This window comes from Martes martes (assembly GCF_963455335.1).
Source record: "Martes martes genome assembly, chromosome: 15".
Lineage (NCBI taxonomy): Eukaryota > Metazoa > Chordata > Mammalia > Carnivora > Mustelidae > Martes > Martes martes.
The window spans coordinates 24767039-24889493 of record NC_137903.1 but is presented as its reverse complement, the minus strand read 5'-3'; the positions used below and the strand labels follow the sequence as shown (position 1 = coordinate 24889493).

The window sequence follows — 122455 nt, the reverse complement described above, 5'->3', positions numbered from 1 at the left end:
TCCATTTTCCATTCTGGACCTTGAGATCCATTTCAGGGTCATTAGAGTCCCAGTCTCCGACATTACTTCAGGGACTTAATGATTAGAAGCATGTGCTCTGGGGCCACAGCGCGTTTTGGTTTGAACCTCAGGTCCACAGCTTAGTAGTTGCAGAACTTCAATCACTGTGCCTCAGTTTTCTCAAGTGCAAAATGGGGACCAAAGATAATTACCTCATAGGGTTATTGGGATTAAATGAGTTGAAATACGGAAAGCCCCTAGGACAGTCACCAGCGCACAGTAAGCAATATCTTTTTTTTTTTTTTAAAGATTTTATTTATTTATTTGACAGACAGAGATCACAAGTAGGCAGAGAGGCAGGCAGAGAGAGAGGAGGGAGCAGGCTCCCTGTTGAGCAGAGAGCCCGATGCGGGACTCGATCCCAAGACCCTGGGATCATGACCTGAGCCGAAAGCAGAGGCTTTAACCCACTGAGCCACCCAGGTTCCCAGTAAGCAATATCTTATTAAGTATTTGTTAAATTCAATTTTTGAAAATGACCTGATTCTTGGATTCTTCTCTTAGGGAAGAGAATGGCACAGTCCACCAGTGAAGCATTAAACAAGTTATCTTGTCCCTTTAGCCATGTCACTCTACCCTTTCTTCCCTGAATATGTGTGTGTGTGTGTGTAGTAAAAAAGTGCAATCATTAATTTCACCATTTTAACTATTTTTAAGTGCATAGTTCAGTAGCATTAAGTACAGTTGCATTGTTGTGCAACTCTCACCACCATCCATCTCCAAAACATTTTCACCTTCCTGAGGCTTTGTACCATTAAACACTAATTCTCCATTCCTTGTGTCCCCAGATTTTGGCACCCATCATTTTACTTTCTGTTTTTATGAATTTGACTACTCTAGGAACCTCATGTAAGTAGAATCATGTAATATTTATGCTTTTGTGTTGACAGATTTCACTTAGCCTAACGTCCCCCAGATTCATTCATGTTTTGGCATGTATCAAAATGTTTTACTTTTTAAAGGCCGAATAATATTTCAATGTATGTATATACCACATTTTGTTTACCCATTTAACTGTCAGTGGACACTTGGGTTGCTTCCAGATTTTCACTATGGTGAATAATGCTACTGTGAACATGGGTGTACAAATATCTCTTTGAGCCCCTGCTTTCAGTTCTTTGGGGTATACACCCAGAAGTAGAATTGCTAACCATACAGTCATATTGTTTTTAATATTTGAGGACTCTCCATTCTGTTTTCCACAGCAACTGTATCGTTTTCATCCCCATCAACCCTGCACAAGGGCTCTAGTTTCTCCACATTCTTGCCAACACTTCTGGTTTTTTGGGTAGTAAGCTTCCTCAATCAGTGTCCAAATATATTTTGACTAAGTGTATCGTCAAGCATATGATTGTCAAAATGCCAGTGCAGAGACTGGGGCGGTGCAGTGATCACAAGTGACCTTACTGAAGGTTGTTTTCTTAGGGCAGATTGTTATTATTTTAGAAAATACCTTTCTTTAGTACTGTGAGATGAGGCAGAGATATTCTTGTTAACTCATTTATTAGGTAATGAAGGGAACTGGCCATAGTCAACATGTCCGGGTACGTGGAAAATTCAGGACAGGTCTTCCAGGCCTTGTCCTCCTAGTTTAGTTCAAGGCCAACTGATAGATGGCCACTGAATTAAGGCTCTTCCTCTTCCAAGGTGAGGGTCATACCCTACTCTCTCCTCGCTTCAGCTTTAGCTAACATCTTCCCTCCATATGCTTCTTCATTCACTAAATCTTTCAACAAACACTGTCTCTTAAGAAGAAAGTAACTGAAGATTTGAACTTCTAGTTTACTTTTTAGTGGACAAGTACTGAATTATGCCTTCAGGAGCTCCAGCACTGTCTCTCTGGATACCAGAACCGGGAATGCAATCTTCAAGGTCAGTTCCCTCTTGCCCATCCCCAAGTGCTCTGCCCTAGGCACATGTCTCAGCCACAACCAGTTTGTTGGAAACTGAAGACATCATACGATAGGCTGGACTTTAAAAGCACCATCAGACAACACTGAACAGACAATATACATCATAAAACTATAAAGAACTATGAAAACAAAAAAAAAGCTAAGGAGACAAAAGAGACAGTCATTCCTTTTGCCTGGAAATTGATATTTAATGGGCTTTTTATTTTATTTAAAAGATTTTATTTATTTATCAGACAGAGATCACAAGCAGGCAGAGAGGCAGGCAGGGAGAGAGGCGGGAAGCAGGCTCCCTGCTGAGCAGAGAGCGGATTGCAGGGCTTGATCCCAGAACCCTGGGATCATGACCTGAGCCATAGGCGGAGGCTTTAACCCACTGAGCCACCCAGGTGCCCCTTAATGGGCCTTTTAAACTCAATGCTTTATTTCCCTATGATTGTAGTTATATCTTGGGAAGTAGTTTTTTCCTTCTCCCGTTAGGGTTTAAGATGCTAAGAAATGGCAGTGCTGAGGTGGCAGACTGAGGACTCTTCCCTGCCCCTAACAAAGACCCATTTCCTTCAAGGCTATGCTATAGTAGCTGGAAGATATATAACAAATTTTGAGCACTTACTCTGTGCTGGGCACACTTCTAGTCCTGTGACCTCATGAAAGTCATCCAACTAGATCTAAAGACAGACACTACTTCCATTGATCACAGGAGCACACAAAGCTACCTGTCTTTGAAGACCCTGCCAGGAAGTTAAAGAAAATTTCTCCCAGGCTTTTTTTTTTTTTTTAACTTCTACCTCCAATCTGCTGACTCTTGCTCACCATACTCTTAAGAAAGGATGGGACACAAGGGCTGTGTGTCTAGATCGTCTGTCTACAACCCCAGAGGTTGGGTAGCTTTGGAGACATGTTCATGGTTAAGGAGGATGGTCCTCTGCCCTCAGATCACAGCCAGAAAGACTGGGCCCCAGTCAATTAAAACGTTTAATTTCATTTTCTTGTGTATATTGCTTCTGCCCCAGACTTCTTTCTTCCTCTCTATTTTAAAGTGTTAAGAGCTAAGGTTAGGTGGATTTCTGTAAATAGAGGTTTTGTTTGGGTTGTGGGACCATGTGTGCTTTGGATTTTTCTTCTTCATTTTCCTTCATGAGATTTAAATTTTTTCATGACAAAAGTATTTAAAAAATCTATGTACCCACTTAAAAAATTACTCTTTGTTTCTGTCATACTGAGCATTTGTTATATGGAAAAAATTCAAGGATGCCACCACCAAAACACACACATGAGAAGCAGTGTATTCTGTAGTGAAGGGTCATTTTCTGGAGTCACACTGCTTGAGGCTAGCATACTTGCTAGCTAACCTTGGGCAAAGCCTGAATTTTTTGTGTGTGTTCCCATATATATGCCTATCATAGGGTAACTGTGAAAATAAAAATAATCCACGTGAAGTGCTTAGGGGAATACTTAACTTAGCAGTACTCAGGTGTTAGCTACTGGCAGCAACAGTTGAAAATGGAAAGGTGGTTAAAATCCCTGTACTTGCAAATCAGATAGCTGATACTCAAAAGTAAATGAAAAAAAAAATTAAATGATAGTCACTGCATTTGGGTGATGTTATCTTAGAAAATGAAACTTGTTGATTAAATATCTTAGGGAAGGAGAACCTGGGTGGCTCAGTTGGTTAAGCAACTACCTTCAGCTCAGGTCATGATTCTGGAGTCCCCGGATTGAGTCCACATCAGGCTCCCTGCTCCGCAGGGAGTCTGCTTCTCCTGCTGACCTCTCTCCTCTCATGCTCTCTCTCTCTCAAATAAATAAATAAAATCTTTAAAATAAATAAATAAATATCTTAGGAAATAGCGTACTGCGTGTTACTCAAACTGTACTTACTGGGCCCCCAAATTTACTATGGAAACATGCATGTCTCTATTCCATATATGAACACGGTCTCAAAAGCTAACATAAACCAGAAGCTCCAAACCCCAAAAGGGTCAGTTCTGTTTCTCTAAATGTTAGGACCGATTTCCTTCTTTAAAGATTTTTTTTTAAATTTGTAAGTCATCTCTATACCCAACATGGGGCTCAAACCCATAACCCTGAGGTCAAGAGTTGCATGTTCCAAGGACTGAGCCAGCCAGGAGCCCCTGGACTTATTTTCTAAAATAGGTTTTTTGGTCCAGTGTTCCCAGAAACCTAACTGACAGAATGGAGATGGGAAATTCAGACTTGCAGTTCAGTCTCCACTTTATTACTAATTCAACCAGCTGCCTTTCAGTCAGTCAAATTCCGAGACATTCCCTCAAACATAAAATGCGAAGAACCGTTTGCTTTCTTATTTCAAAGATGGCGGAAAAAGCATACACAACTCACAGATCTGAGGGAAGAGTTTATATCAAACTAGGTATTAGCAGCCTGTACTCCTGGGCTGCCCTCCTCACAGCATGACCAATTATAAAATGCTTACCTTATGTCCTTGCTCATCCTGTTCTCTCCTCTTTATTCTCATTACTGTGTGGTTAGTTCCTAATCCCATAGACTTTGAGTGTGAATCAAATTTTGAGTATGAAGAAAAGGAATCAAAACACTGCCATCATGGGGCACCTGGGTGCCTCAGTCGGTTGAGTGTCTGACTCTTGATTTCGGCTCAGGTCACGATCTCAGGGTCGTGAGACGGAGGCCTGTGTGGGGCTCCTCACTCAGGCGGGGAGTCTGCCTTTTTCTCTCTCCCTCTCTCTCTCTGCCCCTCCCCCACCCCCACTCTCTCTCAGATAAATAAATCTTTAAACAAAACAAAATAGTACCGTTACACAATGAAATGCTTCAAAGTGTAGGTGATAGTGAGTCAATTTGACTAGGCCACGGCGTGTCCAAATATCTGGTCAGACATCATTCTGGGTGTTTCTGTGAGGGTGTTTTTGGATGAGATTCACACTGAAATCAGTAGATGGAGTATAGCAGATTATCCTCCATAAATATAAAAGGGCCTCATCCAGTCAGTTGAGGGCCTGAAGAGAACAAAAGACGGACCCTCTTTTGAGTGACAGAGAATTCTCCTGGGTCATGGCTTTCAAGCTGGAATTATCAGCTCCTCCAGCCTACCAGCTCTGAGACTCGAACTGGAACATCCAGTTTGCATGTTGGACTCGCCAGCCTCCATAACCGCACGAAACAATTCCTTATAATAAATCCCCTTACGTATGTATCTCCTCTTAGTTGTGTTTCCTTGGAGAATCCTAATACAGAGCAGTACCGTTACATACTGAAACCCTGCAGATTAAATTTAAGAGGATTCAAATTATGCTTGAAAACCAGACAGAAGGCAGGGTTTCTCTACCAATGAAGGCCATATATAGATATATTTTTGAGTCTCAGGTATTTATGGCCGAAGCAAAAATACATGTAGTACTTTCCAACACATACCATTTTCTAGTGGCTTCCTACCTACTCCAACGTGCACCTTTGGGGATTACTTGGCTTTCATAAATGAGTCACTTACATAGCTAAAGCTTCTTCAGGAGGGTACCGTGACCCAAGAGGGTAAAGGAGAAAAGGGCACTGAGGTTTGTCTCCTTGGGCAAACTGCCAATGGATCTTATAGAATACCATGGAGACATTTATACCTTCTAACCACAGCCTGAGATCAGGTCAAAAGCAGACTACTGCTTACAAAAGGCAACAGCAGACAGGAAAAGCCTCATGTTAGATGGGACAGTGTCCTGAGGACAGATGACAAACCACTTAAAGACGAGTTAAATCTGGAGATGATAGGACAGAGAAAAATTTTTTTAAAGATTTTAGTTATTTTAGAGAGAGAGAGAACGTGCAAGAGAGATCACTAGCAGAGGGAGAGCACAAGTGTGGGGAGACGCAGACTCTCTCCATAGCAGGGAGCCCAATGTGGACTTTGATCCTAGGACTCTGGGATCATGACCTGAGCCGAAGGCAGCCACTTAACTGAGCCACTCAGGCACCCCTGGAGATGATAGAACAAAATGAGGAAGCCAAACATATCTTAGTAATAGCTAAGGCAAATGAATTTGGGAAATCATCTGGGGAGTAATTCTGGCTCATTAGTACTAAGTAAAAAAAGAGCAAATACAACACTTAGTGCAGAGGGGCCTTCCTTGACCCGTGGTCTCTTTTTCTCTGCTTGTTTGGTCACTCAGCTATTCTGTTCAAAGTCCAAAGACAGGGCAGGGATGCTTGGGTGTCTCAGTGGGTTGAACGTCTGACTCTTTATAATCTTGTCATAATCTCAGGGTCCTGGGATCAAGCCCCACACCAGGCTCTACACCCGGTGGGGTCTGCTTGAGGATTCTTCCCACCCCCTCTTAGCTTCCTCTCTCATATAAATAAATAAATCTTGATTTTTTTTTTTTTAAAGTCCAAAGCCAGGGCAGTCATAATCCTACAGCTCTGTTCTCCACCTTTCCTTGGGTCTCTTAAAAACACTCTGCGGGAAATGCTTGTTTTCTTTTTGTCCAAAGACCAGATGAGTGGCTGGAGGGGCGTCCTGTCTGAAACATGGAACCTTCTCTAGGGAAGGGCCACAACAACATTCATGTCCCAAACAGTTATACCAAGACGTAGCATCCAAATAACAGGATATAGTTATTTTTTGTATAATTGTATTCCTAATCACGTAAATATTTCCTCTTTTTAAATTTTTTTTTTTATTTTTTAAAGATTTTATTTATTTATTTGTCAGATAGAGAGAGAGCGAGAGCGAGCACAGGCAGAGAGAGTGGCAGGCAGAGACAGAGAGAGAAGCAGGCTCCCTGCTGAGCAAGGAGCCCGATGTGGGACTCGATCCCAGGACGCTGGGATCATGACCTGAGCCGAAGGCAGCTGCTTAACCAACTGAGCCACCCAGGCGTCCCTCCCTCTTTTTTTTTTTTTTTTAAATCTTCAATTGCTTTCCCTTTTTTTAATGGATAGAGACATAAAGAGGAATTAGTTATATTTCAATTTTTTCCTTAATTAGTTTTAGCCCTATAATGGTCACCACTTACGAGAGAAAATCCAGAACGACCAGCAATGCTTGAAAAGGCAGGTAAATCCTGAGTCAGCACACAGAAAAAGAAAACATATTCAATTTCCCACAATGGTCACATTTCCAAGCAGTATTTGGAATGTCATATCAAGTACTGAATTAGTATTAGGCAATTGATACCAGTAAATTAATAGATAGAATAACATTTACCTTCATTTTTTAAGAAGGTATTTTAAAAATAGGGGTACCTGGGTGGCTTCGTTGGTTAAGCATCTGCCTTTGGCTCAGATCATGATCCCAGAGTCCTAGGATCGAGTTCTGCATCAGGCTCCTTGCTTAGTGGGGAGCCTGCTTCTCCCTCTCCCTTTGCCTGCTGCTCTGCCTACTTATGCTCTCTCTGTCAAATAAAGAAATAAAATCTTAAAAAAAAATTAGATAATAAATAAATAATAAAGTCTCCATTTCCCTAATACTCTTAAATTATCAGCATAAAGTAGCACTTTAGTAAACTCACATTAAAAGCCAATAACCACCATGAATACAAGACTTATTTTACCTTTATTTGTGACTCTGCAGAGGTTTAAACCAGTAAATAAAAATCAATTTTCTTTTCACATAAAGGAAATTTGCTTTCCACTCTTATTTTCAGAATCATTGTAATAAAAACCTATTTGAAAAGGGTAATACAAAAGAGAACTTCAAGGTCTTAAAACACTGTGCAAAAGTTAGAAACGGGGGGTGCCTGGGTGGCTCAGTCGTTGAGCGTCTGCCTTCAGCTCAGGTCATGATCCCAGGGTCCTGGAATCGAGCCCTGCGTCAGGCTCCCTGCTCAGTGGGAAGCCTGCTTCTCCCTCTCCCTTTCCCACTCCCCCTGCTTGTGTTCCCTCTCTCGCTGTGTCTCCCTCTGTCAAATAATAAATAAAATCTTAAAAAAAAAAAAAGCAACTGGCATTAAAAACAGACCAACCAACCAACCACTGAAGGCCTGGCTCCTGTTTTCTTTCTCATATTTGGCTTCTGATCATTCGCTTAGGAGAGTAGTTTCCAAAGTCTGGGGTGTATCAGAATCACCTGGAGAGCAAACAGAGCAGAGAGAGAAACCCAGGATCATTTACACAGGGAATGCCTGGGTCTCTGCATCTTTCCTAAATTCTCCAGCAATGTCTTCCAAACCAGGCTGGTCAAATGACCCAGGTAGGTTTAAAAAACAACCACAGATATATTCCCACACCACGCCCCTGGAAATTTTGATTCAGTAGGCTTGAGTTTTGGACCCAGAAATCTTAAAATGTACACATTTGATTTTTAAAAAATTTTAACAAACTTCCCAGGTGGTTCTGATAAGTCTGATTCGGGAACCACTTATTTAGGACAATGTATTTAAAGTAAGGGTCTTTCAAAGAACTCTAGGACTCTGAGTTCACGAAGAATATTCATAACCTTGGGTGGGTTATAAATCACCATCCTGTGAGAATTCAACAAATGAAGCTGTCTAGAAGTGATTTGATACTAAAAACCCTACCCGATTTAGCACTTAAATTGCTTAATGATTTTCTGTCTGTCTACTCTCCCCACTCAGGCAAAGGTCTGCACATAAAATGCGTTTCCTATGGCTGGTAAGTGGTAGGCACCAACGTGCTCAGAAGGAAGTGGCCCCGCAGGATTTTGTCCTGTTAACCTCTCCCTCTTCCATTCAGACTCCCAGGGCTGTAAAGAACAGATCTATTTCAGGGCACCACTGCCCAGCGATGTCACCTGCAGCCTTAGGCATCAAGACATCAACCCTGAAACCTTGTGAACCCTGCTCCCACCCCACTGGTAGGAAGATACTAGAAAACCCTAATGGGACAATTGTTTCTTTGGGGAAAGAAAGGCTCTCATCACACACCACAGATAGTTTAAAAGCTTGACTATTCTTGAAGCCAAGACAAGAGAAAGCCAATTATGACTTTAGACGCTTCAAAAATGGTGTGACTTTTGGGTTACCTCCTGTGACCCAGGACCCATGGGTATCCAGACCCACTCCTTGTCTGTCTTAGAATCAAGAGGTTTAAATTCAAAGTCCAAGACAGAAAGAATCTGAAAGCAATAATCTACACTGAATTTGGGAAATGCCCTTTGTTCTCATTTTCCTCGAAATCTGAAGTCCGATAAGACCGAGATACCCACATACATCAAATGGAAAAAGAAATGCAAAAACAGGTGGGAATTAGGATCCTTAAAACACAGGTGCTGATCTCTAGTGCTCCCCACAACACCCTAGATCACAAATTGAGGGATGAGGTGATCTTCTTTATACAGAAGGTACTGAGCCCCGGGAGCCAGCAGCAAGCAGGAGCTTGCGGACAGATGCAGAAATGCACAGGAGTCCCGGGTCTTTCCTTAGTGACGATGGTCCTCCTTCTGGACAGCTTGCAGGAGACAGTTCAAATGTACTTAACAAGATTGCTGGGTGGGCATCTGAAGAGAAGAGGTGGAAAGACCTGCTAAACGTAAGAAGGAAAACAAGCCAGACGCTATCAGCAGCAGGCCCCGCTGGAGGTGGGCTTGGTCTGTAGATTGATATAGTCCCCTTGGGTGGATAAAGACATATCTTCTCTGGAATTGCTCATCATCTTCTCAATGAGGACTCTAAAAAATAAAGAGACAGAAGACGGATTAACAAATGGATAGAACAGAGGGAGAAATGATAGACCTTATCTTATCGCCAGACGGCATGCAGTCAAGCCATGAGGTTTAAATGCCCCTCTGTCCCCCGTTGTCTCAGGGGAAAGGAGAGCACCCTTGACCGTCAGAAGCTGACATTCCAGGGGCTCAGTCTGCTCTGGTTTGCTCAGGAAAAGGAAAGAAGGTCCCGGGGCACGGCCGCAGAAGGCGGGTAAATCTGCGTGCCTAACCCCAGAACAACACGAGCTACTCACCTCATGGCCTCATTAATATTTTTGTTCTCCTTGACTGATGTTTCTGTCCAGCCTGTGAAACCATTCTCTTTACTGAACCGGTCAACCTGGTCTCTGCTCACTGCCCAAGGGGACAGGTCACACTGGCAAAGAGAGTACATAAAAGGCAACACCATAAACTTCCGGGGAAGAGGAACACTGCTCAGATGCTTCTGGATGCAAAACCTTTCCGCCAGTGGCTGAGAACACCGGCATCTAAAATCTGGCCAACATTCTTCCCAAAGAAAGTCCCAGCATCCCTTGAAAGAAGGTAGAGATGACTTTGTCACCTTGAGAAGGGGAAATGGATGCCCGGAATAGGAGAGCCTTTTAGACATGCTTACTCTCCGACCGCAGAGAGAGGCCAGGGCCCATTTTCCTAGATTGACCACATACTTTGTTGGCCAAGAGCAGGCAGGGCACCGGCTCTCCGTTAGGCAGGGTGAGCTTGCTGTCCAAGTCCTGTTTCCATCTCTGGCTATTGCTGAAAGTCGTGGCGTTGGTAACGTCAAACATAATAACGCAGGCTGACGCATCCCGATAGTATAGTCGAGTCATGGAGGTGAAACGCTCCTGCCCTGGGAAGAAAGGAGGGAGCCCTTGAGCAGGTAATACTGAGAACCAGTCTCAGAACCCCCTCCGACACCCTGCCCTTTCTACCTTCCTTGTGGGGGAGGGCAGTATGCGCTGTGGCTGAGTCCAGACCGCCCAAGTCCAAGTCCCTGCTCTGTCATTTACTACCTGTATGACTTTGGGCAAGGGAAGCTTCAGACTTCTCATCTGTAGAGTGGGGATAGAGGCAGTAGCTTTCCTCTCAAGGTTGTGATGAGGATTAATGAGTCACTGAATGTCAAATGCTCAGGAAAGTGCTTGGCACATGGTAAAAAAAAGTCACCTGTTGTTATTATTGTTTCTATTTTCTGGGGATCTTCTTTCTCCCCCAGGTCAGCTGAAACGCCGGAAAAACACCCTCCCTCGGCTCTGAGAGCACCCACCTATGGTCTGGACAATCTACCGCCTTGCCGGCCATTCCGCCCACAGAGAGATGGCTCGACATTTATCCAGGGCAAAACATCCACAGAAAATATCTACAAACACTCTCCCTCCGCCACAACTCAACCATTCCAGCTCCAGAAAAACACCTTCTCGTTGTGGGACGCCTGGGTGGCTCAGGTGGCTGAGCCTTCCGCTCAGGTCATGATCCCAGGACCCCCCATCGGGCTCCCTGCCCAGTGGGGAGTCTTGTCTCTCTGTCCCTTCACCCCTCTCCCCACTCATGCACGCTCTCTCTCAAACAAATAAATAAAATCTTCAGAACAAAACAAAACAAAAAAACCTTCTGGTTTTGTTACCCCCCTTTTTCTGAGAGCTTTTGCTGATTAAACCAAAATGTCTTCCCTTGTTCCTATCCCGTCTCCCCAGCCTACCTGCAATATCCCATAGCTGGAGCCTCACCATCTCGGAGTCAGACCACTGCAGAACCTTCAGAGCAAAATCCACTGAAAATACATGTACAATTGAATAAAATTTACCTTTAAAAAAATCCGTGAGTAAACTCAGATCAAATACGCAGTTACAACCCTAGAGACACACAACTCTGATCCCATGTATCTATTTATTTTTAGGCTCTCAATGGGTTGAGATAAACCCACAGAAAGGCTTTTAAGAGTGGAACAGACAATTCTCTCTTTTTAAAACATTGTTATTTTTAAAGTGAACTCTACCTCTAGTGTGGGGTTTGAACTCATGACCCCAAGATCAAGATTTGCATGGTCTTCTGACTGAGGAAGCCAGGTGCCTCCAGGGACCGCTAGCACAGATAATTCATTACCGCTCTCTGAAGGGGTCCTCAGCGTTTACTCTCTCGACAAACCAATGTATTTGATACTACTTGTCTCTAAGGCTGGGGTTAGGAGGGTGGAAGCAATTATGAAAACAACTCCTGATCTCAAGTGAAACAGTTTCTGGAAGGTCTAGGGGGGTTTTCTAGGGGAAGGGATGATAGGGCAAAAGGGGGAAATGAGGTTAAGTGTGGTGGCTTTTGTATCTTCCACATTCAATTTCACTGTTGGTTTCTAATCCAATTGTATTATGAGAAAAACACTGGGGGAATTCTACACCCTCCACAAGGCTGTAGGGATTACTCTGGGTGGGAATAGGGTCAAGGGAACAGGTCCCAGAGGATTCCAAGGAAGATGACACCGTATGGAGGGTGCTTGAGAGCTGTGCTCCAATGCTGAGACTCCAGAAGCTAAGCCTGAAAGAGTATGCCACAGGGACAATCTTTTGAGGAGAGAAACAGAAGAACTTCCCAGAATTGGAAACACATTTTTCCATATCTGTGACAGAAATGAAAGCTAGGGGAAATTTAGAATAAACACTGAAAAAAAAAATTAGCCAGAGCCATTATTCTTTACTAAAGGAAAACTAGAGCCATTGCTGAAAACTAATTAGTGAAACACTTTTAACCAAACCCATGAAATGAGAGCCCTCCTATTACTGAGGAGTTTGGGGCAGAATGGTAGGGAAATCCTAAATGTTGCTGGATGTTTTCATTGCAATGTTCATGCTTGTTAATTTTTAAATTAAATTTAATTAATTTAATTCCCTAAGGAACCATCTTCAAAATTTACATTAGTGTAGGTTTTTTTCCTTAAAAAAGGTTCTCTTAATGTTTGTTAACTCTCCCCTTTTGCCAACTCTTCCCAACTAAAGACCTTAACAAAAAGGCAGTTCTACTTCTGGGAAAGACAAAAAGTTGAGCCCAAGGCTGTCCCTAGAAAGAAATGAATGAACTTGGTGTTCCCTTCCTTCCCGCCGCACGCATCCCCTCCCCCCCCCCCCCCCCCCGCAGCTTGAGAGAAAGGGGGGTGGGAAGACAGGTCGGATACCTTGAATAATTTCTAGCTGTCTTTATTTTAAGCAATCCATGGACAAAAATACACACAGCTCATCAGCCTTGGTGAGCATTAGAGATAGTGCGGCTCAGGGACTCTCCCACGCAGGCATCCCCCAAACAAAGGGAGGCTCCTTAAGGCCAGACGACGCCTTCCTGTTCCTTCATCAGCTACCTGTGAGATGCGGGTCGAGGGCCCCAGCTGGCACTCAACCAGGCCTCCCCGAGGGGGTCCCAGCGGCCTCGGCTGATCGCAGAGATTTGCGGGTGACCGCTTGGAAGGCTACGGGAGACCTGAGTTCAGGGTGCCCCCGAGAAACGCAATCACTGTGTATTTCCTCAACCTCCCGACCCCACTCCTCCTCTTCACACCTTCGCCCAGTCCCTCTCCAGGCGGTCAGCTCCGACTGCGTGGACCTCATCGGGGGAACCCAAGAGAAACGTGCAAATCGAACACCGGCAAGTACTCCCTCCAGGCTCCCGGACACCTACTTCCTGAGCCGAGTAAGGACCCGAGGCCACCGAGCCCCCGGCGGGCTCCTCACCCGCTGGGGTCCACCCCGCCCCGCGGCGACGTCTCACCTCCCACCGTGGACTTGTAGTGTTTGCTGAAGCTGTCCTGCGAGTACCGCTGCACGAGCGACGTCTTGCCCACCGCGGCGTCCCCCACCACCAGCACTTTGAACAGGTGATCGCGGCCGCCCATGGCTGGCGGGCCGGACGGGTGAAGGAGGCGGCGGGGTGGGTGGGTGAGGAGGTGGGTGTGGAGGGAGTCGTCTGTTTTAACCCCTTCGGCTCCGGACCCCCTACAAACTGAAGTTCGGCATTGCAGCCCACCGCCGGTTGGGGCTGCTCTGACGAGAAAAAAGAAAGGGAAACTTCGCACTCAGCCTTTACGCGCTTCCTCCCCGCGCGGCCTCAGCCTGGGTGGGGCCCAGGGCCGGACCTCCGAGCCCCGGGACTGTTTGCACCTTTCCCCCCCCACGCCACCCCGCCCGGCTGCCGAGAAATGGGACCCGACGCCGCGGTGCCTCGCCCATCGGGACTTCCCCGGAGCGGTGCCCGGGGCGACTGAAGCCGGGGCCAGGTCATTTCACAGTCGGGGTCAGATGATGGGGTCTTCCCCGCCCGACACAAACCAAATTCGGGGGAAAGAGCGGCTCACGCTTGGATTCCCGGGACCCTGGACCGCCTCAGGCTGCGCGGTCCCAGTTCTCCGCACGCGTCACGAGCGGGGTAGCTTGGAGCACTACGTTTCCCAGGTTACCATGCGGCGAAGAGATCTAGAAGAGTGCAGAAATTCGCCGCGAGGCCACTTGGGAAATGTAGTTTATGACCTACCCCCAAAATCTACACCTAATTTCAAGGCTTTCAAACTCCTTCGACGGTTCGAAATCTTATTTTAAAGTCATTCTGTTATAGAAGGATCCTTTGGAGGCTCTTTGTTCCACATGATTTCACCTGCCTGAATCCTTCTCCAGATTGATTTCTCATGATCTTTAAAGGTTTTATGGAACTGAGGCGCCTGGGTGGCTCAGTTGGTTGGGCCATTGCCTTTGGCTCCGGTGGTAATCCCGGTTGGTGATCCCGGAGTCGTGGGATCGAGTCCCTTGTTCGGCTCCCTGCTCTGCCCTCTGACCTTCTCCCCTCTCACGCTCTCTCTCACTCTTTCTCTCTCTCTCTCAAATAAATAAATAAAATCTTTTTTTTTTAAAATAAAGGTTTTATGGAACTAAGATTAAAAATTATTCCATAGGTTCCACAAATTATTCTACTAACAGAAACTCAAGCCTCATCCTTCATGCTCCTAGCGAAGTCCATTTGCTATTACTTTAATATATTTATTTATGTATGTATCTTTAAATTTTATTATATATTTATTTATTTGTATATTTATTATATATTAATATTATATATATTTATATTATTTGTATATTTATATATTTATTTATATATTTTTATTTATATTTACTTTAATTACTTTAAGATAGACAAGCCCAGGATCCTATGAATATGAAGGTTAGCTCTTTTATTTGCCATATGACCCAGTATCAGTCAGGTTCAGGAACATTTGATCAAGAGACTGACCCTTAGGAAATCTCATGCCATTAAATGTCAGTTATTATCATTTGGTAACTGGCCACAGGAGTAAAGGTAGAAAACAAAAGACAGTTCCTCATTCTCACTTCCACCATTCCTAGCCTATCCTTTGGGCTGGATGGAAGTCGACTAGAGCACACGGAGAGACCTCGTCCGTCTGTTGGTGCTGTTGCTCATAAATAATGATTAATCTATAGTTTTGCAATGACTTAAATTTTTCAGCCCATAATTTTTCTGACCTGTCCTATCGTTAGTTGAAGAGTTAAGGGGACATGAGTTTCATGGCAGGCAAAATAGCTCCGTTCTCTGGGCTGTTGCCCCGGAGGAGAAGAGAAAACAAGGCTCTGGGAAACACAGCTCTGCCCAGGTCTCTTGATAGAGAGTCTATAACTTATACCCTGGGAGGAAAGAGCATTGGCATGGTTCTCAAGGTACTTAGCCCAAAATGTTTGTCACCCAGCTATGGGAGGTCAAGCTGGCTACCCATCTTTCCAGATGTCTGAGACCCCTTTCCAGCAGTCTCTTCTCAGTCCCATTGGCTTTGACATTAACTACTCTTTGACATTTATTTCTCACATGGCTTTCTTGTTCGTCCTCCTATCTCTCTGATAATAATCAACTTTTTCTTTTATGGTTTATTTTCTATCCCATGGCCCCCAAAATGGGCAATTTTCTAAGGCTTGGTTCTTAATTCCTGAGTTAATCATTCTTTAAACTCTCTCTCTTTTTTTTTCTTAAAGATTTATTTACTTATTTGAGAGACAGAAGGGAGAGTGTGTACACTAGCAGGAGGGGCAAAGGGAGAGGGAGAGAGAATCTCAAGCAGACTTCACAGTGGAGCCTGAGGTGGGGCTCAATCTCACGACCCTGAGATCAGGATCTGAGCTGAAATCAAGAGTCAGACACTCAACTGCCTATGCCACCAAGGTGCCCCTCATTCTTTAAACTCTTTAATGAAGGGGCACCTAGGTGGCTCAGTGGGTTAAAGCCTCTGCTTTCAGCTCAGGTCATGATCCCAGGGTCCTGGGATCGAGCCCGGCATCAGGCTTTCTGCTCAGCAGGGAGCCTGCTTCCTCCTATCTCTCTGCCTGCCTCTCTGCCTACTTGTGATCCCTGTTTATCAAATAAGTAATAAAATCTTTAAAAAATAAAAAAATAGATAAACTCTTTAATGAATTGTCCTTGGCTTCATCTCTCTCTCTCTCTCTTTTTTAAAGATTTTATTTATCTATTTTACAGAGAGAGAGATCACAAGCAGGCAGAGAGGCAGGCAGAGAGAGAGAGAGAGAGAGGGGGAAGCAGGCTCCCCGCTGATGAGAGAGCCTGATGCAGGGCTCAATCTCAGGACCCCAAGATCATGACCTGAGCCAAAGGCAGACGCTTAACCCACAGAGCCACCCAGGTGCCCTGGCTTCATATATCTCTTAGTCTTGATTTTATTTATATTTTTATCTCCAATTGGTTATGTTCAACTGCCACGAAGGTACCTCTACTTGGATGTCCTTTCATAGCTTCCCTCTTACTACAGCTTCATGAAAACAGCTTCTTTTCCAGGTTCCCCATTTTTGTCTATGATCTCATTGTTTCTTCTTTCCACTCAGGCTTTGAACCTCGAGCATTTAAAAATTTTTATTTTACTGCGGCAGGAATGCTTAACATAAGACCTATTCTCTTAACAAAATTTTAAATGTGTAACGCCATTCAAAAAGTACAAATGTGTAAGTGTGCCATAGAGGTACTGTGTCTTACAGCAGATCTCTAGAACTTACTCATCTTGCTTAACTGAAACTTAGGCCCATTGCTTAGTAACTCCCAATTCCTCCCTCCCCCATTTTTTTGGCAACCACTATTCCACCCTTTGATTCTATAAATTTGTCTGTTTTATTTTTATTTATTTATTTTTTTTTTTAAAAAGATTTTATTTATTTGTTTCAGAGAGAGAGCACAGAGGGAGATTGGGAGGCACAAGAAGACTCCTTGCTGAGCAGGGAGCCTGAAGCAGCGCTTGATCCCAGGACCCTGAGATCATAACCTGAGCCAAAGGCAGATGCTTAACCAACTAAGTTCCGCAGGTGCCCCATATTTTTATTTTTATTTTTTTTTAAAGATGTATTTATCTAGAAAGAGAGGGAGTGGGCATGCACATGTGTGCTCGCACACAGTGCAGGGTGGTTGGGCAGAGGGAGAGAGAGAATCTCAAGCAGACTCCCGGTTGAGCTCTCCGGGGACCGAGACCGACTGGGGACTCCATCCCACCACCTGAGATCATGACCTCAGCCAAACCAAGAACCGGATGCCCAGACACCCCTAAATTTGTCTATTTTAGAAATCATATAAATGGAATCACGCAATAGTTGTCTTTCTGTGATTTGGTCGTTTCACTTAGCATAATGTCCTCAAGGTTCATTCACGGGGTTGCCTACTGCAGAATTTCCATTTTTATGGAAGGCTAAATGATATTCCACTGTAAGCATATACCCCTTTCCTTCATTTATTTGTCTATCAGTGGACATTTAGGTTGCTTCCATGTCTTGGTTATTTGTGAATAGAGGTTAATGAACATGGTAGTGCTAATATCTCTTCAAGATTCTGATTTCAATTCTTTTGCATCATTACCCAGAAGTGGGATTGCTGGATCATATGGTAGTTCTATGATTAATTTTTTGAGGAACTGCCATACCGTTTTTCCAGAATGGCTACACCATTTTGCTTTCCCACCAATAGTGTGCAAGGGTTCCACTTTCCCCACGTTCTTGCCTACAGGTGTCTTTTTTTTTTTTTCCTTGGATAATAGCGATCTTGACAGTTGTGAAATAATATCCCATTGGGGTTTTGATTGGTATTTTCCTAATGATGAGTGACATGGAACATTCTTTTATCTACCTGTTGGCCATCTGCATGTCTTCTTTGGAGAAATGCCATTTTTTAATCACGTTATTCGTTTTATTATTATTATTTTTTTGTTATTGAAGGCCTCGAGCGTTATGAACACTTCCTTTTACACACATCACTTTATAGCCCCCTCCTTTTAAAAAATCCGGTCACCACACCATCTGATTCTTCTTTCAAAACATTTCTCCACCCACCCTTTTTGCTTCATGTTCAGGGTCCCTTTCCTGGTTTAGGCTTTCATTATCTCATACCTCGATCACCTTCAATAACTTGTTCATTGGTCTGCCTGATTCAAGTTTCTTTGTCTTCAGTTCATCCTACTTACTGGCCAGGATAATTTCCCTAAAACATCATTGTTCCTTCAACTGTCTAGCAAGTACCCAAAGATTTAGCAATCTCCCTGAGCTGGTATCCAACACCCTCTACCCAGCCACCCTCCCTGACCAACTTTATCTCACCTGATCTCAATTGGGAATTTCCCCCTTCAACAAGGTCAGGTTCCTTATACTCTTTATTTATTTATTTATTCATTCATTCATTTTAAAGATTTATTTATTTATTTATTTGACAGACAGAGATCACAAGTAGGCAGAGAGGCAGGCAGAGAGAGAAGGAAGCAGGCTCCCCACTGAGCAGACAGCCTGATGCGGGGCTCGATCCCAGGACCCTGGGATCATGACCTGAGCTGAAGGCAGAAGCTTAACCCACTGTGCCCCCCAGGCGCCCCTAAAAGCCCTATTTCATTTCTGACTTTGCACCTTTGCCCAGGGCCCCTACCTATCAGAATACCCTGCAGGCTTCTCTTCACATACCTCTCTAACCTCACTTCAAGTTCTCATACTTCTGTGTGCACAAGAATCACCTGGGGCACTTGTTAAATATGGACATTCTGATCCAGGGGAAATCTTTTTGTTTTGTACCAACATGATTCTTAGACCAGATTCCACTTTGAGAAATGCTGTTAAGGCCTGACTTGAGTGTCAACTCACAACATTTCCTTTATCACTGCAGCCCTCAACGCCTGTAGCTTTTACAATCCCCTTGACTTGTAGTCACTTATGTGACCAATTTATAATAATCTAACTTAAAAGCAACCAGCATGTTGCAAAGTAAACAAGGACTTCAAATACAAAATTTTGGTTTTGGGCCCTGTTGTCTGTAAGAAGAACTTCCCGAAGTTTCCCAAATCAGAAAGGTGAGGACTAAAGATTTAAGAGGGAAGATTAGCAAGTTCCTGGTGTCTCCCCCGCAGATCACAGTTTCTCTCCTCCCTTTGTTGGGGGCCAGGTATATTTCTTCCATAGTAAGTTGCAGTTTCCCAGAGAGACAGTTATAAATAAGAGGGAGGGAAAGCCCATGCAGAGTGCCAAGCAACTGATTTGCATATGCATGTTTGGAACACAGTGGTTTGCAAGCTAGGGCAAGTGGTAAGCCTTGTTTTGTTACTATCACATTTCCTAGGGCTGTCTGCCTCCCTCCATTTTACTTTTGATTTCTCACTTTTTGTTCTGAAAATGTTCAAACCCACAGGAAACTTGAAAGAGGAGTACAATGCAGACCAGTACGTCTTTGAGCTGGATTTCAGTGACTAACATTGTGCCCCATCTACTTTGTCTCTTTGTGTGTAGGGAATCATTTGAAAGTAAGTAGTACACACTTCATCCCTAAATACTTCAGCACACAGCTCCTAATCATGAAATTTGCTTACAAAACCCAAATACCATGATCACACCTAAGAAAAGTAACCACAGTTGAGGAGTATCTGAACCTTTGCATATTTCTATAGCATTGAAATATTTTTTCTTGCCTCTAATCTAGAATACTAAGTTCATGCATTGTGTTTAGTTCTTTTTTTTTTTTTTAAGATTTTATTTATTTACTTGACAGAGAGAGCGATCACAAGTAGGCAGAGAGTTAGGCCGAGAGAGAGGGGGAAGCAGGTTCTCTGCTCAGCAGGGATGCTGAGGCAGATGTGGGGCTCGATTCCAGGACCCTGAGATCATGACCTGAGCCGAAGGCAGCGGCTTAATCCACTGAGCCACCCAGGCGCCACGAGTTCTTTTATTTCTTTCATTTTTTTAAAGATTTTTTTTATTTATTTGTCAGAGAGAGAGAGCACAAGCAGGGGGAGCAGCAGACAGAGGGAGAAGCAGGCTCCCCACTGAGCAAGGAGTCTGATGCTGATCTCAGGATCCTGGGATCACGACCCAAGCTGAAGGCAGACACTTAACCACTGAACCACCCAGGCACCCCTCTTTCGTCTTATTTTAATGTAGAACTACACTGTGTCCAGTACAGAACCCAGTAGCCACGTGTGGTTATTTATATTTAAATTAATTAAAATTAAATACATTTAAAAATCAGCTCATCAGCCATCCTGGCCACATTCCAAGGTGCTCAGGGGCCACACGCGGCTGGTGAACAGCCCAGATGTGACCATTTCCACCACCTGCCAGACAACATCAGTCTATAATCTTCTTTTGCTTTTCATAACATTGACTTTCTTTCTAACGAGTCCAGGCCATTGTCTTGTAGACAGTCTCACAGTCTGGATTGTCTGTTTTTTACAGTGTTAGTTTCTGGAAGGCCATGTTTTGGCCAGAGCCCTACACAGAGGATGTGTTCCATCACTAATCGCAGGAGCCTGCTAGGGACACCTACAGTATGAGTCGGTAAGTACTTATGGAAGTGGTGACCCAGCACTGGGCAGTCACCGGAGGGCTCAGGAGCTTGACTTCAAATAGAAGAGCAAAGGGTAGGGGCGCCGGGGTGGCTCAGTCGGTTAAGCGTCTGCCTTTTGCTCAGGTGGGGATCCCAGGGTCCTGGGATCAAGTCCCACATCGTGCTTCCCTGGGCTCCTTATTTGTGGAGGGGCTGCAGCTCCCCCTGCTTGTGCTCTCTCTCTCTCTATGACAAATAAATAACATCTTAAAAAAAAAAAAAAAAAAAAAAAAGAAGAGCAAAGGGTTTATATGGTCTCCAGAGCCTCTATCACTGTGCCAGGACAGGGAGGGAAAATGCTTTGTGACATGACACAGCAAGCAGCCCAGCAGCACGAAGGGAGAGGAGGCACGGACCCAGGAAGGGGGAGGCCATGGGGCTCTGGCTATCCCTGGGCCCCAAACTCCATGCTCCTTTAAATAATCGTAACTGTGGGGGCACCTGGGTGGCTCAGTTAGGTAAGCGGCCAGCTCTTGATTTCAGCTCAGGCCCTGATCTGGGGGGAGGGTCCTGGGATTGAGCCCCATGTAGGGCTCCGTGCTCAGCGGAGAGTCTGCTTGCCGATTCTTTCCCTCTAGCATGCACTCTCTTGCTCTCAAATAAAGAAAGAAATCTTAAAAAGAAATAAATAATCATAACTTTTTGGTGACTGCTTTGGGCACAGGAAGCAGCTTGGTGCGATGCCTGTGACCCAGCTAAGCATTCAGCCGGAAGGCTTCACACCAAGGTCCCCTAGGGAACCCTCTAGAGAGAGGCTGGCAGGCTCTAAGAGCAACTGCCGCTCACTCCACAGGCTTGTGCCTCGAGTCGGGTTAACTTTGCCCCTGGGAGCATCAAGGGAAAACACCAAACTCTAGTTTTTACAGTTTTGTTGCCACATTACCTCCTTGGAAGGATCCTCTCCCTTCCACCCCAAATAAGGACCAGGGAAAGAAGACAGAAAAAGGGCAGAAGCTAGAGGGGAAATTTTGATTTAAGGAACTGAGGGTATGGTCCCAACTGTCCACGTTGGGAAGTCGTATCTGTAAAATGAAGGTGTTCCCTTCCAACATGGATGATTCTGCTCTAATTTTCTGTGTCCTTTTAGCTCTGCAAGAGGGAAGGAAGGCAGAGATCATTGTACGTATAGACCATCCTTAGTTGTCCGCCGACAATCCCTTGCCCCTCCACCAGAACCTGGAAATACCATTGTCTCCCTAGCTCTTGGAGTTGAACTCTAACAAGAACATTAATGAGGGGCGCCTGGGTGGCTCAGTGGGTTAAAGCCTCTGCCTTCGGCTCGGGTCATGATCCCAGGGTCCTGGGATCGAGCCCCACATCGGCTCTCTGCTCAGCAGGGAGCCTGTTTCCCCCCTCTCTCTCTCTGCCTGCCTCTCTGCCTACTTGTGATCTCTGTCAGTCAAATGAATAAATAAAAAATCTTTAAAAAAGAACATTAATGAGAAGTCCCCAGGCAGGAGACTGACGAAAGTACACACAGATCTAAAGAAGGAATGCATTGATCTACAGAGAAATTGGTCAACCTCAGAGGCAGGGAGAGGAGACTCGGGGAGTATACCGGTCACACCTCTTCGGGCTCTGTCTGGTAGACACCAGAATCTTCGGGGAGTATCTGGCTGGCTGTCAGGTATCCTTATCGTGGAGACTCATGGAGTTGAATAACAAGACCCGATACCTTTATATCTCCAAGTTATAAAATTAACTTCTCTGTTAGGATTCTAAACTCTCTGGGTTCCTCCTGACTGCCTGCCTTCCCGCGTAGCTTGCTCTGGGGAGCCAATGTGCTGGGGAGGCTGATGTGTCTTTTGTGCCCATTGGGTCTTAAGCCCAGGCCTGAAGGAGTCTGTGTGGGTCCAGGTCAGCCTCCCTGAGATGATTTCTGGATGAGAGCGAGTTTCTGAGCCTCTGAGGATGAAGCCAGGCTCAGGGGCACCCGAGTGGAGTTCACCCAGTGGAGACCTGTCTCTGAAGACAGCGGGCCCCACTCCCTGCACAGCTCTGTCCAACTTCAGCTGCACTCATGTCCCTGATGGGTAATATCCAGGACGGATCTGGGTCTGCTAAACTCTGTATTCTGAGTATTTCTCTTTTTGTTTTGCTCTACCACCAAGTCAAACAACATTATATAGTAATAATAAAAGCTTCTGTTTATTGAATCTTCCATGTGCCCAAAAGCCCCACAAAGAAGGCATTCTTGTCCTAATCTATAAATGGGACAACTGGGGGATCAGAAGAGGCGAATTATGACCACCAGCTGAAAGAGGTGAGATTCAAATCTATGTCTGTCTACCTCTAAATCTTGTGCTTAAATGTTATTATTATTATTATTATTATTATTTTATACATTTTATTTATTTTTAAAGAGAGAGAGAGAGCACATGGGCGGGGGAAGGGGTAGAGGGAGAAGCAGGCTCCTCGCTGAGTGGGGAGCCCGATGTGGGACTCCATCCCAGGACCCTGGGATCATGACCTGAGCCAAAGGCAGATGCTTAACCGACCAAGCCACCCAGGCACTCTACTTATTATTATTTTAACAGTTAAGCCCTATGAGATTAGGAGTTTTCTAAGTCTCCTCATTCTGAAAGTGGACATGGGGATTCTTACTTATTGAGGTCAAAGAATAGAAATCTGTCTTGACTGGAGAAGCAGCTTAGTGATCGTGCCTGGTGAGAGCAGGAGAATTCCAGTGCTGCCCTAGGGCGTCCCAGGGGATTCTGACTGCCATCTTTGACCCTGATACAGGAAGGAAATAACCCAGATCTACATGATGCCTTGTCCTGTCCTCCACAGCTCCACAGTTACCAGGGAGAAGGATCAGTAGCTGCTGTGCTCCAAGCTTGGGAGAGGCTCCCCCGAGAGCACCTCAGGCCTCAGGGACATTCCTTCACCCCAACCTCCCTGAACCTAGACGGAAGGACGGTCCAGATTTTGGCCTGGCAATCAGATCTTAGGAAATATTTCATATTTGACAGGGCATTTATTCTTTTGAAGCTTTAGTTTCTCTTTCTACAGATTTCTTTCATTTTTATTTTAGATATATATTTTCATTTAAATTCAAGTTAGTTAACATATAGTGTAGTGTTGGTTTCAGAAGCAGAATTTGGTGATTCATCACTTACATTCAACACCCAGGGCTCATTCCAACAAGTGCCCTCCTTAATGCCCATCCCCCAGTTACCCCATCCCCCCACCCACTCCCCTCCAGCCCTCAGTCTGTTTCCATAGTTAAGAGTCTTTTATGGTTTGCCTTCCTCTCTGTTTTTATCTTATTTTATTTTTCCTTCCCTTCCCCTATGTTCATCTGTTTTGTTTCTTAAATTCCACATATGAGTGAAATTACATGATATTTGTCTTTCTCTGACTGACTTATTTTGTTTCTTCCCACAGGTTTCTAACACTCCTAAAAACCAAACACTTCGTTTCTGAATAACTCGTGAGGTAGTCAACAACTTGGGTAATGTACTTGAAACTCACACATGTGACAGTCTGTGGCAGAGTCAAGGACAGAAAAACATGTGGTTGTCCCTGGCCGACCGCAGTTTGGAGCAAGGTTCTCTATCTACTCGTTCAACATTCCTTTGATAGGAGTTAAGAGAAAATAATTTCTATAATGTCCAAAATAAGGGATTTTTTTTTTTTTGCCAGGTTACTGAGTGTGACATCACATTTAAACTTATTTGGAATTATTTTAACTTTTTGAAAAAGGTCACCAATAGCTTGGCAGTATTAGTCACCATACTTAACTAAACACGGATGTTGCCATAAAGTCTTTCAAATTATGGTTAAGAAAAACCTTTTCTGGCTGGCCAAACTGTTCTCACTTTTCTGCAATTTCTCTTTTTTTTCAATTTGTATGTTTGCTTGTTTTTAATTTCCCGAAGCCAGTCATTTTCTTGGGAGCCACATGAAAAGATGTTTGTATCTAGATAATGTAATAAAATGCAGTATAATGTGGTCAGCGGCCCGATACTGTCCATTAGTCAGTTTCTGGATTTTAGCTGGAGGAGAACGGATTTCAGGAGACTGTCCACTGGCGCTGGTGGATCTTGGGGCTAGTGTTGTTGCCTGTAATTATGTTGCAAAGATACCATCAGGGATAGACTGGCGCCTGGGAGGCCTGTTTTTAGATGTCCACTGGAAGATATTATCTATTTCAGTAGACAATTAACACTGTGCGGTAATGTAAGGTGTCTCATGAGCAAAATTGACATAACAGGTACCACATTTCTGATCATTTTAGCGATGCCTTTGTCTTCTCTATATAAGGCACCTTGGCCAGCTGTTTCATCTGGCTCCAGGCACGGTGGGAAGGCACTGGGCTGAGAGAAGCCTGGGTGTGAATATGTGACCTTGGGCAAGACACTTAACTCCGCTGAGACTCAGTTTCTCTCTTGTAAAAGGGCGATAACATAAATTTTGCAGAGTTATTAGAAATAATATTGAAGTTGCAAATGAGGCCATTATTATTTAAAAGTATACAGTATAGTACAATATACTGTGTATTACAACATTATATAAATAATAATTAACAAGCAATTATCCTTTCTGTTAGCCCTTAATAAACCTTATTAACATATTGCTTCTTTGAAGAATTAGTTCGAGAGCCCAGGCCTGTTACAAAACACTGATTTCTGGACGCCTGGGTGGCTCAGTTGGTTAAGCGATTGCCTTCGGCTCAGGTCATGATCCCGGGGTCCTGGGATTGAGTTCCACATCGGGCTCCCAGCTCCATGGGGAACTGCTTCTCCCTCTGACCTCTCTTCTCATGCTCTCTCTCACTCTGTCTCTCCCTAATAAATAAATAAAATCTTAAAAAAAAAAAAAACCAAAACCATACTGATTTCTTAAATGTTCTCATGAAAAAAAAAAAAAAAAAGAAAAGAAAGGAAAAGAAAAAAGAGGAGTGCCTGCATGGCTCAGTTGATTGGATGTCTGCCTTCGGCTTGGTCATGATCCTAGAGTCCTGGGATCGAGCCTCATGTTGGGTTCCCTGCTCGGTGGGGAGCCTGCTTTGCCTCCCGCCCCTCACCTCACTCGTGCTCTCTTCTCTCCAATAAATAAATAAATAAATAAATAAATAAATAAAATCTTTAAAGAGAAGAAAAGGGTAAATATGTGAAGTGAAGGGTGTGTTCATTAATACAATGGGGGGAATCTTTTCTCAACGTATACGTATATCAAATCATCATGTTCTATTTTAAGTATTTTACAAATGTATTTGTCTTTTTTACCTTCACAAAGCTGGAAAAAAAAGGCTGATGATGGAGATGAGTAATGCTCAGCATTTAGCATATGCTTGGCAAGGTTGTCACACATCCTGTGGGGGAAGGGTCCTGGGTGGGCAGGGGTTCCCGGCAGAGGCTTTGCAGTCCGACAGACCTGGGGGTGCCGCACGGAGCCTCTGCTCTTCCATATCTGCCGTCTCAGAAACACGGCTTTGTCATAAACGTGTGTCAGTGTGTGCCTCATGAGGCCACGTTGTCACCCTCTGCCCTCCAAACTCCAGCCACATGCGATTACCCGTGGTTTCCCAAAGCTCCAGGCTCACTTCCCCACCTCGCATATCGCTCCCTCTGCTAACTCCGATTCCCCTTGGCTTCTTCCCAGACTCTCCTGACCCTCGAAACTGGGTTAGGCGTCTTTTCCATCCGCCCGCTCCCGTAGCCACCCTCTGTGTACCCCTGTGGTCACGGTACTGACACTGCCTTGTCATTGACTGATCCCCCGCCCTTTAAATAGTGACTAATAAAAAAAATAAATAAATAGTGACTAATATATCTTGGGGTTTAGTGTGTGCTAGGCACAGAGCTCAGTGCTTTATGCATCACCTCGCTGAAGTCTCCTAGCAATTGTAGGAAAAGGTATTAGTGCAGATAAGGAAAGTCAGGCTCGGAGAGGGTCCAGGATTCCCTAAAATCAGGAATGCAAGCAGAAGATCTGGGATCTGAATCCGGGCTTGTCTGACTCCAAACTTCTTGCAGTCCATTGTAAATTTCTAAGGGTTTCCAGGGTTGAGCACAGTGAAGGCACATTCTAAGTACTCGACAAATTAGAGCTGTTAATAATTTTGACCCGACCAGATGGTAAGACTGCAGTGAGGGACTCTTACCCCACAGACACTTGTGCCCCTCAGCACGGTACCCGAAGGAGGTGGGCTCGGTGTGTGGAAGATGAGGACACCGCACTGGCTTCTGGTCTGTGTCCCAGAGCACCGCTCTTTTTCAGTAAATGACTGATGTGCACTGTGGTTTTTTCTAATCACACATCTCTATTTAAGAGCTGTTTCTTTTCTGGTCACGTTCTGGCCCCTTTCCATTTCCGAGCGAGGACCGAGTGGGACTCCAGAGGGGACCGCTCTCGGGTGAGACGCATAGGAACCAGCCACCATCTAAATAAACGTCCTCTTTATTTTACCAAATATAATTTATCAGTTACGTTGACATTTGTCAATTCAGTTATAGTAACTATAAATAATTCTCTTAAGACACAGTTCTGTAACTTTTTAAGGATACAAGAGTAAACCAATGTCGCTCCTTGCAGCCAGGCCAAAAGTACATGCAGTTTGTGCAATCAGGGGAAAAGAAACGAATCTTCCACGGAAGTCCACTTCATTTTCTTTCCCTCTCACCCCGCGGTCCTCCCTCTGCTTACGCACTTGGGGCTGGGGGCGCGCCCGCCTGCCTGCTTCTCCGGCAAAGAAGGAGGCTCCGGAGTCTCCAGGGTGTCCTGGCTGAACTCCGGAGATGAGGAAGAGGTGAGGGACTGGAGCCAGGGCGACAGGAGGACACAGGGGAGCAGCCTCAGGGGCAGGGGAGCTGGTTTTGGTGCCTGTACAAGTGTGTGTGCAGCTGTGTTCGCAGGTGGAGGGCGGGAAGGCGAAAAGAGGGCCCGAGGGAAGAGCGGGAACAAGCCCGGGCGGGTGTTAATGAACTCTGCCAGCCCCAGCCCCAGCCCCTCTACCTTTCCTTCCAACTCGAAGACTCCAGAAGGTGGCGTGGGTGGAAATGGAGGGAAAGGACAGACAGTCTCTGGAGGAACCAGCCAAGTTCTGGGGATGAGGCACAGGGTCGGGAGGACCTGGGGTCACTGCCTAGCCTGCCCCTGGAGGTGGGCCCTTTCTGCTACAGAGAGGAGGATTGATGGCATGGCTGCAGATGGGGAGCCTAGGGAAAAACCTGCATCTGAACGCTCAGATTCGCACGCATGCGAGTGTGGACAGATTTCTCATCTGGTCAGAGCAACGGGTAGGGCGGATGCCGAGGCTCCTGTGTTCCCCGAAGCTTGCACTGGGCAGAGAAGGGCAGCCGCAGCTGGTGCCGTCCAGCCTACTGGGCCCAAATCCTCTGTCGCACGGCTGGTGAGGACAGGTGGAGGGAAGAAAAGGTGAGGAAGGGTAGAGTTCAGGGAAGGGAGCTGCTGGCGGAACGACGGGCCTGGGGACTCTCGTGGGGGGCGGGCCCGCACAGAGGGGAGATCGAGAGGCAGAAGCTGGCCCGATGACACAGATGCAAACCCTTCTAGCAAGGAAACTTTCTCCGCCAGATTGGAAGGAGCACGAGGCCTTTGTATCTGGGGATGAGGCGAGCTGAGAGCCAGCTCCCTGACCTCGGGGCACAGGACCTACCACGCGGCAGGCCCGGAGTCACTATCGCTCAGCGGAAGCCTCAGACCACGCCCGCACGGGACTCCTCTTGGGGAGGCTGTGTACTGGCTGAATGGGTGATTGAGGGCGTGATGGATCAGGGCAGAAGCCAAGACACAGGAAACCTGACCTCCACAGAGGGACAGCAGGAGTGATCTCGGGAAGTGACGGGGAATAAGGTGACCACATGAAATGTCATCGGTGGCACTGAAATACCCCCGGTTGCCCTCTGCCTCCCAACCATACCCCGCGTCCTTGCTCCCTGTCCCTAATCTCAGAACCCAATCTGGCAAGCTCTGGGAAAGCTAGTGTTGAGAGACAATTAGACATCAAGATTGAACAGAGATAAACAATTGATGCTCTGAGCCCCGGAAGGACGTAGATCTTGGTAAACCTACTGGTGGACTTGGGTCAACAGAGAGACCAGGCTCCGGTTCATTTCTTCCCACTGTGACAGTCAATGGGAAGAAGATCTAAGGGAGGGGTTCGCCGTGTTTATCAGGCAATCGGGTAAGGTGTGTGTACAATTTGAATGGTTAGTCCACCTCCGTCTTTTTTGGGACAGGGCCGAGGATAGGGTTAGGGTTACAAGGGGCCAGGAGCAGCTATCTCTTTCCTAGTGCTTTGAAGTTGGTCCATTTCTAGAAAAAAAGTGTGTGTGTGTTTTAGGGGCTGGCAGGGGAGGGGAATGATACTTATCTCTCTGTTCAATCAAAAAAAAAAAAAAAAAAACCAGAAAAAGAGAGAGAGAAAACAAAACAAACCCAAAAAGCCAGAGCCCACGCACAAAGGGTTTCTCATTAGGGCCACGACTGAGTTTGCTAAAGCTAAACCAAACGTCCCCCAACCCCAGATGGAAACCCCCGCCTCACTCCACCTCACCTGGAGGCACCCACCATGAAATTGCACTTGGTGATTGTCTCAAAAATCTACTTGTACTGCTTATCTCAGTCCATCTGTCCTGTCGGAATTCTTGCTATACAAACTTGGCTCAATGTATAAAAATTCCCATTGAAAATAATGAGAATTCGGTATCAAAGTGAAGTCCTAGAAAGAGGTGGGAGTGTGGAGTCGGGTAGGGGAAGGGGAACAAAAGAAAAAAATTTGAACAGAAAGTGCATGGGGCGGGGAGGGGGGCAAAGGTGGAGTGACCAGGCTAGTCCCCGACATCCGTGTCTCGGTCCCCGATGAGCCAGAGGACATGGAAGCTGAGTGCTAGGAGCCCAGTGCCAAGCAGGTCCCCCAGAGCCGTCAAGTACGGGATGGAGAAGTTGTCTGGGTCCAGGCCCCGGCCCCACATCCAGTGCACCATCCAGTCTGCGATGTACAGGAGAATCAGCACCTGGGGAGACAGACGGGCCGGCCTATTGCCATCCCCTCTCTCCAGGGGGAGCCAGAGGCCACTCAAAAGAGCACATTCTTTGTAAGCCCGGGCTTGGCCAGCCACAGTCCCTACGCTTCGATAGTTCATCTTTCCACCCCAACCAGACCTTATGTTCCTCTGTTGCACAGTCACCGCCTGGGGCAGACAGTCCCCGTCCCGGGAAGATGCTGCTACTCCCCAGGACCTCCCCCAGCAGCATTACATCCTGCCCCCAAGTGGACCGAACGAAGGACTCCAGTGCCTGCCACAGGGGCCTCTCCAGGGGACTGGCAGGGGCCTGGGGCCTGGAGCTGGCTTCTCACGCAGGGATTTCTCCTCGGGGCAGAATGGAATGAGGACAGTGTTTGAGGCTGCTGCCGGCACAGCTGACTGAGGAACAGTCGATTATCCCAAGCTAGCGTCCTCCTGGCCCTTTCCATTCTGCTGTTGTGGGCTCAGACAATGCAAGTCTAGTTTAACGTGAGGCCAGCAAAACAGAATTACGAGTAAGTCGGCCGAACAGAAAGCAGAGAGTGCACATCAACTCAAAAGACATTTTGGATTATCTGCTGCTTTATCTGTGCACTTGCTTCCCTTCCATGCCTACAGATCAAGAATGATCTCGACTAGACCTCTGCTGGAAGCGGGTTAGGAATGCAGAATCTCGGGGCGCCTGGGGGCTTGGCTGGTTGCATCTCTGCCTTCAGCTCAGGTTATGATCCCAAGATCATGAGTCCCAAGATCAAGCCCCGTGGTGGGCTCCCTGCTGGGCGGGGAGTCTGCTTCTCCCTCTCCTTCTGCTCCTCCCCAGCTCATGCTCATGCTCTCTCTCTCTCTGCATCTCTCAAAGAAATGAATGAAATCTTTAAAAAAAGATAAAAAAGAAAAAAAAGAAATGCAGAATCTCAAGTCCTGCTCTTGATCTCCCAAATCAGAATTTGCACTTTAGCAAGACTCCCATACACTCTGAAGTTGGCAAAGCACTTGATGTGCAATACCAGGGGAGAGTGGGCGGGTCTGCATCTTCTCTACACTCAGCACCAGTCCTGACATCTGGGCTCCTTAAATGACCACATCTGCATGAGGGTGAAATGCTTTCTAACGGTAAATCTCCAACACGGTCATTTGGGAGGGAGGTTTTACTCTTGACTGTACTTTGCAAAAACTGTGGTATGTAAATTCTGCCCTAAGGGGCTCAGATGCAGGAAATGGAGACCTTGGGGGATCCTGAAGCCAGAACTGATACCTAATTTTAGGCCAGCTTTGTTGTTCTCCAGTCTTCTCTCTGAGGCTCTAACACCCTTCCTGCTGCCCCACCCCCCTCCTTGCACACAGCTCCCTGGTGCTCCCATGGCCTGCCCCTGGCCCTGTGTGAGGGCTGGTCCCCCATCGCCTTGCAGCCTTTCCAGCAGCTGCAGAAGAGTCCCAAATAAAGAGTGTGACCAGGACTTTGGGACATGCTCCAGGAAGGGCATGGTAGCAGCTGTCCGCTCATTCCAGCCTCGTTCCAGAGACACATGGCTGAGCGGAGGGAGCAAAGCGATCAGGAAGCACTCTCCAGGGGACTCAGCACCCCTCTCTGGCCCTCCACAGACCCAGAGGAGACCGCAGAGGTGACAGTAGGAGCCCAGGGCTAAGCCCCAGCAGCAGGCCCTCGGCATCTCCCTGTCACAGGCCGCCACCCCACTTTCCCCACGGAGTACACTTAACTCCAGCTTGCAAGAGGGGTGTGACGGCGAGGCAAGAGCCTATTGGCTGGTTCTCGCTAAGCTGTCCCAACACACAGTCCTTTTAAGGTTTGGGGTGAGGGGCTGGAGGATGAGTGCTCACCCAGAGGGAACTGGTTACATGAAATGATGTAATCTATAGGGCAGAAGAATGCAGCCATAACAAATCAGGGTGCTCTTCTCCTTATCCATGTGGAATGATCTCTAAGATCAACTGTGCTGTGAAAACACAGGCTGTGGACAGTGTGTGGAGTGCGTGATGGGTGTGTAAAAAAACAAAGGGAGGAAAGCAAGAAAAATTATATGTTTGCTTGTATAAATATAGCAGGAGCTTGAAGGATATACAAGACACGGACTGCGTGGACGGCTGCGAGGAAGACGCTGGGTGACAGAAAGAGGGCGGGAAAGAAGAGCTTTCACTGTGAACCTTTAAAAAGTTTTGAGTGATGGGACTGTTATTATTACTCAAAAGTCAAGTCTATGGAAATTGACAATGTCTAACAGGGTGAGTGTGGCCCCAAGGGGAGCATAGGAGGGGGCTTGTGAGGGGCGAACAGTTCAGTGTCCTCACGGGTGCTGGACGGATGGATCGACACAGAATTACACACACGCACAGAATTACACACACGCGTGTGCACGCACACAGGTGTGCATAAAGCAGTTGTCATCTGAGTAAGCCCCACGGACTGTCCTGAGGCTGACTGACTGGTTTTGCGATGGGGCTGAGCTATGTGAGAGGCTCCCAGTGGGGGAACTGGCTGAAGAGACATTAGGCCTCTGTGTACCGCCTATTTGCAGCCTCTTGTGAATGTATAATTCTTCCAAAATAAGTCGAAAAAAATGATGGGCTAACGCTACCAGGGAGAGAGCAGATCGTGTCACAGAATGGCAAGGCTGGGCAGGATCCTGCAGATGACCCAGTGTGGTGGATCTGACACCGTTTTGAGCTCTGAAACCCTTCATTCAAATGACGTCTTCTCAGGAAGCCCCAGCATGCAAAGCAGCCAAGAGGAGCTCTGGGGCCAGGCCAGTGGGGGCGGCCCACCCGGGGCCCACCTGCCCGGCACCTGACAACCACCACCTGCCCACAAACCGCTACCTTGGGCTCATTCCTCTCAACTGGCAAATGCATCCTGGAGGCTCAGAGAAGTGAAGCGACTGGGCCTGAGTCACACAGCACGTGAGTGGCCCTGCCAGACCCACACCCGGTTCTCCGGAGCCCCTGTCCTGCGTTTCTTGGCCAGCCAGGCCCAGAGCACGAGGCGGCAGAGTGGATGGCAGGCCCTCCCCGCGCTCCTGCCCGCCGGTACCTGGAGCAGTGCAGCTGTCATGTAGAAGATGATGAAGATGAACGTGAGCGTCGTGTGCCCGCCCTGCATACAGCTGATGGTATAGAGGAAAACCAGGTGTCCTGGAACCACGAGGAGGAAGAGGACTCGGGCCGAGCGAGAATTCACATCTGGGGCCAGGGGACAGAGGTGGGGAGGAGTGAGGAGGAGGAGTCCTGGCCCCAAGCTGGAGGTGCCCCACTATGCCCCAGGACGGCAGGTGGCTGACGGTCTCTACCCCGCCACCCCCAAGGTCCCCTGCCCCATTGGCGTCCCCGGAAAGGACAGTCTCCCTGCCTAGGATCTGCTCTCCAGAGAGCCAGTGCGGCCCAGCAGAGAGGGAGAAGCGACCTAGCCAGATCCCAGCTGTTTCTGAAGGGAGGTTCCCTCACTGTTGGCCCCCTCCCTCCAGGGCGGGCACAGACCAGGAGGCTGGGACTCTGCCATTACCAGGACTGAAGAAGGTGGTACAAGGACTGGGGCAGCGGCGAGGGGTTTGCTCAGAGTTCTCCCCTGGCATCCCATTCATGTGCAGGAAGGTGGAGATGCGGCTGGCCTGCACTGCCACCAGATTCCCCCCAACACCTGCAGAGGGACAAAAGTGCTTAGACGGGGTGGAGTGAGGAGCGGGGAGGGCGTGACACATTCACGGGTCCCCAGGAGGAGAGTGAGACTCCAAGAAGGAAGACAAAGATTACCCCCTCCCCCAACCAGGGAGTCTTCTAGGTTGCTTCTATCCTCCCCTCTATGGAGACACGGCTGTCCCACGTGCCCCCAGGGTGGCCGACAGATCTGCCCACTCAGGCAGCCTGACTTCACCAGCATAGCCCGCACACCTGCTGTCCCACCCAGCCGAGGTGACAAGGCCTTGCCCTGCCCAGCCCCTCTCCGAGCAGACCCAGGCATCCCACGCTCCTGTGCTGGTTCCAGGAACCAAGTTCAAGTGTCAGGTGTGAGCTCTGGACTCTGGGGCCTGTCCTAGGAACCGTGTTTGTTGTTTGCCCTCCCAGCCCCGACCTCTTTCCCGCTCTTGTCAGCCTTGCCCGGAGCTCTGAGAGGCTGACTACAGACCGCATCCCCCAGGCTCCCTTGCGGGCTGCTTCTCATCCGGTTTGTTCAGGTGTTTTTTTTTTCCCTTTATCCCTCTCTTTTTGACAGTGGCTTACCCCTGTCGGGGGCAGAAGAGTGTTCTCTCTAGGCTCCTGTGACATGTTTTTTCTCCCCTTCACCCTTGAGGATGAGGGCTTCTGGCTGTTGTTCATCTCTGGGTCCCTCCCCCGCTCCCCGCTCTGTGAGCAGCCCCTTCGTTAAAGTCTGAGCTATCTGAGCCGGATGCTCTTGCTGCGGGAGTCCTGACTGATACGAAGGCCCCCGCGTCCTCTTCTCCTGCCCCTCTCCTTTCCCCGGCAGCTGATGCCAAGACCTCACCATTAATCACAGGCGTGAAGACGGCCATCCCTGCAAAGTTGGGGTCAGAGACAGTCTTGTCCAAGATGAGGCCTCCCACACTACAGACGAAGGCAAAGTGACACAGACATCACTGAGACGTTGTATGTCAGTTCCGGGGAGGACAGGCCCATCTGGCCTTGGGGAGCAAGGGGCTCCCAGGGGTCCCTTGTCTCCCTTGCCAGAACCAGTTGCTGCTTATAATATTCAGACTTGGCACAGTGCCCCCCAGAGCAAACTGGTGGCATGGGGTCAGGCCCCTGCCACCTGTACCTGCCCCCCACGTTGGCGAGAGGAGCCCGGGGCGAGCTACCCACGAGGACCGCTGGTGTTCTGCCCACTAGTCCCCCTTGTGGAAACAGCACTGGGCTCATCCTCAGGAACCACCTCTCTCAAACTCAGCCCCTATGGTTCAGGTGACATTGTTCCAAGGATGGCTAGGCCCCAGCCCCAACCAATCAGAGCAGCGCATCCCTGAGGCCACAGTGAGACAGGGACAGCCATGTGACTGGACGAGAGCCAGTGAAATTCTCTGGCGGGACTCCATGGAACTGCGGACAGACTTCTTCCCGCCAGAGTTAGTAGGAACCTCGAGCCACAGGCCATCACAGGGAAAAGCAGAACCGAGAAAGAGACCACCACAGCCCAGATGGTGTCATCAATAGCCCTGAAACCAGCTGTGCCCTTCTCGTGCCTTAAGCCAGTGCATTCTACTTTTCAAGGAAACCCACGTCAGGTGGTTTCTGTCACATGGGACAGAAGGCCATGGAGCTGATACACTCTGGAAGGTGTTTCTAGGCTCTGTACCACTTTTTCTCTCTCTAGGGCTCACCAGGGGGTCTGTGGCAGGGTGAGAGGGGGTGAGGGCCCAAGCCTACCTGCTGATGGCCATGGCGATGATGACAGGCTCCCAGCCCGAGTACAACACCTCCCTCGTGGCTGGGCTCCGACGGGCCAGCACCACCCACACAGGCAGGAGGGCCACGAAGAAGGCACACACCAGGGGGTAGATGTATTGCCAGTCATCTGAGAGAGGCAGAGAAGAGGGAGGTGAGCACGGCAGCTGCCCGCTCAGGCCTGCCCCGGCTCGGCCTGACAACCATCCTGCAGATCGGCAGGAACCAAAAACGCAACACAACACAACACACAACACAACACAACACGGGACCTCATTGATCCGCCCTGCAAGCCTGGGGGCGGGGCGGGGAGCCTTGTCCATTGTGTGGGCGAGAAACCAAGCTGAGAGCTCCCCAGGCCTGGGGCTAATCAGGGGCAGAGACCAGCTTCTAACGTCCCCTGCTTGGAGACCCAGAAAGCACCATCTCCCCGCCCCTTCTCCAAGTTTCGGGCAGATTCCAGGCTTCAGCTTCTCTCCTTCAGCCTTTCCCCTTTACTCCTCCAAGGTAAGCAGGAGTCTGCAGGACCAGGCAGGCATAGACTTCTCAGATACTTTCCCCTGTGGCCCTGCTGCCTTGTGTGACTTTGAGAGTACTAAGCCTCAGTCTCCAAGCTCGGGTACAAAACTTCGCTCCAACCAGATGGTTAAGAATATAGAGGAAAGCCTTACACATTTGCAAACCCACAGCCGTCTCTCCACATCCCACCCGGGGATCCACCCTGGTCATACCCCCAGTGGCCTGAGCCTCACCTCGCTCTAGGTAGAGTCCCCAGCTGATGCCTGAGAGCAGTGCCAAGGTGATGAGGTCACCCAGGCTGGCGGCAATGGGCGTGGCCACGTTGTCTGGGTTGATGCCAATCTTTCGAGAGCCAATGATGACTCCGATCATGATCATACCTGGGGAGGAAGAGGAGGGGCCGGGCAGCGGAGAAGAGATAAAGGGGTATCAATGAACAAAAGGAGAGACTGGAGGTGCCAGGCCCTGAGACACCTCTGAGGCCGCCCCCCGCCTCCCCTGCCCCTCCTTTCCTTCCTTACCCAGGACCAGGGAGGCGATGAAGGCCGTGGCCACGCTGCTGGCACAGAGCAGGAAGGCGTGCGGGATACTGAAGTGGCCGTCAGGGATCCAGCCGAAGACAACGGCTGCAATGGACGCCAGGAAGCCCACGACTGTGGCCTGCACCTGGGGCAGGAGTGGTAACTCAGAGAGCCCAGGGGCCGAGGGTTTCCTAGCGCGGGTCGCCTGAGCGCCGGGCCAGCCCTCTGCCTGACTCTTAGCAGCCCCAGGAGGCAGGCTGGGCTGGACTGTGCAGTCCTCCCAGGCCGGAATGATGTCTTTATTTATTTAGTTTCTCCCCAGACACTAGTCCTGGGCAGTGCACCCCGCAGGAGCCAGTTATCCCTCTGGGGATTGGGGTGAGAATCAGCAGAGCCTGAGCCTGTAGTCAGGAGACAAGGCCGGGACTCAAGCGGGGAGACTCCCAGTCTGGAACCCGTGTCGCCTCACACAGAGATTTGACAATGGTGGTCGAGGACAGTCCAGCACTCCTGAGACTGGTTTGTGGGAACTCGAGCCCAGCGGACCCCTGCGAGCTGGGCCCTGACACGGGACCTGTTGAGGCCCTCCCCGTCTTGGCTGCTTGCCTGGGAAACTTGGTTCCCTCCTAGAGCCGCTTCGGGAGCGGCCAGCTCGGCAGGATGCTGGCGCCTCACTCACAAGCTGGCTGGGGCTGAGCTCAGTCTTTCAGATTCCTGACCGAGGGGGGAGCTTAGCCCACCCTCTCTAGTCTCTGCTTTCTTACCTGGATGAGGGCCATGTTCCCAGTGATCATGCGCCAGAGCTCCTTGGGTGTGTCCATGTGCCCAATGTTGGCCTGGGAGAGGGAGGGCAAGGGCTGGAGGTCCAGGCTGGAAAAGGCCTGCGGCTCCTTCGTTAGGACCCTGCCTGGATCAGGAGGCAGTGCACGGGGTCTAGGACTCGGGGACCGGGACATAATCCCCAGGGAACATGAAGCTGCATCAAGGAGGCCAGAAGGAAGGAGCTAACGAGCCTGAGCTCCTGCAGCTGGGTGGGGGCAGAAAGGAGGCTCCCAAGGCAGCCCCCTCTCTTGTCCCCCCTTCTCAGGACTGGTCCATCCTGTGGGCTGCTCATCCCAGGAAGCCCAGGCCCACGTGGGTCAGAGGGACCCGATCCCTAGCCCTGAAGCCAGCCTGCCATTCCAGCACAGGTCAGGGCAGGTACTGGTGCGGGGCTGAGGCTGCAAGAGGGTTTGGGAAGAACGAGGTGGCCCAGGAGTACGCAGGAAGTCAGGCCGTGGGCGGGCTGGACCAGCTGCTGCTCTCTCTGCTGCCTCCTCTAGACTTGTAGCCACATGGGCCAGCCCTGGCCCCTGGCCTCCTGGGCCCCCTGAGCTTTTCCGCTTCCCAACTCCCACCCCAGAGCTCTGTATCCAGTTTAGTCTCGGGACCATCATGGCCCATCTCCGGGGCTGTGGGCAGGGGGAGTGATAAGCAGCCCCCTTTCTATTCCCTTAGTGAGAAACAAGCTGCTGCAAGGGAAAGGGAATGGGACGGACGGGGGGCTGGGAAGGCCTGGCTCTGCTCCTGCCCAGCTGCGGAGCAGGGCTGGAGATCAGAGGAGGCCCCCATCTGTGCAGGTGGAGGGACCAGCGTGATGCTCTCGGGTCAAAGCTGCACAAACAGTCACGAGGAGGGTTGCGGAGCAGGGGGCGAGGCAAGAGTCCAGAGATGGCCGGGACATCCAGAAACCAAGCCTGGGAACCACTCCGGGCAGGGAGCCCCTGCGCAGGAGCAGGACACGCAGGCCGGGATCTCCCCACACCTTCCCACCCCAGCCCCACACTCTGGGCCTGGGCTCTGGGGAAAGGCCTGCAGTGAGCTCTCAGTCTGGCTCCGCGCTGCCCCTCGTCTTCCGTGTGTCCCGTATTTCCCCGCCAGGACACTCACTGCAGTGGACAGCCTCGACGCCAGGGTCATTTCCAGGTTCCCCTTAAGCCCCAGCAGCGCAGGCACCAGGATGAAGACCTCTGTCACCTTCTGGAAGACTTCCCAGTGCTACAAGGTGAAAACAGAACCCAGGAATTTCAGTGCCCCAAAGAGCTGGCATCAGGTTGAACAGATAGTCTGGGATCAGGGGCTTGAGGAGGAAGTGGAATCAGCAGGGCGTGAGTACGCCGGCCGCCTTTTCATCAAGAACCCTGGACCCAAGCCAAGACCACGGTGCTCCAACAACACAGTCCTCCCCTTCTTGCCACCCAGAAACGGAGAGACACGGAGGTGCTCTTCCAGGCAGGAGACCCCAGCCTGGCTCTTCTCCCTCTGCCTGCTTTCTGGAGCCGACGGACAGGAGGTGGGAACCCACAAGGCCATCACCCCAGGCTAGCTCACACCCCAGAACTCCTTTGTGATCCCCCCTCAAATAGCAACCCCCAACCTCTTTGCCTTCAGCCTAGTTTCTCCGTGGCCTCAGCCTTGGGTGGTGTTGTCTCAGCTGTGAGAGCTGGGCACCATGGGGCTGGGCTGGGGCCGAGGAGATTCGAGTTTGTTTGGTTTCTGTGTCCAAGGGCCTTGGGCCTCAGCCACAGCAACTCTGCTTTCCAATAGGCTCTGAATTAACACCAGGGCCCCCAGACCTCTGCGTGCTGGCCTGCAAGAGGCTTCTTACGCGTCCTCTGCAGTCCCTCACTCCACATAGCTTCCCCAAGCTCTCAGTTAGGAGAGGCGAGTGTACGCCTACAGGGAGAGCACCGGATTAGGAGTCAGGAGACCTGGGTTCTAGTCCCAGGCCCATCAGGCCTCGTTCTCCTACCAGCTCCGTCAGCTGAGAGCCGTTCAGTGCCCACTGCGCGCTAGGCGAAGCGCTCTCCGTGCATTTGCTCATTTCGGCAGATCAACAGTTCACTGCGGTGGGGGCTGTTTTGATCCCCATTCTGTGCATAAGGAAAGTGAGTTTCAGAGGACACTGTGCTTGTTCCTGCTAAGGGGGAAAAGCCAAGGAGCCAGGATTGGCTATTTGAAAGCCACTTTAATTGCAAGTGAAACTGAAGACTTGCAAAAAAGCCTGGGATTGCACCTCCCTGCGGGGGCTCCAGCCACATGGGTTCCTTTCTTTGTTCTTTATTTGTTTCAGGAATGGAACGCCTTCAGGTTGGGAGGAGGGGGCAGGCAGCCAGGCAGGCGTATGGAGGTTGATGAGGGGGGTCAGGAGGCAGAGTGCTGTAGGTGTGAGGACAGAGTCCTTGGGTCTCCTACAGAGACCATGGTGATGGCCCTCATGATATGTCCCAGCGTCCGCCCACATGGACCAGTGTGGGGACCTCAGGCACACTATGGGGGCCTCAAGCTCCCGACTACAAAATGTACAATCCGGAGGCCACGTCGGAGGGTCTCTAAAGGCAGTTTCAGCACTGACACTCCACAGTTGACACACTGCAAATCAAACCCACAATGAGATTTATCACCTTATACCCGTTAGGATGTTACTACAAAGACACCCCAGGAGATAACAAGTGTCAGCACAGGTGTGGAGAAACCAGATCCCTTGTACACTGTTGGTGGGGATGCAGAATGCTACACTGTCTATAGGAAACAGGAGGGGGTGTCCCCCCAAAATTAAAAATAGAACTACCATGGACCCAGCAATCTTGCTGCTGGATATATATCCCAAAGAAGGGAAAGCAGAGTCCTGAATTCATGTTTGCTCATGCACGTTCCTAGCAGCATTATCCACAATGGCCAAGAGGTATGAGCAACCGAGGCGTGCACGGGTGGATATGGACACATGAAGGGTGGTACACACATCCAGTGGGATCGTATCTGTCCTTCAAAAGGAAGGACATTCTGACCTGCGCTACAGCAGGGATCAGCCTGAAGGACATTATACTAAAGTGAAATAAGCCAGTCACAAGAAGACAAATACTGTGTGATTCCACTCATGAAAGGTGTCCAAAGTAGTCAAATTCACAGAATTGAAAAGTAGAATGGTTGGTTGCCAGGGGCTGGCAGAGGATTTAGTGTTCAGAGTTTCCGTTCTGCAGGATGAAAAGTTCCGGAGATGTTTCACAATGATGTGGATATACTTAACACTCCTGAATGGTATATTTAAAAATGGGTGAGGTGACAAACTTTGTTAGGCGTTTAAAAAAAAAATAGTAGTAATAACAAAATATGAGCAAGGAATAGCAGAGAGGGCCAGGGCCAGAGACCTGGGGAGGCTGGACACCAGGAGTGCCCGTAAGGTCAGGATTTCTCTCCTCTTGTCAGAGTGCGTTTTGTTGGCGGGTGTGCCTGTGTGGTGGGGGGGCGTCCACACCAGGACCCGGGGGGAAGGGCACATCTCCTTAGGGCTACAACATATGCTGATCTGAGCTCCTGGTCTGGTCCCTCATAGGCGGAGGGCCTAGGACTCACTTCAGGGGACCCCCCTCTCCAAGACTAAGGATGGGAAAGAACCCCCTTGCCTTGCTCCCTCTCCCCCAGCAACAGGTGCTGAGCTTTGAGGTACCTGCAGGAAGAACCAGGCCCTTGCAAACGCTGGACGGGATACGAATCCCTTCTCACTCCCCCCGGGGTGCCCCGGGAGAAGGCAGTGGAAGTCCTGGAGGAACTCGGGCACTGTTACTCTTAGACACGGCTGGTGCCTACCACTGGGGTTCCGGTTCCCTGCAGGCCTGGCCACACTGGGCTTTGTCTCATCCTTTCTCACCTAAACTGGACCGAAACTGGACAAACAGCTCCAGAGAGGAGAAGAATTCCCCTCGGCTCTCCTCCTCCCATGAGGGTGGCTGACAGGGGGCTTTCGAAGTTTCTCTTGGAGCACAGCCTCATACCTCTCCTCCCTGCAGACCACCTGCCCCTCCCAGCTTCCAAGCTACTAGCTTTGTGCCCAGCACAGCTCGCCTGTGAGGCGTCTGTGACGAATATGGGCTGGTGGCATCAAGGAGCCCAGACAAACATACGCTAAGTGTATGCATGGAATATTGTCTCAATTGTTTGTAAGGAACACTGTCTTTGCAATGATTTAAGGACAGAATGTAGGAAGCGCAGCTAAGCCCCTCTGGCTGCCATCAGCACTCCCAGAGCCCTCCGCCTCCCAGCACACACGTGAGCAGGACCTAGAAGGTATAGGGTTTCAGCAGTGATGAGCTGGGAGGCAGGCCAGGGGAACAAGGCGCCACAATACCAGGCCCTGTGCAGAAGTCTTCCCAGCCCACACGGAATTCAGCCCGGGATCTCACACCACCTGATCTCCAGCCCGGGGCTGGCCAATGCCTACACACATTCTCCACCCACAGAACCTTCTCAAAGAGGCAGCTCAGGCGGGGGCAGGGGGAGCCTCTGACACACACACACACACACACACACACACACACACACACACAGGGGCCCCCAGAGGCTGGGGATGCGGAACCAGCCTGGGGGGCAGGGCAGCCCTGAGGTTGATCGGGTAGAACGTGGCAGGGGAGACAGTGAGCGTCTCTCTTTCTTCCTTTGGCCTAATTCAGGCCCATCCTGTTCATCCTGGCAGGGAGTGCCTCCCTGCCCCTGAAGCCGAACCTGTCAGCCAAGCCCGCGCCCACGCCTTCCTGCTCTGCTGGGGATAGGAAAGGGCACGTTCCAGGAAACACTGCCCCACTTGGCAGGGGGAGGGTGTCCACAGAGAGCAGTGCTTTGCAGAAATGCCGCTCCTCTTCCCTGTCTTTCTCTGTCCTTGAGGGGCCTGAGGTTGGGGGCTCAGTGGGCTCTGCTATCCAGGGGTGAGAAATGAGACTGCTCCCCCATACCCCCAAATAATCCTGATTCAAAGCGATCACCCTAAGTTTTATACCGCAGTGGCCCAGCTGGTACCCCTTCTCTGTCCTTTCCTCTTGCCTCTTCCGTCCCTCACCTCCTTCAGCCCCATATACTGACTCCTGCCTGCTTTAGAGTGTTTGGCTCTGAGCTCTCCTCCCCACACCCCACACCCCACATCGGGACAGCAGAAGCAGGGAGGAAAGTCATAGCCAGGAAGAGTTGGAGTCAAGACATTAAGAAGATGAAAATCCCTAGAGGTAAGCTCTGAGCACCAGGCTGTGGGAGGACCCCAGAAGCTGGGCTGGGGTTGACCTTGCGGGGTAAGGACTGAGTCAGATCCCCTGTCTGAGGCTTTCCCCCTCTGCAGGCATCCCAGGCATCCAAGGAGGAGGGCCTCGGGGCAGCGCCTGGGTATTCAGGGCTGTACAAAGTGTGAGAAAGGAGGTGTCCAGGAGGACGGGTTCTGAGAGTCCTGTCCAGGAGCGCAGGTGGCCCCGGGAGCAGGCCAGCCGGGGGGACCGCTTCTTTCCCCCCCCCACTCCACTTTCATCTTGGCAGACTCCTCCATACACACAGCAGGGAAGGGAAGCTGGAGGAGGAGGTGTTTGGGCGAGGGGATTGTCTCCTTTCCTTGAGATCCTCAGCAAGTGAATAGTGAGTTAAAATAAGGACCTAGGGGTCCCACCTGTCTTAACACAGCTGGGAATTCCAAGGAAGCAACCTTCCCCAACCTTCCCCACCACCTCCTGTCTCCCCTATCCGTCAAAAGGCTGACAGCAAATGGGAGTGAGATCCCCCCAGTGGCGTAGGATCAGGCTTGGGGGGCGGGGCCCAGAGCCCAGATCCAGTGGCGGATCCAGAGCCAACGATGTTCAACCCACTCCAGTCCCAACGTGGGGCCCGATCCTGCTTTCCTTCTTAAATATCATGGGAACTGGCAGGCACGGTGGGACCGTGGAGCGGGTGGCAGTCCATTTAGCCTTTTTCTACTTCTGGCTGGTACACCAGCCCCTTATCTCACTGTAGAGGCTGGCTGTGCACGTTGACTGGGCAGAAGGGTAGATAAGAGGCAACAGAAATGACCTTCCAGAAAGAGACTGAGTCTTCTGCAGTAGTAGGGAAAGATGGGGGGCCCTGACCAAGGAGACACTGGCACCAACTCAGACTTCTGCTCATTTGCTCTGAGACGCTGGGGACACTCTCTAGCCATCTCCTCCCGATGGCCCCAGTCTCTTAGGCACTCCCAGATTCTGCCTCACTGAAGGCCAGCTTAGCTTATGAAAGGGGGGTGCGAGTATGAATCACTAGAAATCATCCTTTTCTTCCTGAATCTGAGCTTGTCAACCACCCCTCCCCCATCCCTGACCTTTGCCTCTCTGGATGTGGAATAAGAATGTCCCTGTGGTCCCATGTCCTGGTCTTTCTGCACCCTCCTCCTCCTCTGATATCATTGTAGCCATCTGCTTCAACCCAGCTGTGGCAGGAAGGCTGGGGGAGGGGGGCAAGGACAAACCAGCCATTGTCATCCACATCCAATGGACCCTAGCTCTAGGGGTGAGCCTAAGGGCCACACCGAGGGCAATTGCTGGCCCTCTGTGGGCATGATGGGCAGGCTCCAAAGGTCCCTACCAATGTCTCTGGCTCATGGAGGCGGAGGGTGGTGGTGGGGCAAGATGTCAGAGGCTTCTTCCAGCTCTGGAATTCTCCAAGTACGTGGGAATGGGGTGGGGGTGGGAGACTGCTAAGGACCTTTGCTCTTGTTCGCTTTAGAACATAACTCCAATTGTTCCAGATCCTGATCCACCCTGTTCTTCAAGGGAAGACACCGAGAGCAGACTCCTCCCTAAGTCTTTAACTAATTGGTGAACCATGGACACGGTGTAGGCCATAGAGGTTAGCGGCGCGGCCTCTGAGTCAAGATGACCAGGGACAAGTTACCCAATCCCTCTAAGCCAAAGTTTCCCTAGCTACAAAATGGGAGATGATTACGTTTCCTCCTCACGGGCCTACCTCCAGAAGGGCCCAACAAATGCTCCCCATTGCTGTTATTAGTACGCAGAAAATAAAACAACTGGAACCGGGCGCTATACCTCTCTGTAAGCACCAAACCAGAACTCAAAACTCTTAAGAATGAGAATCAAGGTCACAGGAAAGGGATGGAAGAGGTGGAGAAACTGCTACCCCCGTCTTATTTCTCCTCCTGCCACCAGCCCCCCTCACTGCCCTAGGAGGCGAAGCAGCCACTAGGGGGAGGGATCCAAGGCCTGCCTTCCCAGCTCCAGCCTGGCTTCCCAATCTCCTTGAGGAACAACCTGGAAGATAGTAAGTTGGGGGAGAGGCATGGCAGCACATTCTGGCATGACATAAACACCATCCTCATTAGCAACAGGCTTCTCCTAAGGGCTCAAGTCAAAGTGGTCCGGGTGGACACCATTGACAGAACCACCTGCAACCAACCACCCTCTGTTCCCTGGGACACCAGCATAGTGACCTCCATCCACCAGCAGGCCTCTCTGCATCACTGCACCAGTAGGGCTGGCTTGGCACTGAGAGGGGATACTGAGTTCCACGTCCTCCTGGGAGATTTCATGGTTAGGGACAAATCGGAAGGTCCCCAGGGCCAAGGCCAGATCTCCTCTAGTCTTTGCATTTCTCCAAGTACCTAGGACAGAGCTCAGCACCCAGCAGGAATTTGATACCTGCTAATGATTAACTTTGATAACGCTAGTGCCTTGGGGGAAACTCCACCGCGCTTGTCATCCTGAACTTCAAAAACTCTCCCCTGGTAACAAGACTGGAATGATGTCTTGGACCTGAAGGTTCTGGGTGAGTCCTAACCTGCCGTACGTTACATAGCATATTCCTGGCTCTCAGCTTCCAGGTCCCGCCAGTTCCCGTCCTTAACTTTACCCAGTAGCCCCACAAAGAGCCCTCTTTGCCTAGGGCAGGTTCATGAAAGACAGGTAAGAAGCAAAGAGAAGAGGGAGTTCTGCCCAGGCCTGGTTATATCCTGTCCCCATTTACGCCCCATAATTAGCACTTCCAGGTCTTGCCATGTCAACCCCCCACCCCACCTCCTGCCCGAATCATCCATCAGACAGCATGTGCTCAGCCCCGTTCCCCAAGGAGATCATGCCAAGGTTACAGGCAGATAAGCAACACAGAATGCCTTTAAGAACCTTCCCACTTAATCTGAGACCCCTTGGCAGCCGAACAAATTCCTGCCCAGCAGGAGGATGGAGGGGAGACTTGAAACTGAACTTTCTACTGTGGCTATCCTTGAAACCCCAAGGGACGGGAAAAGAAAGCATAAAGAGGAGTCCCATCTAAGTGTCTCCCCTATGGAGCTGGGCTCGGGAGGAATGCCCGGGAGGGATGGCAGGCAACAACCTCATTCCATCTCTCCTCCTCCAAGCCCGAGCTCCGGAACAAATTCTGCTTCTGTTAAGCAATGCTGCGCTGACTACCTCCTCAGGGCTACTGGGCTTCCTCGAGGCTTCTGTAGAAAGTAACTAGACCAAGAACAAATCGAGGACATGATCCAAAGGGAAACGGTTCTAGGAAGCAGCAGCTGCTTCTCACAGGGAGGTGGAGAGAAAGTTACAGAAGGCGGTTTCCCAGGAGGAAAAGGTGGCCCCGGGCTCATGGTCAAGAGCTGCCCTGGCCAGGTCCTACCTGCACGATGTCCAGCACCATGCCAGCAGCCACAGTCCCAAAGCCTGCCAGGAGGAAGGGGAACAGCACTTGCAGCCCGATGGAAAAGGAGGTCTCCTTGAGTGGGGAGGGCGGTGCAGGGCCACGGTCCGTGCTGACATCATCACTTTCATTGCTCTGGCTCCCGTTCTCCAGCAGGGCGTCCTCCTCCCGGACCCCCTTGGCGTTGGCCCGGGACTCAATCACCACCACCTCCACCCCGGCCCCATCAGGCCCCAGGAACTCGGAGGTCCCGGCCAATGGCTCTCGCCCGGGGCCATCTGAAGAGCAGGGTGAGGGAGCAGGGCCAGTCCCGTTGAGCTGGTGGGTGTCCTTCGGCTCTGGCTTAGAGGACATGACGGGAAGGGAGGAAGGGAAGGGGGACCTTTCCTTTCTCTCTCCCTCTCTTTTTTTCTTTTTGCTTTCTCTCTCCCTAAGTCGGGAAAGCACTTAGTCTTGGGATGAACCCAGGCTTGGCCGCCGCGGGGACTCTTCCCACGGCTCTCTGCTCCTACCAGGCGCTGCAAAAACGGATCCAGCGACAGGCAGCCCCATCAAGCACTGCAGCCGCGAGCTGGAGGGAAGCAGGAGACCCCCCACCAGACTCCGCAGCCAGCCACCAGGGGTGCAGAGGCCTGACTCCAGCCGGCCAGCGCGCTGCTGCTGCGGGGAAATGTATCTGGCCTCTTATCTTCTTTGGTTCTGAGCAGCAGGCTCCTCAGAGCCGGGGGCATCCAGAGTAGAAGAGCCCAGCCAAGTCTGGGGCACCCTCAGAGGTGACCCTTCTTTCATGAAAAGTAGCCTGAGTTCGAATCCTCCAGAAGGCAGCCTCGGCCTAGGGCTGCGGCTCCGGCCCACGCCTCTGGCTGGGCTCCCTCGGCTTCCCACAGCTCCTTGGACTCTGCTGGTCCTGGCGCACTGTCTGCTGTCCTTCCCCTTTCCTCCAGAGATTTCCTTCCTTCCTGGGAAGACCTTGTACTGCCCCAAATCCCTGGTCCTTCAAGTCACGGGAATCTGCGTGAAACACCTGGTGTGGGAAGGAAGAAGACAAAAAAGAGAATGTCATGACCTGGCCAAGGACAGTTCATACCCAGACGACTTTCCCACAAGGCAGGCATGAAGGGTTTGCTCATTTCCTCGATCTTTTCACTAAAACTACCCATTCCTGCCCTGTGACCTCTGCGGGCCCAGCAGGAGCTATCCCTGCCGCCCTCCTGCCCAGCAGCCCACTGCCCCACAGGGATCACCGCTGGTCAACAGCAGCGAGATGAGGCCGGACTGGGGATTGGGACGATGTGGCGCAAGAGACCTTGACATTGTCTTCTCGGCAACCAGGGGTGGACAGGGATGTCCTCGGGGAGATCCCTTCTTGAATGCTCGATAAAAACTCAGGATTATTTAAGTGTGGTCTCCCAGTGGGGTCAGTCATAAATTCAGTTACAAGCTCCCTGCCCCACAGCACAGACACCCCACTGTAGAAAGTGATTGTTTACAGTCACAAGACAGCTGCGCAAGACAAACAGGCAGAATCTGATCATTAAATGAGAGTCTCCAGACCCCCAAATGTCCTAGCCCCCGAGAGGGGGAAAACAAAACAAAACTAGGAGGACTCCCTGGGCAATGGGGCAAGGCTGCCAGACCAAGGCCAAGAGCCAGAGGCCTACCCACTCCTGCCCTTGAGAGTCAGCAGTGTTACAACAAGCTCAGACGCTGACTGGGATCCAGGCTTCTGTCTCTACTTCACTCCCCCCTGCTCTTGGCCCTGTGGGTCTGTCAGATAGGACAAGAGAGTTATCTCAGTTTGAAGAGGGAGAGGGCAGAACTATTGGTTATTATGCACACGTTTCAGTTCCCTAGGTTCGCCCCGTTCCCCTGGGTGACTGAGAGTTGGATATAGTGGAATTCTAAAAAACAAAAACAAAAAACAAAAGCAGCCACCAAAAAAAAAAAAAAAAAAAAAAAAAAAAAAAAAAAAAGTAAAACAAAGCAAAGCAAAATACAAAGCAGTATAAGCCAAAATGCACTTGCTCCCAAAGGCCACCGTCTAGATGAAATGGCCCCACTTTTCTTGTTTAAGGAATCCCCAGGCCCTGATCCCACTTCTATCCCATTTCACCAAAACAGTTCTTATGAGGAGAAAAATAAATTTAAAGAGAATTTCCCTAGGTAGGATGAACAAGTACTTAAGTATTCCAGACACACACAGTTAGTCAACTCCAGTTTGGGAAAGGGTGATTCAAACTCCAGTAACTGACCCATGGGAATTGTTTTCTCTTTCTATGGGCTCAAGTCACACATCCAGATTCCCTTTTCCAAACTCCTAAAACACAGTCCTGTGGTTCTCTCAAAGACCCTCACGGGAGATCCAGAAACTGCCCTCAGGGCAGGAGAGATGCCCCTATGCCAGCAGCGTCTGCTAGAACTTGACCCTCCCTCCTCCTCCCGTCGTCCTGCCAGGCCACCTAAACTGGAAGGGGGCTCTCAGGAAGAGAAGCCTGTCCCTCACCCCACTCCTTCCACTAAAGACACTCCGGATGGGCCTAAGGCCCTTGGATGAAAGCAGCAAAAGTGAACCAGGATGCCCTGAGGAGGGAACAAAAAAGACCCGTTTCAGTATCTGCAAACCCAGGGAGGGGGAGAAGTAACTGGGTGGCCTCCCCCGCCTCTCTCGCATTCAGACTCAGCAAATGCGCTGCGCGCCAGGGCTCCCGCCCTCTGCCACCCACCGCCCCAGACCCCACAGGACTGACCTGCCTCTCGCTTGGGAGGAAGGGGGGCGCCTGGCGAGTGGCAGCAGGGACCCGTGGTCTCGGGGGGTGCAGGGCTCCCCCTCTTCTCATCACTCCTCCTCGGCAGTCCTCCTCGGCCCCCGGCGTGCCCCCGCCCCCCGCACCCCCGGCCAAGGCGAGCGTCCAGCCGCGACACCCGGCTCGCTACATTTCGCCTCTGCGTTACAACGAGGCCGCCGCTCCGCTTCCACGAGGGGTAGGTGGCTGGGGAGGGCAGGATATACCGCCTCGGGCCCGGGCGGGGGGGCACCCGGACGGGGGGACCGCGGGGCTGAACTCACTCGCCCCCAATCGCTTCTTGCCCGCGGACTTGGGCCCGACTGGTTGGCTGCTAGTGGCAAACGTGATCTGGGGCAGACTGGGTGGCACCCCCCCTCCATCAAAAATAGGTTGGGATGGACAACGTTAACAGCCAATCGGAGGCCGGGGAGGGGGCGGGCTCGGCCTCGGCCCGGCCCCTTTCCTTCGCTTTGTGCCCGGGAGGCGGGGCGCCGGGGAAACGCAGTGCGAGGAGTGACGGGAGCTGCGGGCCCGCGGCCGGTGTCGCGAGCTCGCGGGTTCCCTCGCCCGGCGGCCGGCGACCCGAGGTTCCCGCTGGCCGGTTCTCGCGGCGCAGGGCCACCTCCTCCGGGGCCGCCCCGCCCCGCCCCGCCGTGCCGGGAGCCCCCCTCGCCCTTTAAAGGCGTGTGCGCCTGTGCGCGTTTCCTCGCGCGTCTTGAGTGTTTCCTCCAGCCTGTGGCCTCCGGGAGAACCGGGAAGCGTCGGTGTGGGGCTTGCCAGCTCTGACCCCGCGGGCTCAAGCAGCCATCCCTGTGCTCCTTCCCGCGCTCGGCACCCGGAGAGAACCGTCCCCACCTCGTTCTTGGACACAGCCCTTCTCTTGTTGGCTCGGCACCTCGCGCTGCCTCCGGATCCCGCCTTCCTCTAAGCAAATGGCTCAGCCCTGACGGAACCGGCCTTAATAACGCCCCAGTTTTGGAAGGGGTGGGGATGGGCGGGCGGGAGGGAAAAGAGGTCAGACTCGCGCCTGGGGTCCCACGGGCACCACCTGAGGGAGGGGCGGGTGGGGGGAGCCTGGCTTCCTCTGACCCACTGATCCTGGTGGCAGCACAGGGGAGAGAAGTCTCCATCCCGGCCTAAACGAAATCCAACTTTCCCTGACGCACCTTGTGGGATCAAAGAGGGGTGTTCCCATCTCGCTTTTTGCCACTTCCTCCCTGGGGTATCTCCACCTTTCCAACGCAAACTCAGTACCAGCTCTCTTTGGGATGTTTTTGTATAGGGGGTGTGACCTACCCCAGAAAGGAACTGCCACCCCCCAGGTTTTCCCCTCTTGTCAGTGGAACCTGTGATCAGTGGTTCCTTCCTGCTCTCTTCCACTGGGAAAGTGGCTCAGGGGGCATTCTAGCGTGACTCCAGACCCCTGGATGCGGTTTGGAATAGAGATGGGCCTGGGGAGAGAACACAGTACTGGGTTTGATGCTGTTGGCTGCCCCTTCCTCTCTCAGACACACACGAAAAGCACAAGTACCCTGAGTAGGTAATTCCTTTGGATGCGGTGACGTCATGAGCGCCTGGCCCCCACTCTAGTACTTAGGATTATTTCAGTTTAGCTGATAGGACATTTACATCAATGGCCTAGGATCTCTAGAGGAAATGTCAGTGTCTCAGAACCCCAATTTGGGGGGCACCTGGGTGGCTCAGTCGGTTAAGCGTCTGCCTCCAGCTCAGGTCATGATCCCAGGATCCTGGGATAGAGCCCTGAGCAGGCTCCCTGACTTGAAGCTTCCCGATCATCTCCCGGACTCTCTGCCCCTCCTCCTGCGCCCCCCCCCCCGCCTCTTTCTGTTAAATAAATAAATTTAAAAAATCTTAAAGAAAAAGAACCCCAATTTTGGCTTCAAACACTGGGTCTCTTTGCCTGGAGACAGAAGTGGCTGTTAGACTGGGGAAACAGTGGGCTCCAGCCAGAAGGATCCGTTTTTGAATGAATAGAGGGTGTAGGATTAGGTGGGAAAGGAAGGCTGGTGTATCTGGAGACTTTTTGTCCAGGGACTGGAGAGATAATTCCTGTCCTGCTCCGTTCAACAGTCTTCCCTGCTGCTTTAAATCGGTGCCACAGCTCAGCCACTTGGATGTAAAATCTTCATCTCCCCCCTAGTCCCTCCCCACCTTCCATTTTTTTACCCACCTGAAAATAGTTCGCTCTCCTGTGGGTTTTGTTCTTGTTGTTTTTCATCAAAGTATACCAGACATGTGTGAACATGCACAAAGCCTAAGTGTACAGGTCAACAAATTGTGACACAGTGAACATACCCATGTATACTGTGACCCAAGTCAAGAATTAAATCGTTACTGGCATCCCGGAAGCCCTCCTCGTTTTCCCTCCTAGCCACTACCCCACCCTCCTTACCAAAGGTAACCTCTAACACCGTAGAATGGTTTTGCCTGATTTTGAACCGGTATCGTTAGGTATCATTTTGTGTCTGGTTTCTCTCAATATTATGTTTGTGAAATTCATGCATATCACATTGTGGTAGCAGCGGTTCATCCATTTGCATTGCTTTACTGTATGGCATTAAATGAGCATACTACAATTTGTTTAACTGTTATTCTGTATTTCTTTTTTTTTTTAAGTGTGCTCTATGCTCATGCAGCCCAACATGGGGTTTGAACTCACGATCCTGAGTTCAAGACCTGAGCTGAGATCAATAGTCAGATCATAACCAACCGAGCCACCTGGGTGCCCCTATCCGTTATTCTGTTGGTGGACATCTGAGTTGTTCCCAGTTTGGGGTTATTATGAATAATGCTGCTGTAGCACTTTTGTTTGTGTCCTTTGGTACACTTATGTTCATCTTTCTGTTGGATATATACCTAGGATCAGAATTACTAGGTCATAGAGTAATCCCACATTTAGTGTTAGTAAATGCTCCTAAATAATTTTTTGAGCTGCTCATGTTAATTACACTCCTGCCCACAGTGTCTTAGAGTTCCAGTTACTTCACGTTTTCAGCAACATTTTGTATTATCAATCTATAAAGGTTTAAAAATTTTAGCCATTTAAAATTAACAAGTCAGGAAACGACAGATGTTGGCGAGGATGTGGAGAAAGGGAACCCTCCTACACTGTTGGTGGGAATGCCAGCTGGTGCAGCGACTCTGGAAAACAGCATGGAGTTTCCTCAAAAAGTTGAAAATAGCTACTCTATGGCCCAGCAATCGCACTACTGGGTATTTACCCTAAAGATACAAATCTAGTGATCCGAAGGGGCACGTGCACCTGAATGTTTATAGCAGCAATGTCCACAACAGCCAAACGTGAAAAGAACCTAGATGTCCATCAACAGATGAATGGATAAAGAAGATGTGGTAATGTGGTATCTATATACAATGGAATAGTATGCAGCCATCAGAAAATGAAATCTTGGGGCGCCTGGGTGGCTCAGTAGGTTAAGTGTCTTCCCTTGGCCTGGGTCATGATCCCAAGGGTCCTGGGACTGAGCCCCACATCGGGCTCCTTGCTCAGCAGGGGGCCTGCTTCTCCCTCTCCCTTTGCCTGCCTGCATGCCACTCCCCCTGCTTGTGCTCTTTCACTATCTGTGTGTGTCAAATAAGTAAAATCTTCAAAAAAAAATGAAATCTTGCCATTTGCAATGATGTGGATGGAACTAGAGGGTATTATGCTAAGCGAAATAAGTCAGAAAGACAATTATCATATGATTTCTCTGATATGAGGAATTGGAGAGGCAGGGCGGGGGGTTGTGGGGAGCAGGGAGGGAAAAAAATGAAACAAGATGGGACCAGGGAGGGAGACAACCCACAAGACACTCTTAATCTCAGGAAACAAACTGAGGGTTGCTAGGGGGTGGAGAGGGAGGGATAGGGTTGCTGGGATATGGACACTGGGGGAGAGTATGTGCTAGGTGAGTGCTGTTAATTGTGTAAGACTGATGATTCACAGACCTGTGAATGAATCGAAGAAAATAATACGTTATATGTTAATAAAAAAATTTTAGCCATTCAGGTGGGTATATAGCAGCATCGCATTGTGGTTTAAATTTACATTTCCCTGATAACCAATGAAGTGAAGCACCTTTTCATATCTTTAGTCATTTGGATATCTGTTCAAGTATTTTGTCCATTTTGGGGGGTCCATTTTTGTATCTGGCTGTCTTACTGCTTTGTAGGAGTTCTTTAAATATTTCAAATATGATGGGGCACCTGGGTGGCTCAGTGGGTTAAAGCCTCTGCCTTCGGCTCAGGTCATGATCCCAGGGTCCTGGGATCGAGCCCCGCATTGTGCTTTCTGCTCAGCACGGAGCCTGCTTCCCGCACCCTCTGCCTGCCTCTCTGCCTACTTTGATCTCTGTCTGTCAAATAAATAAAAAAAATCTTTAAAAAAATAAATATTTCAAATATGAGTCCTTTTTTGGCCTTAGATATTGCAAGTATTTCTATGCGTACATAAATACAGAAGACTTTGGTTTTGGGGTTTTCCAGTCCCAGGACCCCTGGGACAAGACTGTGAGCTCTGGGTCCATTTTGATCACTAGTGTATTCTCGGTTCCTGGCCCTTAGTAGGACTCGGAAAATACACTGCATGAGTAATGGATGGGAAGCTAAGACTCGTCCAGGTAGTTTGTCCTGTGTTGTGCTGATCCCTAGGGTCAGAACTCCAGAGGGGCTGGAGGGAGCAGATTTCCTTCCAGCCCAGCCAGCTGTGACCTTGGGAAGGGGAAGACACCCAGCCCTTCCCTACTAGAAGAGCAGAAATAGCTACAGTCTGTGAAGAGAGAAGCACGGATGTAGGGAGCGGAGGTCACAGATGAAAAGACAGGAACTAGCAGCAGGTAGCAAGCCAGCCAGATGCTTCAGGACGAAGGACCCAGTTGGGGGTGGATGCTCAGAGAGCCCCAAGGAGACGGTGAGCATCACCGCAGACAAGAACCTTCGAAGTTCACGTGGGCCTCCTCAAGACATGCCCACTCCTAAAGCTTGACAGCTTAGGGAGCTCACCTCCACTTAAACACACTTCCCTCTCTGAAGGAGCTTCCTGGAAACTTCCATTGCTAGGTCTCCTTCCCACCTCCCCAAGGGGAACTCTTTTTTTTTCAGATCTGGGCCTGATCTCCTCATGGCCTGTAATGTCTATCCTAAAGATGGAAGATAATTATGTCACTGCCAGTCCCTTTTCCGGGAAGTCTTTCCCCAGGCCTGTGGCGTTCTCTAGCACTTCTGTCACTGTCTTTCTCTCCAGTGTCCTCTCCTTTCTTCCTTCAGCCATAGCAGATACCAGGTCAGCTCAGAAGTCTTTATAGGAGAGGGATTTCTCTCTTGCAACCCTCTAACACACTCACAGCGCCCCTCTCCCAGGTCCCTAGAAGACAGTGAGGTTAGTGGTGGCTTCAGAATTTTCTATATAGGATGAATGTGAGGTAGAAGACTGGTGGGAGAGGAGCTAGAGGGTGTGTCATGAAATGGTGTTTGTATCACACCCACAGTATTTTCACTCAGAATATGAGATTTTTGGTGGGGTTGAAGGACTTGGGGGGAGGGGGAGGTGTTGCTCACTGATAGGGGCCCGTGAAGGAAGCATCTCTGTGGGGCAGCCTGCTTCAGTCTTGCACGGCACTTTTCCTAATATGGGGTTCAACCAGCCTCAACCCTGAGGTCCTCCATGTCTTGTGGCCTTCCTTTAGGGACAGCTGGTCTACCAATGGCTTCTCCATTGACTACCTGGATACTCATCCTGAAACATCATAAAATTCCAGAGCCCTGTACATCCTGGATCCCCTAACGAGTGTGGCGTAGTCACAAGACTAGCCCTGACATGGCTGGAAACTTTTCTGTCTTTTGTTCCTGCTCGGGAAGGGATGCCCCCTCCCATTTTTCCCCTTGCCATAACCCCTCCCCTGCTATCTCCCTCCCAGAGGTCAACTTCTTTCCTGCTGCCCAGAGCTGAGGTGATATCCCCTTCCGGCTTCATTCAGTTCTAGGAGGATGTAGTGATGGGGGTGGGATAGGGAAGTGTGGCCATCTGTGCTCAGGGCTGGTTGCTTTCACCATTGCCTTTGCTTCCCTATAACTGAGCTCCCCTTTCCCAAAGTCCCCTGGATACTCTCTCTGGATTCCTGTGGACAGGAAGGTTCCAAGTATTTCCGAGCTGCAGTTCTGAAATCACTGGCTATTGCTGGAAAGCCCCAGCGGCAAGTCAAATTGTCTGGTGAAGTGTAACTATCCATGCTCGGCCACATATTAGGCGTGTGTCCTTGGGTAAGCTCCTTGATGTCTCACAGCCATATCTGTAAAATGGAGACACTACTCCCTTTTGCAGAGATGCTGTGAGGGTTGGTGATAATAGAGCATTGGGAACACTTCCTGCACATGGTAGGAAAATTTTGATTCCACTAAAGAGGAAGAGGAACCATCAAGGACTAGGCATATGGAAGGGGCAGGTCGGACCCTCTCTGGGATGCACACCGAAGTCTAGGCTTCGAAGACTGTGCGGGTACTCCTAAATGGGAAGGGTTAAAGACGGACAGTCTTCAGCACCTGGATGCCCATGGGGAGCTAGCAACCAGATATGGGTCATCTTTTTCTTTCCAGAGCCACAAGGCAAGAGGACCCTAATTTGCAAATCAGATTATCATTTTGAACTGCCCTCCATATTTTCTGTTCTCTAATTATCCAAAAGCCCAGGGTTTCCTAAACCGGCCTGGTCCTTGGAATCACCTGCGAGCACTACTTTTAAAATATGGATTTCCAGGCCTCTCTTCTGGAAATTCTGTTTCCAGAATCTGGTGCCAGGCCAGGAAATCCACTCTTTTAATTGGTGCCCCAGATGATTCCCATGATCTGACCAGTTTGGAGAATGGCGCCCCAATCTGGTGGTTTTCAACCATGACTGCGTATTAGAACCTTCCAGGATGCTATAACAGAAATAGACCTTTGCTGTAGGAGGAAACACTGAACTTTGTCTGGGAAGGCTCTGGAAGTCTTCAAGTCATGGAGATGCTTCAGTTGAACTTCCTGTGTGGATTTATCTATTAACTCACTTAATCCTAATAATTACCCTCTGAAGTGGGCTGTTGCAACACAACAGGTCACAAACAAGACCATGATTCAGAGAAAGGCAGGTATATTGAAAAGTTATTTAGTTTAGTCATTAGGGAAACGCAAATCAAAACCACAAATGTGATACCACATCACACTCACTAGGTAAGCCATTTAAAAAAAAAAAAAGCAAATCCTAGGTTGGCGAGGATGTAGAGAAGTTGAAACCCTTGTACATTTGCTGGCGAGAATGTAAAAGGATGCAACCAGTGTAGAAACATTTCATTGTTTCCTCAAAAAGTTAAGCCTAGAATTACCTGTCCCCAGCAATTCCACTCCTAAGTTGATGCCCAAAAGAATGGGAAGTAGAGAAAAGCATTCTAGTTGGAGGAAACAGTGAAATGGCAGGACAGGGAGAATGTGGCATTTGGGGGGGAACAGGTTTTTCAGTAGGTAGCTAGATGCGTGTTCAGGCGTAGAGGGAAAAGACAGTGTGGTTTGTGATGATATCAGTTACACAGCTTGAGACTTATTTTACATGGACCTTTTGTTTGACGTACTGGTTTTGTTTTCCCAAGTAGATTGCAAGGTCTTTGAGCATATACTTTATATTTTTAAATTTATACTAATTTTTAATGCCTTATATTTTAAAATTTCTGTGCTGTTGGCTGACACATTCTATTTTTTTTAAAAGACAATTTTTTTAAAGATTTTTTATTTATTTCTTTGTCAGACAGAGATCACAAGCAGGCAGAGAGGCAGGCAGAGAAAGAGGAGAAAGCAGGCTCTCCAGGGAGCAGAGCACGATGCGGGGCTCAATCCCAGGACCCCGGGATCATGACCTGAGCTGAAGGCAGAGGCTTTAACCCACTGAGCCACCCAGGTGCCCCAACAATTTTTTTTTTTTTTTTAAGGAGTAGCTTTGGGTTTACAATAACAAAGGCACAGAGACTTCCCATATACCTCCTGCCCCGATAAACACATAGCCCCCCATCATCAATATCACTCACCAGAGTGGTACATGTCCTACGAAGGATGAGCCAACATTGACATATTTTAATCCCCCAAAGTCTCTTGTTTACCTTAAGATTCCCTCTTGGTGCTGTACATTCTATGGGTTTGAACAAAGGTATAATGGTATGTTCGTCATTAGAGTGTCATACACAGTATTTTCACTGCCTTAACAATCCTCTGTGCTCTGCCTATTCATAACACCCCCTCCACACGACCACCGATCGGATTATTTTCCTGTCTCCATAGTTTCGTCTTTTCCAGAATGTCCTATAGTTGGAACCATACAGAGTGTAGCCTTTTCAGACTGGCTTCTTTCACTTAATAATACAGATTTAAGCTTCCTCCTTGTCTTTTCATGGCTTGATAGCTCATTTCTGTTTAGTGCTGAATATTATTCCATCGTGTGGACGGACCCCAGTTTATCCATTCACCTACTGGAGGACATCTTCTTTGCTTCCAAGCTTTGGCAACTGTGAACCAGGTCTCTGTGTAGATAAACATCTTCAGCTCTTTTGGTTAAATAAATACCAGGGAGTGCGATTGGTGGATCTTACGGGGAGGGTTTTGTGAGAAACCGCCAAACTGCTTTCCAAAGCTGTCGTGCTGTTCTGTATTCTCCCCAACAATGAGAGAGAGTTTCTGTTGCTCCATATCCTCACCAGCATTTGGTGACGTCAGTGTTCTGGATTTTGGCCATTCTAATAGGTGTGTGGTGGTAGTCTCATTGTTTTAATTAGCGTTTTCCTGATGATGTGTAATATGGAGCATCTTTTCATATGCTTTATTTGCATTCTCCTTTGATGAGGTGTCTGTGAAGGTCTTTTTATTTCTTAATTTTTAAAGATGTATTTGTTTGACAGGGAGAGAGAGCGCACAAGTAGGCAGAGAGGCAGGCAGAGGAAGAGGGAGAAGCAGGCTCCCCACTGAGCAGGGAGCCCAATGTGGGGCTTGATCCCAGGACCCCAGGATCATGATCTGAGCTGAAGGCAGACACTTAACCGACTGAGCCACCCGGGCACCCCAGGTGTTTTGTTTTAAACATTTTTTATTTGAATTCAATTAATTATTATGCATTATTGGTTTCAGAAGTAGAGGTCAGTGATTCATCAATCTTACATAACATTTATAAAACATTATCTATATATAACATTACATCACTTGTCCTCCTTGATGTCCACCACCCAGTTATCCCATCATCCCTCCACTTCCCTCCCCTCCAGTCTGTTAAAGTCTTTGGCCCAATTTTTATTGAGGTTGTTTGTTTTCCTTTTGTTCTAAGAGTTTTTGGGTGATGTTTTGGATAGCAGTCCCTTACCAAATATGTCTTTTGACATTTTAATTTAAACTTACAAATTGAATTCTCCTTCCTCAGACCCTCAGATTGTGAGTCTCATTCACTCTCATAGTGTCAGTTTATGGTGTTAGGTTGATGACTCCCAGATACCTTTGTCTTAGACTTTTCTTCTGAGCTCTGGGCTTGGATGTCTCAGTACTTTCAGCTCATGATATCCAAAATGCAGCTTGTCACTTCCTGGGTATCTGCTCCTTCTTCAGTAAATGAAGTCACCTCCCATTTGCTCATGTTCGCCACCTGGGAGTAATTCTCGATGTCTTCCTCTACCCTACCTCCCTACTACCCATCAATCACCAAATGCCACCCATTGACTCCACCTTCGAAATACCTCAAAAAGAATTTTTTTTCTTGAGGTAAAATTCACATATAAAAATGAGCCATTTCAAAGCATACAATCCACTGGCATTTGGTATACTTACCATGTTGTGCAACCATCAGCTTTATTTAGTTCCAGGACATTTGCATCACCCCAAGAGGAAATCTTTTACCCATTAAGCTCCACTCCCCTCTTCCCCAGATCTACTAGCCTGCTTTCTGTCTCTGTGGATTTCCCTATTGTGGACATTTCATATAGGAAATACGGAAACCATGCTATAGGTGGCCTTCTGCGTCTGGCTTCTTTCATTCAACATGAGGTTTACAAGGTTTCTCCATGTTGTAGTGTGTGTCAGTATTTCACTCTTTTTTTATGGCTGAAAAGTAGTTCATAGTATGGATATAATATATTTTGTTTATACCATTCATTCATTAATGGACATCTGGGTTGTTTCTACCTTTTGAATATTAGGAATAGTGATGCTACGAGCTATTGGGTACAAACTTTTGTTTGAGAACTTCTTTTCAGTTCTTTCGGGTACATATGTAGTGGAATTGCTGGCTCATATAGTAACTCTATGCTTCACTGTTTAAAAAGATTTTATTATTTATTTGACAGAGAGAGACAGCAAGAGAGGGAACTCAAGCAAGGGGAATTGGAGAGGGAGAGGCAAGCTTCGAGCTGAGCAGGGAGCCTGATGCTGGGCTCGATCCCAGGACTCTGGGATCATGACCTGAGTCGAAGGCAGCCATTTAACGCCTGAGCCACCCAGGCGCCCTTATGTTTCACTTTTTGAAGGAAACAACCAGATAATGAAATCTATTAAAAACCCAGGGTGGGGGTCACCTGGATGGCTCAGTGGGTTAAGCCTCTGCCTTCGACTCAGGTCATGATCTCAGGGTCCTCGGATCGAGCCCCGCATCGGGCTCTCTGCTCAGCGGGGAGCCTGCTTCCCGCTCTCTCTCTGCCTGCCTCTCTGCCTACTTGTGATCTCTCTCTCTGTCAGATAAATAAATAAAATCTTAAAAACAACAACAACAACAACCACCTAGGGGTGGGGCTCCTGGCTGGCTCAGTCGACAGAGCACACTACTCTTGATCTTGGGGTTGTGAGTTCAAGCCCCATGTTGGGTGTAGAGTTTACTTAAAATGACATCTTAAAAGGTGGTGAGATAGAGCCTTGCTTCCCGCTCCATGCTTGGCTTGGGGTCTGCCCGAGATTCTCTCTCCCCCTCCCCCTCCCACTTGTGCTCTCTTTCTCTCAAATAAAAATTACAGGAAAAAAAAATATCCAAGGATGTTTCTGTCACTTGGGGTTCGGCGCGTACAGAGCAATCTGTCCCCCGACCCACATATTCCCGAGACGAACACAGCTCCAGCCCCAGAGAAATATGTCCCCACAGAGCTTGCCCTATGTTGTTGGAAAACAAGTGACATGTGAACACCCTCAAGATGTGTAGCTCTTGTCCCAGTGGACTTTAGAGATGCCCGTGGCTTTGGAGTGCAGGGAGGAACTGAGCTGCCCATGTGCTTAGCTCAGAGAAAAGAAAATTGACTTGTCAAATCCTTCCTCTCAGATAGCATGACTGCAACGGATTCCTGTGTGACACGTTCTTTCTCAGGAGTGCTGAGTGTCCATTTTCCGGCTCCTCTTTTAGTTCCAGTTTCTGCTTCTGGACGTGGTCATGAGCTAGTGCAGTGTTTACAGCATTGCCCATGGTGGCTGAGGAATAGTTTTTGGTATTAAACACTTTATATATTTTTGTATTTGTAGGTTTGGGTGTAACCTACACGAAGCATGCTACTTATCCTTTTTATTGACAGCTACATGGACCCTGAACACTAAAGTGGCAAATAGTTTCATTTCTATAGAATTATGTACATTTTCCAAAAAATGAATGAGTGCAGACTTTGTGTCTTTCTACTATCTCCTCTGGGGGAGAAGAATATTGGGTCCAAAAGGGCCAAGATTTTAGCAACCCGGCTTCAACCTCCAGGGACTCCAGCCCCACTTTATTCCTTTCCTTTCCCTACTTCTTTGCGTGACTATTTTGTCTTCCTTCCAACCTCAGGGAGTGAGGTGTGAGTAAGAAGCTTGAGCCAAGTCCTCGATGGGGATGTAGAGTACACCTGCGATTACCGTAGGAGCTTTTCCAAGGTGGATTTGTGCAGTGGTAGGTGGATGCAGGTAGCGGTGGAGGAAAGTTCCAGATTCATTGCCCCTTCCTGCCCAGAGTCTTAGAGCTCATGTTGTCCTGGTCTGGCCAGCACTCTTTGCAGAAGCCTTCAAGGACCACGGGGCTGAAAGGTCTGCATTCTTGGAACTGGGATTTGGAGCAGTTCCCTGTCGAGGGCTTTCCCTCCCACTGCATCGTCTGGAACTAGATTATCCTTTCTGGCACTGGAAGAGAGCGGTGACACCCGGCGGGGACAAGGTCCCTGCTCATTCTTCTCCCAGTTATCCTGTGGATTATTAGAGACCCAGCTGTCCCCAAACTCAGACAAGGGGAAAAAAACCGAACCCAGAAGCTGGGGTGGGGGTGGTAAGAAATGCTGGCAGACCGAGGGAGAGGTGTGAATGGAGAGAGGTCAGCCAGGGGAACAGCGAGAGCTTGAGCTACGAACCAAAGCCAACGGTAAAACAGCCTTTGTCCTTGAGATCTCCTTGGACGGGTATGAATGAGCTACACACCACAGGGTCTGGGGGCGGCTGGTGGGGTATGACTGCAAAAGCGCTGGACTCGGGCTTTTTGCCTAGCACTGGAATTCCAGGGCTGCCCCTTAAGAGCTGTGGGATCTTGGGCGGATGACCTCTCCGAGTCCCAGCTTTCTCCCTTTTCAGTACTCTTAGCACAGGCTTTGGGCTCCAAGAGGCTTTGCCCTGAACACCTAACATGACCTTGGGCAAATTACTTAATCTCTGGGTCTAAACTGCCTCATCTAGAAAATAGGAACAGTTTTCTAGTTTCTTCCTCGGAGCTGTTGTGAGGATTCAGTACGATAATGGATGGGAATTCGACTCCATTATTGATTGGGACCATAGAACCATGGTGCACTTGGGGCCAGGTGACATGGGTTTGGATCTGCCCCCAGCTGGGTGTGTGACCCCTTTGAGAACCAATTCCTCCTCTGTTCGGAGGGCTGGTAATACTTTCTTCATGGAGCTCTTACGGGGCTCCGATGAAATCAGGTGTAGGAAAGCACTTTGAGCAGCTCCGTAGAAAGGTGAAGGATTATGCCTGTTCTTCAGCTCACCCTCTAACAAAGGCTGACTAAGTTCTGAATTGGCCCAAAAAAAGGAGGGTGAGGGAAGGAATGTGAATCTTAGGGGGAGGAGCAAAAAAGCTCAAATACTCCCCACACTGTGTTTCTAACTCTTTCCATGAAGCCTAAGCTCCAAGGAAGAGCCCGTGGCCAAGGGCACGGAGGGAGCTAAGGTGAATTGGGGGTGTGGGGGTTGTGAGGTGGAAAAAGGAGCCTTTTGCTGTCAAACTCCAGAAAGGCATGAAAGGTCTTTGGTGAGGGAAGAGGAGGGAGTCTCGCAAGTCCCAGCTCCTTGGTCTCCCTCTCTGACCCCAGCTCCCTTGTGACTCACAAAGCTCAGCTCCCAGCCTTGAGCCAAGAAAGGCTGCCTTCCAGTGCCCCTACCTGGCAGCTACTAAGCGGATTCAAATCCGCTCAGGGTTGCATTCCAGAGAAAAAGGACAGGAGCGCTGCTGTGCCCTAAGGGAGCGTGGCTTGCACCTTCCAGGCCCACCCCATGGGGCAGAGCCCCTCAAGTCAGGCTCGTCCTTGCTCCCCCATGCCATACCCCCCACTTCCCTCTGAGAGGTCAGAACCAGGACCTGATGCCAGGGCCAGAGCCCTGCTGGTCCCGGGCCCCACTGCAAGGCGGGATCGGGAGTGCCCTTCTCTTGGGAGCTCAGCCCATAGGATGTGCCAGCAAAATGTTTCCACAGATTAGTGCCTCTCGGGGTGGGAGAGCAGCAGCAGGTGGCAGAACAGGACAGGGGAGGGAGCAAAGCCCATGAAGTCCTTGGGAGGATCCCAAGGACAGAGGCTTTCTTCTCTAGCCTTCAGCCTCCAGAACCAAGAAGTTCTGGGGTTCCTGCAAAGCCCCCTGCCTCAGTTCCACCTCTCAGTGACCGCTCGATGCTGCATTGCTCACTTTATTTGACCAGTTGTTGTGGTAATTACAGTGGTCTTACAGTTTGACTAAGTTCTGCTCCAGAAGTAGCATCAACTGGAAGGATGTAGGGGCAGGAGAGGAGAGAGGAAGGGCGAGCTGAAAAATCCAAGGGAAGGGGGAGGACGAGAAAGGCAGTTACAGCACAGAGAAATGTATCGGTGATGGAGAAGACAGCCTGGAGAGTGTGCCCTAAATTAAACAATTCTAGAAGATAAAACCTGGCTGAGGTTTTCCAAATCTGCATTTGTCGAGTCAGGCCTTAACAAGGAGCAGTTAAATAACCAGCATGAGACCAGCAAGCCTGGTAACTTGTAAGATCAGGGAATGAAGGCAGTAAATGCTGGTTTAGCCGAGGGATGCGGATGTCTGGAGGAAGGAAGAAGCCAGGCTCCTGCCTGCCCACCCCTACCCCTTGGCCTTTTTCTTTGGTGACTCTGGAGTGAGTAAGGCAGGTGGGTGATGGATCACCAAGTGGTTTTGACTCAAAGTTTCATCAACATTAGCTTCCACCTTGGGTTAGTAACGGCTGAGGTCAGGCACCCCAAATCCAGCTGGCTCCTCGACCTCACAGTTCGTGCTGGTGGGGTGCTGGCTCCTGGTCTGCGTCAGCATTCTGGATAAACTCAAAGAGGAATTTCACCTGGGTCTCATAGGCCTGGACTGAGATTTTCTCATTGATTCCGTGGATGCTGAGTGAGAAAGTTTGGGGAAGAGAGGAGAGAGCCAAATGCTGTAGTGCGTATTACAGAGCACCCCCACCCCAATCCACGTCCCCTGAAGCCACCAGCCTTTGACCCTCCAGGGGTAAGAAGTGAGGTTTCAGGAGACACAAGATCATCTCTCCAGGGTCCAGCCCCATGGCAGAGAACGGTATGGGGAATATAATAAAAACAAAATCCCAGGGAGTTCAGACTCGTTTCCTGGTTGGGAATCTATGTGATAATTTCTCCTCTGAGGGGAAATTATTTTCTGAATTCTCTTTCTCTTAGGCCAGAGTCTCCTGGCCCCCACATTACTCCCTCTCAAAAAGGAGAGGGAGGGTGACTGCCCAGGGTCCCTGTGGGGCCTCCACTTCACCTGGGAACTACCCATCAGATCTCGTGCTCATGACCTGCCTCCACACAGCGCAACACACAACCAAACCACACACGTAACCTCAAAGATAATGTAATAGAGAGTAGCAACCTTCTCTCCCAGTTAACAAACAAAACCCACAAAGCTGTTCTTACGCTCATATTCAAATGTCTTCATTCTATTGGCCTCTGACTTATGGTGGGGAAATCAAACTGGGTATGATAAGGAACAGAAAGGTAAATGGAATTCAACGACCCCCCACCCAGGACTAAAAATTTGCTGAAGAACCCACCCACAAAGTAGTAATTCACACACAGTAGTTAAAATTGGTGATCATGTCTTAGATTCCTATAGTGTGTTTTCTCCTGAGAATTCAAAGCATGTATCCATCTTTGACCACATACAGGTCTGATTTCACTGAGTGGTCATTGAGAAGTCTGGAGTCTCCCTTTTTGGGGAGAAAATGAAGTCCAGAGGGTAAGTACTCCTCCAAAGGGAGGAAGAAAGCGGGGGCAGAATCAGACCTAAGGGTTCTACTTCTACCAGGTCTTTTCCGATCACCTGATTATCTCCATCCCAGAAAAATAGTGGTCAATTCCCATACATTCTGGGGAGTGGCAAGACTCTGACAATGAGGAAAGTTGGCCAGTTGGGCTCAATAATGTCTTCATTTTAGTTTGTGCAAACCCTGGCTTTCCCCCATTCTATGCAGGAGAATGCGGTGGGGGTGGGCCAGATGTATCTCCTCTTTGGCCTTTGCCGTCCAAAGCATCTCCCTCACTCACCTACGGAAGCTCTGAGGAGTCACGTAGAAAGCGTTGAACCGGTAGATGCCAGTGGTAAGGTTTGCATAGTGTCTGCTGTCTGTGTTGCCAATACAAATGCCTAGATGGAGAAAATCAAGAAGAATGGAGCTTTATGGGAGCCGCCAAGCCACGGTAGATGGGGGAGGTGGGCTGACTGGGAAGTTAGGACATCTGGGTCAATAAGAACGTCACCAGGGCCCTCCAGGGAGCCTGCAGCTGTGAATTTTTGTCCTTAAGGCTACCCATTCTCAAAACCTTACTAAAACACTCTTTCAGCCAGAAGCATGGACTCTCGTCCCCAATACACGAGTGAGCTATCCCTTGAATGATCCAGACCGAAGTGTCCTCTCTCCACGCTGACCAGGAAGGCCAATACCTTCATTTTATACCCTTAACTGGGCTACTTCAGAAATGGAGCTCTCCAGAAACCTAGGCATCCGTTCTTTATTGCCTCAGCTCTCTTTATACCGCCCTAGCTCCAAAATAAACACCCTCCAGAGAGCTTTCCTGCTCTAAAGTGCAGTCCTCTTGAAGCAGAACATAATTTCCTGTTATTTTCATCCTCTGAAGGATGACTTTGTCTTCCAAGAGTCAAACTTCAGGTTAGGAAAGTCCCAGGACAGTCTCCAGTGTGTTCATCTCCTGAAGATAGTGGCAGCTCACCCCACACTCCAGCTAGGGCTGGGACCTGTCCCCACTGGGAGTGGTCTCTGAGAAAAGACACCCCCCGCAACCCGAAGCACCAATTAAAGAATGGTGGGATGATCTGAGATGTTAATTGTGTTTTGTTCCATTTTCCACTCCCAGTTTCCAATGGGTAACTAGGCCCTTCAAACTCCTTGCTTTGGGGACTTTTACCAGTTGATGTCTGCCTATCTTTATTCTGTAAAGGCCTAACCTTTAATGGGATTATGGTGCATCAGAAGGGAGACGATAGTTCAGGGAGCCTTTGAGGGCCAAGAAAGAAGAACTGGGACTAAGAGGGCCAGGATAGTGGAGACCCAGGCCTTGCTCTGTGGAAGGAGTTGGAAGAGGTGGCCAACCACAGAAGGGATGGCTGTCTGGTATGCTCAGGGAGGTGGGGTCTTAGTTCCAGAGTCAAAGATCCCACTCCCCGAACAGGCCAGGAAATCAATGGAAATGTCCAACCTGAAGTGACTTTCTAGCTAGGCCATGGATGTTTAAGGTAACTGCCCAGGACCAATGACCACTGGCCCAGGGACTCCCACACCATGTTGCTTCCTAAGACCTCGAGGACTGGATTCAAAACGAGGGTGGTGGTAGGGGTGCCCCAAGACCCTAACAGTTCCTGCAGTTGAACTGCCAGAGTAGTGGGGCTTAGAGCCAGATTTTTTTTTTTTTTAAAGATTTTATTTAATTTGACAGAGATCACAGGTAGGCAGAGAGGCAGGCAGAGAGAGAGGAAGGGAAGCAGGCTCGCGGCTGAGCAGAGAGCCCGATGTGAGACATGATCCCAGGGATCATGACCTGAGCTGAAGCCAGAGGCTTTAACCCACTGAGCCACCCAGGCGCCCTAGAGCCAGATTTAAGATGATTAAAAACCAAGGCTGCCCTTTTCACACCTGAGGATATAGAACTTCACCATGTGCCCCTTAAGGGGCCCGTGCCCAGCACAGAGGCAGGTCTGAAGTGTGCGCTTCGAAAATGAGGGACTCAGGGCATCTGAGTGGCTCAGTTGTTAAGTGTCCGACTCTTTTTTTTTTTTTTTTTAAAGATTTTATTTATTTATTTGACACAGAGAGAAATCACAAGTAGGCAGAGAGGCAGAAAGAGGGGGAGGGGGAAGCAGGCTCCCCACTGAGCCGAGAGCCCGATGTGGGGCTCGATCCCAGGACCCCAGGATCATAACCTGAGCCAAAGGCAGAAGCTTTAACTCACTAAGCCACCCAGGTGCCCCAAGTGTCAAATTCTTGATTCTTACTTTTGACTCAGGTCATGATCTCAGGGTCCTGGGATCGAGCCCCACGTCAGGCTCTGAGCTCAGTACAGAGTCTGCTTGTCCCTCTCCCTCCCTCCACCACTTGCTTTTGCTCTCACTCTCTCTCTCTCAAATAAATTAACAAAATCTTAAGGAAAAAAAAAAGCAAACGAGGGAATCCATGATTAAACCTAGATTTTGAAAAACCTGGTCTTAGCATTAGAGCATCCCCTCCCCACGTCATGGACCAGAGATCCTCTAACTGTGGGCAGCCATCACCTGGTCCCAGAATGCCCTGAGGGGATTTGTTAAAAAGGTGGATTCCAGGGTCCTGCCCAGATCTGGTTAGCCTGAGTCTTTGGGAGTGGGTCCAGATTACCTGGACCCACTTTAATGAGTTCCCTAGGGAATCCTCTTCCATTCAAACTGGGGAGCCACTGTCTCCCCAGCCTCGGTTTGGAAGGCAGGTTGGACAACTGGGAAGGGGCACAGAGGCACTGCTGCTGGGACTGGTCTGGGCTGGAAGAGCAGGAGGGGGTTCCTGCCAATGGTATAGGCAGGGAGGCATTTCTGAGCTCTGATGCTGAGCTGTTATCCTAGGATGGGCCAGAACCAGCCGCAGAGAAACTTGGCCCCTTTTGTGGCTCCTCCAGAGAAGTGTGTGTATGTGTGTGCGTGGGGGGCGGTGGGTTCTGGGCTGGGCTGATCCTGTCCTCCATGCCAGAGAGGCTGGACTAGGCTAAGCTAGGACCCAGGCATGACTGACCTAATTTATTGTTTCTGCTCTTTTCCTGTTTGCTTTCTGACTTCCACTCCGAGGGGAAAATACAGTTCCAATCTCATCACGAGGGGAGGCAGCCAGATGTTTCCAGGCTGAACAGCTGGGGTGGAGGTAGGGCAGGAGACATTAGAGAGGAAAATGCTTCCAGCCCCCACCTCCCTCCAGCCACAGCTGATGAAGTCATTACCTGGGACAACAGTGCTGACTTCCGGGAAGATGGACTGTATGGTCTGGCGGAGCAGCTGGTAGCCCAAGGCCTGAGAATCAGAGGGGCTGATGGGAAGGGGGTCAAAGGCAGTCAACACGTGGAACTGGACCCGGTCGTCGGCCACAATGTCCTTGACGAGGTCTAGAACCTTGAGGGAGCAAGGAGAGGGAGTCTGAGTTCGTACTAGCTGCTCTCCAAGTACCACATGAACTGCAGTAGCTCTGATCTCTCTGCAGTAAGGCAGAGCCCTGGAGCGCACGGGGGGAGCCCATTTCTGCACTGGGGCGTCAATTTTAGCACACTGGCTATAGGAGATGGAAGAGTTGGGTCTTCCTGGCAAGCAATCTCCAGCATGGTGGACTGAGGTTAAATGTTCAGGGGGTTTGCCTCACAGCCCCAAGGCAGGCAGGGGATTAGAAATTAGGAAATCATATGTCCTTCCTGTTGGGCTGAGTCATGGGCCGGGTGGAATGCAGAAGACACAGCAGAAAGGGGAACATGACCATCTTGAGGCAGGGTGACAGATGCGATGACCTCACTTCAACCTGGGAATCTGAGACAGTTGAGGAAAGGGTCACACACTTTTCTTCCTCCTCTCTGGGCATCCCTGCTTCCTGTTTGTAACCAACTGCACTGGAGTCAGGAAGATGAGCTCAACACAGACAAAAAGTCAGGAGTTGGGGGACTGGTATTCAAGTTTTCTCTCTGCCTCCTTTCCTCAGGAAGGAACCTGAGGAAGCTCCTAGAAAATTCAGTCTAAAGCAACTAGAGCTGAATCCAGCACAAGTCCTGGTCCCAGGCAGGACGTAGACCAGACCCTGAGGATCAGGTCACAGGGAGACGTGGGAGAATGGACCAGGAGGCTGGCTTAGGGAGGCCCCCTGCCCCAGCCCACCCCGCAACTCAGGGAAAGTCCCAGCACCGGTCTCATCCCATTTGATCAGCAGTTGCTTTGAACTGCCTCTGCCCTAGAAGGAGGGGTGTCCCCCAGCTGAGGATCACCTGCATGGGGGGGCATTATCTCAAGAGTATCCCTTTTTATGGCACTGTCCCCTAGAATCATGCTAGGAGCTGAGTCTGGAAAGGAATGAGGGTCCTATTTCTGGTTTAGAAACCACCATTAAGCCAAACCAAACTCTCTGCTGCTGGATTAGTCTGGGGGTGGTAGAGGACAACTCCCTTATCAGAGCTTTTTTTTGATGCCAGCACTTCTGTCCTAAATCCTCTAGTATGTGAATTAGTACACAGTCCTGATGTGCCTTCAACCAACAGGGAGGTTCCCAGTCATCCCCTTTAAGGTGGGTTGGGACTATGCCTGCTGACCTCTGTCCCAAATTACTTGAACATTCCTGCCCCTGGTAAGTGAAGAGGGCACACAGATGGGACCCCCCACCTCCGTGAGAGGCCACAGGAGCTCCGATTCCCCACTAACTCTTAGGCCAGGTCCTGATGCAAGAGGAGCGGCCACCTCATTTCTGTGTTTTCAGGACCAGGAACGTAAAAGGCATGCGAGGGATGCTGGATACCAGAACTTGAAAAGTTATGAACCAATAAACAGAGAGGGCCTTGGCTCATGGACTTGTCCAGGATGATCGTGTCGCTGAGCTGGGTTATCTGAACCTGGTCTCTGACTTCACAAGGATGAAGCTTTACTGCTTCCAAACCGCACCTGGGCTGAGGTGGTGTAGAGCTACGCCCGCAAGAGAACAGGGTTCGTTAAGACGGATTCCTTGGTGGTGTGGATTCCGAGCCAGAATTTGAAGGAAAGCCATGAAGAGCATGGAGAAGAGACAGTGTGAGCGGGAGAGGGGCGTGCACACAAACTGGGGAGTGACACCCAACTTGTGCTACGGGGGCCACTTCGAGCTGTGTGACCTTGGGCAAGCTCCTTAAGCCCTCGTGAACGTAAGGGTAACAGCAGCACCGACCTGGGAAGGGGGCTGTGAGCGCTACTGGAAGGCTTCCCTGGCGGAAGGCTCACCATCACATGTTATCCATCCCGTCTTGGAGCACCTTGGTTACGAATGTCTTCCTTAGGAGGAACTCAGATGTGGCTTCCTGAGCACCTCACCCCTCTCCTTTTTTTATCTTATATATTTTATATCCTCCACCGGATACAGTACTTAAAAGCCAGATCAACAGCATTTCACCTCTTTTGAAATTCGAGGCCTGTGCCCTTGCTGCCTGGAGGCCGTCCCCAGGTCTCTGTTCTGCATCACGTCCCAGGGTAAATGTCACCCTGGAGGACTGACTCTGTTTCTATCCCACCCCACAGTCACTTTGTGACACAACATCCTAGGGTTTTCTTTATGGTAATTGCCTCTTAAAAAACCAACTTGGGGGGCGCCTGGGTGGCTCAGTGGGTTAAAGCCTCTGCCTTCGGCTCAGGTCATGATCCCAGGGTCCTGGGATCGAGCCCCACATCGGGCTCTCTGCCTGGCGGGGAGCCTGCTTCCTCCCCCCCCGTCTGCCTCTCTGCCTACTTGTGATCTCTGTCTGTCAAATAAATAAATAAAATCTTAAAAAAAAACCCAAAACCAACTTGGTCATGTACTTGACCACTTGTGTATTGCTGTCCCTTCCCCACTGGAACATTAGTGCCATCAGGATGGGAATCTTGGCTGCCGTGGACACCGTTCTTCCAAGTGCTTAGAAGAATGTCCAGCTCATAGCAGCCACTCAGCAAACACTTGGTGAAGCAGTGAATGAAGGAAGGAAGGAATCTTCTGTGCCACACTCTACCGAGAGGGGGCCATGACCCACCCCTTGAGAAGCTCATTACCATCCAAGGTGCCATATTCTTCCCCAACTTTCCTTCAAGTGGGGGCTTCCTGCAACAGCTCCCAGTGATTTTATTTTTACTCCTTGAGGCCCACTCAGAACAAACCTTCTACAGGGTAGCCGATGACATTTCTGAGGACTGCTCCTCACGCAGAGGTGCTGGGGACCTCTCTACACCCACAACATGGGAGACACCAGTTAGAGATGGAGGACGAGGGTTCTGGGAACTGTTCATGCTCCTGCTGGATCCAGCCCAAGGCCCTGCACCCTTGGCCTTCGGACCAGCAGTGTCTGAGGGTCGAACTTGATGCACGGACAAAGGGGGGATGGGGTGGGGAGGGACCAGAACAAAAGGGTGCTGTGTGCTTTCAGATGCTGGAGGCTTTCCATTCCTCACTGGGCAGGTGGGTTGCATGCGCCCAGGGATTCCAGGGATTCCACGAGATAGACTGGGAAGGAAGGCCACTCTGGTGGGGGACCAGAGAGGAGGGAAGAGTGCCAGAAGCTGGGGAGATGAAAGCCCCAGCTGGTGGAAAACAGCCCTTGGAAAGGGCATGGAGTTGGAATGAGGCTGGGAAAAAACTGGTAGAAAGAAGTTCAGTGGGGGGGAATTCAGTGATTTCCTGGCCCCGTGATCCTCTAGGGAGAGGACAAAGGTTGGCACTCGATGAAAAGCAGCAGAGCCCAGGGCTCACACCGTTCCAGCTTCCCCCGAATGCTGGGTGACGCCAGGCTGGCCATGAATTCATTCCCCACCCCCCTGCAGGGAGGGGTGTGCCTCGCACCCTGTGTGAGGGCGAACAGAACCCTCCAGGGTGAAGAAAGTAGGGAGAAAGGAGTCCAAGTGTGGCTGACCCTTGAGGATCTGCATCAGAGACTCAGGGACCACAACCTGCCCCAAGCCTGCTTCATTCTGGAACGTACTAGTCATTCCATAGTTGTTGGGCTGCCTCTTGAGATGATTTTTTGAAGGATTAGATTTGCCTTTTGAACTTTTTTTTAGCTCAACCTGCTGTTTAAATAAGCTAGCCTTTCCTGCAGATGCCAAACATTCTGCGCGATGGCTACTCAAGCCTGTATCTTTCAGGTCACATGTCACTTCCCCGGGGAAGCCTTGCCTGACCCCACTCGAGGTCTGGTTCCCTGTTATGTTCTCCACTAGCACCTGGTCCCTCTTCGTCATAGCACTCATCACAGCTTGCATTTACGCACGGATTTTAATTATTTTTAAATTGATGTTTCCAGAAGGCCACTCGCTGTCAGGCTCTGTCCTCAATCCTCTTTACTTCTAATTTTATACATCCTTCCTGTGGGCTTTTATTGACTCTAGAGGTTTCATTTATGTTAGTAACACTCCAGCCTGTATCTCTAGTTTATTCTATCTTCAGACCCGAGGTATTTATAATTGCCGAGTTATAATTTATAAGCTTCTCAAGCTTCTCAAACTTCTCAACCATTATACTTCTCTCCCAATATGCTCTACTTCCTGAACTCTCCATCTTGGTTAAAGGCATCAGCACCTGGCCCACAATGCAGGTTAAAACCCTCGGAGCCGTCCCACCTTCCTGTCTCCCCTTACCCATGACACACGACATTCTGCTGAACCCAGCCTTCTCTGTCCCATCACCGCCACTCCATCTGCTGCCTGAGAGGCTGTCACAGCTTCCCAATTTTCCCTTCCTCCATGCCCACCTCCTCTGCATTGCACCGGCACCGTCTCCCCGGAAGCACATCCGAGGATATCAGAACCCCGTTTGAAGACCTCTGACAGGTCCCTCTGTCTGTGGCACACAACATCCTGAGCGCCACGTTCCATTTTCACCACCTGCCACTTCCGCCCGGGCTGTCCTCCTCTTCATCCCTACTTTACTTTAGCCGGAGTCTGAATGCCTGGCTTCTAGCTAAGTCCTACTTGTCTTTTATATGGTAGCTCATATGTCTTCTATATGGTAGATCCTGGATCCAGGATCTATATGGTTGATCCTGGTCTGGTGTGGTGGTTGTGGAGCTAGACCCTTAGATGCGTCACCTTGGGTATGTCACTTACCTGCCTTTTTGATCTGTGCCTCAGTTTCCCTGTTAAATAAGGATGACCGTAGGGTGGTCTTGGGCATTAAATGAGCGTGCACATACCTTAGAACAGTGCCATGTACCAAGCAAGCCTGTGGGATATGTCTGCTACTATTGTTATCATTCATCAGACTCCAAGCTCCCCCCGGCCCAGAGGTCTCCTATCCTAGCCACCTTCCTGGAAGCTTCCAGAGAAGGTTGAACAAATGCTATTGGATAAACCAAGCAAGGTTGGTTGAAAAATGGTGGCTGGCCAGCCCTGGGATGGCAGCTACACCCAGATCCTGAGCAACAAACATCCCCGATACTGAACCAGTGGCTGGGAGCAGACGTCACACACCTCCTGGACGGTCTGCGAAGGGTCAATCCGGAAGTTGACCACGGCCTGGGCCACTGGGGGGATGACGTTCACCTGGAGAGAGAACCACAAACCCTGGCCTGAGCCACACGTGCCTCCCACCCAGGAAAGGCCAACTACCACCAGTAGAGAAAGAGGAAGTTGATTTGATAAAGGCACAGGGCTCCATTTTCCGTCAGCCCCTTGTCTTCCTAGGGCTCCTGACAAGTGAGCTAGAGAGGTGTCTCTGTGTTAGGCCAGACCTCCATGCTTCTTGGTCATGGGGTGGGGGTCACAGAGAGCTGCTCAGTCCAAGACTGTTTTCTCTGAGGCCACACAGACCTCGCTCTCCTGCCCCCATGCAGCATCGTGGGCGGTCTCCCGCGCATGCTCTCTTCCCGGGGCACCTGGGCTGTCCCTGCAACAGCTAATGGTCACTCAGGACAGGGCGCCCCGAGCCACTGCAGGCCCCCATCATGCTGTGCCTGATCCCCAAAGGCGGTGATGATGGTGCTTTCCCACGTCTAACTGCAAAATGTGACTCTGTTCTCTGCCTGCCCAGGAAGAATCCAAGACTAACTGGGAAAGAGAACTGGGCTGTGAGTGGATTTTTTCCTCAGATGCCATGAGAGAACAGACTCCCCAACTCTGAATCTTTCTTTGAACTGCTTTGGTACAAAAAATCACTAGAGTAGGGGCAGGAGAGCTGGGCTGTTACAAATTAGCCATGGGATTTTGCGTAATTATAACTTGTTTGTGCCTCTGTTTCCCGAATGCCAATTGGGGCAATGGTACCAGGAGGGCTATGAGCAGATCAAAAGGAGTAACAAATGTGACAGTATTCTGGACGAATAAAATGGCATTCACACGCAAGGACACAGTATTACGATTTCGGGGAATACTCTAGGCATGCTGGTAAAGACAGCTCGGGTCCGGCGGATACACTGGACACTCCAGTCAGTGATGCTAGGAGGTCAGTGAAGTGCCATTCATTGGGGACCAGAGCTCCACGAGGCCACCCAGTAAGCTAGGGTTATAGCGCTCCCTAAAACAGTGCTGGTGGGACTGGTAGTAACTGGGCCAGTCTCACCTTTCTCAAGACTGCAGGAAGGCCTAGGCCCAGGCTACCCAGGGTGGCTGTGGCTTGTTCCTTGAAACAGACACACCCCTTCATGGCCAACCCAACTGGAAGTAGACCAATTTGCCGAAAAACAGTTCTTGGAAAAGAAAAATCCATCAAAGTCATCATTCACTCAAAGTTTATCTCTACGAGTGAATTTCTCCTAGAATTGAGGTCCTTTCAGATTACCCAGTATTTAGTGTGTTTTAGGAAATGACTAATATATGCCTTTAGGCGTTGTATACATCACAAATGTTATTGTAGACTTTGTAAGTGGCAGGTGAGTTTCTCTCTTTTGACTCAGAATAGCACGAGGGTAAAATACATTAATCATGCATTAAATCTGTTGGCGGGATCAACCTTTCCAAGGATGGTGAAGAATAACCAAAAGACCCTTGATGGTAGAAAAGTTAGAACCGGGGCGCCTGGGTGGCTCAGTGGGTTAAAGCCTCTGCATTCGGCTCGGGTCATGATCTCGGGGTCATGATCTCGGGGTCCTGGGATCGAGCCCCGCGTCGGGCTCTCTGCTCAGCGGGGAGCCTGCTTCCCTTCCTCTCTCTCTGCCTGCCTCTCTGTCTACTTGTGATCTCTGTCTGTCAAAAAAATAAATAAAATCTTAAAAAAAAAAAAAAAAAGAAAAGTTAGAACCTTTAGTCTGCCTGACCAAAACGCTAGGTAAATATTTAACATGCTGAATGAGTATCCTTCACAGAAACTCCCAATAACTTCCCTTCAAACCAGTATCATGGCAGGTTTTTTTTTTTTTTTTTTTTTGAAGGGGTACAGACCCAAGGAACCTGAGAGGGGCCACAGACACCCCCTAAAATACACATATACAAAATCTGGCCAGCAACTTCAGAAGGTTTGTGGCCCTCAGCTACAACATTTGTTTTTGAAGATTACCCAACCGGTACCACTGTGTAATTCAGCCGTGGGTTTTCCTAGTATTCGAACCGCAGTCAGAGGAGGAAGGGGCAGGGGACAAAGCCAAAGGTTGGAGAGGTGGGTGGACAGTGAGGAAAAGGTGTAGGGGAGGATCCAGGAGATGTTACCTTGACTCCTGCGTTGAACATGGTGAGGGCCACGGTGGTCCTGACCAGCGCGTTGGTTATGTAATTCCTCTCCAAATACCTAAAGCAAAAGGACTAAGGTCAGACATTAGGAAGAACTGTCCAATGTGGAGAAAGAATGGGTTAGAAGATCACCCACGTTCCTGACTCTTGGAGATCTTTAAGACTAGGAGGGACATCCTATGTGTGAATTAGTTGTAGTTCTGGTGGCGAAGGGATGATTAATCAGGTCCTGTTAAGCCAAGAAGAGGGGACTGGGTAGGGGGTAGGTTTGGGCTGGAGGATGAGAAAGAAGGAAAGATAAAACTTTACCTGCTTACAAGCGGCCCAAATAGCCACAGGTTGCTCAAGATAATATTGGCAGGGAAGGGAAACTGAAACAGAAGAACCAGGTCAGCAGGATTTCAGAGGGGTCAGCTTAACGGGGTCCCTGTACCCGAGGCCTGGGTCTCTCCCTCCTTTAGATCTGCCTTGAGGGCCCTCAGCCTTGAGTGAGGACGAGTGGGAACCAGCTCCCAAACGGTGCCTGAGTGTGCCAAGTCTTAGGGTCTCAGAGGAGCACCGACACCCCTGGGAAGAGTCAGATCCTTGTGTCTTGGCTCAGCCTCTGGCTGAAAACAGGTGAGCGCGTGCACGGCGCTGGTCAGGAGTGGGCCCCTCTATTACTCTGGAAGCTACATTTCTGCCACCCTTTCTTCCTCTTCCACAGCCGACCAGGAATGCGGGAGATGCCTTTTCCCACCTCGTGGGCCAGTTGCTGCAGTGTCGTTTTCAGTGGCTCGCTTCCAAACATGTTCGGCATTGGTGTCTGCTGCAGGCTGGAAGAGAAACGGAATTCTCAAGACTTCCCCAACCCCAGTTAAAGGTCAGCGATCTGAAGGGAAGAAGGAGGGAGACAGGATTTTTCAACAGGTCTGGCCAGGAGGTGTCCCATTCACCTGTCACCTCCACCGACCCACCTGTTTTGAGACCTCAGCGCCCAAACGGGACACTTCGAGTCCATTAGCAGAAACTGTCCCTGTCCGGCAAGTCTAAGCAGGTACCCCAACTCTCACGCCACCTACCACACTGTAGCAGAATTCTCAGTCTCTGTGACTAACTGTGAGTTCCCTGAGGAAAGGGACGGTCTGTTCCTGGGCACAGAGCCTTAAACGTTGGTCATCAGTTACTTCTTTAACTGAAAGTAATATACTTCTTCCCACTTTGCTAAGAACACCCAGCCTAATCCCTGCCTGGGTACTGTTGCCTCTGTCCTCCCCACAGCCCTCATCGTGGCTTCTCAGCCCAGCTCCAGGGCAGGAAGCCTAGCCTTTTCCAACTTATGGTGGGAAAGTACCAGGTCTTCCATCCTGAGTGTAGCAAGGGAGCGGGGCCCGTGCTGCTTACCGGCTGACAGCGGCTGCGAGGACGCCGATGGTGGTCTCCTTTGGAGGAGCTGAAGAGTGGCCTGGACTCATGTTTACTTGCAGCCTGAGGTTAATTGAACCCTTCTCTGAGACTGCAATCCTGCGGGAGAGAATCAGAGAGGGACTTTCTGACTTCCTCCCACCCTGAATTATCCCATGGGCCCAGAGGTCTGCCTGTGCAGTGGTCTGGTGGTCTAGGAGATTGGCTTCATGCTGCCTAAAAAACCGACCCTAGAGGAGAAAGGGAAGGGGGAACCCAAACCTGGTGAGCGTTCAGGAGCAGAGGAGTAAAATAAGGAGTTGCCTCAGTATGACTTACAGACACAAGGCTGGGGTCATCTGAAGTGGGGTGAGAACACCTTCCAAAGTGGGGGTGGGTAGGGGTATAGCTTGGTGGTAGAGCATCTGACTGCAAAGTAGAGGTGGGGTACTTTACTCACATAGCAAAGGGCTTCTTGAGGAGGGAAATGAAACCATCCAAGATGAAGCCACCCTCGTCCACAATGAAGGCTAGCTTGACACCTCTTGCCTGTAGCAAGGCTGCGATCTTCTGAGCCCCATTCTGTCCTGACACCTGCAGACATTGAACCCATGGCCACAGTCCTTTGCAGCCAGACCTCCAGTAGCCAGTGGAGATACATTCAACATAGTTGGGGGCTCTAGAACCTTCCTGCCCAGTCTCTTCCTGGGGAGGGGGAAGAGGGTAAGGGGCCTAGACAATCCTGCTTCACTAGACCCTGGAATATCACAACTGGACAGCCAAACCACCCTCATTTCACAGATGAAGAGACTGGGACCCACAGAATGGAGTGACTGGCCCAGGGTCAAAGTAGGTGACATCACTGGGAACAAAATACTAATTCCTTGCTCCCTGTTGGTTCTCTTTCTACCACACCCATGTTTCTCAAGGTGTCACTGATGGAACACCTACTTGCCTTAGACATTACCAGGGAGTTTGTTAAAAAATTCAGCACTATGCCTATCACCAAATGAAAGAAGCCGATCTGAAAAGGCTCTATCCTGGATGAGTCCAACTATAGGACGGTCTGGAAAAGGCAAAACCATGGAGACAGTAAGAAAAAAAATCTGTGGTTTCCAGGACTTGGGGGAGGGAGAGAGGGATGAATAGGGGGAGCACAGAGAGGATTTCTAGGGCAGTGACACTACTCTGTATGACACTATAATGGTGGACCCACGTCACTGTTGGACCAAGCCAACAGAATGGACACCAAGAGTAAACCCCAGTGTAAACCAGTGTAAATGTATCAATGTAGGTTCATCACTTGTACCAAATAACCCTCTGCTGGGGATGCAGACAATGGGGGAGGCTGTGCATGTGTGGGGTGGCTATAAGGGAAGTCTCTATACCTTCTCAGTTTTGCTGTGAATCTAAAACTGCTCTAAAAAATAAAGCCTTTTAAAACCAAATTCAGATCTATGGCCCAGGGTCTGGGAATCTGCACTTGGGTCCAGGACCTTAGACCGTTCTGGCACAAAGATACCCAGAGGAGCTGGCAAAAACCCCACACCATATTCTGGAGACGCTGCCGCTGGGGAGCAAACTGGACTAGAGTGAAACTCCCTACCACCTCCCCCCTCCCCCCCCAAGCAGAGGTCCTCGAGATGGTTTACAGGGTGAGGAGGCTTTACCTCTTCATCATGGCCCAGAGCAATGAAGAAAGATCTTCGGGGGATGTAGTTTCTGTTCAGCAGGAGCTCCAGGGCCTGCAAGATCGCCTGGGGGTGGGGAGAGGCAGAAGGGAAGAGGGAGAATCAGGGCATCGGTGACATTTAGCTGCCTGCATCAGGCCTGCTGGGGCTAGCAACAGACACTCTCTTTAAAGAGAACAAATTCAAGGGGCCCTGGGGGATGGGAAGTGAGGAAGCTTAGCTCCTTTCCTAGCAGGAAGAAAGCATACATGTATCAATTCGCAGTGAAAGGGTCCCTGGAGATCATCTACTCCAGTCCTTGTTTCACAGTTGACCCAAAAAAGGACAGTGACCAAGCGGTGGCTGGAACCCAGGTCACCTGGAGCCAAGGTTCTTTCCACCATAACCTCCTGCATCCTGGGAGTCAGCTGAGCGTGCCCACCCTGGGGGACTCTTTAGGGCCCCCAGGCAGAGGGAACAAAGCATTTCAGACCATCAAAGCGCTCTTATTGTCCAGTGTGCCTCGGCCATGGATGAAGCCATCACGCTCCAAGCCGGAGAATGGGGGCACCTCCCAGCCTTCTTCGGGGGCGGGCACCACGTCACTGTGCGCCATCAGCAGGTAGGGCTGCAAGCTGGGGTCTGAGCCTCGGACAGTGAGCAGGTGGCTATACTCTCCTATGACTTCATGCTCGATAAAGCTGGTTTTGAAAATGGTCGGAAAGACTGGGGACAAAGGGATGAAAAGCAGGGAGAGAGAAAGCCAGATTTAGCACTTTCCTTTGGATTTCCTACCACTTCATAGAAGATGTCTGCCCGGGGCCCCCCTTTTTAAAAACATGCAGCTTCCTGTAGGAAGCCTTCGGGAACAAAGCCAGTGGGATTCCTGATGTGCCTGGTCACTCTCTAAAATTCCTCTTCCTCATACTTTAATGTGCTACTGCTATGTAGTAACGGGCATATCAAGATTCTATCGTGGTGACAGCTGACAGAGGAAGATCTGGTTTGGTGTGACTCATAATATGTTATCACAAGTGTATATGAAGACGAGGAGTGTGCTAAAATTTAAATACAGCAGTCCCCAATATCCAAACTACTTGGAACCAAACATGACTTTTATATTAAAAAGAAAAAGGCTTTTTTTTACTTGAAAAATAATATTCTTACTGCGTGTATCATATGGAGAGAAGACTGCTCTGTCTAGCACAAGGCCACACTCCTGTGTGCCGGTGTGGATTTCTCAGGGTCGGTTACTCGGGTTGCAGACAATGTTAGAGAGAGGGGTACTCACTATACACCTGGGCCGACTCCTCCCAGCTCTGACAACTTTGGAGGGGCTGTTTTTTCCCTTTGACCTAGGAAGAGGGCCTCACTACTCTCCAGGAGCTTTCCACATGGCGACTGGGGAGTTCCAAGCCTCCTTTTTCTTCTCCACCCATCCCTTCTTTGGCTCACATCGGGGTGAGGGGCTGATAGGGCAGCTCAAAGTTGCCGATGGCCTCAAAACTCAGAAATGAGTCAGTAAAGAATCCGGGGAAGGGCCCAGGTGGATGGAGTGTATACATAGATATGCAGGTGTGTGTATGGAGGTAGGTGTAGGAAGAGCCTGGGGTAGAGTTTCTAGAAACTTGCACGGGAAGAAGGAATGCCTAATCCTACCTTTTTTTTTCTTTTTTAATCTGAGTATAGTGACACAAATGTCCCCTCAGTTTTTGGTATACAACGTACTGTGTTCACTGCAAGTGTAGCTACCATCTGTCCCGATATGTGGCTGTTAGACTAGGACCGACTATATTCCTTACCCTGTGCCTTTTATTCCCTTTCTTCGTCCCACCTGTTGATTACATCATATTTACTGACCGTAACATATTCAGGGCAAAGATCGGGAGAGTTCAAACTCCAACCCAACAGCTACGTGCTTTAGTTTTTCAAAGGCCAAACAAAGCTTTAGTCTCTACTCTGCATTTGGACTCCTGGGGCACTTCTATTCTTTCCCACTGCGTGTAAACTCAAAATAGGCCCACAGCAATTTGACTGTCCTCTGGTCAATAACAAAAGACACTTCTTCATCACCTTATTAAAACACTGTCTTCCGTTCTGCGCCCCCCCCCCGCCCCGCCCCTTTCCACAGCTTGTGGCTAACCTGTCTGAATGTATTCTCCAAACTGGGCCAGGGCTGTTGTGTTCAAGTTCTCGGGGCTGAAGGACACTGTTGGAATCTGGATGGCACCTGTCGCGGCAGATAGAGATGGGAGATTACGGATGATAACAACCAGTGGTTTTCCCATAGCTCTCTGTGCAGAGAGAGTTCTTTTGCATTCTTACTGTGGAGAATAGAACAATCCTATGGGGTAGGCACCACTATTTTCTCTAATGTGAAGGTGGGAAAGCAAGTTAGAGGGGTTAGATGAGCTACTCAGGACTGTCCTGAAATAAGCAGCAGAACTGGGATTCAAACCCAGATCTTTAAGGTTTTTTAGACTAATATATATATATTTTTAATTTACTTGACAGAGAGAGAATGTGCACGAGCGGGGGGGAGGAGCCTGTTTCTCCCTCTGCCTGCCGCTCCCCGACTTGTGCTCTCTCCCTTTTCTCCATGACAAATAAATAAATCTTAAAAAGAAAAATGGTGTGCTGACTATATTCATAGTTGCTTGGATTTACCCAGAAGATCTCCAGGATACAAAGGAAGCTAATGCAAGTAGCTACCTCTGTGTATTTGTGGGGGCAAGAAAATGGTGGTGGTTGGTGGGAAACAGGGCCACAAAGACAGGGTGGGACTGAGACACCCCCACCCCCCCACCTCTTACACTATTTTGGGTTTTAACTATGTGAATGTATTACCTATCCAGAAATAAAGGAAACTTTTAATTGGCTATATATATATATATATATATATATATATGTGTGTGTGTGTGTGTGTGTGTGTGTGTATACATATATATATATATATAAAATTCAGCCACAAAAAGTGAAATCTTGCCATTTGTGACAGGATAGATGGACCTAGAGGGTATTATGCTAAGCGAGAAAGACAAACACCATATGATTTTACTCCTATGTGGAATCTGAAGGAAGGAAAGAGAGAAAGAAAGAAATTAAACAAATAATCAAATTAAAACAAACATAAATACAGAGAACAGACTAGTGGGTTCTAGAGGGGATCAACCATGTGTGATGGATGGGAACTAGACTTGTGATCATTTTTCATTGTATACAGATGTCAAATTACAAAGCTGTACACCTGAAATTTTATAATAATAATAATAAAGAGTTTAAAAAAAGGAAAATAAAGCCCAAGATGGGGGGATGGGGTAGGGGTAGGTGGACAGGAGTAGATTTTGTGGATCCTGACCCTAAGTGGGAAGCTGCTACAAATTGCTTCTAAGCCTCACTCTGCCTCTGAAACCATCATCCCTCCAATGAACCAGAGAAGCCCACTATCCTGGATCCCTACACGAGGGAGGCTTTGTGTGCAGAAAGCAGATTTGTTCCTCATGGACTGGCTCACCCAGAGTCTCACTAATCTCTCAGCCAAGGCCAGCATTCTGGGCCCATGATGGAAGGTATAGATTTAGGGGCCCCTAGGTGGCTCAGTGGGTTAAGCCTCTGCCTTCGGCTCAGGTCATGATCTCAGGGTCCTGGGATCGAGCCGCGCGAATCGGGCTCTCTGCTCAGCAGGGAGCCTTCTCCCCCCTCTGTCTGCCTGCCTCTCTGCCTACTTGCGATCTCTCTGTCAAATAAATAAATAAAATCTTTAAAAAACAACAAAGAAAGGAAGGTGTGGATTTAGAAACTCCTCTACTCCTCAGCCCTTAATCATTTCATCCACTTTACCCAGATGTGTCAGGTCTTAAATTGCTACTAGGTTTATCCTTTCAAGGCCTGAAGGCTTTACACTTTGATCCATTATTTCATGAAACAGCTGTGGGAGGGGAATGCAGTAAGGTAGGAGGTATTTGAATAGCTATCCCAAAACACAGGGGGAAGAACAAACACACCCAGGCACGCAGTGCAATTATCAAGGGAGGGCCTCCGAAAGATATGCTTCCCTCTGTCAGTTTTGCTAAGGATCCACCCTGTATCACAGCCCACCACATATCCCACATAAGGAGATGTAGGCCATATAGCCACGTGGTTGTAAGGTCCCTACTTTGGGTTCTTTAAATAAGGAAGCTTTTGCTTTCTTCTAGGTGAAAAAGAGTCTGGAGTGAGCAGTTGCCCTCCGGCTTTCAGAGAACTCACTGTTTGTGCTGCTCTGCCTCCAGACCAACCGTTCAGGCACATGGACAATTTATCTTCAATCATGGGGGTTAGCACTGGGTCCCTGCATCTGCCTGCACATGTTTATGTAGGCAGTTTCTTTTAATTCATTATTTAATGAAAGGGAAAAGACTGGAGCTAAGCCCAGTGGTGAGGGTTTCATTATCCCCTAGGATCTAGACCTCCACAGAACCTTTCCTCTTTTCTCCTGGAAAATGCAGACTGAGAAGGCAAATGAGTTTTTAACCTTGGTTTGAGGTCTAGGGGAGAGATGTCTGTTAATTTGGAGAGGAAATCTGGAACATCTCACACTCCAGGCTTTCGGAGTCCTTCCGAGCTGGATGGATCCTACAAGCTAGACATGTTATCACACCCTGCTCGCTCCTTGCCCTGGAGTCTCTGGGGAAGGTCATTTAATTGACCTAAGCTTCAATTTCCCTCCACTGTAGATAAGCTTAAGATAATTTAGTTTTAAATCACAGAGATTTCACAGAAGTGAAAACTTTCTAAGGTTAAAAGTACGAAGAAAGGGGCGCCTGGGCGGCTCAGTGGCTTAAGCCTCTGCCTTCAGCTTGGGTCATGATCTCAGGGTCCTGGGATCAAGCCCCGCATGGGGCTCTCTGCTCAGCGGGGAGCCTGCTTCCCCCTCTCTCTCTGCCTGGCTCTCTGCCTACTTGTGATCTCTGTCAAATAAATAAATAAAATCTTAAAAAAAAAAGTACGAAGAAAAGCTATTGCAATACTGAAGAAAAGCAGGGGGTAGTCTGGGTGATGGGCAGGGCAGCAGGGGCGATGGTGGAAGCTGGGGAAGATTCCGGACAAAGCAGGGAACACCAGAGTCCCCTAGAAGCCAGGTCTGGGGCAAGAGTGGCGTCCCCAAGCCCCGGCACGAGGTGCTGGGACTCGGGCTAGTGCCGGTCTGGGGAGTGTGGTGACGCTCCAGTTCTAGTAATGGACCCTCTGCGGAGGGCCTGGGGCGGCACGGGTTGGCCCCAGGAGAGAGGGACCTGTATCTGGGCGAAGCTGGCTGCAGGGGACCAGGCTCACCTTTCAGCGCTTCCTTCATCGCGAAGCGCTCGCCTGGGCTGAACTGAGAAGGGATTTGCGGCGCCCTCTGATGCTTCTGGTCCTTCAGGCCCTGCGATCTGGAGACCGTGGAGGTACCTAGCAGCAGCAGAGCCGCCAGAGCCAGCACGCATTTACACCGCAGAACCATGCTTCCCCCTGGTCTGCAACTGGAGTTTGCACCTCAACTACCAAGCGGGAGATTGTCGTCCTGTCACCGCTCCAATTCCAGCAATTGCCTTAGCCCCACCCTATCCCCAGACCTGACCAATCGTCGCTTTCCCGGGGGCTGAGGAACAACCAATCGGCGGGACGGCTCCGCCCAGGTGCGCAGGGCCTTTCGGGAGTGGTGGTTTCCCGGTCTGGGGCAGGCAGAAGTGGGGCAGAGGTGAGGGCGCCAGGTCAGCGGTAGGTCTGATGCACCCTTGATCTTCTGCTTTGAGGTTCTCTGAAATCCCTTGCTATATGACAAGCCAATTAAGGGGGAGAAACGCAAAATAAAATCAGCAAAGCGTGTCAGACCTTAATCTGCTTCTCACTTCTGAAGTTTAGAACTTGATTATCATCCCCCTGGATGGGGGGCCCTGGCTTTATTTAATCTGAAATTGAAACAGTGTTCCTCTATCTATAGACGTGGCTTTGAATCAGCTCAGAGGGCTTGCCCCTGTTTAGGAATTCGCTGGAAGTGCTTTAGATATTAATGTAAACACTGCATTTTTGCAGCTCTAGGCAAATACATGAAGACTGAAGGATTTTGAGAAAGATTGTGTTTTAATCATTTTGATGTATTTAATAAACTGAAATTTTAATGGCTGTTCACAGTAAAGGATCATTTTGGAAAAAAAAAAAAAAAGAAAATTGGGACACAGAATAAAATTAGATTTATGGGAGCCAGAAAAAAACATTCCTTTCATATCCCTTGATGCAATTTAATCTGCCACCAGTCACATATTTTAGAATTCTCTAGAAGAAAAATCAACAGTAGGTCTGCATAGCTACTCATGCCCAAAGCTGCAAATTCACACTTCTGGTGTCTGTCAAAGCTGAGGGAGGGAGTGCTTTGTTCCCTTTCAGGAATTCTACTTAAAGTAATAATAATAATAATTCCAAACAAAAGACTACAATCATATTTTTACTTTTCAATAGCAGTCTAAAAAACAGTATTATGAAACATTTCACACATACCGAAAGGTATAAAGAATAATATAATGAACATTTCTCTATTCACCACCCAGCTTAAGATCTAGAATATTAAAAATAGAGTTGAAGTGAGTTTGTAAAAGTATAAATAGTGGGGGTGCCTGGTTTTGCCCTGGGTCATTAATTCAGGGTTGTGGGATGGAGCCCTAGGCTTATTGGGGTATCTGCTTGGGATTCTCCCTCTCTCTCTGTCCCTCCCCTTAAAATAAATAAATAAATCTTTTTAAAAAATGTGAACATTGGCAGAATTTTTATACAAAGTGTCTTAATTTCTACCAAACTTCAAAAACATTTTTTTTAAAGATTTTATTTATTTATTTGACAGAGAGAGATCACAAGTAGGCAGAGAGGCAGGCAGAGAAAGGAGGAAGCAGGCTCCATGCCGAGCAGAGAGCCCGATGCGGGGCTCGATCCAACGACCGTGGGATCATGACCCGAGCTGAAGGCAGAGGCTTCAACCCACTGAGCCACCCAGGCGCCCCTCAAAAACATTTTTAATAAGATTTTTATTTATTTATTTGAGAGAGAGATCACCGAGGTAGAGGGGAAAAGCAGGCTTCCTGCTGAATGCAGAGCTGGACGCAGGGTTCCATCCCAGGACACGTAACCAACTGAGCCACCCAGGCACCCCCAAATTTCAAAATTTTTATGATTTTAAGATTAGTATACATTTAGGCCCTTGTGAATTATTTGAAGAATACAAGGAAATATAAAGAAAACAAATCGTGCTTCTTACACGGTTAGTCCTTTTTGTTTTCTTGCTTAATAATTCTTTCTCTATGTCGTACATATATTTTGATGTGTCATCTTTTACAGTTTTAAACTTTTGCCTTTTATATGAAAAATAAAAAATCATTATCCAGAGATACTCACTCATAATATTTTGATGTGTTATTCAACTTTTTTTATGCCCTCAAACACTCACATATAAGGTGTATGTCTTCTTTATTTATTTATTTATTTATTTAAAGATTTATTTTATTTATTTATTTGACAGGGAGAGATCACAAGTAGGCAGAGAGGTAGGCAGAGAGAGAGAGAGAGAGAGGGAAGCAGGCTCCCTGCTGAGCAGAGAGCCCTATGCGGGACTCCAGGACCCTGAGATCACGACCGGAGCCGAAGGCAGAGGCTTAACCCACTGAGCACACACACACACACACACACACACACACACACACAACTCAATGCATACTTTAAAAAGGAACCAAAAGTAAGGAAAAGTGATAAAGGATAGAGAGGAACAGTTCTGCTAAAATACAGATAAAGGGCTGCTCCATACAAAACAACTTAAGGACTCCGAATCAAGTCACTCTGAGCACAAAGAAAATCACCCCACAAGGAACGTGGCTAAAGCTGCCAGCAAATTTCATTAGGCAAAGCAGAGGAGCCTTACACCCATTTTCCTCTGTATAGTATACGTAAACAACACTGATAACAGGCCAGAGGAGTAGGGATAGAAAGACAAGCTCAGAGAAGGATGGCACCTGGGGATGAGAGTGGTGTGGTCTCACTCCCCAAATCCCCTCTGTTCTTGAACCAGGCCAGGGCAGCTGATGGTTCTTCATTGTCTTGACATTTGACTTTTGACGATTTGATCTGGACCCTCAACCCCTCTATTCTTTCACTAGTGAACATGCCTCTATTTCAAGACTCTTAATGAACTTTAAGAAAAGTCCAGTGTTACTGGGGTGCCTGGGTGGCTCAGTCAGTTAAGAATCCACCTCTTGGTTTCAGGTCAGGTCAGGATCTTGGGTCCTGGAATCAGCCGGGGGTTGTGCTCCTGGGATCAGCCGGATATTGTGCTCCTCTCTCTCTCTCTCTCGTTCTGGAATGAAGAAATAAATCGTTACCAAAAAAAAAAGGTCCAATGTTACTCAAATTAACTGCTAATATTCATACTGGCATGCTTTTTATTAAAAACTTCAAAACTTCAGACATATAGCATACTTGGAAAAAATAATTTACTCTGTGTAAATAACGGTACAACAGGCAAGACCCTGCGTATGGTGCTCAAAGCATGCCCTAAAGGAGTCGATGACGTGGTGACATACACCAAAAGAACAGTTGCAAACCTCTCAAGGCCTAACACCTGCCGTTTCCCAATAAAATATGTGTCCCTCGGGTGTCAATAAGGCATACATAGAGACAAAGTAGAGATTTGAAGTAATGCATCAGGAGGACGTTAGGCGGCAGAAATCCATTCAGGTTTGGTACACACGGAGCAAGATGGGGAAGACGAAAAGGACACATAGCTGTGTTTTGGGGACACTTTCATGCGACTTGCATCTGGACTGGGTTGTTGATTTTTCTCAAACACAAGATCCAAGTGCATTTGGGAGATCTAGCTCTGTTTCCCTGATTTAAATAGAAAGACCACCCAAGGGAGGGGTCAATTAAACTGGGTGGGGTGGGGGGGCTGGGGGGGGTTACTAAATAAGGACGTCCACTGCAGTCATTTCAGAGGACAAAGAGGGAGAGTGATATATTTATTTGGTTTAACATAATCTCTTTACAGTAGATCACAAGTGACTTTAAAAACTCCTTTTTTCCTTGTATGTTTCCAACCCCCATGCTCGCTTTACACTCATAACATTCAACTAACTACATAGATACTGCCCCAAATCTCTTCAATTTAGGGGCTTCCAATGTGGGTCTGTTTAAAAAAAACAAACAAACAGATACATACCATATACAAAGTCCTATATTTTGCTTCTTTCCTTTAGCTTATATTAAAAACGTTTCCCTGAATTTAAATAGCCTTTAAATTCTCTTACTATGTAACATTTGATGCTCTATATATACAATGAAGGTGTAAAGCAAATAACATGACCCCAAAATCAATAATGGTAAAAGCGTGTGTGTATCCTAGTGCCTCGCTTCTTCCATTCCCTGCTCTAGGTGACCACTCCCTGCAATGGGGTGTGTCTGAGTGTGCTTTCAATCATTCCACCCTGTATAGGGTTAGGAGAAAAAGAGAAAGAGAGAGAGTTTGGTTTCGCTTGCTTTTATAGAAGTGACAGCATGCTTTTTACAGTCTTTGCGTTTTTCACCCCACCAGGAGTTTGTGGGGTTTGTCCCTACCGTTCTGTCCCGCCGCAGGCTGTCAGCATTCCCTGTGCAGGCTACTGCATTCTGCAAATAACATCAACACCGATCGTTCGTGTGCCCTGAGCCACAGGGGAAAGAGATTCTCGGAGGTCTCTATCTAGGAGTGGGAATGTTGGGTTGTATTATATGCGAATGTTCAGCTTTATAGGATAATGCCAAAGTATTTTCCAAAGCCGTTGAACTAGTTCACTGCCCCAGTAAGCTGTGCTGAGTGTATGAGGTCCTGTTGCTTCATGTTCTGCGTATTCTGACGAGCGCTTGGAATTTCAGACGTCTTAATTTTCCCCTTCTAGTGGCCGGAAAAAGGATATCTCGTCGTGGTATTGATTTGTATTTCCAATTTAGTAAGGACTTTAGGCATCTTCTCATTTGCTTACTGGGTATTCTTGTGTCTCAGTAAAATCACTATCTCTGTCTTTTGCCCATTTTTATTTTGAGTTGTTTGTCTTACTGGCTCTTAGGAGTTTCTATACATATATTTATTTATTTTATTTATCTGACAGAGTGAGAGAGATCACAAGTAGGCAGAGAGAGAGAGGGGGAAGCAGGCTCCCCGCTGAGCAAAGAGCCGGATGCGGGCCTCAATCGCAGGACCCTGAGATCATGACCTGAGCCAAAGGCAGAGGCTTAACCCACTGAGCCACCCAGGCACCCAGGAGTTTCCATATATTAAATACTAATATTTTGTCAGTTATGCTTATGTTGCAATATTTCTAACCATTTGTGTCATGTATTTTCACATTATGGTCTTCAATGAACCTAAAGTCTTAATTTTCATGTTGGTGAACTTATCACTTAAAAAAATCATTGGTACTTTTTGTTTATTATTTAGTAAGTCTCTAGTTCAAGGTCATAAATATATTTCAATATGTTATCTCTTAAAAGGTTTAAACTTTTTGAGTGAAGTTCTTAATCCATCTGGAATTGACTTTTTGTAAGTGGTATAAGATCACAGTCCAATTTTATTTTTTTTTCCAATGAGATAACCAATTTTCCCAACCCCGTTCCTTAAATAGGCTACCCTGTCCTCAGAGATTGGCAGAGCCAGCTCTGACATTTTACTATGTTTTCATATGTGAAAGGGCCTGTTATTGGGCCTTTTTTTTTTTTTTTGCCTTGGTTTCTTTGTTTATTTCTATGCTAATATGACTAACTTAATTATTATAGCTTTAAAATGTGTTTCCATATCAAGCAAAATGCTTTTCTCCCTCAGTCTGTTAATGTAGTGAATCACATTAATAAATTTAAAAAATGTAAACCACCCTGGGAAAAACCATTACTTAGATAAACCCACTGCTGGATTTTTCCTTAAGGATTTGAATTTGATTTTGGCCTGTAGTTTTTCTTTCTAATAATGTCTTCTTTTGGATTCAATATCAAGTGTTATAATAGCCTTGGAAATCTCAGACAAAATGGTAGAGATTTCCAGCTGACCCCATCATCCATTCCCCTTCTTTCTAAGTAGCAAGAATTCTGAGTTTGAGTTCAGCAGATGAATATTCAGCAGCAAGACCACATTTCCCAGCCCCTGGCAGCTGACTTTTGCCCTGTGACTACATTTGGAGAATGGAAGGTAAGCCAAAGTGTTGCATGTGATTCAAGGAGGTGTTTTTATAGACACACTCTTGTTAAATCCTTCCCTCCGTGCTCAGATGGGATGGCCATAGCTCTAGCAACCGTGTTGGACCATGATGGTGAGTTCTACACCTCGGGAGGAAAGTAGCCCGAGTCCTCGGGAGCCTCATGACAATCCCAGCCCTGGCATATCTACCTTTGTATTACTTTTACAGAGAAAGAGAGAGACTTATTTCTACTAAATTAACACTATTAAAGGAGTGACTTTCCTCTCTCTCTCTTTTTTGCATTCTCTGAATTTATCTATCTATCTATCTATCTATCTATATGAAATTGGGCCTGAAACATAATATATTTTTCTAACAATTCTAAAAAATAAAGTAATCTGAGCCTGGTGTTTTCTCTGTTTTACCTAATGGCTGGGGATTTTCAGACTTTCTACTGTTTTTTTTATTCCATTTTGATAAATTATATTTTATTAGCAATTTATTCATTTCACTTAAGTTTTTAACTTTGTAGTAGTTAAGAGCTGAAGCTCTAGAGCCAGATTACTTGGGTTGAAATCTTTTTTTTTAAAGGTTTTATTTATTTATTTGACAGCAAGAGAGGGAATGCAAGCAGGGATAGACAGAGAGGGAGAAGTAGGCTTCCTGCTGAATAGGGAGCCCGATGTGGGGCTTGAGCCGGGGACCCTGGGATCATGACCTGAGCGGAAGGCAGCTGCTTAACTGACTGAGCCACCCAGGCGCACCCCTTGGGTGGAAATATTAAGCTCCTTCATGTTCATGGAGTTGTGTTGACTGGGAAACTTACATAAAACCTGTCTGGGGGCACCTGGGTGGCTCAGTCGGTTAAGTGTGTGCCTTCGGCTCAGGTCCTGATCTCCAGGTCCTAGGATGGAACACCTCGTCCTCAGTTCCATGCTGACGAGGGAGCTTGCTTCTCCCTCTGCCTCGAGCCCCCCACCCCCAGCTTGTGCTCGACCTCCCTCTTTCTCAAATAAATAAATAAAAATCTTAAAAAACAAACAAACAGACACACCTTTTTTTTTTTTTTAAAGATTTTATTTATTTATTTGACAGAGAGAGACACCGAGAGAGGGAACCAAGCAGGGGGAGTGGGAGGAGAAGCAGGCTTCCCGCAGAGCAGGGAGCCCGATGTGGGACCGGATCCCAAGACCCTGGGATCATGACCTGAGCCAAAGGCAGACTCTTAATGACTGAGCCACCCAGGAGCCCCAAAGAGACACACCTTTATGAGTTTCAGTTTCCTCATCCATGGGATGGGGATAATAAGGGTCTGTACCCCTTCCCGTTGTTGGGAGGATTAATTGAGTTAATATGTGTAAAGCATTTGGAAGCTTACAGTAACAGCTCAATAAATGTTAGCTATACTATCATTACTATCTTTTTCTTTTGATTTCTTTGAGTTTATTTGTTTGTTTGTTTGTTTTTAACTACCATGGTTGAATATCTGGTTCATTAATCTTTTCTGTTTTTGAGGATTTTATTTTAAGTAATCTCTACACCCAGCGTAGGACTTGAACCCACGCAGTGTAAGGCTTGAACAACTGGGAGATCAAGAATTGCGTGCCCTACTGACTGAGTCAACCAGGTGCCCCTCCCTGCAGGGTTTTTTTTTTTTTCTTCTTTAAGGATTTTATTTATTTGTTTGACACACACAGAGAGAGAGAGACAGCGAGCACAAGCAGGGGGAGTGGCAGGCAGAGGCAGAAGCAGGCACCCGGTGGAGCAAGGGGCCCAAGGTGGGAATCCATCCCAGGACCCTGGGATCATCACCTGAACTGAAGGCACACACTTAACTGACTGAACCAGCTAGGTGCCCCTCCCTGCACTGTTTTGTTACGTAGTATTTGCATTCTTGTTTAAGTTTGAATGTTTTCAGTTTTCCAGATGATCTCTTTGTGGACTCTGGGTTATTTAAAAGTATTTTTTTAAAAAAATTCTAAAGTAAGGAGGGCGCCTGGGTAGCTCAGTTGTTAAGCGTCTGGCTTGGGCTCAGGTCATGATCCCAGGGTCCTGGGATCGAGCCTTGCATCGGGCTCCCTCCTCCGTGGGGAGCCTGCTTCTTCCTCTCCCATTTCCTCTGCTATGTTCCCTCTCTCACTGTGTCTCTCTGTCAAGTAAATAATAAATAAAATCTTTAAAAAAATTCTAAAGCATCCTTTTTTGGTGCAAGTTGTCTTTTTGTAATTGATTTTTAGCTTCACTGTATTGTGGTCATTGCTTGTGGAAAATGCCTCTTCTTCAAAATTTGTTGAGAATGATTTAGAGCTTAGAATGTGATCAACTTCTATAAAATGTTATGTGTACTTAGGAAGTACAAATTTTAAATGTTGTGTGTGCAATTTAACACATGTCCACCAGATCAAGATAGTTGACTTTGTTGTTTAACTCTTTCATATCATACTCCTTTTTTTTTTTAATCCATATGATTTACCAACAGTGAAAGAAATATCCTGAAATCTTCCATTGTATTGGTGGATGGCTCTTAGCCCCTTGTTTCCCTCTAGGACAGTGCAAAGCAAGGCCAGCCTATTCTGGAGGTGACTTACTTTGCCTTGATGTAAAACCTGCCAAACACATGCATTTGTTCACATTTCAAAACCACTTTATTACCAAAATGAACAAAAGGAGAATGCTGTTTAAATTAAATAAATTACACAAATATCGCGAGTCCCGGGCTTCCCCGGGGATCCCATCGTCACAGGTCAGTATCACGAAGAACATTCAAAAGTATTGAAATTCTGGATTATTTCACTACCTTGCCCTCCTTTCCTGCCTCAGTCATGTCCAGACAGTGGTCTGTTTGACTTTGCTTGGGTTCTTTTCAAAGTCTTCCGGTAGTGAGGTTTTTGTCAATGTCTCCCTCTACCCCATGAGTTTCCAATTTTACCTCCACTGTCTGGACACTTGGTTCAAAGGACACCTCCACTCGGGATGTCTTGAGGCTCTGTGACCTTCCCCCACCCCCTGGGCCTGAGATGGACTTTGAAGGAGGTGGAGTAGGGGAGATGAGTTGTCATTGGGTAAAGTTCTTGTTGTCCTGGAATTTGGCACTTCGGGTGCTGGGCACGGTGAATCCCAGATAACATTGTCTTCTGCCTTCCAAGTCTTGAGTTCCATTGGCAGACAGATGGCATAATGAAATCACAGAGAAGCAATGCTCGTAGGCCAAGAATCTGTTGGCTCTTTGCCAGCACCCTCTCCTTTAACTCTAAGAAGACTTGCTAGCTGACCGGCTCACTCAACACACAGACACACAGCATAGGTCAGGCTGATGTTAGGAATTGGGGCTTTTTTTTCCAGGTTGGGCCAGCCCAACCTGTTGGGCAGGGTCATTGAGTTGAAGGAGCTTGGAAGAAACAGTGGGGGAAAGACGGAAAAGTTCTCTGGGCACTTCCAGGGGAATTTCCCCAAATACTTGCACATGCCATCTATTTATTTTCAAGTCAACAGTAGGGTTCTTCAATTAACCCCTCACATCCATGAAGAACGTATCCCTCTTCTCATCTGTCCTAGACGATGACTTCAGGTCCTGAGTTTGTTAAGGAAGTCCATGGAGGAAGACCCGATCTGGATCTGCCCTTTGCCATGTTCTGCACCCACTTGGGGGGTGCCACTGGCTCTTGGGGGCTTCTTCCCCTGGCTGGCCAAAGGATCTGGGCCCCAAGCTGATAAGGGAGAGTTAAAATCACTGGCTCTTCACCAAGTGAAAAAGAACAAAGCTGATTTCCTAAGCGGGGGAGGCATTTCTGAAGTCAAGGGAACCGTCAGGGCTCAGGTCCCACCATCTGGCCCTTGGTTGCCCCTAGTACACCCCCTCTCCCAAGTCTCTAGTACAAGAAAGGATTCCCAAGAGCTTTTATGCAGAATAACTGGCATCTATAACTAGGTTGCCAGAGGACTCTGGTGGCTACCCACCTGTCCTTTTTGGACCCCCCCAGGTCTCAAGTGGAGGGGAGCAGACCCTGAAGGCAGCTGGGAGAGATCATGTTTGGGGACAGCTACGTTGGTGGGCTGCCCCAGGGGAGGTAGCTCTGGTGGCCCCAGGACCCTGGCTACCCCCAGGCTTGAGTCTGAAGTGCTGAATAGCAGCGGAGCTCCCAGCAGCCTTGAGATGAGGAGGAAGGAGGCAGAGTCAAGACTGAGATTCCTGGGTCATAGGGATTCCATGGTCCCAGGAGCGCACAGCTGCCAGGGACAGAGTTGGGGCAGCTGGATGGGGCAAGCCATGGAGTTCTAAACACGTTCGTTCCTGTGATGGCTTGACACCATCTGACACCAAGCTGTTCGGGCCCCAGGGCCTTTGCACACTAGGTCAGCAGGGGCCCATTCTCCCTTCTGTTCTTGGCTCATTCTGAAAGGCAGCAGTCTGGGCCAGGGAGCGGGGGTGCGGGGGGGGTGTCCCCTCAGCTGCCTTGGGCAGGGCATGGGTGGGTGCGATGGGGTGAGCTGTAGGCTTTCTCATTCTGGCCAGGGCCCTGAGCGTCAGCAGGAGAGTGAAGAGGTGGTTTTCCTTGCTGCTGAGGTTGGCTGGCTCTAGAGATGCCAGGAGGCCCGCAGAGGGAGAGAGAAGGAGGAGGAGGAGGAGGAGGAGGGGGAGGGTAGGGAGGAGCAGAGGTCCTGGTGGATGTGCTCTCCTCTACCACTCTCCTCTACCACTCCTCATGACCCCAGGCTCATTCTTCTTGGGAGTCCCGGATGCCACGTGCTCTGGAGGCTGTGTGGGGGGCCGGCTGGGCCCTCACAGGGCAGTCAGGGTCTCCGTGTGAAACATACTCCCGAACATCTCCTGCAGGGCCACGGAAGGACAAGGGAGGGGAAGGGAGGGCGTTAGACCTGTCAGATTCCCAGTGGCTGCAACCATGAGGTGACCCTATGAGCCCCTGGCCGGAGAGAACTTCCTGAGGAAGCCTGTGAGTGTGAGTGTGTGCGTGAGTGGGGGAGAGGCGGGCCCCGCCTAAGAGGCAAACTGATACAGAGGTGAGGAGAGGAGATGCTTGGAACCTGCTCAGAATCACCTCTCGTAGGCTCTGTGACCTCCACGCGTCCCTCCTCCTTTTCAGCTTCACTTTCTTTGTTAGCTGACAGGAGGGGGGAGATCAGACACGCTCTAAAGTCCTTTCTTGCTCTGATAAGCTGTCCGGGGGCCTAGCCAAGGTTTTTGGAATGTGCTGGAGATTCCACGGGAGAACAGAAATCAGCCCGCCAAGTCTTTGTAGCTCTGGCTCTCTTTCCTAATGCCTCCCACACGCCATCAGCACTCCCAGAGACCTGTTCAGAGGACATGGAACTCAAGCCCAGAAGGAAGGAGAAGAGGGACAAAGTGAGATGTGACCCCCAGGCCTGAAGCCAGACTCCGCCCCAGCTAGTCATCTGGGTTTCTTGTAAGTCAGGGCCGTGGGGTGGTCCTAGTTTCCCCGTCAGGATGACAGGGCCCCGTGGGGATGCTGACGCTTCCCCCCTGCGTGGCCATGAATGCTAAAGGGCTGGCTGTCGGCGACAACATCTGTAGTCTTCGAATTCTTCTGACCCTCCCCAAATAGAAGTGTCCTGAGGGCAGGGGTCTCAGCGCTGGATGCCCAACCTGGAACTGGGCCAGGCAAGCTGTCCTCACATGTCTGTTGCATTCATGAAGGAACACGTAAATCCCTCACGGATCCTGTGAGGTAGACAGGGCCAGCCGTCCCCCACAGCTCCCCTGCTCTACAGTGATAGAAACGGGGGCCTCGTGTGTTGTGTGTCCGTCCCAGATCACGTGTAGATATGGTGCAGAGTTCAGCATAGACATCACCTCCTAAGAACCTTGTCCTGTGCCTCCCCCTCCCCCCCCGTGATGCCTGTCAGGGAGTGAGAAGAGGTGGGATCTGCTATTACAAGAGAGTTGAGAGAGCAGCATTGTGGCCTTCAAGGGGCCGGCTCTGGCTTGGTGGGGAGAGAGCCTGGTGAATGCCTTGGGTTTGGGAGGGTCTCCTTCCTGCTCCTGGCCCCCCACCCCCCATACCTGCTGCCCCTCAGCTCACCTGCTCTAAGTCCCAGTAGCTGGGGCTATCCTCCTCCAAATCATATAAGGACAGCTCTGGGTCCACTGGAGCCTGGAAGGGGGGAAGATGGGTGCAGGATGAGCTCCATGATTGGATGACACAGTCTGGTACAAATGGCAGCCTCCGGGGGGGCACCATGTTTTCTGCCACATGACTTGCCCTCTTGCTTCTTCCCTCCCCTCCCTCATCTACCTCACAAAAGGTAGCACAGGTGGCCCTCCCCCTTACAGCAGAGGGGTGCATCTGGGGTTGCCCTCCTTTTTGGGCACCTTAGAGGCAGGGGAGGTTGGCCTAGCTGATAAGGATGATTGGTTAGCTGCCTGACCTTGGGGAATCCATTTCCCTTCTCTGGGAATCTGTTTCCTCATCTGCAAAAGTAGGATGATTGAACTCACTTGGTGGGCTTTCTACCTCACCATGCTGTCGAAAAGGGGTGTGTGTGTGTGTGTAATTTATGTATATACATTTATGTAGATGTAATATATTTTGTAGTACGTAAATATAAATATAAATATATTCTACATACATAAATCATTTTAGATCTATAACCATAGTAACTGGGCATAATTTGTGCAGTAATAAATGGTGAGGATTCTTCCAGAATCTCCCTCTTTTTGCTCTGCGGAGCCCAAAGGCCTGTTGTTCCTGCTCAGTTGTTCTAAGAGTGGAAGACGGGTGCCAGGGCCCTGTGTTTTCCTGGGCAGTCTTTCAGCACTTAGAACAGATGGCTTCACCTTCATCAGTCTCTTACAGCAAAGAGCAAATGGTTGCTTCAGGGCCAGAAAACCCTTTCTTATGACCCAGGACAGGGGAGGTTTTATATATAAGCAGGTCTGGGGCATGGAGTCTTGGGAGGCCAAGGGCAGGGGCTGCTGAGCTGGGAGGGACCCTGGGAGTGGAATGGGGGGGAGGCTGGGGAGGTTCAGTCCGGGACCCCAGTCAGTGGGGTAGAGTTCTTCTGCCTCCCAGCTTTCTGGAATCCTAGACAGTATGATTTGTAGCTCATTTGCATACCACTTAGTGAGCTAGCAAATTAAATGTCAAGAAACTGAGACCAAACTTGGATCCAGCTTCTTCATCCATCACTAGGCTGAAACCTCTAAACTCTGCTAGATTAAAACGGGCAGAATCACTCCCCTCCCTTGCCCCAAACCTCTTCTAGAACTAGTGAAGGAGGAGGGCAGTAGACAATGCCAGAATCCTGGGCATACTCTAATATGCTTTGAGTGTTTGTGTGACCTGGAAATTAATACTAATAAAACATATTACAGTAGACGAAGTGCTTTCAAGTGACACAAAAGGCATGATTATCAGTTAATCTTAAAAAGGAAGCAAAAGAAAAATGCTGTGAGGTAGGTAAAGTTAATTTAGGCTGCTTGTCCTACAGATAAGGAACTCTGTAATGATAGTTTTAGAAAAGTGAAAGGACAGACTTGGTGTTGGAACCCAAACCTTCTGTGTTCTTTCTCATGCCCCCATCCTGCCATTTCAGTGCCCCAGGGCCTTGGCTTCCCAACGTGCAAGGACCTTACCCCTTGGAAGTCATGTCCTGGGCCCACTTCTCTGGCATTTGCCTGGGCAAAGAGGACAGCATCATGTATGCTGGGAAAGACGTGGTTGCGCTGTAGACACCCATCTTCAAAGACGCCGCCGTGGCTGATGTCGTTGTACACCTGGGCTGGAAGGAGGAAAAGGCTTTCAGAAAGATAACAGTCATGTGGTCTGGAGCTGGGGGTGGAGGAAGGCTGGTGAGAGGGAAGGAAGGGAAAGAAAGAGAGGGGACTGAGGGTTGTGCTCTTAGGGGCGTTGCCAAAGGCCAGGCTAAGGCATTGGCCTTGCAGTATCAATTCTGGACAGCAGAGGGCAATGTGAGCTTGAGGATGCCGAACCTCCAACCCAGGGCAGAAGGAAGCAGTTTGATTTAGAGAGTCGGTACTTTGTGGGGATTGAGAGGGAAAGGCTAAACCGTCTACAAGGAAGCTGCTGGCAATTCTATTCCTGGACAGTCTGTTCTTCCTCTCGTTTCTCTAGACCTTTCCCATAACCTCCAATGCATGGAAAAGCCCTTACTTTTACCAAATGCTGGAGGTGATTTCCTGAGAACTGTCCAGTGAGGGAGGAGCCCACTGACTCTAACTGCCATTGCAGGTTCTCCCTCTGAGCAGGGTCCTTGGAGTCTGGGTCCTGCTCAGGCTAATTCTGAAGTTGGGCCAGCCCCCAGAAGGGCTCTAGATCTCTGCAGGAAGTTCGGTGTATGTGCCCTGTCGGTCCTGTTACATGGCTGTGTGTCCTTGCTTTTGGTTCACGACCTCGCACTCCGCATCCGCATAGGTGATGTGAAAGTCTTCTGCTCTGTGGACATGTCCTCAGGGCCGTGTCTACATACCCTTCGGAGATGGTGTGTATATAAAACAGTGTGCCTGTGTGTTCCCCAGAGAGATATCGTGTGTGTGTGCTGTCTGCTCATTCATGGGCTCACGGGTTTGGAAAAGACCCCAAATTCATCTAGTCAACCCCCTAATTTGACATAAATAGAAACTGATGCCTAGACATGAAGACTTGGCCAAGGATGCAGGCAAATTAGTAGTGGGGCAAATCAGAATCCTGGTTGTCCCCCTTAGATGTCACACCCCTGCTTTCCTGCCTCCTTCCGTTACTGAGACCTCTAGGCTGTTTACCCAGCCGGGCCACAGTCTCTTCTGACTTGTGCTCCAAGCACTTAGGAGCAGGCAGTGGCTGGGGGGAGAGTTATTTGAGTGCTCTTGTGTCCACCCTCCCACCCTTCCACGCAGCGTTCCGCCAACCTGGTCCTCCCCTCCCCCCCACCCCCAGCCTTCGGGTCCTCTAAATGTCCTCCTTCTCTCACCGTGGATGTTCACCAAGAAGACCTTCACACCGATCTTCCCATAGGTGGAGCTCAGCTAGAAGTGTTGGGGGAAGGGTGTTGGGATAAGGAGACAAAAGGAAAGGAATGTTCTGAGTAGGTCTCAAAAGTGATTCACAAAACGCACTTCAGAGGGGAAGCCAAACAAATAAGCAGCCCCAAGTGCCCTGGCAGCCAGAGATAAACATAGCAGCAAAGCACAGCCCTTCTCCCTGGAGTGCTGGCCGCCAGCTTTTCTGGAAAGCAGGACAGAAATGGACTTTGCCAATGAGGCGGGCACTTAAAGACACCGTGGCCCCTTCTCGTGGGGTCAGAGCTTTTCCCTCAGTAGCTTGGATGCCCGGATCCCACCTCTTTCCCAACACTGTGGCTTCAGGCAGAAGCTGCGGGGAGGCTGGAGACAGGCCCAGACTCCAGGTCCCAGCTAGGGAAGCAGGCTGAGCCCACCGCTGGGGATGGAGACTTCTGGGCACCCAGCGGATGCTCTGTGTGTGATACTCGGTCTCTGTACTCTCCATAGGCCTCGGTTTTCCCGGGCTGCCTCTATCTGGGCCAGCTCTGAGGCTTGCTGACTCCCTACCATCGGAGGCATTGCTGAAAAGGTATCAGATGGATAGATACCTCTACTCAGGGTGTCCCATGGACTGCCGGTTTGGCCTGAGAATGTGGGGCACTAATATTATGTCTTCTCTTCTCACTGGACTGGAATTGGCTGATGTTGGAGTGTCTCGGTGAGGGCGGGGAGGAACAGCAGACCGTGAACCGGGGCCGGGCCGGACTCTACTCAGAGGACCCCGGGGTGGGTTCCTGGTGGCCTGAGAAGGACCTTGGTATGGCCTCTGCTAGAGACCAGGGCTAAGGCAGGTGGGACAGCGACTATCCCTCTGGGATTCCTTTCCAGCCGCTCATCATTGTGGGCTGTCTGGGCCTGCTTTGCAGAGAGCAGCCTCTCCTGGTCATGTCAGGAGGAAAGCTCCCTTTTGAAATGAATGAAACCTCTCTTGTCAAAATGAGGGCTCCAAGCAAGGAAAGGGAGTATGGGAGAGCAGGCTGGCACTCCCTCTGCCTGGGGCCTCACCTTGCCCAGGGCTTTGATGCCCATCAAGTCCACAAAGCTGACTCCACTCATATCAAGGATGATGGTGTGGAAGGTGACAAAGGGTGGGACGCTGGCCAGCATATCACTGGGTTCACTGGGGGTCTCAGCGGAGGCTGGTGGCTCACAGTGGGCCGCTGGGGAGCTGTCAGGGCTGAAGGTGATGTAGGAGACGCTGGCGCCGTTAGCAGGAGTCTGGTTGTTGTTGGGGTCAGTCGGGGAGGCGATCTCAAAGTCCTGCTGAAGCTCCTGCAGGGAGACAGTCTGGGGGTGGGGGGGTGGGGGGCGGGGCGTCATCAAACGGAATCAGACTTTGCTGTAGTTGAGGCAGGGGCAGAGAATGTGCAGGTGGGGGTCAGTAACGTCAAGAATGTAGGGGTGGTGAATACGAGCCCCCAGAAACCTGCAGGGAAGGCACCACCCAATGGCCTTTCCCCAGGCGGGGCCTGCGTGCTCAGTCTCCCACCATCCAGACAACGCTGGGGGAGGCATCCGGGAGAGGCACCGATGCCTCGGCCTATTCCGCTGTGGGAGAAAGTGCCTCTGGAAACAACTGTGCCCCAGAACTCCCACCCCCACATCTAACCTGGGTGGGCACCCCAGCAAATTCACTGCTGCTCCCCATTTGGGGTTGTTCATAAGTCTATGGGCCACATCCCATCTTAGCCAGAAAATGAGGAGGTGCCATGGGGCTCTGTGGTTACCCCCAGGAGCTGGCGTCCCCTCACCCAAGGAGAAGAACGCCCAGAGACTTTAGGTCTTTGCTTCAAGGGGTGCTGGGAGGGGGGCCCCGGGGGCAGGATCCAGGGGAGTAGGCTCCTCCTAGCATCAGCTCACCTTGGTTTTCATAAACAGAGACTTCCTCTGCTGTGTGGGCCTCAGCCTCCCCTTCTCCTGCCTCCTGAGGTATTTTTGCTTGGCCAGCAGTACTTTCTGGGGGTCCACACCCGTCTGCAGGGAGAGAACAATTGCAGTTTGGACCTCTTTGGAGGTGGCCTGCCTCCCAGCCCCCTTTCTCCCATCTTCTCTGGTCAGCCCCTCTGGTCACCCCCTCTGGTCAACAGAATCCTGAATCTTACCTTGGCAATGACCTTTTGCCTGAAGATCTCCGAGTTGGCAAAGTAGAGAGGGGAGCAGTAAGTGACAATCTTAACCCCTTCGATTTCCTGGACCTGAGACAGGGAGACTGAGCTCAGGTGGCAGACATGTCTTTATTGGCTTTTTTTTTTTAACGCTCTTTTCTTTGGGGGTGGGGGCAGGGCAAAAGAAATAGGTCTTAACTTTGGATTACTTACCCTATTATAGGTCTTGGGATTAACATAAATGTCAGTGTCCATGACCTGGGCCAAAGCGTAACCATTTCGACTGGATAAAAAAGGAAAAGAAAAAAAAAAAAAAGATCACGCTAAAAGCCAGTGGGACTGGAAGGATGCTGGGATGGGAGCGGGGGCAGAAGCAGGATGGGGTGGGGTCTCTTCCTCCTCCCTGGGCATGCTGGGTTGGTCTTTCTATACTGGAGACACATGCCTGGTGGCCTATGGCTGGGCTCTGACCTGGAGGATGCCAGGTGGGGCCTTGACATAGCTCCCAGCCTGGGGCTCAGCACAGAGCAGAGGTGGACTATGCGAGGTGACAAGCTTGGGTGGCCCCGAAGTCACCGCTTCCTGGTTCTGAGTTCTCAAGGAGAGAAGACAGTGCTACCCTCACATAGAGCATCCTTCCTGCCCTGGCCCGAAACCTCTTCCTGCGGTGCCCCTGGCCTGTACCCCTGGGCAGGGTCCTGTTTGGTGTGGGGACTGGCCATGCCCTTGGACAGACTTCTGTTCTTCTCCTACTCTGTCTGGCCCCCAGCCCTCCGAGCCCGGGAGGGCTTCCTCTGGGGCTTTCGGGATATGGCAGTCAGTCAGCCCAGCCTGGGCACGGGGGGGCCCCACTGCTGTGCCTTGCGGGGGTGGGGGGCCGTTACTTACAACTGAGTCTGGAAGACCACCACCAGGGCGGAGAAGGCGACGCCCACGGCCACACCGTATGGCAGGCTCAGGAAGAACGAGGATAGGAAGCTCACCACCCAGACACACTGTGAGGACAGACACGTCAGAGCAGGCCTGGGGAGAAGGCTGCCTCTTCTGGGAGGTCTTTTGGGAATAGCCAAGGCCATTCTCTGTTTCCGCAAACTCAGACCCACCCTCCCCTTTTCATGGCGTTTTTGCCCTTGGGTATTGGGGCTCTGGGTGCACTTGCCCGTCTCCCCCAGATGGAGCGTGGCTAGCCAGCTTGCTGGGTTTTTAGGAGACGGCCAGGCCACCCAGGGAGGCCGCCTGGAGCACACGGAGAGCATGAGGGTCAGATCCGCCTGGGTTCAAAGTTTCATTCTCCCACTCACTAGTGATGTGAACCAAGTTGCCTGGCCCACAAAAGGGAAGCAGTGACACCTGTTTCATGAAAGGATGAAAGAGCTAAGCCACCTAAAGGTCCTAGCCCAGCGACGGACACCCAATGGTCACTCCACAAGCGTGAGCTCCCTTTCTCCACCTAATGGGAGGCTGTGTATGCCTGACACAGGCTCAGTTGTCTTCCCCGCCTACCCGCCTGGGGTCTGGCTATGTGGGTGGGGGCAGGGTTGGATGCTGTTGGTTGGACCCCTTGATTGTCCTTTACAGTCTCCCAAATTCCTCTAAAGGAAACAAATCTGCCCTCATTCCTGTAGAGAACAGTGAAGCTCAGACAGGAGCCCAAACACAATGTAAATATCAGGGATGATTGTCATGGCGGGGGATTGTTGCAATGTGGTAAAAGCAGATCATTAGGGTGGACATTGGAACATTACTTTCCCTTATCCTCATCACTCACTGGGGGACCCCGAACGGACCGCTCACTTCTCTGGCTTTAAGGATTTTCCTCAGGTACCATGCAGGCAACCCCAGGAGACTACCACCACGCAGAAGTTTGCCTGTCTAAGATTTGGGTTCCAATCCTGACTCCCCTGTGGCCTTTGATAAGTTCTGTAACCTCTCTGAGCCTTGGTTTCCTTATCTTTTTTTTTTTTTTTAAGTTTTATGTATCTAAGTCATCTCTATACCTGACGTGGGGCTCGAACTCACGACCCAGAGATCAAGAGTTGCACGCTCGTCTGAGTGAGTCAGCCAGGCGCCCCTTGGTTTCATCATCTTGAAAGGAGGTCAGTAAATCCTCTCATAAGTTATGGTGGAGCTTAAATGGGGATGGTTGTTGTAGTTGTCAGTACCTGGTAATGTTAATATTATTGTCCAACACAAGATGCGTTGGGACCGTGACTAATCATAACAGTCATGTTTGCTGAGCGTTGCATGGCTGCCTGGTGCTTTCCCATATGATCTCATTTAATCCTCAGCCCCAGTGTGTGATGCAGCCATGACTGTCATCCCCATTACAGAGGAGGAAACAGCACTCCAGAGAAATCTGGCAACTCACTCAAGATCCTGGTACACTGGTTTTAGGTTCTAGGGGTTTTGTTGTCACTGTTTTTTTTAGAACTATTTCTTTTTGCTTTTGCTTTTTTTGCAACTACAGATCATAAAAATAGCCGTAACTACATTTTACTGGACCCGGGGTACAATTCAGATGAAATTCTTCTCACTTGTATTATCTCATTTCTTCCTCATAAACACCCCGGGGGTGGGGTGGGTACAGAGTATAAGATGCCCATTTCTCAGATGAGAAAGCCAGGACTCAGAGAAGTTAAGGGACTTGCTGGTTTAGGGCCAAGCACAGAGCCAGTGAGCAGCTGAGATAGGGTGTGAACACAGGATGTCTCACCCTTGGCAGCTGGCTCTTGGCAGCTGGTTCTCCAACAAGGGAGCCGCAGAGCAAAGGGATCCCGGGCAGAAAGAGCTGACGGGGGTTGTGGGGTTGGAGGAGGGAGTCTGGGGCCTGGAGGGTACCCAGAGGCCCCCCAGTACATACACAGTCCAGCTTGCTTTTCTTCCACAGGTAGTAAGGGTCAGCGAGCTGCCTGAGCGAGTTCTTGAGGTTGACAGCGATTAATGCTCCCAGCACAGACTGGAGAAACAGAACGTCGTTCTTTCTCACCTGGGGGGGTCCCCTTCTTCCTCCCCGTCCTACACACCCCCGACCCTGGTGTCTCGCAGGACAAAGCTGCAGTTCCAGAACATCTCTGCACCCCATCTTAGGGCTGGAGAGTGCAGGTCCAAGGCCATCGTGGGTCCCCTCCTGGCCCTTCTCCACGCCACCCCTCCCCCCTCTCCAAACTCCCCAGTGCCCAGAGCCTTCCGTGTCAGACACTCCTAAGCACTTGTAAACACTGATGGGGGGACTGACCCTGGGGCCAGAAGGTTGGAGTTGGCGACCAGCCCTGCACTTATGAGCTGTATCACCACAGATCATTAAGACTGCCTCAGCCTCAGTTTCCTTCACCTATAAAAGGAGGAAAGTAAACCCTGTGTTGTCTACTTCACAGGTTGTGATCCGGACAAAGCGTGACCACGTGGTCACTTTGTAGAGGGTTACACAATGTCTAGGGATTGTTCTTACTGGAGTCTCCCGTCGGCCTCCGCTCTCCCGCTGCACTCTTACCTTGGGGAGAGGGTATAGATAGGACCCCAGGACCAGCATAGTGATCATCACGACCAGGGACACACACAGGCTTGCCACCTGTTCCGGAGAAAGAATTGGGAACAGGGCACAGGGGTGAAATTCTCGTTCTTGACTTATTTCCAACAGATGCCTTTGGTGGACTGGAGACCCATGAGGGGAGAGGAAGGTTGGAGAAGCAGCTGGCCCGGCTTGCAGGTGCCCCGGCTTCTCTGCCGCAGCTGTTTTGTTTCCCTTTCACCTCTCCCCCCAACTGCCCTGCTACAGCACTCACCTGGGACTTTCCTCCAGCTCCATCCACAGCCAGAGTGACAGAGAGGGCACAGCAAATGACGTGGATTTTAAAGAAGGAGCCAAAGAAGTTGCTGCAGCCCAGGGCGATCATCTCCTGTGGGGACAGGGGCAGGATCGGAGGCGGGGGCCATGGGGGGCGGGAAGCAGGTAGAGACCAAACACAGTCATCCATGCAAGCTGGATGTTGGGCCTCGGACTTGAGAATGACCCTACAGCTAGAAGGCCAGACACTCCCAAGCAAGCTGAAGGCAGCCTCCTGTGGTCAGAGCCCCTCCTGCTCGCCCGCAGGCACCTTGCTCACTGCAGCCCCAAGAGCCCCACAGTACTTGTCGCCAGGCCTCTGTGGGATGGGACCCGTCCTGCTTTGCCCTGCCGGCGGTGGCTGGACCTACCTGGTTAGAATCCACATCATAGCCGTGCTTGCTGGCCAGGGTCCGGCCCATGGCCAGGTTGATGACATAGCCCACAATGGCCAGCGAGAAGGCCGTGCCCATCATGTCCTTCCACTGGGAAACCACAGGCAACACGGGAGTGGGGAACCTGCCAAGGAGCCAGAGAGCAGGCAGGGCCCGGAAATGTGAGAAAGGGAGGGCGAGTCGTTCCTCAACCCACGGGGACCAGCCAGGCCCCACAGTGTACCCGGGTCTACGTCCTCAGTACGACCCTGTGGGGCACCTGCTCTCACTCCCGTCAACAAAGCAGAGACCAAGACGTAGAAACTCACTCCTCGGAGGTCCTAAAGCCAGTAAGTGGTGGGGTCTCGTGTGTTCACGCCCAGGTTCTGGACTCTGTGCTCACTAGTCCACAGATCCACAATCCCCAACTCCCCGCCCTCTCCCTCTCCCCCTCCAGCCTCCTCTCCAGCCCTGCAACACAGGCACCACCTTCCCCTCCCAGGGCCCGGCGTGGTGCCTGGCACAGAGTCAATGCTCCATACGTGTTGTTTTGAGGCTAATAGCTTCCTTTCCCCATGGAGGAAAAGAGCCAACACATTAGGGCAGGCAAAGAGCCAGCAAAGGGCTGATCAGAGAGGCTGTGCTCTGGCAGCATCCAGTAAATGGGACATTTGGGGGGCTGTGTGGTGGTTAAGATTCACTGTTTGTAATACAGCTAGCATTGGCTGATTGCATGGCTCTCTTCCAAAACAAAAAACAGAAATCATTTCCACTTGGTCATTGTCATAGAGTCTACAGTGCTTCCTCATTGAGGTTGTCCTCTCTGGGTCTCTGAGCCCAGGACTTCATGGGGGGCATGTTGTTGGGGGTTGGGCAGGCTTCTTGGGCACACGGACTCACCCATGTTGGATCTCTCCCACGATCTGCATGTGATACTTTTGGGGCATCTTACAGCCCCCAGAGATAGCTGTCGCCACCACCACCTGCAAACCCCAAAATGCAGAATGGGGATGGGCAGGGCAGAGCTGTCCCAAGCCTCCCTTTTCTCTGGGGACCCCAAATCCAACTCTCCTTCTCCCTCAAAGGGGAAAAACCCAAGGAGCAGGAAGAGTAGGAGCCATGTACAGGGGGATGGAATGGATTTACCCAAACTCCGGTTCTACTGGCTGCCAGTGGAGGGGGAGGAAAAGGTCGGTAGGGGCTCCCTTGGCCTTGGGTGGAGATGAATTCCATTTCTCATGGCCTCTCCAGCCTGGCCCCCAACACTCCAGCCCCAGACAGGGTCCTTACCACGATCATCTCCGTAGGGATGGGGAAGCGGATCCTATGCATATAGCGAGCATTGAGTTCCTTCACCAGCACCAGGATGACGCCACTGATGAGGGCGAAGATGAGCGAGGCGATGTTGGTGTGGGGGAGGTTTTTGCAAATGTCAATGAAGGTCTGGGGGAGAGAGCGCCAAGCTCATGGACTCCCACCTCTTCTTCCTGTGCTATCCCCACCCTTGGGTGTCTAACCCAGTGGAAGGATGTCATCAGTGTGAATGGAGGCACACCAAAGCAGTATTCAGACCCTGGTCTCCCACAGCTCCCCATTTTCCTCCTGCCTCTCCCAAAGGGCTCGCTGGGAGTTCACGCCAGTGTGGGAATGCTGATTCTTTTTCTCTCTTTCTCTAGAAAGAATGTGAGCTCAAGGAAGAGAGTTGGGGATAAGGCATAAGGAAGGAATTCCCAGGCAAGGAGGGGTTGAGGCACTACATCAAGGAACTGATGGAGAATGGACAGCTCCTTTTCTGCAAGGATTAACCATAGAGAACCTCAGTGAGCCCTCAAGGTCATGGTTTCACCCTTGCTCCCAAAGTGGGAGCCCCCAGAGAATCCTCTCAGAACCGTGGGTCAACCGGGGGTCAACCTTGTTTGCAAACATCGTGTAAGGAGGAGCTCACAGCTTCTTCCAACAGTAACTCCTGCTCTGTGCCTGCTTGAGTCCCTCCCCATCTGCAGGGGTGCACTCCTAGACTCACAAAGATGATGGACCCCGGGCCTGCGTAGGAAGGGATGGTCAGTCCAAAGATGTACTTGAGCACCGAGATCAGGATCTGCAGGCCGGCCGCCGTCATGAAGCCCCGGATGAAGGACTCGGACAGGTAGATGGCCACAAAACCAAACTGCACGAAGCCCAGGCCCATCTGAGATGAGAGGGGTGGGGGTGGAGGGGATGAACGAGAGGGGTTGGCAATGCCCGCATCGGCCGGACCCAAACCCGGGCTGGAGTCCCAGGCAGCAGCCCCAGGGAAATGAGCCCTTTGTGACTGGGTCTGGCCCTCTGCTGTGCCAGGCGGATCCCGAGTCGGCTTGGGGGCATGGGCCTATTTGTCGCTTCCTCTCTCTGGCTTTGGTTTTCTTATCTGAAGAATACACCGGGTCCTCCCCCAGAGAGGTCCCTCCTCTCTCAGTAGACGACACCACCATCCACCCAGTGGGTTAACCAAAAACTTGGGGGTCATCCTCCCTCAATCCCACATCCAGCCTACCACCAACACATTTAACGGCCCTGGCCAAATGTTCCATAAGTCTGCCCCATCACAGGGGCCCTCTCCGTGGCCGCCACCCTGGTCTAGCCCTCGTGAGTCTTGCCTGGGCCTCTGAAGAGTCTCCTGACAGGCCCCCTGCTTTGGTCCTTCTAAACCACTTCCCACTTCTCCTCTCTGTGGCCTGAATGACCTTGGAGACCGCCAATCCCACGCAAAGGCACTGTGTAGGGGACAGGCCTCAGCCTTCATTGTCTAGCCTCTGCCTCTATTTCCAGCCCCTTCTCTGGCCCATCCCCAAAAGCCACCTGCTATCCAGCCACCCCAAACTTCTTGCCTCATCATTCCCTGGTCAGTTCGCACCCTCAGGTCTCCATGATTTGGGGTGCTTTCCCTCTGCCTGGACTGTCCTTCTGTGGCCTTGTTCGTTCGGTTCCCGGCCAACCTCTACTCATCCTTTAGACTCAGGTCAAACGTCACCTCCTCTCTGAGGTGAAGCCTTCCCCGACTCTCGACTCTCTCTTCGCTGCTCCCACACCCTTTGAACCCAGCTCTGTTACGCAGCTCATCTCACGGCCTACACGTTGATCTGTTGACATGACTACTTCCTCTGCTGGGCTGGGAGCTCCTGCGGAACCGGACCCCTTCTCTGCTTATTTTTCCCCTGAGGCCTAGCCCAGCTCCTGGCACAGCGAAGCAACCAGAAACTTTAACAGAATGAACGGACGAATTAAAGGCGTCATCTGAGGTTGGTTGCTTCCTTCTCTAGTGTCCCACCAGGCAGTGTTTCCCGTCATAAAACCTAGCAGAAGGGTGCCCGGGTGGCTCAGTTGATTAAGCATCTGCCTTCGGCTCAGGTCCTGGGATCGAGCCCCGCACTGGGCTCCCTGCTCGGTAGGGTCTGTTTCTCCTTCTCCGTCTGCTCCTCCTTCTGCTCATGCTGTCTCTCTCTTTCTCAAATAAATAAAACCCTAAAACAAAAAACACCAAGCCCCCCTCCCCCCCCCGCCCCAAAAACCCAACCTAGCAGAGGCCTCTGCAATTTGTGAAACTGTTGTGGAGCAAGTGAGGCTGTGGCTTGGGGTAGAGGAGGTGGAGGGGGATGAGGGATGTTAGAGAACTAGGATGACTGTGCTGGCAGAGGGATGGCATTGGAGAGGGTGGCAGAGAGAGGCGAGAGGCGGTGAGCCTTCCGGATAGTCTGGGACTCGGGACAGTTTTACCAGGGGCAGATCCTGGTCTCAGGGACCTGCGGGAGGCAGGTGAGGAGAGACACCGATTTCTGGAGGTCTTTTGTGGCCCCGGGAATGGGGAAGTGGGAGGAGGTAGAGCCTCGAATCAGCTTCAGTGTCAAAAACTGGGCTTTGGAGGCGGGGGCAGGACGGAAAAGATGCTCTCCCGAGGCTGAGCCCTCGGCAGGGACGCGGTGGTCCCCTCACCTGGATGATGGCCGTCAGGCAGGCCAGCGTAGCTGACACGTGCAGCCTCTCGGCCTCCATGGCCGCCGTGTCCACGTAGCTCTTGTTGGTGGCATTGTCGAAGACCCAGAACTTCGACTCTGGGGCCAGCTGCAGACAGATGTTACCCACCAGGATGCTGATAACGGCAAAGGTACCTGCAGTGCCCACCCAGCCAGCGAGTCAGAGGTTTGGACCACAGGCCTGGACAACAGAAAGGGGCCCAGCAGAGCTTCCCTGCCCCCGGAGGGATGGGTCCCCCCACCTCCAAGGTTCCTCTCCAGCAATGCAACAGCCGCTCACACGTAACCGTGACCTGTACTTTCAAGATGATTTCACCTCAGCTGCTAGTGTGATTTCATCGGGCGCATGAAGAAACGAGCTTGGAAACGCAAGCAATGCCTGACCTAGAAACAGGCCTTGTGGGCAGGCCCCTTGTCTCCCCGTCACTTAGCACCAGAGAGCGCCAAGTGTCCCTGCAGGGACCAGCGTGAGAGTGACGGGGCAGTTTCCCACGTCTGTTCGGCACTTTGGGGCTCACAGCATATCCTGGTCCACCGAGTGCTCTCCACATTCCGGGGAGGGGGACGGAACAGGGAGTGTTAAATGGGCTCACGGCAGCTCCGCGGTTTCTCTAAGGTCGCAGGGGACCTGGGGAGTGATGCTCACAGTGATAGTCCCTTCGGGACGGGCACCCGCTCTAAGAGAATGCAGATGGAAGACAGAAACCCCTCTGCCACGCCCCCTTTCCTCGGGGTCCAGGCCACCTTGCCCGCTGAGAGGGGAGAGGCCTTACCTGGCACCATCTGGTGTATACCCCCCAGGAAGAAGTAGGTGAGGAGGGGGAAGAAGGAGGAGTAGAGGCCGTTGACGGCAGGAAGGTTGGCCAGCAGAGCAAATGCCATGCCTGCAGGGGACAAACAGATTGCAGGCTCAGGGGTAGGGCTAGGTTGTGGAGGTCACGGGGGGCCGGGAGAGGAGGAGGGGGGAGTGGCCGGCCAAGCCCACCTAAGGCATGGACCCCTCACCTTGTGGGACCTGGATGGATCCACCACTGAGTCCGCCCAGCAGGTCGGGGATGATGTAGTCTTTGATCTTGTACTTGGGGAGCCAGGAGAGCACAGGGAGCAGCCCAAACACCACAGCTTTGATCTTGGCCGAGGAACATCTGAGGGAAGAGGGCAGGCTTCCAGTCAGCACGGCACGGTTTGGACACTCCGAGTTGCGGAGGGATTACAAGGTCCCGTTCCTGGTCATTCATTCATCCACTCATTCATTGGGAATTCACTCAGCATTCGGTAAGCCCCCACGCTGGGCCTGATGCCGGGGACACCGAGGAGAAGGGGCGGGGCTTTCTTTAGGGAGCCATCCACATGCTCTGGGCTTTAGCGGGGCGTCTTCTGAAGCTGGCTGCTCCCCTGGGACATCACATGACTTGGTGTGAAGGCATGGATTTGGGGTCGCTTAGCCTTCCAAGCCACAGGGTCCAGCCCCCATCTCAGATGGCCTTTCTCCAGTCGGACGGAACACAGGGCTGGGCACCCAGGTCTGGGCTTCTGCAGCTTGGTGTACACACCGGGTTGCAATTACTTGCTTTTCATCTCTTGCGCTCACTGGACAGCAAACCCCACCATGGCCAAGAGTCTGGCTGTCTTGTTCATCTTGTGTATCTTGTACATTGTATCGGGCTGCTTAGCAAATATTTGTGGGGTAACTGAATGAATGGATGATTGAAAGGGTGGGCTGGTGTTGGAACTCGGTCAGAGTAGGGGCTACCGCCATCTTTCTCAGCACCCACCGCCCCCTAAAGAAAGCTCCATTGTGCTTGCAGGGTATGCCTCTGCGGACCCACCGTCCCTCGTGTGTGATGACTCCGATGTTGGAGTTCTTCTTACTGTTAATTCATCGGGGGTGCGGAAAGAATCGGGGAGCTGTTCGTTTGTCAGGGCAGGGTGGGGAAAGTTGATTCCTTTCCTGTTTGTGGAACACCTGGAGGTCTTTTCATCGAAACTCAGGAGTGGTAGGAACAAGGGCCTACAAACTCGAGGGTGACAGCTCATGGATTGATGACTGGAAGGAGGTGGGAGGCATTTCCTTTTCTTCTCCCAGTGGAGGGAACTCAAATACTCGGGGCCCACGTGGTGACGCACTGGCCTGCTCTGATTAGGACTCCTTTCCTTCCCGGCACCAATATCTGCTCTCTGCTGTTGTTCAACAATAGTTTCCCTGATCCTGGGTCCCCTGGATGTCACCCAAGACTAAAATCAATACAGACAATGCTTTGTACCCTGTGTAGAGCCTGGACAGATTTTCTGTCCCAGGCTCCACTCTGGGAAGGGCATCACCACCAACACCCTCTGAGGGCAGGTGCCTGCCTCTCCCATCCTGGGGATGGTGGACAGGGCATTGGACCAGTGGCCAATAGCTTTAAGCATCTCTAAAGCTTTGTCCTAAGGGAGACCCAGCCCTCCAGGAACTCGCTCAAGTTCGTTTGTGGCAGACAAACTGGACTCCCCAACACAGAGCTGACTAGGGGAAGACACACCACCGCCCTGGGGCTCATACCTGCCCGGCTGTACGGCAAGCCAGCCGTATGTTGGGCAAGGCGATCTGAGGCCCCAGAGAAGGGCTGGAAACAGATGCCAAACACCTCTCCAGAGGCTTCAGAGCCCAAGAGGGAAATGGACAGAGGGATTAGTTTCTAGCCATTCATTCATTCCTTCATTGAACAAATATTTATGGGAGCACCTTCTGGGTGTCAGGCACTGTTTAAGGCTCAGTGTCAGCCTCGTGGGAATTGTTAGTTCCCTCTACCACTTTATAGTTTTAATCTATAATCTTTTTGGCCAACAGCAGATACCCTCAACCCTCCAGCACAGAAACAACTCAAACTCCAACTGTTTGGGAACCAAGGCTGGCAGAGCCTGCCTGTCCGAGGAGCCCAGCTGTGGGTACGGTGCCCGGGCACTGAACACCCCAGGCTTTGGCTGTAGCCTGGCAGAAAGGAGCCTCCTGGGAGAAGCAGGGTTGGACCAGGGCTAGTAGTGAAGACTCCAGTGGGTGATTCCCCCAGCCTAAACCAGTTCCACCAGCATCTCCACTTCAGCCATTGCCAGTGACCTCAATCCAGGTAACTGAATCAGCTGTTTCCCCAGGGGCGTGAGGAAGAGCAAGGCAGCCCACAGCCAGGCCCGAGCAAGGTCTGCCAGGAGTGTAGGAAGAGGGAAGGTGAAGCTCATAGCCTCGGGTTTCTGCAGGATGAGCAGAGATCATCTCATGAAGCGCCCCCCCCTCCAATTGGAGGTGAGGTTCTGCTGCCCCCCCAGCACAGTGCCAGAGATCTGAGAGTGGAAAGAGCCCGGGGGTCTGGAAGGACCGTATTCTGGTAGGGCTCCTCTAGGAAAGCCCAGGAATTTAGGGGCTGCCTTCGGGCCATCTCTGGATCCGCAGAAGGAAGGGACATCTAGGCAGGAAAGAGGACAAAGGGCAGGGAGTGGTGACGGCTTCAGATTTGTCTTGATCAGGAGGGAAAGGACATTAAAGGAAGGGCTCTGATGCCCCCACTGCCCCTGGGGTAGCACGCCCATCTAGAGCTCCCTTAAGAACCTAAGAAGGACTTGAGTGGCCAGAGAATACGGCAGGACCTCATGCCAGGGATTGGAGATGCCCTACAGCTCTTCTGGAACTGGGGCTTCTAGTCCCTCCTCCACCCCCTCAGCCCCGCTCCAGGTGTGGGTGTCAGTCCAGGAGAGCTTGTAGGATCTTAAAGTTAGGGTTCCAGAACCTTTCCTCCCCATGGTTTCCCCCAGCCCTGTCTCAGCTGTACCGGTACAGGAGCCATACCCCGGTGCAGAAGGGATTTTTGGTGGGGAGCAGCAGAAAGAGGCGTCTGGGCTCTGGGCCATGTTACCTGAAGGCATGGCGAAGTTTCTCTCCCAGTGGGTATGTCCGGTCCTTCTTCTCAAACTCATCATCAAGGACGGTGAGAGAGTATACAGCTCGGTCTACCACGTAGCGGGGCCTGGGCTGGCTCATGTCTGGGGCATTGACAAGCTTTGGAAGAGGCAGAGGAGGGGGAGACGAGGGGCATCTCTGGCCGGCGCCAGCTCGGGCCTTCTCTCTCTCTCCAGTTCGGGCCAAGCAGGCTTTTATCCTGGTTTTTTCCCCGCCCCCACCCAGCAAGGTGCCTCCCTTCCCGCTTTCAGGTCTTTCCACCAGACTCACTTCTTTTGGTGGCCTTCCTTCCCAGGCACTGATGAGGCACACACTTGCCCTGGCTGTTTTGCTTGGCGCCCAGCACGTGGCTGGCACACCACCCCTGTGACGTCACTGTCACCCCCGCCGCACACCAGGGAAAGAGGAGGTGGGAGTACAAGGGCAGGAGTCACAGCTGGATATCAGCCTGTTGGTCCTGTCCCCCGCCCCCAGCCCCAGGCCCTGGAGCCCCCACAAGCCTCAGGGCGCCCTCGCCAGACCTCAGTTTCCCTGGCAGAAAGGCTCATACCATTCAGCCAGTCATCTTGGGGGAAATAGAGAAAATGGTCTGCCTGGAGGCAGGGGGATGGCTGAGATGACCTCAGGAGGACCCTTCTTGAAAGAGACACCTAGGACTTCACCAACAGGTTTTCCCAGGGGGATAATGGCGCGTTTGGGGAAATCAGGATGGTCTGAACCGGCTGGCTCTCCCACGGCTTCCTGGGCCTAACCTTTCCCCCACCCTTGTGTACTGGTGTTTCTCTCCTCCTTGCTTTTTGCGCAACCCTGCTGATGTTCCAGGAGCTGAGCAGGGCAGAGCTGAGTTGCCGGGGCCCCTGAGGCTCATAAGGAGCTCCCTGTGGGAACCATCCCCCATCCTTCCTACAATGACTGGTCCCTCCTCTTGTCCCCTGCTCCTGGCAGCTGGGAGAACCCCCTGGGGGGCCCTTGGAGGAAGGAGGGAGAGGGAAGAGGTGGGGCAGGTTTGAAGGAAGGAGGTGGGGAGTGTGGAGTGGCCATGGCCAGTCTGGCAAAAGATTGGAAATGGGGTGGAAAGTGAGAAACCACTTAGGGGGCTAGGGACGACCCTTGGCTTCCTCTGGGAGAACCTGGGTGCATAGGGTTTGTCGGAGGGGAACGGGCTGGTGGATGACTTTTGTGGAAGAGACCACGGCAGAGAGATGGAAAGTACATTAACAAGGGTCCAGAAACCTGGCTTCTGGTCCTGGCTTTACTGGTGAGTGGAACAGACATCACCCTGATGAGCCTTGGATTCCTTGTCAGTAAAATGGGAGTAACATATCTATCTCACTGGGTTGTGAGCACCAGATGAGTTATGGGCAAGAAAGGGATACTTAAAGTGTACAAAAAAACGAGGCAAATGTGAGTTGCTATTACTGGTAGGATTTTACCCAAGCTGATGATGTTTGCGCTGGTGAAATCCATTCATTTGTTTCTTGGGACCCTGAAGCCCATCAGAACGTATAAGTAGAGGAACCTGGGTGGCTCAGTCAGTTGAGCATCTGCCTTCAGCTCAGGTCATGATCTCAGGGTCCTGGGATCGAGCCCCACATCGGGCTCCTTGCTCATTGGGGAGCCTCCTTCTCCCTCTCCCTCTGCCCTTCCCTTCTGCCCATGCTCTTTCTCTCTCTTTTTCTCTCTCTCAAATAAATAAAATCTTTAAAAAAAAAAAAAAGAGCCTAAAAGCAAAGGTGGGATGCCTGGCAAACCCCCAGGGTGACGGCCAGCTGGGAGGGAGCTGGGGAGAGAAACTGCCCACAGTGCCTACGCCCAGCCCCTCGCCGGGCGCTCTGTACGTCCTCACCAAATGCTTGTGGAACGAATCAATAAATGGTGTTTTGGAGAAGACATGGGCAGACATGAGTAAGAACAATGACATAAGAGACATTTCAGTGGGAGAAGCAAGAGACAGAGCGGCGTAAAGAAAACCAGCACCTGCTTTAGAACCAGAATGAGCTGGCTTCGAAGATTCAGTTTCTTCATCTGTAAATGGGGATAATAACAGTCCCGGGTGGCTGCGGTGAGGACGAAATGAGACCGCGTGTGCAAAGTGGCTGGGCTTCCCAGGCACCCAGTAAATGGTAACGGTGATGATTACTATTATTAAGATGGGAGGGTGCTTCCTTCGTCTTGGGAGAGACTACTGAAAGACAACCAGCCCTTCACCTTCCAGCGAGGCGGGTGCCCTTCCCCCGCCTCCTCCTCCCCACCCTCTCCAGGGGCTGCGAGGCTCTAGCTTTCCGGTGGCTTCCCTGGCTGGCCCTCTGGGAGCGAAGAGTAAGGAGCATGACCGTCCAGAGGAACCAGAGCTCCAGCCCGGCTTGGGAGAAGGACTTGTGGTTTGGAGGAAGGGGTCTGTCCCCGGCCACCAAACAGACTGTCTGCAAAGGAATGGCCAAGAAGTTCAAGGGGAGCTGGACCCGAAGAGAGAGCCCCTTGGAAGAGGGGGTGGTGGGAGACCTTGCCTCCGTGCCCCTGGCAGGTGGTAGGGGGCCCCTGAAACCCCTTCCCAAGCTGCTCTCAAAGATTCTAAGTTCCAGTGGGTGGGGGAGGGGGTTAACATCCGATTCCACAGAGCCCTGCTAACCCAGCCCCCCTCACCTCTCCATTTCCTCAGTGGGATCTTCCTCCCTGTCACCCAGGCCACCTCCACATATGTCCCTGCCCTTTCTTTCCCCACCCGGCCTCCACCCTCAGCTGTTCACCAAATGTCATTGCTATTTCTTTCCACTGTCCCTCCTGTCCCTCACCCCCTCAGCTCTTATCTCACACCTGGACTATTGCATTAGTCTTCTGACTGATTTCCCCGGCTCCAGCCTACACCCCCTTATCAGAAACCCTCAGCCTCCTCAGTTCCAGGTGGATCGAACCCCAACTCCTTATTTTGGCATGTTCGTCCTTTCACCATCTGGCCCTGTTTCGGTGGAGTTGGGAGAATTGTTGGCTGGGTCCTCTGGCACCATTCAGCAGCCCCTCCACAGGCCTGGCCCCATTTACCCCTGTGCTCTGTCCACACTTTCCTCCTTACCTGCGATGCCCTGACTCACTCTGCCTCCCTAGACCAGCCCAGCCTTAAGACCTGCTTACGTTCCTCCCCTCCCCTCCCCTCCCTGCCTCTTTGCCGTGCCCTCTTCCTCCTCCTCCTCTTCCTCTTCTTTGAAGCTTTTCCTGACCACCCTGGCCTAGGATCTCTTTTTCTCCTCTGACCTTCCTTTATTTGAGCCCCTCCGGTCTGCACACCAGTGTTGGCTTTGGCTTCTCCCAGATGTCACTTCCAGGGAAGGGAGGGAGGCAAGGGGGTGGTAGTGGTGGAGGAAATCCTTCTGGGAGGGGGATGACTCAGGACTGTTTCTGCCCCAGTGGCAGGCTTCCTACGGATGGGGACCAGATGCTAGGGGAGTTCCCGCTTGCACAGGCTAACCGAGGAGAAAAACTCCCTTGCTTAACTGGAATGCAAAATCGGCCCGGTCCCATACACTCTGCCTGTTTCATTCTAGAAATAAGGTGTCGAAATCAAGAAGGCTCTGGGAGCTCTCCTAATCCTGACTTGGTACCACACCAAAGAAGAGGAACCCAGAATCCAGCTCCACTCCAGAACCTTTGTCTAGAAGGGAACTTACGTCTGAGGCTGGTCTAATCCTCTCGTTTTGTCAATAAAGAGACTGAGTCTTAGCGGGAGGTGGTACGGGGATTCGAACCGGGGCCTTGGACTCCATCTTAGCTGCGCCCGTTGGGTCCCCGACCTTCCAGGGATGACTCTACTCTTGCTTTCTGGGGGTCGTCTCTCAGTGGCCTCAGCTGACACCCCAGCTGACGAGACAGGACTCCCGGGTTCTGCCTCTCCCCTCCAGAGCTCTGTAGACCTCTCCTCTCCAGACCTCTTCATGCCCTTGGCTTTCCCAGGACGATGACAGACCGAGTGGCGAATCTGCAGCCATGGGAGCTGCCCCAGCTCCTGGTGAGGAGGTGGCCCGGTCCTACTTCCTAATTCCAAGAGTAGGGTTGAGGTGGGGTGGGGCTTAGGAGGGGGGTTACTTCATCCCCGGGCCAGTTCTGTGGGCTGAGAGGGAGAGGGGGATGGGAGAGGCCAGGTGGCAGGAGGCACGGGCTCCGGAGAGGGAAGGGGTTCCCAGGGACCCCCGGAGAGGGCTCCTGCAATGCTAGATTAGGGGTGGGAAGGTGAAAGAGGGAGCAAGAAAGGGAGAGGTGTAGGGGACAGAAAGACTTGATCCCTGGTTAAACAAACACAGCCCTGCCGAGTGATGTCAGCCTCGCTGAAAAAAGTCGAGGGCTCTGTTGCCCTAGGTGTGTAGCAAGGAGCCCGGCCTCTCTCGTCAAACAGTGTCAGCCCCTCTGCGCCTCCCCTCCCCCACCGGATCAGGGAGAAATGGCAGGTGCCATGTGACAATATTGAGGAACAAAAGGGTGCCCCTGCCGCCTCCTGCTCTGTGGAGAGAAGGAGGGGCGGGTCCCGATTTGCTGGAGAGACCTGGTTGGGGGGGGGCGGGGGAGAGCTGTGGGGTTTAAGGGAAGTAGAGGGCCAGAAGGAAAGGGCATGCAGAGGGTAGGAGGGGTGGGTGTGTGGACAATTTCCAAGGCTTGGCAGGGAAATGGGGTCACATCTGGGGCAAGGGGGATTCAGGGGTTTTGCGGGCGCTAAGGAGCCAGTGGGGAACAAAGGGGAAATACACTCCGTGTGGGGGGTGGTACGGGCTGAGTAGACCTCCTCCCCGGCTTCTTCGGGGCCCCTCATCAGGATCCTAATTCTCCCCTGCAGTGAATTCATGCTCAAGAAAGCCCACAGGTATCTCTTCCCGGGCACATTTCTGACTGGGTCTGTCTACATCTGTACAAAACTGTGGGCAGAGATGGGCTCGGGCACGGTGCCCGAGTTAATGCGTAGAAAGGCTTGGAACGGTGCCTGTGCGAGCGTGCAACAGATTCTGAGCGTGTCCTTATTGTTACCGCTGTGATTACTCTGGAGGATTCTCTTCCTCTCTCTGCCACCTCGGGCAGGTCATTCTGCCTTTCTTTTCCTACCTGTCCCTGCAGCCACAGCCAGGCCACCCCTTCCTTCTTCGTGCCCTGGCCCCTCTCAAATTTCCCAGAACTGGTGAGAGGAAAAGCAGAACATCTTTTTACATGAAGGCAGGACATCTAGGGAGCCGGGAGGCCAAGAGCCCTCTGTGGGATTTTGGTCAGGTCTGGAAGTGATCCTGTCATTGTGGCCCAGGCTGACTTCCTCCTCAGTCCCGCTGTGGGGGGGGGGAGGGGAGGGGAGGGGTGGGGGGGGGTTCCCTGGATGACCACCTGTGCCAGGCACGGGAGCAGGCAGGGGAGCAGCCCCGGCATGGCCAGCTCACCCTGGCATTCTTATCACTTGTCCCGACCTGGGCGGTCACTGTGTTCTTCGAGAGGAAAGGTCACTCTGAGGCTTCCCCTTTGCTTTAGCTGCTATTTGCTTCCCGCCTCATCGAGGGCGGGACCCCCAGGGAAGGAGCCGTGTCTCTGAGTGGGTTGGGGGTGGGAGCTGGGGATGGGACAGGAGGCTTGGCGTCTCAGCTGGGGACTGTGTCCCCGTCAGGAGAGGTGAGGGTATAGCGGCTGTAGGTCTCCAAGGCATTTTTATCAATATCCTTTTATTTTATTGTCCCCATGTTTCTTGGACAAATTTCTCACCCCCTTTCTACCCTGGCATGATTTCCTCATCAGTCACTTGAAGGGGAAGATGAGATGTCCCTGAGTGGCCTTCCTGTCCTCTGGCTCATCTGGGGACACTTGCAGCCGAGAGATTCACAGTTACCAGCCCCAAATCCCACTCCTTATCTCTATGCCCCCTCTCCCCTCCTTCTCTGCTGTCCCTGCTGGGGACGGAGATGGGTGCTGGGCTGAAGAAAACTAACTCCAGCAAAAGGGATAGAGGTCAGACTCTGAAAAGCACTTTCCAGCAGGGAGACCCGACCAAGGTCATGGGCTCCCTGATACAGACACTTAAAATAGACTCCTAGAGGTCTGCAAGGAGAGGAGGGTTAGTCTTACTTGGAAGCGGGCCAATGGACAAGGAGACCAGCAAAGGACCCTGCTGGTCTCGATCAAGGAGTCCCGAGTTTTGTCAGCACAGAACTGGTCCCTCTTTCCCTCAAGGAGCTCGCCGGTGTCAGTTTGGTTCAGTTCTACACACACTCTCTAAACACGATGATGTGTCAGTCTCTGGGAAGGCTCTGGACATTAAGAGATAAGAAAGAGTCCATCTCTGCCCCCAGGGACTTATCCAGATGAGCATTTAGAACAGTCTTTCAGGCCTGGGAAGTACCCGGAAGAGGCCGTTATGGTGACGGAGGAGACGTGTGTGTTGGTGCCCATGCTGTCCGAGGAGGGTTGTGCCAGGTTCTCAACACCAGGACTCTGGGGCTGTGGGTGTGAGGAGGGAGTGGGGAGGATTGTAAGGCTCTGGGAGAGGGTTGTCCGTGGGAGTGAAGCCATGGAGGGGGGTAGCCTTCTCTTAGTTCACTCTCCTGGGGACACTCTCCCACCCGAGGGGCACACTCTGAAAGTGGGTCTTCCTCCTGGTGGCTCAGACCCGATGGGGCCACGGGTAAGTGGGGAATTTATGCTAGAAAGAGAAAAGATTTCTTGACCTAGGCTGGGGACCTCACTGGCTGGTTTCGAGGCATGAGGACACCATCTGAGGGTGACTTGGGGCCCCTCACAGCCTCAGGATGAGAAGTTAGGGAGCGGGGAGCTGATGGGGATGGCTCACACCGCTGTCCTCACCTCTACCCTCCTGTGCTGAAGCATTTGCCTGGGACCAGGTCCCCTGGGTCCTGTTTCTCCTGCCCAATGGAGCTGTGCCCTTGCTGACCCGCTCCTAATCCTCCGGCTCCCTTCCTTCTGCCGCCTCCAACCTCTCAGGATTAATGGGGACCAATGGGATCCCATGCCGCCCATACAGCCGCCCTGAGCTGGTGGAGGGGGGAATGAGTAAAAGAGAACATCTGGGGGGCAAAAGGAGGGGGAGACAGCCACACAGAAGCAAGCCAGCGAGCCAAGCATGAAGAGCTTTTTGCTTCCAAGACTTGAAAAGAGGGGAGCGGTGCAGCCAGCAACTTCAAAGGCCGGTGCTCCGAGGAAGAGCCAATATTTTTGTTCTTTCCTTTGCAAGGAAAAGCGGCCCTTGGAAAGGAGCTAGCTGTTTCCCCCCGCTCTGTTTTGGGGTCTGGCAGACCTCCTCCACGAGAGCTCCCATCCTACCAGCCCCCTTCAGCCTCCTGCCCCGCAGCTGAGGTCCTTCCATGCAAGGGAGGATCCTGGGAGCCCCTCAGAGGTGAAGGGCTGGGGGCTGCTCTCACACTTGGGGGCCCCAGCGGCTTTCCCACATGGGCTCAGGTTGACCAACAGCCTACCCCGTGACCGGTGGGCTCCTGTCAGCCCTCGTCTCTATGTCCCCGCTGCCTGCCCTCCTCAAGGGATGACCCCCAGCCCCATGGTGGAGGCCCGGGGAGGGGTGCTTACCAGTGGGTGAGAGGAGCCGGCCGGGCAGGGCTGCAGGTGTGTCTAGGGAGCGGGGAGCCGAAAGGTGTTCCGAGGTGTGCGAAAGGGCTCTGCTCAAATAATCCAGGGAGGCGTTTATAAATAACTTTACCTCAGGGCCACGGGGTGAGCCCCGGCTTCTGATTGGCTCTGAGGGGAAGTGGTTTTGAACACTACACCATAGCTAAGCCTGAGGAGATAGGAAAAGGAGATAAGGGGAAAAAGTTCCTAAATGAACAGCCCTTTTTTTGTTTTACCTGAGGCGCAGAGCTGTTTGATGGGAGCTTGGCACTTCCTAAATCCACCCCGAAGACAATAGGTCACATTCAGCGGGGCCCCTGCCCCACAGGCTCCCCCAAGGCGGCCGGCGGAGGCTGAGGAGGGGACAAGGGAGACCCCTCTCTGAGCTTGCTGTCCTGCCGCTCGGAGGGCTGGGGTCAAGCCAAAGAGCCTCTTGGACAATGGAACCCATTGAGGCCACCCGAAGGGTGGGGTCCTGGGGCTGCTTGCTTTGAAGAAGGGAGAGCTGGGCGGGTGTTGGGGGGACAGTAGACCTCTGAGTGAGGGGACGAGCCATGGCTGAGGGCCCGCGGGACATATGGGGCTGCTGTGGAGATCTGGTTCCCGGTTCTGTCCCCAACCCTAAGGCACTCCTCAGCTCTGCACCTTGGTCTGTCTGCAGGGCCACAGGGCAAGTATGCCTTGCCCTCCTAACTTGCCAGGTGGGGTGCAGGGGGGACATGGGGGCTTGGGATCAGGTAAAGGGGCTCAAGAAACAGGATTTACCACAATTATATGTAAGGTGACTGGGAGGCCGGCGAGTCTCTAAATCACAGGCCTCTGTCACTCCCAGGAATTAATGTCTGCCAGGTCAGGGCTCTGCTCAGGCTGCTACCTGCCTTCTTGACGAGAGCTGCCTGCCCATCCCAGGCCTGCTGAGCACTGTGGGAGAGCCTCCAACAGCGTAGATAGAGGGCTGGGGGAGTTTCTTGATCTATCTCCTGGGAGGGAGTGTACCCCTGCCCCTCCCCGAGGCCAAGAGCTCCTTTCTTTGGAACACCTGGGGTCAGCTCTGGTCCTGAATTGTCCTCCCATCTCTCCAGAAGAAAACAGGCTCCGAGGTGAGCTGAAACCAGTACAGAATGCTTCAGTAAGGCCTGCCTGGAAGTCAGCGTGAAAATCCCTCTGGGAAGGCAAAAGGAGCTAGTTTCATATAATAGGGACTCAATAAATATTTGTTGAATGAACGAAAGAATGAATTGTCTGAGAGCCCAACCCAAGGGAGAGTTCATAGATGCATTGGCCGTGGGGACCAGAGAAACGCCAGAGGTCACTGAGAGTTGTCAGGGTGTAGCCGGGGGCCGGGACGTGACTGCGGGGAGCTAGAATGCGAGCCACCCTACTACCTGCTGAAGGAGGGATGATGTGTGTGTGGACACTTCCTCGAGAAGCCCTTCCCCAGACTCCCACGCTGGCTTAGCTGCTGGGTTCCCATGATGCCCCTTGCTTCACCATGGTAACAACACACTGATCACAACGGATGGGAATTATGCATTCAATTATCAGTGTTTCTCCAAAGACCTGGAACTCCATAAGAAGGCGGGGGAGCATGTCTATTTTGTTCACTTGGAAATCCCTACAACCTAGCCCCGAACCTGCACTTAGTAGGAGGTCAGAGCAGACGTATGGAATAAGGGAAGGACGGTGTAATGGAGTCTCTAAGCAAAGCAGAGCCAGAGCGCAGGGCCCCATCCATGGACCTCTAGCCTCGTCCAGTGGCATGGGGAGCTTGACTTGTTCTAAATTTTGGGCAGGCAATTCTTAGAAAGTAGATGAGGCATCAGACTCTCCCGAAGCCAGGGTGATAAAGGCTCCCAAGATTCCACAACTAAATCCCCTTCCTGGGACACCAGGCCAGGCAGGGAAACTTTTGGTTATAATTTGGTTCTTTGAGAACAGAGAGGCATCGCCTGACTGACTGGAGCATCTGGGCTGCCTGCAGGTACATTTATTGTTGTTGTTGTTGTTTTTTTAAATTGGTCCGTGGACATTCTGGTCTATCAATTGGCCTAGTGTGAGTTTTGTTAATGTGAGTCAGCCTCCCCTGAGTCTGATTGACTTTCCATTGTAACATTTGGCTTTCACACACGTGATCTGGCTTAATTCTCATAACAATCATGTCATATAGGCATGTTGCTCTCATTTTTCAGTTGAGGAATCTGAGGTTGATTCAAGTGAAATAACTTGTCATTAGGTTACAAAGGTCTGGAAGGAAGAGAAGGAATCAAGCCTGGATATTATGGTTTCAAATCTTACACTTAGTCTACTGTATCACTTTTATGTCTGAGCCTGCAAAGCTAGGAATGAGACCTTATCCAAGACCCGACCTTTTAGACACTTTCAGTTTCCCTTATAGGTTTATCTCCAAAGGTAACCTGGATAAAGATGACTGGGGCCTCTAGAATAGGTTCTGGGGCTAATAATTCATTGGCCGTCCTCTCTCAACCCCTCTCCTGCCGTTTTGGTGAAATTCGGGATGGGCAGATCTTGTATAATTAGGACAGGAAGGATAGATAAACCCAGAGTTTTCTACAAAGTCATCAAGGGAGCTGGACAGAAGTCTCAGAATCTGGGGACTGGTTATGGGTGGGCGACCCAGGAAGAAGGCAGCCTGACCGGAGGTCAGACGAGCAGAAGACAGGACGGGGAGAAGCCCTGATCAAAAGGGCGTGTTATGGGTATCTTGGGTGGAGTTAAACTGTGGGACAGAGGCAGGGCTGGTGGGGAGAAAACAAAGACATGGAGAGAGGGCAGATGGTAGCAGTAAAAGTATGCAGAAAAAGAGATTCAGAAACAGAGAGAGGAACAAAAACAAACAAACAAAAACACCTACTGTTTTGCTCCCCAAGCAGCTCAGCCGTGAGGTTTGTTAAATCGTTGTTTTCATGGTGAAAGCAGGTGAGTATGCTGCCTTTACCTCTCTCTGGGGCAGAATAGATGTTCCTTTGCAGGCAAGCTACTTTATACCTC

At 50.4% G+C, this 122455-nt stretch overlaps 4 protein-coding genes across 4 annotated transcripts; all 4 read right to left on the bottom strand.

Moving 5' to 3' along the window:
* Positions 1-7499: 7499 nt before the first annotated feature.
* RAB29 (RAB29, member RAS oncogene family) lies at positions 7500-13495 on the bottom strand (the record flags this gene model as incomplete). Its single annotated transcript, XM_080824425.1, has 5 exons — positions 7500-9585; positions 9876-9997; positions 10290-10471; positions 11321-11392; positions 13372-13495. The coding sequence occupies 5 exons, from the start codon at positions 13493-13495 to the stop codon at positions 9474-9476; spliced, it is 612 nt and encodes a 203-aa protein (XP_080680551.1). The 3' UTR covers positions 7500-9473.
* A 13397-nt stretch (positions 13496-26892) lies between these two features.
* Positions 26893-48519, bottom strand: SLC41A1 (solute carrier family 41 member 1). Its single transcript, XM_080824180.1, has 11 exons — positions 48163-48519; positions 45395-46439; positions 37874-37981; positions 36709-36780; positions 35945-36089; positions 35657-35803; positions 34887-35034; positions 33991-34070; positions 33013-33147; positions 32545-32693; positions 26893-29486 (listed from the first exon to the last, which is right to left on the bottom strand). The coding sequence occupies exons 2-11, from the start codon at positions 45767-45769 to the stop codon at positions 29301-29303; spliced, it is 1545 nt and encodes a 514-aa protein (XP_080680306.1). The 5' UTR covers positions 45770-46439; positions 48163-48519; the 3' UTR covers positions 26893-29300.
* Positions 48520-62094: 13575 nt separating this feature from the next.
* On the bottom strand, positions 62095-82945 carry PM20D1 (peptidase M20 domain containing 1). The gene is made up of 13 exons (XM_080824181.1): positions 82686-82945; positions 79516-79602; positions 77866-78098; positions 77373-77459; positions 76163-76296; positions 75703-75822; positions 75059-75134; positions 74629-74690; positions 74299-74377; positions 72130-72201; positions 66918-67086; positions 63990-64089; positions 62095-62819 (listed from the first exon to the last, which is right to left on the bottom strand). The coding sequence occupies exons 1-13, from the start codon at positions 82852-82854 to the stop codon at positions 62696-62698; spliced, it is 1512 nt and encodes a 503-aa protein (XP_080680307.1). The 5' UTR covers positions 82855-82945; the 3' UTR covers positions 62095-62695.
* An 8256-nt stretch (positions 82946-91201) lies between these two features.
* SLC26A9 (solute carrier family 26 member 9) lies at positions 91202-111934 on the bottom strand (the record flags this gene model as incomplete). Its single annotated transcript, XM_080824791.1, has 20 exons — positions 91202-93401; positions 94633-94704; positions 96186-96331; positions 97520-97574; positions 98616-98897; positions 99471-99584; positions 99713-99805; positions 99929-99998; positions 100604-100710; positions 102576-102671; positions 103206-103283; positions 103498-103611; positions 103910-104057; positions 104813-104895; positions 105203-105355; positions 105936-106100; positions 107882-108057; positions 108696-108806; positions 108928-109067; positions 111810-111934. The coding sequence occupies 20 exons, from the start codon at positions 111932-111934 to the stop codon at positions 93354-93356; spliced, it is 2376 nt and encodes a 791-aa protein (XP_080680917.1). The 3' UTR covers positions 91202-93353.
* Between the last annotated feature and the right edge of the window lie 10521 nt (positions 111935-122455).

Coding starts and splice junctions, on each gene's coding strand:
- PM20D1 (XM_080824181.1), bottom strand. CDS start 82,854: ATGGTTCTGCGGTGTAAATGCGTGCTGGCTCTGGCGGCTCTGCTGCTG. Junction 78,099..79,515: donor TGGAGAATACATTCAGACAG/GTTAGCCACAAG, acceptor CTTTGTCCCCAG/TCTTTCCGACCATTTTCAAA. Junction 76,297..77,372: donor CTCTGGGCCATGATGAAGAG/GTAAAGCCTCCT, acceptor CAATGTCTGCAG/GTGTCAGGACAGAATGGGGC.
- SLC41A1 (XM_080824180.1), bottom strand. CDS start 45,769: ATGTCCTCTAAGCCAGAGCCGAAGGACACCCACCAGCTCAACGGGACT. Junction 35,035..35,656: donor GGGACTCTACCTAGAGCGAG/GTGAGGCTCAGG, acceptor TGCCTCTCTCAG/ATGACTGGCAATACATCTAC. Junction 34,071..34,886: donor ATCGCCATGGCCATCAGCAG/GTAGGCTTGGGC, acceptor CTTCGTCTGTAG/TGTGGGAGGCCTCATCTTGG.